Source organism: Anomaloglossus baeobatrachus, chromosome 5 (assembly GCF_048569485.1).
Source record: "Anomaloglossus baeobatrachus isolate aAnoBae1 chromosome 5, aAnoBae1.hap1, whole genome shotgun sequence".
Classification (NCBI taxonomy): domain Eukaryota; kingdom Metazoa; phylum Chordata; class Amphibia; order Anura; family Aromobatidae; genus Anomaloglossus; species Anomaloglossus baeobatrachus.
The window spans coordinates 243,296,741-243,440,919 of NC_134357.1; the positions used below are offsets into that span (position 1 = coordinate 243,296,741).

Genomic DNA, 144,179 nt, shown 5'->3' on the forward strand with positions numbered 1-144,179 from the left:
CATACACATTTAAAAATTGATTTGTACAGTAGAAAGCTGTAGGGTAAAATTAATTTCTGACCATATATCAACAACATCTTGCACAAATGTCTCCAGTCTGTCTTTATATGTGTCTGTCTCTTTGTCTCTGTCTGTGTTTATCTGTCTCTGTGTCAGTCTGTGTCTGTCACTGTCTGTTTCTGTTTGTCTTTGTCCCTGTCTGTCTCTGTGTCTCTTTCCCTGTGTATCAGACTCTTTCTCTGTATCTCTGTCTGTCTCTATCTGTTTCTGTCTTTGTCTGTCTGTGTTTCTCTGTTTCTGTGTCTGTGTGTATGTGTCTGTGTGTCTGTCTCTGTGTCTATCCCTTTATCTCTGTCTCTGTCTCTCAGTCTTTGTCTATATGTCAGTGTATGTGTCTGTCTCTGTGGCTGTGTTTGTCTGTTTCTGTGTCACAGTCTCTGTCTCTTTGTCTGTCTCTTTGTCTGTCTGTCTCTTTGTGTATGTGTCCATCCGTCTGTCTCTTTGTGTCTGTGTCCGTCCGTCTCTTTGTGTCTGTGTCCGTCCGTCTGTCTCTTTGTGTCTGTGTCCGTCTGTCTCTTTGTGTCTGTGTCCGTCCGTCTGTCTCTTTGTGTCTGTGTCCGTCCGTCTGTCTCTTTGTGTCTGTGTCCGTCCGTCTGTCTCTTTGTGTCTGTGTCCGTCCGTCTGTCTCTTTGTATCTCTCCGTTTGTCTCTTTGTGTCTGTGTCCGTCCGTCTGTCTTTGTGTCGTCCGTCCGTCCGTCTGTCTCTTTGTGTCCGTCTGCCTGTCTTTGTGTCCGTCCGTCTGTCTGTCTCTTTGTGTCCGTCCGTCCGTCTCTTTGTGTCAGTGGCCGTCCGTCCATCTCTTTGTGTCCGTGGCCGTCCGTCCGTCTGTCTCTTTGTGTCCGTCTGCCTGTCTTTGTGTCCGTCCGTCTGTCTGTCTCTTTGTGTCCGTCCGTCCGTCCGTCTCTTTGTGTCAGTGGCCGTCCGTCCATCTCTTTGTGTCCGTGGCCGTCCGTCCGTCTCTTTGTGTCCGTGGCCGTCCGTCCGTCTCTTTGTGTCCGTGGCCGTCCGTCCGTCTCTTTGTGTCCGTGTCCGTCCGTCCGTCTCTTTGTGTCCGTGTTTGTCCGTCCGTCTCTTTGTGTCCGTCCGTCTGTCCGTCTGTCTCTTTGTGTCTATGTCTATCCATCCGTCTCTGTCCGTCCGTCCGTCCGTCTGTCTGTGTCCGTCCGTCTCTGTGTCTCTCTCCGTGTCTGTCTATGTTTCTCTGTCTTTGTCTCAGTGTCTGTCTGCCCTGTGTCCCAGTCTCTATCTGTGGCTCTGTGTCTGTGTTTGTCTTTGTTTCTGCGTCTGTTTCTCTGGGTCTGTCTCTGTCCTTTTGTCTATGTATCTGTGTCTCTGTTTTTGTCGGTCTCTCTCTGTGTCTGTCTGTATATCTGTGTCTTTCCAAGTGGATGGAGGGACTGCAGTTTGTGTATCCAGAAGAGCTCAAGCTGTTTCCACATCTTACTCGATCAGCCCCTCGCCTGGGCTGAGGTGAGACACTATGTTTACACTCATGAAAATGCTGTGGTACAGGTAATAATTTCTTTTTTCTGTCAAATAGCAAATAGTGTATTTATGATTAGAAAGTCTTTTAAATTGAGAGACAATTCCCACGACATTATTTTAAAATGCCTTTGTGGATTAATCATACACAATATAGTTGCTATCACATGTCGTCTGTGTCTGACATGGAGCAGGGCAGGTGGTGGAGCGGTGCAAGTAACTGGTATGGAGCAGGGCAGGTGATGGAGCGGTTCAAGTGTGGCGCCCTGGACAAGCCAAGACGTCACAGGTACTGCAACAACACACCCTACACCCCGGTTAGGAACACTGAAGTGAAACACAAACCTTTGTTGCCTCCCTCCAGGGGCTGATGTCCACACCAGGTGGGGCGGAGCCAGGCAGTTGGCTCCTCCCACCGAGTTCACAGTCCTGGAGGCGGGAAAGAAGGTCGGAGATAGTGACGAGGAGTAGAGAGAGAGTCAGAGGAAGGAGTAGTGGAGGAACTGACTGTCCGGGTACGTGGCCCGGGCACCTGACAGCAAGGTTGGCAGACGGTGGTGACCGTCTGCAGGAGAGGCCGATTGACGCACAACAGTGGAGGACCGGGGACGGGCGGTGGCCCGCCGGTACCGAACCGGGGAGCGAAGAGAAGCCAGCACCATCCAGCAGGGCCTACGGACCCCGACCAGGCTATGAGTCGCCGTAAAACCGGTCAAATCCGTCAGCGACGGGAACCTCCGGGGTTTCCCAGCAGCAAAGACCCGACTGAAGGCAACCGTCCAAACCGTGAGGGAGATAAAGCTACCGCCAGAGCTAGAGCTCCCAGGGCCAGAGCCTGAGGGCAAAGGAAGGGCTCCCTCAGCCCGCTCCCCAGCGGTATGTTGACTATCAGTGGGAAGCCATTGGGGCCGAGAACAGAACACCGGTGCAGGGAGAGACAGTTACCGCCAACCTACTGGGAGTGACCGCCGCAGCCGTCTGTGGGACTCGTCCATCCAGCCGTTTGTTTTATCAGAGACTCAGTGTGCGTTACTGGCTGAGTAAGTACCACCGTGCCGTCTGGCACTGCGCTGCCCCCCGACCCTGCAGCCGGCCAGGCCCCGCAACCCAACTTCCGACCTCCACCACCGGGCCCCGGGTCCACCAAAACCCCCTACCCACGGAGGGGAGAAAACATCTCAGCTGCTCCCTGTCAACGCTCCCGGGATCCCCGTACAGAGCAGCGGTGGTGTCCCAACCTCACCACAAACCGTGGGTGGTGTCACGGACAATATCCCTAAACCAAACCACCCCTTTCACTCACAAGCGAGGAGCGCCGCTCGAGTCACCGGGATCCGGCCCACCGCTCGAGCCACCGACCGAGCGAGCAGCAGCCGGACCCGAGCAGTGGGTGAGCGCAGCGTCCCCTCCCCGCCCGCGACACAAGTAACTGGTATGGAGCAGGGCAGGTGATGGAACGGTGCGGGTGGCTGGCATGGAGCAGAGCAGGTGATGGAGCGGTGCAAGTAACTGGTATGAAGTAGGGCAGGTGATGGAACGGTGCGGGTGGCTGGCATGGAGCAGAGCAGGTGATGGAGCAGTGTAGGAGGCTGGGATGAAGTAAGAAAGGTTATTGAGCGGTGCAGGTGGCTGGAAAGGAGCATGCAGGTGACTGGCATTGAAGAGAGCAGATGATGGAGCTGTAAAAGTGACTGGCATGGAGCAGAGCAGGTGATTGAGCAGTGCAGGTAGCTGGCATGGAACAGGGCAGGTAGTGGAGAGGTGCAGGTGGCTGGCATAAAGCAGGGCAGGTGATGGAGCTGTCTAGGTGGCTGGCATGAAGCAGGGCAGGGATGGAGCAGTGCAAATTACTGGCATGGAGCAGAGCAGGTGATGGAGCAATGCAGGTGGATGGAGCGGTGCAAGTGGCAGGTATGAAGCAAGGCATGTGATGGAGTACTGCAGGTGGCTCGCATGGTGCAGGGCAGGTAATGGACATGTGCAGGTTTCTGACATTGAGTAGGGCAGGTGACTGGCATGGAGCTGACACAATGACACTCAGGGTGGGGGCGCATCAGACTGCAACCATTCACAGGCGCCGGTGGGTGGAGAAAGCAGTGAATATTCAATGAGGGTTAATTATCGGCCTTGGAAGTGAATGATCAGCCTGAAAGCATTGTACTGCTCAATAAGTATTGCACACACGCTCCTATCCCTTCTACCAAGATTTTTAACCGCCAGATAGACTTATATGGGGACCGGAATCGGATTTTAAAAACCAGATAACAAGGATCCAACAGTCCCGGTTTTCTGCGAGTTTGCTCATCACTAACCAAGAAGGATTTGATCTGATTTTTTTTCTCCCCCAGAGAGGCAGGAGAAAAAAAGTGTCAAATATCTGGAGAAAGCAACAAAAAGAAAACTGAATTATGTAGTAAACACATTACAAAGTTTATTTGCTTGCTTGAATTTTCTTGACCACTTAAATTTAATATTGTTGTATAGAGTACATGCAATCAAACATATGCATGTTCAAGATTAAAAAACAAACTGTTTTTGGTATTGCCATGTCAGCAGAAGTCTAATCTAGCAAATATAATATAAAGTCTTCATAACCCATACATAATATGCCGAAAAGCAAAAAAAAATAAAAAAAAAATATATTATATTTTTTCATTCACCAACCCTCCCCCAAAAATGCAATAAAAAGTAATCAAGACATTGTACCATAGCTCCAATGAAGAAAAAAAATAAAGTGTTATGGAAATGGTGACAAGACAATTATTTTTCTTCAACCAAAAAGGTCTGAATTTTTAACCACTAAAATATATTAAAAAAAAAAACAAACAAGTTTGCAAGTTTGTCATTTCTGTAATCGTACTGACCTGAAGAATTATGATGCCAGGTCATTTTTACTGAACAGTGAATGTTATAAATACAAAACCCTAAAAACAATGGTAGAACTTTTCAGTTTTTGTCACTATTTCACTTGGAAATTTTTTTATTAATCATTTTTCAGTACATTGTATGGAAAAATGTATTGTCGCATTCTATGATACAAGTCATCCCGCAAAATAAATGAGTCCTCATGCGGCTAAGTCGACAGGCAAATGTTAAAGTAGTGACTCTTGGAATAAAGGGAGAAAATAAATGATAATTGGCTGCGGTGAGAAGTGATGAAGGATCTACTGCTAACGTCTTAGTGCCGGACACCACAATTCATCTTCAGAGGTCTTGTGGAGTACTTGTCAATACAGATCAGAGCGGCTAGTGCAGCAAGGAGGTCACCTCCACAAAATTAGCCGAGTTGTTTTACGTTTTGGCTGATCGGTGTAAATAACTTTGTCAGACAGTATGCCAATAATGTTGGGTGCCTATAGAAATCGAAGCCTTTTTTGAAGCGCATCAGTTCATATAATAGTTGTAAGTTCAGATATATATTTAGAAACGTGGCTTGTCACGCAAAATTTCCACGTAAAGCATATTATAGCAATAACTAGCTGGACAACAAGGCATAAAATTTTGAAGTGTTTAATAGCAAAATTAAAACACCTCTTCTTAAAAGAATAGGTAAATAGCGGTTCTGAATAAAGTCTCAGCATGTCAAATCTCATCACCTGAAAGCAAACGTCGACATTCATTTTCCAGCACTCCTCGATAGACCAAGAATCTGTGGTTCAGCCCAGGGCTGCAATGGAGACGGTAAAAAGTTCCCAAAGCCCCACCAGGGGAACTGCATCCATAGTAGACACAAGATACCCGTGAGTGGAGAAGAGCCATTGAGCACATGACACAAGGCTCGTGGGTGACATACACCTCACACCCTGTGCATAAATACGGGCTTTCTGCATTTTCATCCTTTTCCGTTGAATGTTTTCTCTTCTCCCTTTCATTTCCTTTAGTTTCCACAGCTTTTTTAGTTTCTTCAAGTGGTTTAGCTTTATAATCTTCTTCCAAGCTAGAAAGTCCAACATATGCTCCTCCACCTTGTTGATGAGCGACTAAGTCTATTGCCATCATGCATGCATGAAGCAGAGGACCTCCATGGACTCCAGTCTGATCAGTTCCTATTGCCAAAACTTTCCCACTTTCTCGGTCAATCACAACTGCTCCAACACCCTTTTTGCCTTTAGCCTGATTCTGCTGTGCTGCATCTAGGGCCTTCTCCATGTTTTTCTCAATTCGTATCTTTTCTTTCTCGGAAACACCTTCACCACTAATGCCTACCTCCATATTTGTGTTCTTGGGCTTTGCGTGGTAGGTACAAGGCCAAATTTTTCCCCAAACGTGCTGCTCTTTCTGGGTCTTTGCTGCCCTTGATGGAACTGAAATAAGGAATGGTTCCCCTAAGCCATTTAGATCAATACCTTGAAGAATGTCAGTAACCTTTAAACGGATTTCTCGCTTGAAATGAGCAGCGTTTTCACAACCATCACCTTTCTGCTTAGTGAAACCCCCATTATTTTTTAGCAGGTTTACTTGCTCCTCAGGAGTGACAGGACGAAGCAAAATCTGTAGGTGAGACTGGTAGACACGTACCCTTTTCAAATGCCGCAGGGTGTCAGAAAAAGGGTATTTCAAGCATAGATCCAAAGACAGTCGTGAGATTTGTTTTTTGTCACTGATTGGAGCAGCAAAGAATAAAGACAAGGGTGGAATAATGTGTCCTGACTTGTACTTGTTCAGCTCTTGTTCCTCCTCCAAGGGCAATACAGGTTTGAGGGACCAAGGAGAGAACTTGTTGTCATCCGCAGAAGGAACCATTGTAAAAGCTAAGAAGTGGAAGGAAAAATAAAGATGTAAAAACAAAACTCATGACTCAGTCCTACTCAGAATAACATATGGAATGTTTGACTATTTTTACATTAAAGTGAAGTATCAAATTGTTGCACATTATTAAAAATAAATCATATAAATACTTAAAAGGGATACTGACAGCTGATACAGGTAAAACCAGAAGTTTCCCTCCACTCTCTATAAAAGACACATATCCATGTTTTCCTCACTACCTGACACGAATTCAGAATAAACCTTTCCTGTTTTAGGTCAATGAGGAACCAAAATTATTTATATTTGTTAAATGCCAGAATAACGAGAGCAAGAATGTTTTAAGCAGTGATGGGTGGACTCGCCGATAAATGGGACTGGCAGGTCCCTGTTATCCTAGTTTTGAAATCTGGTTCCGTATGTCCAGAATCCAGTGATTAAAAATGGTAGCAGATGGGATAGGGGGATAGGAGCAAGCGCGCTGTACTTACCGAGGCTCCAGCAAGGCTGTACACTGCTTCCAGGCCGCCCATTCATTCCGGGGGTGCGTACTAGGCTCATGCATATGCACCGCTTTCCCCACCTACCGTTCTGGCGTCTGTGATTGGTTGCAGTCAGACGCACCCCCAGCTTCTGTGACCGCGTCTGTTTGCAACCAATCACAGGCACTGTCTGTGGGTCTACATCGTACAGTAAAAAATAAATAAAATAATTGGCATAGGGTCATAGGGTCCTCCCATATTATGATACCCAGTACAAATAAGGCATACGGCTACAGGCCCTAGCCTTACTTTTATTTTGATATACAGGTAATATAAAAGTGTAACCACATGACTTTTTTTACTATTGAAATTAATAATGATAAAAAAAAACAAAAAAAAAAAAAACAAACTAAAACGGATGTGTGCGATCCCCCCCCCCCAATTTTGATACCCAGGCAAGTAAAAGCTCGATAGCTGGGGGCTGGTATTCTCAGGCTGGGGAGACCCATGCTTATTGAGCCACCCCCCCCAGCCTAAAAATAGCAGCCTGCAGCCGCCTAGCACTGTCACATCCATTAGATGCGACAATCTCAGGACTTTACCCAGCTCTTCCCGATTGCCCTGGTGCGGTGGCAATCAGGGTAATAAGGGGTTAATAGCCCACAGCTGCCACTAATCCCTAGATTAGTAATGGGGAGGGTCTATGAGACCCCCCCATTACTAATCTGTAAGTGAAAGTAAAACACAAACAGAAAAAAATCCTTTATTTGAAATACAATACAAAAAAAACCACCCTCTTTCACCACTTTATTAATCCCACAAAAAACCCTGTAGGTCCAACGCAATCCATACGAGATCCTAAGACGAATCCACCTCCGCTACATCTGAACTGACAGCGAGCGATCATGGAACATGCTGTAAGCTCCAGGCAGAAAATGAATGAGCCGCAGCGATCAGTGATGACATCAGTCAGGTTAGTTGTGGTCAGAGCTGGAGTCCTCCACCTGTGACCGCAGGTAACCTGACCCTGGAGGACGTTAGTAAAGTCAGTGACCTCACCTCAGGTAAGACCTGCATTTTCCTGGCAGAAATCCTTGGGGGTTTTTTTGCCAAGAGATGCAGATTTGGTGCTGAAATTTTTACACAATATTACTGCACTCATTCTACACCTCCAGGCAAAAAAAATTGCATTACTATAGCATCATACAGCATGCTGTTTTGATGTGAGGTTTTTTGCCAGGAGGTGTAGATTGGGTACATAAATATGGTGTAAAAAATTTCATTATGAAATTTGTATCTCTTGGCCCAAAAATGCAAAAAAACCCCAAAAAAAACAAAAAACCCCGATTTCTCTGCCAGAAGGTGCAAATTGGATACTGAAATCTGGTGCAGACATTTCAGCAACAAATTTGCACCGCCTGGGAGAAAACTACACCGAAATGGCGACAAACACCCCCCCCCTTTTTTTCTGCATTTTTGGGCCAAGAAAGTTAGATTTGGTGATGAAATTTTTACACCATATTCATGCACCCAATCTGCACCTCGTGGAAAAAAAAAAAAAAATATCACAACCGCACGTGGTAAGATGCGTTTTTTTGCCAGGAGGTGTAGAATGGGTGCAGGAATATGGTATGAAAATTTCAGCACCAAAAGAAACGTAAAAAAGACAGATTAATTTTTGCAAATGCACACAGGAACAAAGACCTTAATTTTTTTCGGAGACATGTTTTGTGGTCTGACAAAACTAAAACTGAACAGTTTGGACATAATGACCATCGTTACATTTGGAGGAAAAAGGGAGAAGCTTTGAAGCCCAAGAACACCATCCCAACTGTGAAACAGAGGTTGCAATATCATGTTGTGGAGTTGTTTTGCTGCAGGAGGGACTGGTGCACTTCACAAAATAGATGGCATCATCAGGAAAAATTATGTGGCAATACTGAAGCAACATCTCAAGACATCAGCCAGGAGCTTAAAGCTTGGGTGGAAATGGGTCTTCAAAATGGACAATGACCCGAAGCATACTGCCAAACTGGTTACAAAGTGGCTTAAAGGGGTGGTTCACCCATTTTTTTTTTATTTTTTCTGAGTGTAACGTACCATTTTAGGTGTTTTCTTCATTGGCCTCTATTTGCAGTTCTGACACTGAGCGGCACTATCCTGCACGCTCAGTGCCGGTCACATGACCCCCTGGTGCTACGGCTGCTAGTATCCTCTGACATCCCGTCAAGTTCCGGGCTCTCAAACTGGACGTTACGTCAGAGGATGCTGGCGCCACTCACAGTGATTGACTGGGCTGTGAGCGGTGACTACCGCATGTCACAGCCCAGCATCGAGGGGAGTCCACATGATGGTACGGGACGCCAGAGTGGAGCAGTGAAGAGGGCTGAGCATCCGGCAGATTGGTGAGGCACGGGGGCCAGTGTGGAGTACAGGGGGGGGGGTTCTTCAGCTGAAACCCCCCCTGTCACTTAAGTATGTGATCACACTATCCACCCGCCCGCTCTGCTCAGATGTCAGGAGAGCAGGCGGTGTGATCATATACTCCCACCAGCACTACAGGACACAGCAAGAGACTGACAGGCTGGTGACATGCAGCACCGCATGTGTCAGAGCGGAGCATGTCACCAGTTTGCTCTGCTCTGTCACCTGTCGTGCTGCATGGGACCAAGTTACTGCACACTGACTTTTGCTGCATGGGACCAACTTTCTCCACTCTGCCACCTGCACAAGAAGTCACAGAGTGGAGCAAGGTGGTGACATGCAGCACAGCATGCAACAGAGCACCTCTCTTCCCTCCCTCCCTCTCTGTCAGTACAGAAATCTCTATCGTGGAGGGATAAGAGGGAGTAATAAAGATGGAGTCCCTAATGTGTCTGAGTATTTTTTTCTAATAAAGTATTTTTTCTCTGTGTGGTGTCTTTTTTTTAACCCTTTATTGGAGATTCTTAATGGCAGAGTTAAACTTGGCCTGACATTAAAAATCTCGGGCTTTATACCAGCTGGTAAAACAAAGCTGGTATTAACCCCTTATTACCCAGCAGGCCACCGTCACCAGGGCCACTGGAGGGTTGGATACAGCACCAGAAGATGGCGTTTCGATGAACGTGCCATTTTTTGGAGCAGCTGTGGACTGCAATTTGCAGCGGGCACCCTGCGCTGCGGATTCCAATCCCCAGCTGCCTAGTTGTACCTGGCTGGACACAAAATATGGCCCACCTCTTTTTTTTTTTTTAATTATTTCATGAAATAATTTAAAAAAAGGGCTTCCCTATATTTTTTTGTTCCCAGCTGGGTACAAATGGGCAACTGGGGGCAGCCCGTACCTGCCTGCTGTACCTGGCTGGCATACAAAATATATGGCGAAGCCCATGTTATTTTTTTTTTTTTCCTTTAGTTTTTAGGCAAAAAAAAAAAAAAACTTTAAAAAAGAAAAAAAAAAAAGAAAAAAAAAAAGGTCTTCCCTGGATTTTCTATTGCCAGTGAAGTTAACACCAAGCAGTGGGGGTTAGCAGCCAGTAGCTGCTTGGGTTACCCTTAGCAATAGAAAATGCAGTGGGAGCCCGTACATTTTTTTTATGTGTTTTTTTTTTTTTTTTAAATTCATTAAAAAAAAACATAAAACAAAAAAAAAAACAACAATCGACATGGGCTTCTCCCATCGAGCGCCAGAGCATTTTGCTGCTCACTCATCCCTACTCCTGACCACACAGCCAGCAGAACAAGTATCAGATAACTCCAGTGTCGGCCGATTACTTGTTCTGTGTCCCCCTGTGTCTCTGCATCCATCGCAGCGTGTTCGGGCTGTGAGGTCAGCTGAGTTCAGTCCGGCACTGGAGTTACCTGATCTTAACTCAGCTGAACTCCAGTCCACACACGCTGTGATGGATGCAGCGGGGCACAGAACAAGTAATCGGCCGATACTGGAGTCAGCTGATCTGAACTCAGCTGAACTCCTGACCACACAGCCCGCACACGGTCACACGTGATCGGCAGCAGGCAGTGACTGCTATTAACCTGTATCCATTGCAGCGTGTGCGGCCTGTGAGATCAGGAGTCAGCTGACTCCAGTGTCGGCCGATAAATTCTGTGTCCCGCTGCAGAAGGATCCAGTAAAATAATAATTGCGGTTGCATGTGCTGCACATTTAATCCACAGGATCCGGTCATATGTGGTTTGCGTTTTTTTGCCTACAGGCAAAAAAACGCTGATGTGCAAGTAGCCTGCAAAATGCATGCCACACGGATGATACGGACGACACACAGAGACTAGCCAAGAGGGGAAAAAGCAATCTCATAACCCCATCATTTTTTCCTCCAATTATTTATTTTTTTCACATGTTGCGCCGGCTAAGGCTGCTTTCATACATCAGTTTTTTGCCATCAGGCACAATCCGGCGAAAAAGGAATAAAGCCGGATCCGTTTTTTTCTGCATTGAATTGTATTAGCGCCGGATTGTGACCGATGCCCTTGTGTTGCATCCGTTGTGCACGGATCAAGCAAAATGTGTGTGTGTCCAGTTGCCGGAAAGGATGCAGCATGCAACGGTTTTTTTTGGCAGCGGCAAAGAAACGGACAACGCCGGGTCCGGCGTCATGTACAGTGAAAGCCTATGGGCTCTGGATCCGTCGTAAAGCGGCATACAACTGATTTTGTTTTTTTCTACTGAGCATGCTCAGTAGCACAACGGATCCGTCCAAAAACTGAAAGGACTGATGGAAAAAACTAATGCAACTGATCCGATTTTTCGCCTGATCCATTGCATCAGTTTTTACACCGGATTGTGCCTGATGCCAAAAAACTGATGTGTGAAAGCAGCATAATCATAATTTCTGTATACACACACACACACACACACACCTATATGAATACAAGCAGAAGATGAAGGGAATTTTGTTACTTACCGTAAATTCCTTTTCTTCTAGCTCTTATTGGGAGACCCAGACGATTGGGGTATAGCTACTGCCCTCTGGAGGCCACACAAAGCACTACATTAAAAGTGCAAGGCCCCTCCCCCTCTGGCTATACCCCCCCCGTGGTATCACGGGTTCTCCAGTTTTAGTGCCAAAGCAAGAAGGAGGAAGCCAATAACTGGTTTAAACAAATTAACTCCGAATAACATCGGAGAACTGAAAAACCGTTCAACATGAACAACATGTGTACCCGCAAACAACAAAAAAACATCCCGAAGGACAACAGGGCGGGTGCTGGGTCTCCCAATAAGAGCTAGAAGAAAAGGAATTTACGGTAAGTAACAAAATTCCCTTCTTCTTCAGCGCTCTATTGGGAGACCCAGACGATTGGGACGTCCAAAAGCTGTCCCTGGGTGGGTAAAGAAATACCTCATGTTAGAGCTGCAAAACAGCCCTCCCCTACGAGGGTGTCACTGCCGCCTGCAGGACTCTTCTACCTAAGCTGGCATCCGCCGAAGCATAGGTATGCACCTGATAATGCTTGGTGAAAGTGTGCAGACTGGACCAGGTAGCTGCCTGGCACACCTGTTGAGCCGAAGCCTGGTGACGTAATGCCCAGGACGCACCCACGGCTCTGGTTGAGTGGGCTTTTAGCCCTGAAGGAACCGGAAGCCCCGCAGAACGGTAGGCCTCTAGAATTGGTTCTTTGATCCATCGAGCCAGGGTGGCTTTAGAAGCCTGCAACCCCTTGCGCGGACCAGCGACAAGGACAAAAAGTGCATCGGCACGGCGCATGGGCGCCGTGCGGGAAAAGTAGATTCTGAGTGCTCTCACCAGATCTAGCAAACGTAAGTCCTTTTCATACCGGTGAACCGGATGAGGACAAAACGAAGGCAAGGATATATCCTGATTAAGATGAAAAGAGGATACGACTTTAGGGAGAAACTCCGGAATAGGGCGCAGCACTACCTTGTCCTGGTGGAACACCAGGAAGGGAGCCTTGGATGACAGAGCTGCCAGCTCAGACACTCGCCGAAGCGATGTGATCGCAACAAGAAACGCCACTTTCTGTGACAGCCGAGAAAAGGAAACTTCCTTCAGAGGCTCGAAGGGCGGCTTCTGGAGAGCAACTAGTACCCTGTTCAGATCCCATGGATCTAACGGCCGCTTGTACGGGGGCACAATATGACAGACCCCCTGCAGGAACGTGCGCACCTTAGAAAGACGTGCTAGACGCTTCTGAAAAAACACGGATAGTGCCGAAACTTGCCCTTTAAGGGAGCTGAGCGACAAGCCCTTTTCTAACCCCGATTGCAGGAAGGAAAGAAACTTGGGCAATGCAAATGGCCAGGGAGACACTCCCTGAGCAGAGCACCAGGATAAGAAAATCTTCCACGTTCTGTGGTAGATCTTAGCCGAATTCGACTTTCTAGCTTGTCTCATTGTGGCAACGACTCCTTGAGATAATCCTGCAGATGCTAGGATCCAGGACTCAATGGCCACACAGTCAGGTTCAGGGCCGCAGAATTCTGATGGAAAAACGGCCCTTGGGACAGTAAGTCTGGTCGGTCTGGCAGTGACCACGGTCGACCGATCGTGAGATGCCACAGATCCGGATACCACGACCTCCTCGGCCAGTCTGGAGCGACGAGTATGATGCGGCTGCACTCGGATCTGATCTTGCGTAGCACTCTGGGCAAGAGCGCCAGAGGCGGAAACACGTATGGGAGCTGAAACTGCGACCAATCTTGAACCAAGGCGTCTGCCGCCAGAGCTCTTTGATCGCGCGACCTCGCCATGAATGCCGGGACCTTGTTGTTGTGCCGGGATGCCATTAGGTCGACGTCCGGCACTCCCCAGCGGCGACAGATTTCCTGAAACACGTCCGGGTGAAGGGACCATTCCCCTGCGTCCATGCCCTGGCGACTGAGGAAGTCTGCTTCCCAGTTTTCTACGCCTGGGATGTGAACCGCGGATATGGTGGATGCTCTGTCCTCCACCCACATTAGAATGCGCCGGACTTCTTGGAAGGCTTGCCGACTGCGCGTCCCTCCTTGGTGGTTGATGTATGCCACCGCTGTGGAGTTGTCCGATTGGATTCGGATCTGCTTTCCTTCCAGCCACTGTTGGAAGGCCAGTAGAGCAAGATACACTGCTCTGATCTCCAGAACATTGATCTGAAGGGTGGACTCCTGCGGAGTCCACGTCCCCTGAGCCCTGTGGTGGAGAAATACTGCTCCCCACCCTGACAGACTCGCATCTGTCGTGACTACTGCCCAGGATGGGGGCAGGAAGGATCTTCCCTGAGACAATGAGGTGGGGAGGAGCCACCATTGTAGGGAGTCCTTGGCCGTCTGGGAAAGCGAGACTTTCCTGTCCAGGGACGTTGACTTCCCGTCCCATTGGCGGAGAATGTCCCATTGAAGTGGGCGCAGATGAAACTGCGCAAAGGGAACTGCTTCCATGGCTGCCACCATCTTCCCTAGGAAATGCATGAGGCGCCGCAAGGGATGCAACTGGCCCTGCAGAAGAGATTGCACCCCTGTCTGTAGTGACCGCTGCTTGTTCAGCGGAAGCTTCACTATCGCTGCTAGAGTATGAAACTCCATGCCAAAATACGTTAGTGATTGAGTCGGTGATAGGATCAACTTTGGAAAGTTGATGATCCATCCGAAAGACTGTAGGGTCTCCAGCGTAGCATTCAGGCTGTGCTGACATGCCTCTTGAGAGGGAGCTTTGACCAATAAATCGTCTAGGTAAGGGATCACCGAGTGTCCCTGAGAGTGCAAGACTGCTACCACCGCCGCCATGACCTTGGTGAAGACCCGTGGGGCTGTTGCCAGACCAAATGGCAGAGCTACGAACTGAAAATGGTCGTCTCCTATCACAAAACGTAGAAAACGTTGATGTTCTGTAGCAATTGGCACGTGGAGATAAGCATCTTTGATGTCTATTGAGGCAAGGAAGTCTCCTCTGGACATTGAGGCAATGACAGAACGCAGGGTTTCCATCCGGAACTTCCTGGCGTGCACATGTTTGTTGAGCCGTTTTAGGTCCAGAACAGGACGGAACGAGCCGTCCTTTTTTGGAACCACAAAGAGATTGGAGTAAAACCCTTGCCCTTGTTCCTGAGGAGGGACTGGGATCACCACTCCTTCCGCTCTTAGGGAGCCCACCGCCTGCAGCAGAGCATCTGCTCGGTCTGGATGTGGGGAGGTTCTGAAGAACCGAGCTGGAGGACGAGAATTGAACTCGATTCTGTACCCGCGAGACAAAATGTCCGTCACCCACCGGTCTTTGACCTGTGACATCCAAATGCCGGAAAAGCGGGAGAGCCTGCCCCCGACCGGCGATGCGGAGGGAGGGGGCTGGAAGTCATGAGGTAGCCGCTTTGGAAGCGGTACCTCCATTTGCTTTCTTGGGGCGCGTGTGAGCCCGCCACGAATCTGAGTTTCTTTGCGTCCTCTGAGTACCTTTGGACGAGGTAAATGGTGTCTTGCCCGAACCTCGAAAGGACTGAAACCTCTGCTGCCACTTTTTCTGCTGAGGTTTGGTTGTTCTGGGTTGTGGTAAAGAGGAGTCTTTACCCTTAGACTGCTTAATGATATCAGCCAATGGCTCGCCAAACAGTCTATCTCTAGATAAAGGCAAACTGGTTAAACATTTTTTGGAACCAGCATCTGCTTTCCAGTCCTTTAACCACAAGGCTCTGCGCAAAACTACCGAATTGGCGGACGCCATTGAGGTGCGACTGGTAGATTCTAGGACCGCATTGATAGCGTAAGACGCAAACGCCGACATCTGCGTGGTAAGGTGCGCCACTTGCGGCACTGTTGGATGTATGATAGCATCCACTTTTGCTAAGCCAGCTGAAATAGCCTGGAGTGCCCATACGGCTGCGAATGCCGGAGCAAACGACGCGCCGATAGCTTCATAGACAGATTTTAACCAAAGGTCCATCTGTCTGTCATTGGCATCTTTAAGTGAAGCGCCATCCTCCACTGCAACTATGGACCTAGCTGCGAGTTTGGAAATCGGGGGGTCTACCTTTGGACACTGTGTCCAGCGCTTGACCACCTCAGGGGGGAAAGGGAAACGCGTATCTTTAGATCGTTTAGAGAAACGCCTTTCTGGGTGAGCGTCGTGCTTCTGGATTGATTCTCTGAAGTCAGCGTGATCCAACAAAGCACTCAATTTACGCTTGGGATAAAGGAAACGAAACTTCTCCTGCTCCGCAGCCGCCTCTTCTGCTGAAGGGGCTGGGGGAGAAATATCCAACAGCCTATTGATGGCTGAGATAAGGTCGTTTACCATGGCATCCCCATCAGGGGTATCCAGGTTGAGAGGGGTTCCAGGAATGGATTCCTGATCACTCTCATCAGACACATCACAGGGAGACTGATTGCGCTGAGACCCTGAGCAGTGTGATGACGTCGAGGGTCTTTCCCAGCGAGCTCGCTTAGGGTGGCTGGGGCTATCATCTGAGTCATAATCCTCGGCCTGTGAAGCCGGGGACTCCCCTGTGGGCTGGATTAATTCCAAGTGAGGGGGACCTGAGGACAGAGGCCTCGCCGTGCCCAAAGACTGAGCCCCATGCATAGATTGCAAGGTTTCAAGGATTTTTGCCATAGAGACAGACATATTATCAGCAAAAACTGCAAAGTCTGTCCCTGTCACCGGGGCAGGACTTACAGGCGTCTCAGCCTGGGTCACTCTCCCTCCTGACTCCGGCTGGCGAAGCAGCACCGGGTCGGAGCATTGCACACAATGGGGGTCATCGGAGCCTGCTGGTAGATTAGCCCGACATGCAGCACACGCAGTATACACAGCCCTAGCCTTGGCAGGCTTGCGTTTTGAGGATGGCATGTTGTTGCTTCCACAGAGTGATCTGGGAGATGCAGCCAGAAGCGACCTTACAGTGCAAGAAATACAATATCTCTATATCCTACACAGTACACCAATACACCGTGAGGCACTAGAGGGACCAGCACAGAAAAATCGCTTACCGCCCGCTTAAAAAGCGGGTGTGTGGTCGCCAGATAGCCCCTAGTCCAGGTCTCCCAGAGCCTTGCGTCCTTCCTCCAGCCAGACTGCATGTAATGGCTGCCGGCGTCCTGAGAGAGAAGGGGGGCGGGCCCTGGGCGTTCCTGGCTAAGAGCGGGAAGCCTGCTTCCCTCTGTGCCTAGTGTGAGGGCTGGAGCATGTAAATCAGGCTCCAGCCCTCGTCGCTGCTAGCGAACAGCGTCTCTCCCCTAGCCTGAATGACAGGGTGGGGGCGGGAACGAATCGGAGCTGCCGGCGTCCTAGGCCCAAAAAGCCGGGGACTCAATTTATAACCGCCGCCGCCGTAAAAGCGCGGACGGCGGATCCCCGGCGCACCACAAGTCACAGCAGCGCCGCCCGGTCCAGAGGGGGTCGGCGCTGCGTTCCCATACACAAACAATCCCCCAGTAATCTGTAGGGACACTAGCTCCAACGTTGCGGTCCCCGGCGCACTACAACACCCAGCCAGCCCGGAGTGTGTCTGTGCCTGCCGGGGACACAGAGTACCTGTATGATGCAGGGCCTGTCCCTGATCGTACTCCTGCTCCGTCTCCATCAGGTTCTAATGGGTCTGTGGATGGAGCCCGGCGTCAGAGCTGAGAGGCCGGCAGGATCCCACTTCCACAGAGCCCTACCAGGGGATGTGGAAGGAAAACAGCATGTCAGGCTCCAGCCCTGTACCAGCAATAGGTACCTCAACCTTACAACACCATCCAGGGGTGAGAAGGGAGCATGCTGGGGACACTATATGTGTCCTCTTTTCTTCCATCCGAAATAGTCAGCAGCTACTGCTGACTAAAATCTGTGGAGCTATGCATGGAATGTCTGACCTCCTTCGCACACAAAGCTAAAACTGGAGAACCCGTGATACCACGGGGGGGGTATAGCCAGAGGGGGAGGGGCCTTGCACTTTTAATGTAGTGCTTTGTGTGGCCTCCAGAGGGCAGTAGCTATACCCCAATCGTCTGGGTCTCCCAATAGAGCGCTGAAGAAAGACGCTTTCTTCCCCTGGTTGTGCAGAGCTGCGAGCTTCTGCTGTCCCTATTGTGACTGGGAATAGGCAGGGAGGAGTCTTTGGGTGGAGAGCTGAGTGGGTGTGTTTGATACAGCCCTAGAGCCGCAAAGAATTATGGGAGTTGCAGTAACAATCCAGGAAGTCAGGAGAGAGATTAACCCCATCAGAGCTGCAGCCAGCAATGAGGATGTGCTGCTAGAGCAAGATAAAAGGTAATATTGCTGAAATAACATAATAGATGTGTGGAGAGGAACATATTAGCTTTATGAGGAGAAAAAAAAATCAATTTTGGTAACTGGACAGCTTCTTTAAAAATAACAAAGTCAATGTTTTGGAGTGGCCATCACAAAACCCTAATTTCAGTCAAAGCTGAAAAGGCCGGTGCGAGCAAGGCAACATGCAAACACTGTTCAGTTACACCAGTTCTGTCAGGAGGAATGGGCCCAAATTCCTACCAACTATTGTGAGAATCTTGTGGAAGGATATCCAAAATGTTTCCCCCAAGTCATACAGTGTAAGGGCAATGCCACCAAATACTAATGAAATGGATGGAAACTTTTGACTTTGCAGAAAGTAATAAAAATTCCTTAAAAGATTCTCTCTCTCATTATTGTGGCATTAGGCAAATATAAATATCTCATATCTGACCAATGCATATTCATCTCTGGTACACAGAACCCAACTCCTTCCTGAGCAGTATGATGGCGGGACATTCACATCCTATTTGTACTTGTGCATAATTATTTGTACACATGAACAAGGCACTTTCAGGTATCTGTAAATTGCACCCAAGAATGAACCAGACTTGTGCAAGTCCACAATTCTCTTCCTGAGATCTTATCATCAGAGGAGACCGGTTGTCATTGCCGCGCTTTTCCACCACTCAGAAGACGAAAATTAAATCATCCAAGTCTTTATTGAAAGAGCGAATACAAGTCAACGCGTTTCTGGGGGCATAACCCCCTTCTGCAGGACAAAATAGCACGACAAGGATAGACCACAGATAGTGAGAAAAACCTGCAGATGTGTCATTATATATAGAGTGTATGTAAACTTCTGGTTTCAACTGTACGTGACTGATGTTTGTGATAATTTTATGGTAGTGACATGGTAACATCACTATGTATATCATGTAGCTGAAGTGCAGCACAGATTCATTTCAACTAAAAGCCGAGATTCTTTGATCAGGAATAGAACAGACATTTATAGGACATTTCATAACTTTCCCAAAGTCTTATGAAAAAATATTCATCACATACTGCACTGAACCACTGTACCCCAATTTATTGTATATTTTAGGAGTTGGTCCATGTTATACTGACTCAGACGCCACCAAAATGGACACCAACTCCGACTATATGACTTCGACGCGACAGCCCTGGGTGGAGCAAAACTTAAAGAAGAGGAAGCAAGGCAGGAGGAGGAATCATTCCAGAGGACCCAGCCCACAAAGTTCCGCCTCAATGGTCAAGCCACTGCACCAATAACATAATTTCTGAAGGTTTGATAAAGGATATTTCAGCAATCAAGCATCCAATCTCTAAACTAAACGTTTCATTTGAATCAGCATCCTAGCGACAGTATGGTGGTTAATGCACTTTATGTGTGAAAAAACAGCTGGTTAGTTCCCTTTAAAAGATGCCCGGCCTTCCGCTGAGCCTTTCCATTGAATGGTTTTATAAATTATGGAACATCTTCAGAGCAGTTCAGAGAAGAAAATCACAGAACAACGTATTGCTCACTTCTTTTAAAGGGCACTTGTCACCAGATTTGGTGACTAAAAGCTGTGGCTACCACCAGCAAGCTCTTATATAAAGTATTCCGGAATGCTGTATGTAAGAGCCCACGCCGCTGTGTAGAACGTAAAAACACTTTTACATACTCACCTAGGGGGCGATGCAGACAGATGGGTGTCGCTGCTGCTCTCTGGTCTGGCGCCTTCTCTCTGCGGGGATTGCCATCCTCTTTCTGAGGCCCGTATGCATGACGCTTACTATGTTATCCACACTGGCCGTCACTGAGGTCCTGTTCAGGCGCACTTTGATCTGCCATGCTCAGGGCAGATCAAAGTACTGTAGTGCACAGGCGGTCTTTAACCTTTCCTTGCGCCTGCGCAATACAGTACTTTGATCTGTCCTCAGCAGGGCAGATTAAAGGGCGCCTGCGCAGGACTGCAATTTCAGCCTGTGTGGGAAGAAGAAGGATGGAGATTGCAGCAGAGAAGAGGCCCTGGACCGGAGAGCAGCGACACCCATCGGACCGGACCACGCCTCCGGAATGCTGCATAGAAGACCTCACTGGTGGTGACCGCAATTTATAGTCGCCAAATCTGGTGCAAGTTCCCTTTAAGGGTTTGCTTACATGAGCGTACACATCAAATGAGTCTATGGTCGATATACAAGGCTATAGGTGGGTGTGAAACATTAGACTGCATTGATGACATCAGAGTGCAAGGCAAAATACTCAGAGACAGATAATGGAGAGGATGGAGGGATTAACCCCTTAACGACCCATGATGTACTGGGTACGTCATGGTGACATGGTACTTAACGACCCATGACGTACCCAGTACGTCATGGCGAACTCGCGGCCCCGTAGCCCCAGTGGCTGCGATCTGTGTGCAAAAACCTTAGATTCGGGAAGGAGGGGACCTCTGCCTGACTTCAGGAGGGGTGGTGTCTCTCCCCCGCACCTACTGAGGCTGTGATTGGCTGAGCGGCGTTCGTCAGCCAATCACAGCCACTGTGATGTTTTAGCCATTGAAAATGGCTGAAACATTGAAATCCAGCCATGATCAGTGCAGTTGTAGCACTGATCATTGGCTGGAGCTGAGTGAACTTTGTTTCACCCTCCCCCCAGCTCTGATTGGAGAGATCGGCCTTGAGACCGATCTCTCCCATCACCTTGAATCTGGGGCCGGTGACCTGTAGGTGACCACTCCCCAAAGCTTCACTCCATCCGTGAAAGCTGAGGAGAGTGATCCCTGCATGTGCCATTCGGTAAGTGCCCCCGATCCACCGCTGCACCAGATCAGCCCCCGTTATTGTACCCTTTCAGCCGCTGCAGCAGCAGTAGTCACTGCCCCCGATCCACCAGCGCTACTGCCTCCAATATGCCACCTCCCTCCTCCATCTGCTGCCCCCCTACATCCGCCATCGCTCTTCCCCATCAGCCGCTGCCCCCCTTCGTCCGCCACCACTCTCCCCATCAGCCGCTGCCTACCTCCCTGGTCTGCTGCCCCCTCCCCCACCTCTCACCCTCCTGCATCTGCTGCCCCCTCCCCCACCTCTCATCCTCCTGCATCTGCTGCCCCCTCCCCCACCTCTCACCCTCCTGCATCTGCTGCCCCCTCCCCCACCTCTCACCCTCCTGCATCTGCTGCCCCACCTCTCACCCTCCTGCCCCACCTCTCACCCTCCTGCCCCACCTCTCACCCTCCTGCCCCACCTCTCACCCTCCTGCCCCACCTCTCACCCTCCTGCCCCACCTCTCACCCTCCTGCCCCACCTCTCACCCTCCTGCATCTGCTGCCCCACCTCTCACCCTCCTGCATCTGCTGCCCCACCTCTCACCCTCCTGCATCTGCTGCCCCACCTCTCACCCTCCTGCCCCACCTCTCACCCTCCTGCCCCACCTCTCACCCTCCTGCCCCACCTCTCACCCTCCTGCCCCACCTCTCACCCTCCTGCATCTGCTGCCCCACCTCTCACCCTCCTGCATCTGCTGCCCCACCTCTCACCCTCCTGCATCTGCTGCCCCACCTCTCACCCTCCTGCATCTGCTGCCCCACCTCTCACCCTCCTGCATCTGCTGCCCCACCTCTCACCCTCCTGCATCTGCTGCCCCACCTCTCACCCTCCTGCATCTGCTGCCCCACCTCTCACCCTCCTGCATCTGCTGCCCCACCTCTCACCCTCCTGCATCTGCTGCCCCACCACTCACCCTCCTGCATCTGCTGCCCCACCTCTCACCCTCCTGCATCTGCTGCCCCACCTCTCACCCTCCTGCATCTGCTGCCCCACCACTCACCCTCCTGCATCTGCTGCCCCACCTCTCACCCTCCTGCATCTGCTGCCCCACCTCTCACCCTCCTGCATCTGCTGCCCCACCTCTCACCCTCCTGCATCTGCTGCCCCACCTCTCACCCTCCTGCATCTGCTGCCCCACCTCTCACCCTCCTGCATCTGCTGCCCCACCTCTCACCCTCCTGCATCTGCTGCCCCACCTCTCACCCTCCTGCATCTGCTGCCCCACCTCTCACCCTCCTGCATCTGCTGCCCCACCTCTCACCCTCCTGCATCTGCTGCCCCACCTCTCACCCTCCTGCATCTGCTGCCCCACCTCTCACCCTCCTGCATCTGCTGCCCCACCTCTCACCCTCCTGCATCTGCTGCCCCACCTCTCACCCTCCTGCATCTGCTGCCCCACCTCTCACCCTCCTGCATCTGCTGCCCCACCTCTCACCCATCTCTGCATCTGCTGCCCACCTCACCCTCCAGCGTCTGCTGCCACACTCACCCTCCTGCATCTGCTGCCCACCTCTCACCTCCTGCATCTGCATGCCCACACCTCTCCCTAATGCACACCCCCTCCTACTCCCCACTCCAAATGCTGCCCCAACCTCTCACCACCTCTCACCCTCCTGCATCTGCTGCCCCACCTCTCACCCTCCTGCATCTGCTGCCCCACCTCTCACCCTCCTGCATCTGCTGCCCCACCTCTCACCCTCCTGCATCTGCTGCCCCACCTCTCACCCTCCTGCATCTGCTGCCCCACCTCTCACCCTCCTGCATCTGCTGCCCCACCTCTCACCCTCCTGCATCTGCTGCCCCACCTCTCACCCTCCTGCATCTGCTGCCCCACCTCTCACCCTCCTGCATCTGCTGCCCCACCTCTCACCCTCCTGCATCTGCTGCCCCACCTCTCACCCTCCTGCATCTGCTGCCCCACCTCTCACCCTCCTGCATCTGCTGCCCCACCTCTCACCCTCCTGCATCTGCTGCCCCACCTCTCACCCTCCTGCATCTGCTGCCCCACCTCTCACCCTCCTGCATCTGCTGCCCCACCTCTCACCCTCCTGCATCTGCTGCCCCACCTCTCACCCTCCTGCATCTGCTGCCCCACCTCTCACCCTCCTGCATCTGCTGCCCCACCTCTCACCCTCCTGCATCTGCTGCCCCACCTCTCACCCTCCTGCATCTGCTGCCCCACCTCTCACCCTCCTGCATCTGCTGCCCCACCTCTCACCCTCCTGCATCTGCTGCCCCACCTCTCACCCTCCTGCATCTGCTGCCCCACCTCTCACCCTCCTGCATCTGCTGCCCCACCTCTCACCATCCCTCCTGCATCTGCTGCCCCACCTCTCACCATCCCTCCTGCATCTGCTGCCCCACCTCTCACCCTCCTGCATCTGCTGCCCCACCTCTCACCCTCCTGCATCTGCTGCCCCACCTCTCACCCTCCTGCATCTGCTGCCCCACCTCTCACCCTCCTGCATCTGCTGCCCCACCTCTCACCCTCCTGCATCTGCTGCCCCACCTCTCACCCTCCTGCATCTGCTGCCCCACCTCTCACCCTCCTGCATCTGCTGCCCCACCTCTCACCCTCCTGCATCTGCTGCCCCACCTCTCACCCTCCTGCATCTGCTGCCCCACCTCTCACCCTCCTGCATCTGCTGCCCCACCTCTCACCCTCCTGCATCTGCTGCCCCACCTCTCACCCTCCTGCATCTGCTGCCCCACCTCTCACCCTCCTGCATCTGCTGCCCCACCTCTCACCCTCCTGCATCTGCTGCCCCACCTCTCACCCTCCTGCATCTGCTGCCCCACCTCTCACCCTCCTGCATCTGCTGCCCCACCTCTCACCCTCCTGCATCTGCTGCCCCACCTGTCACCCTCCTGCATCTGCTGCCCCACCTCTCACCCCTCCTGCATCTGCTGCCCCACCTCTCACCCTCCTGCATCTGCTGCCCCACCTCTCACCCTCCTGCATCTGCTGCCCCACCTCTCACCCTCCTGCATCTGCTGCCCCACCTCTCACCCTCCTGCATCTGCTGCCCCACCTCTCACCCTCCTGCATCTGCTGCCCCACCTCTCACCCTCCTGCATCTGCTGCCCCACCTCTCACCCTCCTGCATCTGCTGCCCCACCTCTCACCCTCCTGCATCTGCTGCCCCACCTCTCACCCTCCTGCATCTGCTGCCCCACCTCTCACCCTCCTGCATCTGCTGCCCCACCTCTCACCCTCCTGCATCTGCTGCCCCACCTCTCACCCTCCTGCATCTGCTGCCCCACCTCTCACCCTCCTGCATCTGCTGCCCCACCTCTCACCCTCCTGCATCTGCTGCCCCACCTCTCACCCTCCTGCATCTGCTGCCCCACCTCTCACCCTCCTGCATCTGCTGCCCCACCTCTCACCCTCCTGCATCTGCTGCCCCACCTCTCACCCTCCTGCATCTGCTGCCCCACCTCTCACCCTCCTGCATCTGCTGCCCCACCTCTCACCCTCCTGCATCTGCTGCCCCACCTCTCACCCTCCTGCATCTGCTGCCCCACCTCTCACCCTCCTGCATCTGCTGCCCCACCTCTCACCCTCCTGCATCTGCTGCCCCACCTCTCACCCTCCTGCATCTGCTGCCCCACCTCTCACCCTCCTGCATCTGCTGCCCCACCTCTCACCCTCCTGCATCTGCTGCCCCACCTCTCACCCTCCTGCATCTGCTGCCCCACCTCTCACCCTCCTGCATCTGCTGCCCCACCTCTCACCCTCCTGCATCTGCTGCCCCACCTCTCACCCTCCTGCATCTGCTGCCCCACCTCTCACCCTCCTGCATCTGCTGCCCCACCTCTCACCCTCCTGCATCTGCTGCCCCACCTCTCACCCTCCTGCATCTGCTGCCCCCCACCCTCTGCCCACCTCCTCCTGCATCTGCTGCCCCACCTCTCACCCTCCTGCATCTGCTGCCCCACCTCTCACCCTCCTGCATCTGCTGCCCCACCTCTCACCCTCCTGCATCTGCTGCCCCACCTCTCACCCTCCTGCATCTGCTGCCCCCACCTCTCACCCTCCTGCATCTGCTGCCCCACCTCTCACCCTCCTGCATCTGCTGCCCCACCTCTCACCCTCCTGCATCTGCTGCCCCACCTCTCACCCTCCTGCATCTGCTGCCCCACCTCTCACCCTCCTGCATCTGCTGCCCCACCTCTCACCCTCCTGCATCTGCTGCCCCACCTCTCACCCTCCTGCATCTGCTGCCCCACCTCTCACCCTCCTGCATCTGCTGCCCCACCTCTCACCCTCCTGCATCTGCTGCCCCACCTCTCACCCTCCTGCATCTGCTGCCCCACCTCTCACCCTCCTGCATCTGCTGCCCCACCTCTCACCCTCCTGCATCTGCTGCCCCACCTCTCACCCTCCTGCATCTGCTGCCCCACCTCTCACCCCTCCTGCATCTGCTGCCCCACCTCTCACCCTCCTGCATCTGCTGCCCCACCTCTCACCCTCCTGCATCTGCTGCCCCACCTCTCACCCTCCTGCATCTGCTGCCCCACCTCTCACCCTCCTGCATCTGCTGCCCCACCTCTCACCCTCCTGCATCTGCTGCCCCACCTCTCACCCTCCTGCATCTGCTTCCCCCTCCCCCACCTCTCACCCTCCTGCATCTGCTGCCCCCTCCCCCACCTCTCACCCTCCTGCATCTGCTGCCCCCCTCCCCCACCTCTCACCCTCCTGCATCTGCTGCCCCCTCCCCCACCTCTCACCCTCCCTGCATCTGCTGCCCCCTCCCCCCACCTCTCACCCTCCTGCATCTGCTGCCCCCTCCCCCACCTCTCACCCTCCTGCATCTGCTGCCCGCTCCCCACCTCTCACACCTCCTGCATCTGTTGCCCCCCTCCCCCACCTCTCACCCTCCTGCATCTGCTGCCCCTCCCCCACCTCTCACCCTCCTGCATCTGTTGCCCCCTCCCCCCACCTCTCACCCTCCTGCATCTGTTGCCCCCTCTCCCACCTATCTGATGCATCTGCTTCCCCCTCTCCCACGGATATGATGCCCCCTCCCCCACCTCCATCTGCTGCCTCCTCCATCTGCTGTGATCCTGCTGTCTAGATCCATCCTGTAAGGTAGCTATTGCCAATCTCACCTTCCTCCCCTCACCCCTTCCCCCCACATCCTCCGCCGCACCCTCTCCCATCCTCCATCCATCTTTTTTTCATCCCACCTAGTCCCCCCTTTTTGCAGCACATCCGTGCGTGTGCCCTGATTTTGTTTTCTGTAAGCTTAGAAAGAAATAGAAATAAACTTACTTTAGGGCCAGTAAAATTATACTGTAGTAATCGTCAACTACAGTATTTTTTACTGAATATTGTAAGGGTCAGCCCAGTGCCACACGTGAGAGCGATGCACGAGTCTTACATCGCATCATCCGGCACGGTCGCTCTCTTCTAGATAGGAGGAGTGTGCGGCTGTGTCGGATGATGCGATGCGAGATTCGTACATCGCTCTCACGTGTGGCACTTGCCTTAGTGTCAGTTGCAGGCACTCATATTTTTTTTTTTTCTGACGTCCGTATTTTTTATTTTGCCAAACTAATATTTTTTGTATGAAGGGGGGGGGGTCTAGTTTCCAAAATGGGGTCACATGTGGGGGGTCTCCAAACGCAACATGGTGTCCGCTAATAATTCCAACCAATTTTGCTGTGAAATGGCGCTCCTTCTCTTCTGAGCCCCGCCGTTCGCCCAAACAATTACTTTCCACCACATATGAGGTATCTGTGTACTCAGGAGAAATTGTACAATAAGTTTTATGGTGCATTTTTTCCTGATACCCTTGTGGAAAAAAAAGCTACCTGGTTCAAATAACAATTTCGTGGTAAAAAAAAATTATTTTCACGGCTGAACATTATAAACTTTTGTGAAGCCTCCAGGGGGTTCAAAGTGCTCACTAAACATCTAGATAAATTCCATGAGGGGTCTAGTTTCCAAAATGGGGTCACTTTAGGGGGAGCTCTATTGTTTAGGCACATCAGGGGGTCTCCAAACGCAACATCGCATCCGCTAATGATTCCAGACAATTTTGCTTTCAAAAAAATGAAATGGCACTCTCCTCCTTCCGAGCTCTGCCGTGCGCCCAAACAATTGATTTCCACCACATATGAGGTATCGGTGCACTCAGGAGAAATTGCACAATTATTTTTTTGGTGCATTTTTCCTGATACCCTTGTGAAATGCTAAATTTTATGGCTAAAGTAACATTTTTGTGTAAAAAAGTAAAATTTTCATTTTTTCCTTCTACATTGCTTTGGTTGCTGTGAAGGTCCCTAAAGGGTTAATAAACTTCATGGATGTGGTATTGAGCAGTGTGAGGGGTGCAGATTTTAAAATGGGGTCATTTTTGGGTATTTTCTGTCGCCTAGGTTTCTCAAATCACTTCAAATGTGATGTGGTACCTAAAAATTTTTTTTTTTGTAAATTTTGTTGGAAATATTTCTGATAAACTTTGACCCCTTCTAACTTCCTAACGAAAAAAAAAATTGTTTCAAAAATTGCGCTTGTGTAAAGTAAACATGTGGAAAATGTTATTTAGTAACTATTTTGTGTGACATATCTCTCAGATTTATGGGCATAAAATTTCAAATTTTGAAAATTGCAAAATTTTCGCCAAATTTCCGAAATTTTCACAAATAAACGCAAAACATATCGGCCTAAATTTACCAGTGACATGAAGTACAATCTGTCACAAAAAAACAATGTCAGAATCCGTTGAAGCGTTCCAGAGTTATAACCTCATAAAGGGACACTCGTCAGAATTGCAAAAAATGGCTGGGAAAACAGGCTGAAGGGGTTAAAGTCGTGACCTCTATCTGTGCTCCGAGTCTCACATGTGAGTCGCCCTAGATACACAGAGCGGTGACTGAACCCACACTGGCGCCGTCCTGTGACTGAAAGCAGAACGCTGGAGGAATAAAGTTAATTTCCACCCAGCAGCTGGATTCAGTGTGCAGGCGCTGGCAGGTTCAGAATGCTAGTAACCTGGGGATTAACCCCATAACTGCAGGTTAATTGAATTTTTAACATGTCACAGGTTCCCTTAAAGCCTCTGCTTTGTGATCTTCAGTCCAGTGGGTGGTCCTATCAGTGATTGACAGCTAGAAAGCTGTCAGTCACTGATCGCGCCCACTGGACCGAATCCCAGAAGCAGCAGAGGATTGACTGCATAAATCCCAAGCTATGCTGAATCTTTTCTCACAAAGCTTTCCTTCTGCTCAGCTCTCCCAGCTCTTTAAAAGGATCCACCACCAGGATTTTTGTGACATGAAGTAAAGGCAGTACCATATTGGCACTAGGATGCTGAGTCTGGGAATACTTGTTATAGAACCATCGGATGCTTGGTTGTAGAAATCCCTTTACTCAAAGTTGCAGAAATGCACTGCGCTTTAATTGGTGTCTTGCAGCAGGGGTGAGCCTTTGTGGTCCTCGCTGTAAAGTCCTCCTCCAGCTTTCTCTATAACGTCCCACTTTTATTTGAATTTTGCACCACCATTGCTATTGTTGGCATTGACACACTGATTCAGCCTTCATTAAACTGGCACTTGACTCCACACATGCGCGAACCGCGATCTCCAGCGCCATTTTATTGAAAACAACGCAGTGAAGATTGAGGGGCATCGGCGCATGCACAGATTTCTTTATTGTTTTTTACACTGGCGCACACGCCGATGCCTCTCAGTCTTCACCACAGCGTTTTCAATAGAATGGCGCCGGATATCTCAGTTTGAGCATGCGCAGACTCCGGCACCATTTTAATGAAGACAGAATAACTGTTTTAATGCCATGTGTCGCCAACAATGGCAGTGCATGATTCAAATAAACAAAAGGGAGACATCAGAGGAAGCTGGAGGAGGACTTTACAGCGGGTACCCGACCCACAAATGCCAGTCCCATTGCACCTGTCAATCAAAGTGCAGTGCATTTCTTCAACTTTGATTAAAGATAATTCTGCAAGCAAGCATCCCATCTTTCTACAACATGTATGCATGCATTCAGCATCCTAGAGTCAGTATGGCACTGTCATTAGTTCATATTGTAAAATCCTGGTGGTTGGTTGTCTTTAAAAGAAAGCTAACCAGCAGGATTTTCCCATATACAATAAAGGCAGTGCCATACTGGCGCTAGGATGGTGAATCCAATCATACCATCAGTTTCCAGATCGGATGTTTGAGTGCACTGGTTGACTGACGTGTGCAGCGGGGAGGGCCTTTATGGGTCAGGTCCTCTGTGTATATTCCTCCTCCTGCGTCCTCCTGGCTTGCCCCTTTTCTTTATTTAAATATATGTATATTATAATTTTACGCCACTATTGCTGGTGTTGGCGGTGCATGTGCCTTGCTAGTGTGATGTTTTCTTCAATAAAATGGTGCCAGAGTTACCGCATGCGTGTACCGCGATCCCCAGCACCATTTTATTGAAGACACCATGGAGAAAACTATGAAAGGCATGGCAGATTCAATTTCCTTTTTCATTTGCGCATGCGCTGATGCTGCTCACAGTCGTCTGCACAGTGTCTTCAGTAAAATGGTGACGGAGAGAGCAGGACACACATGCACTGACTCCAGCGCCATTTTAATGAAGACATCATCACACTAGCAATGGTGGCGCAAAATTTAAAGAAAATGGGCAAGCCAGGAGAATGAATATACAGAGGACCCGACCCACAAAGGCCCGCATCAGCTGACAATTGAGGCGATGGAGAGATTAATCCCTCCCTCTCCTCCGCAGCAGTGATCCGATCGCGGGATTGGATGACAGTAGAACGACACTCGGCTCATGGTGGCAGCAGAGGGTCATTAGGATATCACATCGGATGCCAGACGCTCATGTGGCCCCAGCCTTAGTCACCATCCTAGCGCCAGCATGGCACTGCCTTTATATGGGAAAATCCTGCTGGTTGGTTCTGTTCACCATGGCGGAATGCATTTTCATGGGGACACAATCCCTTTAACCGTTTGGTGTCTTTGGAAACGGTTTGTAAGGCATTACACAGATCCACGTGTGCACATACACGCAGAAGGCTCTCACCCGTGTTTCAGCACCCTTGTATTCTTGGTTGGCACGGGGCTGGTACTCTGGACCTACACGTCCCAGTGTATGGAACCATCCTGAAGCAATGCAGAGTATTCTGGCGCATACTGCTGTGCACACAGCCCGCATCCTCACAGAGGCGCAATATGCCATTGTGTCTACTGGAGGCTGCTCCTGCGGACCAGTCAGCTCCATGCCGCAGCTCCTCTGCAGACAGTGCAGCTTGCTGGCTGTAGTTTTGCAGCAGTTGCGCAGCCATAAGTGAAGGACCACAGGAGCCATCCGTCACCGCATCGCACCGCACTGCACCGCAACGCAAAAAGACATACTGCGCATGCGCTCCTACTCACTGGAAAAAGCCCACCGAGAGCCCTCACACTCAGACACCGCTGGCTGCACACACCGTACATACACCTACACGGAAAGCTGCCGGTGCCGTTCGCCTTACCTGCCTCGTCCTTCCACGTGACCCGCAGTAACTTACGTGTGACGTCACGCTTGTGTCATGTGATTTTCTCCAGGGGGCCATATTTAGTAAGGGCAGAGGCAGAGAACAGGGCGCATCTCTCGGAACACTTGGTTTACGGCACATAGTGGTCAGGAGCTATAGCGGCCTGTTGTCATGGAGATATAAGTAGTAACTGTCATGGAGCACCGCTGCTATACACTGGAAACCTCCTTGTATAGGGACTGTGACGGCGGCCGGCAGTGCTCACATTGGCGAAACATGTCACATACAAGTCACCACAAGCCATACTGACAAATTATAACACTGCATTGGCCTAAAGGACTTGTCCAGAGAATGATTCTTATTGCCCCATGGACTTGTCTCTGCTATGCCATGGTATGTGTTGTATACGGGATATAAACTCCTTGCAGATGTTGTCCTTGGTGCTGTGCACTGCCAATGCGATCCTGAGATCATCACAGGCTAAATTCCTATGGAACATAGATATTGTAACGGACATGTGCCTCCAGCCTCTGATATTAACTAGTTAAAGGGAACCTGGTTTTACCTGATGAGCTGTCACCAGCACCAGTGAGCCCTTATATACAGTACTAGAAGGTGGCCCGATTCTACGCATCGGGTATTCTAGAATTTACGGATTGTGTAGTTAATGTATGATTTTTGTTTTATATATATATATAGATGTTGTTGTGTGTAGTTACCAAGTGTTTGTGTAGGGGCTGTACATGTTCTGGGTGTTGTCTGGGTGTGATGGGGGGTGAGAGCGGAGTTGTTTGTGTGTTGCGTTGTTTGTAGAGCGCTGTGTGTCTGTATCATTGTGTATGTGTGTTGCGCGGTTTGTGTGGGTGTGTGTGTGTGTTTTGGGGGGGAGGTATGTTTTGTACAATGTGTGTGTTGTGCGGTATGTGCGTATATTTGTGTGTGCCGCAGTGTTTGTGTGTTGGGTGTCTGTGTAGGGCAGTGTTTGTGGTTCCCAGTGTGTCTGTGGTGTGTTGTGCAGTGCGTGTGTGGCAGTGTTTGTGTGTGTGTGTTTTGGGGGGAGATGTGCACCCACCATCGTGCTCCATCCCCCATGCTGCGCACCCACCATCATGCTCCATCCCCCATGCTGCGCACCCCCCATCGTGCTCTATCCTCCATGCTGCGCACTCCCCATCGTGCTCCATCCCCATGCTGCGCACTCCCCATCGTGCTCCATCCCCCATGCTGCGCACCCCCCATCGTGCTCCATCCCCAATGCTGCGCACTCCCCATCGTGCTCCATCCCCCATGCTGCGCACTCCCCATCGTGCTCCATCCCCCATGCTGCGAACCCCCCATTGTGCTCCATCCCCCATGCTGCGCACCCCCCATCGTGCTCCATCCCCCATGCTGCGCACCCCCCATCGTGCTCCATCTCCCATGCTGCGCACTCCCCATCGTGCTCCATCCCCCATGCTGCACACCCCCCATCGTGCTCCATCCCCCATGCTGCGCACCCACCATCGTGCTCCATCCCCCATGCTGCGCACCCACCATCATGCTCCATCCCCCATGCTGCGCACCCCCCATCGTGCTCTATCCTCCATGCTGCGCACTCCCCATCGTGCTCCATCCCCATGCTGCGCACTCCCCATCGTGCTCCATCCCCCATGCTGCGCACCCCCCATCGTGCTCCATCCCCAATGCTGCGCACTCCCCATCGTGCTCCATCCCCCATGCTGCGCACTCCCCATCGTGCTCCATCCCCCATGCTGCGAACCCCCCATCGTGCTCCATCCCCCATGCTGCGCACCCCCCATCGTGCTCCATCCCCCATGCTGCGCACCCCCCATCGTGCTCCATCTCCCATGCTGCGCACTCCCCATCGTACTCCATCCCCCATGCTGCGCACCCCCCATCGTGCTCCATCCCCCATGCTGCGCACCCACCATCGTGCTCTATCCCCCATGCTGTACACTCCCCATCGTGCTCCATCCCCATGCTGCGCACTCCCCATCGTGCTCCATCCCCCATGCTGCGCACCCCCCATCGTGCTCCATCCCCCATGCTGCGCACTCCCCATCGTGCTCCATCCCCCATGCTGCGCACTCCCCATCGTGCTCCATCCCCCATGCTGCGCACCCCCATCGTGCTCCATCCCCCATGCTGCGCACTCCCCATCGTGCTCCATCCCCTATGCTGCGCACTCCCCATCGTGCTCCATCCCCCATGCTGCGCACTCCCCATCGTGCTCCATCCCCCATGCTGCGCACTCCCCATCGTGCTCCATCCCCTATGCTGCGCACTCCCAAACGTGCTCCATCTCCCATGCTGCGCACTCCCCATCGTGCTCCATCCCCCATGCTGCGCACCCCCCATCGTGCTACATCCCCCATGCTGCGCACTCCCCATCGTGCTCCATCCCCTATGCTGCGCACTCCCAAACGTGCTCCATCTTCCATGCTGCGCACTCCCCATCTTGCTCCATCCCCCATGCTGCGCACCCCCCATCGTGCTCCATCCCCCATGCTACGCACCCCCCATCGTGCACAGTCACACATCAGACATTAAACACGCACACATCTGATCGCATACACTCACACACACACCTCACTTCTCCCTGTGCCCACCGGTGGGCGGTCCCAGCAGCTGTGCTGCACGCCGTGCTCCTCTGCCGACACTCACGGATCCGATCGCATACACTCACACACACACTCACACACATCCGATCGCATACACTCACACACATCCGATCGCATACACGCGCTGACACAATCACAACATCCGGAGATACCACATGCTTCCAGCCATGTGATCCTCCGGCAGGTCCTGGAAGATCACTACACAGTATCGCCGCCGAGAAGCAAGCGATATCACGGGATGTTGTGAGTATGCGGATGCGATCTGGTGTGTGTGTGTGTGTTCGTTCCGCCGCAGGACCCACCTCGTGTGGGGGCGGAGCCTGGGCGATCGGCCAATCCGTGCGGGGGGGGGGGGCGGAGCCTGGGCGAGGAGAGCGGCCAATCCGTGCGGGGGGAGGAGCCGAGGCGAGCACCCAATCCGTGCGTGGGGGGGCGGGGCCATGGTGAATCCGTGAAGCCGAGCAGCCAATCCGTGCGGGGGGGGCGGGACCATGGCGAGCCCAGCGGCCAATCCGCTGTTTGTCACCGTAACGACATGGCCAATCCGTGCGAGGGGGGGCGGACCCAAGGCGAGGCGAGCGGCCAATCCGTGCGGGGGGAGGAGCCAAGGCGAGGCGAGCGGCCAATCCGTGCAGGGGGGCGGGGACATGGTGAGGCCAGCAGCCAATCCGCTGTTTGTCACCGTAAGGACATGTCCCGGGACACAATTTTGGAGCAAGACAGACAGACAGACAGACAGAATAAGGCAATTATATATATAGATTCTGGATTGCTGTATATAAGAGCAGGGGTGGGATTCTGCCGGTTCTGTCCGGTTCGGGCGAACCAGTTGTTAAAATAACAGCCGGTTCGCTGAACCGGCAAGAATCATCGTCGCCACCCGGTTCCCTGTATTCATTTATATCAATGTCTTTAAGACGCCGATACAAATGAATCCCCATACATCCGTGCACGCTGCACTTTCGGGTTCAGTGGCACTAGGTTGCTCTCTGACTCGGCATCTGGCGACGTGATGACGCTGCTGAGGTCACGGCAGTGTGGTTAGATTAACTCACCCTGCTGCCGCCTGTCAGCGTCAGTATGCAGAGTGCCGTGGAGGAGGACGGAGGAGAGGCCGCCGGCACTTGGAGCAGGTAAGCGCTCTTGTACCACCCTGTGCTCGGTGGCAACCGAGCCGCTCGGATCCGGGCTCGCTGGTGGGTGGCTCTAGCGTCTCCAGACCCGTGGGTCCCGTGGTCCCCTTCGATCTGAAAGGGGGGCTGGCGCTTTTAGGGGGACGTAGGTGTACGTCCGGAGCCGTGGTTAAGTTCGTGACGTCACCCACGGGATGTGGTGAAGGTAGGCACCACCGCTGCAGTTACAGGGGCACCCGGGGGAGATGGTTATGCAGCAAGTTGTTAACCCCTCCGTGGGCAGGGATGGTGGCCCCGGGACCCGTTGGGGTAGTGGTTGGGCGGTGCAGGGAGGTGCGCGGCCGGAGGGCACTGTTGTACTCACAGTTAGTAACGTACACGAGTCTCTGGTAAACCAAGTTGATGGTGGTCAGTGACCACAGCCGGCTGCGTCTGGTCCCCCACCCGGTTGGTGGTCTCTGCCTTTCTCCTGCACCGTGTTGTGTATTTGTGGGCTACCTGCGCTTCAGCGTCGGAAGTCCGCTCCCCGGCTTTGTGGATGTCGGGAGAGCCCTTTTGCCCGCAGACGCTGGCCCGTTGGATCTCTCTGCCTGTGCGGTAGCTTTCTATCCCCCTCGTTGGGCTGTTGTCTTCAGTCGGGACTTTGGGTGGGAAAGGACCTATAGTCCAGACCGCAATCAGTTAATTAACTCAGTCCAGTCACTTCTGGACCTCGTTTCAGGGTCTGAGTACCCCCCTTTGTGCTCTGATTTCCGAGTCGGTTCCCAGGGTCGGTACCCTGTCCCGGTCCACCACAGTTCCACCGAGCCGTCTTGCTGGCTCCTGCAGGCTGAGGCCACCGTCCTGTAAACTCAACTTCACTCCCTCGCTGACTGTTTTCCTGCCTCAGGCTCTCTGGACTCCTCGGTGGGCGGGGCCAACCACCTGGCCCTGCCCCCCTAGTGTGTCCATCAAGCCCTGAGGGGAGTGACTAGGGTTTTAATGGTTGGCTGATGACACCTTTTTAGGGACAGGTGTTGTGCGGGGCTCTATCTGTGACTACCTGGCTAGTCCAGGGCGTCACACTCTGTGAGATGAAGATGTGACTCTGCAGGGGAGAGGAGGCCGAATGGACTCTGCAGGGGAGAGTAGGCCGCATGGGCTCTGCAGGGGAGAATAGGCCGCATGGGCTCTGCAGGGGAGAGGAGGCCGCATGGACTCTGCAGGGGAGAGGAGGCCGCATGGACTCTGCAGGGGAGAGGAGGCCGCATGGGAGTGGAGGCTGCATGGGGTGGGAGGCCGCATGGGGTGGGATCTGTATGGGAAAGGTTGTCCGTTCCAATTTGATCAGGGGTTGCTTTAGCAATGATTTTCAAACATTGTAGAAAAACTTTCATACAATATGCCAAGTAAATAAGTGACTGACACTGACTGAAACAACTGGTACTTGATAGCAAAGTGAAGGTATAGGAAGAGTAAGAAGGGGAAAGTTTTATTATTAATTACTTGTATTTTGTGGTTGAGGAAAGTGCACAAAAATAGGTGTGGCTAATAAAATGGGTGTGGTTACAGAATGGGGCATGGTTTTCAATGAGCGGGGTTTACAGAGAACCTGTTGTTAAAAATTTGAATCCCCCTCTGTATAAGAGCTCAGGCCGCTGTGTAATAATAATACTCACCCAGGGGACAGTCCGGTCTGATGGGTTTCGATGCTCTCAGTCCGGCGCCTCCTCCATCTTGTGTGATCGCCGTCCTTCTCCCCAGCCCAGTGTGGATGACGCATCCTATGTCATCCACACAGGTCGGCATTGCGCTCCTGTGCATACACACTTTGATCTGCACTCAGCGGGCAGATCAAAGTATTGTAGTGCCCATGTGTGACGCCCTGGCCTATCAGGTCATCACAGGGTATTGTGCAATCTGCCCTTCTGTGCAATATCCTCCTCCTTCTTGGTTATGGGTCCCTAACTTTTGGTGTTGCCAAAACCAGCTAATCAAAATCCTAGGAACACTCTGCACCACACCCACCAGACACAACAGTGGCTGACCTGAAGGGAATAGGGTCGCCCACTTGGGAGGTTGGTAAGGGGAGGTCAGGAGTGTCAGGAGTAGGCCAGTGTAGTGTTGGAAGTGAAGGAGAGAGGAGGTCAGGAGCCGGGCTCCTTGGAAGTACTAGGTGGCAGACGGTGGTCTGGGCCTAGTAGGAGCTGGACCCCCGGTCGCAGGGGATCGTGACAAGGGGCACAGTATTGTCGAGGAGGAGAGTCGGCGGCCTTGTACGATCACCGGGCTGGGACTAGGGCACGACGGGGTACGTGGACCCTAGGTCAGTGAGTAGCTTTAGGTAACCTGGCAATTCACCCGACGAGAATGGAGCCTTCAAGATCCGCTCTCCACCCGCTCCAAAATCGCGGCACTAGCGCAACGAGAGGGATAGGACTTTCCACAAAAACAGTCCAGGAAATCCCAAGCGTGAACCCTGAGAGCAAGCTCCCACAGTTAGCCACACTGGGGAGCGCGACCCGACTAGTTTCAAGCTACCGGGGGCCAACTAAGAAGCAGACTAAGTGCCAGAGAAAAGGTCACAGATCATCAGGCAACACCACTGGGGACGGGACCCAAACGTGCTCCCCTCAGCAGCAGCGGTGTCCAGAACTTTGGTTTACCAAGTTGTCGGTGTCAGCTTCATGGACTGAGTGAGTACACAACTGACCCTTCCACCCCTCAACGGCACTTCTCAACCCCATCACCGAGTCCCAGGGCATCCCCCCTACCCGTGGAGGGTCGCAACACCTGGCTGCCCCTGTCATCACCCCGGGTACTCCCCAACGGCAGCGGTGGTATTCCAACCTTACCACACACCACCGGTGGTGTCACAAACTGTAGATACACCATCCCATGTAAATATCCCCTTCATTTGAATGGCCGCACGACCCCCGGGTCCGGATGCCCCTCGAGCCACCGCGGATCCGGATCCGAGCAGCTCGGCTGCTGACGTGGGGGCGGCACACATGCGCAGGTGATCTTAGGGTATGTGCACACCGAACCATTTTTTGTGGCATCAAAAACACTGCGTTTCTGGCCGCTAAAAATGCACAAAACCGCATAACGCATCAAAAATGCATGCGTTTTTACCACGATTTGGTGCGTTTTTGGCTGCGTTTTTGTTCACTGCGTGTTTATGCGTTTTTTTTATCAGTGAAAAATGCCATTAAAGGTTGGTGAAGAAAAAAAAAAAGATCTGATGTAATTTCCTTCTTCAGGCCCCTGTGTTGTGAATGTTAGTTATGTTTTGGCTGCTGGGAGGCTCCCTCTCGTGGCCAGGAATGGTTTGGACTTGGACCAGGTGTGTTGTGCAATGAGCGTTTCCTTTGCTAACTCTCTGCTTATTTAAATCCTGGTCTGATAGCAGGCTATGCCGGATGTCAGTTGTTCTTTGTATCACCAGCCTGCTTCATTCTGCTCCACACCACATCTATCCCAGATAAGTGCTTGCTCTTTATTTATTGTTTGGTTCTTTTGCTCTTATCTGGGTTTGTCTTTTGCTGTGGTTGTTTTCAGTTTATTTGCATGCAGGGATTTTCCCCCTCAGTTGCTTGGCTGGGAAACTTCCTGCAGTTCTGTTTGGAGTATAGCTCCTATTAGTCCATGTGTTTGTGGCTTGTTGAATTTGTTATGATTCTTGTTTTCTGTTCATTGGTATGACAAGAGCACCTGGTATAGGACGGAGTTCAGATCGTGCGATCTGAGGGCCTTTTTGTACTATCAGGAATTTGGAATTTTGTAGGGTTTTTCTCTGCCCACCATCAGCCCCTTTCCTGTCCTTTCCTATTTTAGTCAGTGGGGGCCTCACCTTTTGCTAATCCTGTCATCTATCTGTGTATTGTGTTTTTCCTAAATCACCGCAGTCTTTGAATGTGGGAGGCTTGCTATTCTTGTCTATTTTCTGAGGCAGAGAGTTATTCATCTTTCCTTCCTTTAGGATAGTTAGTTCTCCGGCTGGGTTCGCAGTGCACAGGATGTTAGTTCACCCCTCGGCTACTTCTTGTTGTGATGGTTAGTAAGGGGATGGCGGCCAGATTAGTTGCCAATGCTATTGTCACCTTTTACCAATGATTTGTGGTGGTCTTCCATGGTTCCGGATCATAACACTCCTGCAGTTTTTGCCATAGATAATGGTAAAAATCTGGAGGGACTAACCTGCGAAAAATCTGTGGTAAATCCGCGGCAAACCGAGGTAAAACTGCATGCAGATTTCGCAGCAGTTTTTTTTACCGCGGGTGCGGGATTCTTTAAGAAGGTCCCGATTTTCCTTAAGAAAAAGGTACTTTCTAGTGCGCATATAGCCTCAATCTGTTTTCCTTCATTCTCCACTAATGTATGCAGGAGAGCAGACAGCTGCAAAACTACAATGCTCAGCATGCTCTATCCAGGACTGTATGCTGGAGGGAGAGGCAGAGGGAGCAGAACTACAAGGCTCAGCATACTCCATCCACTAGTGTATGGAGGAGAGCAGACAGCAGCTGCAGAACTACAAGTCTCAGCATGCTCCATCCTGGACTGTATTCTGGAGGTAGAGGCAGAGGGAGCATAACTACAAGGCTCAGCATACTCCATCCACTAGTGTATGGAGGAGAGCAGACAGCAGCTGCAGAACTACAAGGCTCAGCATGCTCCATCCAGGACCTTATGCAGGTTTTTTTTACCATAAAACAAAAAAATGACGTGGACTTCGCCATATTTTTGTATGCTAGCCAGGTACAGCAGGCAGGTACGGCTGCCCCCAACCCCCCAGCTGGCTATTTGTACCCGACTCGGAACTAAAAATATAGGGAAGCCCTTTTTTTATAATTATTTAATGAATTTCATGAAATAATTAAAAAAAAAATGACGTGGGCTTTGCCCAATTTTTTTGTCCAGCCAGGTACAACTAGGCAGGTGGGGATTGGAATCCGCAGCGCCAGGTGCCCAAGCTTTCTGGGCACCCCCGCTGAGAATGCAGTCCGCAGCTGCCCCAGAAAATGGCGCTTTCATAGAAGTGCCATCTTCTGACGCTGTATCCAACTCTTCCAGCTGCCCTGGTGCCGGGTGACTCGCTGGGTAATAATGGGGTTAGGGCTAGCTGTGTATTATTAACTGTCCCTAAGCCTGAAATTCATGGTGTCACGCTAATATTAGTCATGGCCACCATGAATTTCTAGTAAAGATAAAAAAAAAAAACACAACACAGAGAAAAATATATTTATTTGAAATAAAACACAACACAATTAGTGACTCCATCTTTATTGAACTTAAGAACCCCATTCCCCCCTCCTCCGTAGTCCTGGGTCGAAGGTCCCGCGATATCCAATCCGGATCCAATATCATCTGATCGGTTTGCTGGAAGGCAAAGCAATCAGATGTATCAGGTTCAAGGACCTGAATCACATGACACATCAGCTGATTGTATAAAAGCCGTTTATACAATCAGCTGATGCATCAGTAGAAAAAAACCTATACTCCTCTGTGCAGACTCCCGCCCAATTGCTCCAGGACCCGCCGGTAATCAGCTGCTGCGGTCACCAGACAGCATCAGCTGATCGTTTAAACTGGCTGGGCGGTTAAAAGCTGGCTTCACCGCTGAACTTATACGATCAGCTGATGCTGTCAGGTGACCGCATCAGCTGATCACCGGCAGGTCTAGGAGCAATCAGACGTGTCCCAGGAGTTTGCAGACAGCCGGAGCAGGGGTGGCAGTCCCGGGAGAGGAGCTAGGAGCGGACATGGCGCCGGATGGAAGGTGGAAGCATCGGTGGTGGTAGCGGGAGGATTCACGCTTCTGAGTTTAACAACACAAGGAATGCTGGGTGAGTACAATCCTCTTCCTGTACACGTGACTTTACTACCCACCCTTGCGCTTATGGCTGCGTTTTTAGTCATAGATACACAGCTATATTTGCAATTTGCATTTTTCATTGTGTTTTTGAACATCTCATTGAACTCAATGGGTGAAAAACGCAGTGAAAAACGCAGGAATAATTGACATGCTGCGTTTTTGTAGGCACTACAAAAACGCAGCTAAACAAAAAACGCTGTGTTCAGAAAGCAAAAATGAAAACTCATAGACTTTGCTGGTGAAGCAAAGTCATGCAGTTTTCTGAACAAAAATGCACCCGAAAAACGCGGTAAAAAACGCCTAGTGCGCACATAGCCTTAGACCTGTCCTTGCGTCTGCTCATTACAATACTTTGATCTGCCCTCAGAGGTCAGATCAAAGTGCGACTGCACAGGACCGCAGTGTCGGCCTGTGTGGAATACGTAGACACATCATCCACACTGAAGGAGGATGGCAAGCGCAGCAGAAAGGAGGCAATGGACCCTCAACTAGTGACACTCATCGGACTGGACCGCCTTCTATGTGAGTATTAGGGCTCATGCGCACGTAACTGCTGAATATTCTGCAGCGATTTGACAGCACATGTGCGCTTCAAATCGCTGCAGAAACACTGCATAATGGATGCAGTTTTTTTGTAAAAAAAAAAAAGCCGATTTCATGCGCTCGGGATGCTGCCCCCACCATAGACAAAGTGGGAGCTGCATGCAAAGTGCACGGAATAATTGACATGCTCATTTTATGAACGCACGGGTTTGGGTCAAAATTTAGCACCCAAATCGCTGAGTTCATAAAAGCAACGTGCGCACATGTCATGCACAATCTTCATAGATTGTGCAGGGGACACAGGACGCATGCATTTCTGCTGCAGTGCAATACGCAGCGTAAATGCATGCAATTACGCAACGTGCGCGTGAGCCCTAATAAAGGTGTTTTTTACTTTATACAGAGCGGCCTGGACTCTTATATACAGTATTCTAGAATGCTGTATATAAGGGCTCAATGGTTGTGGCGCAGCTCATAAGGGAAAACCTGGTGACAGGTTCCCTTTAAATCTCGCTGTCAGTCTCTGACAGTGGGATTTAGCATGCGCCAGCAGGGACTGTGGCAATCTCCATACCCAGCGGCAGCCACGTGACGTGTTCACAGGGCACAGATGAATTGTCATGACAGTCGGGGGTCAGCTGATGACCCCTATCTCTGTCATCACGAACTTCCTATGAACACCGATGACGAATCGGCATTCATAGGAAATTAGTTTTTCTGCTATATAGAGAAATGCTAATGCACTGCTCTCTATAGGACAAGAGAGCAGAAGATCGCAACTTCAAGTTCCCTAAAGGGACTAGTAAAGACAATAAAAAGGGAGAAAACGTTTTTAAAAACATGAAAAAAAATATTCAAATAAAAGTTCAAATCCGCTCCCTTTTGCCCCATTAAAAATAAAACAATAAAAAAATATACACACATTTGGTGTTGCCGAGTTCAGAAATGATCGATCTATCAAAATCTAAAATAAATTAATCAGATCGGTAAACAACGTAATGAGAAAAAAAATCAAAACGCCAGAATTATGTTTTTTGGCCTCCACAACATTGCAATAAAATGCAAAAAGAGACGATCAAAACATCACATCTATCCAAAAATCATATTTGTAAAAATGTCAGCTTAGGGCACAAAAATAAGCCCTCCCACAGCCCCAGATCTTGAAAAATTCGAAAAATTCGGGAAAATTGCAACAATTGCGCCATTTAAAAAAAAAAAAAAGTTTGTTTTTTGTTGGCTTTTTTTACAAATTTCTGATTTTTTTGTTCACCAATTAAATAAAATATATACTTGTTTGTTATCTACGAACTCATACTGACCTGAGGATCCATGCTGCCAGGTCTGTTTTACCACATAGTGAATATGGTAAATAATAAAGAAAAAAAAACAAAACTGTGGGATTCCACTTTTTTTTTTTGCAGTTTCACTGCATTTGGAATTTTTAACTTGCTTTCCAGTACACTATATGGTAAAATGAATGGTTTCATTCCAAAGTACAACTCATCCTACAAAAAACACAAGACCTCATACAGCTAAATTGATGGAAAACTACAAAAGTTACGGGTCTTGGAAGAAAGAAAGGGAGGAAAAAATGGAAATGAAAACGGAAAATAGTCAGGTGCTGAAGGGTTAAAAATAAACACCTGAGATGCACTTTAAGTGTAGTATAGATTTTCAGGTTTATTTAAAAGGGTTCAACAAAAATATCCTGTTAAGCATTTTGGAATTCAACCATTTTTCTACAAAACCTCCTCTATTCATGGAGTCAAAAGTAATCGGACGCATTTACCATAAATAAACTGTTCATTATCAAGACTTTGTTGAGAATCCTTTGGAGGCAATGACTGCCTGGAGTCTGAAAGTCATGGACGTCACCAAGCGCTGGATTTCCTCCTTTGCTTTGCCGGCCTTTTCTGCAGTGGACTTCAGTTGTTATTTGTTTGTGGGTCTTTCTGCCATGTTTTGTGTTAAGCATGTGAAATGCAGCTCAATGGGGTTGAGATATGGTGCTTGACTCTGCCATTGCAGAATAATTCACTTCTTTGCCCTCAACTGCTAGGTTGCTTTCACGGTATGTTTTGGGTCTTCCATCTGTACTGTGAAGTGCTGTCCAATTTACCTTCCTGCATTTGATATGATCTGAGCAGAAAGTACTGCCCTGTACACTTCAGAATTCATCCTACTGCTTGTGTCGTCAGTCACATCATCAATAACCACTAGTGACCCAGTGCCATTGGAAGCCATGCATGCCCGGCCATCACACTGCCTCCACCATGTTTTGCAGATGATGTGGTGGGCAGAGGCGGATTATAATGAGGGCACTCTGGGATACCACCCAGGGCCTGAGGCTCCAGGGGGCCCATGCTCCGAACAGTAAATTGCCCCCATTATTATCCGCATGAAACATTTTTAAGCTGCTGGGTTCGCCTGTCCTGCAGCACATGGACGGACCAGGGCCGCCAATGCCGCCATCAGGGAATTACAAATGTGACTCCTGTAAAGGGCCCCGTGAGCAGAAGCTAGGAGGAGGCGGGGCCGCTGACAACGCGGGCCACTCCGCTTTCATTCCTCTGCTCACCGGGCCCCAGAGGTCGGGGCCGACATCAGGGCAATGAGGGGGCCCAGGTTGCGCATAGAGCGCTGCCCTCTCTCTTCCTACACGGATCTAAATGATCGGTGCAGAGTAGACAGAAAATGTACTGGATCAGAACAAAGGCTGAGAAGGTGAAGGACCTTGCCTGATCACATGACCGGAGAACTAGCAGGTCCGGTCACTATTCAGCTGCTGCAGCTTCCGTGCAGCTCCCAGTGTCTCCTCTCCTGCTCTGCACTTGATCAGGTACTGCAAGATGTGGTAATGTATAGTGTGTGTAAGGAGATGTGCCTGTTGTAGAGCTGTGTGTGTGTGTAGTCTGTCTGTCTCTTTCCCTGGCTGGCTGTCTCTGTCTGTCTTTCCCTGGCTGGCTGTCTCTTTCCCTGGCTGGCAGTCTCTGTTTGTCTGCCTTTCCCTGGCTGGCTGTCTCTATCTGTCTTTCCCTGGCTGGCTGTCTCTTTCCCTAGCCTTTAGGTTTGAAACGTGTAAGCCATTGTTTTATACTTCGTGGACGTCCATCCAACCTAGTGTTGGTTTTAGCCTTATGGAATAAAATTGGTTTTTAACCTTATTTCTTGGACGTGATGCTGGAAACAACTTTTTTCTATTGCCGAAGGTTCGAGGGTTAGAGGTGGAGCTGTAGTGGAGGCGGAGTCTGAATGAGGTCCGAAATTTTTGGCAGTATGAGGTTCTGAAATTCCTGGTGGCAGCCCTGAACAGGACGTATTAGCAACATACAGGGTGCGACGCGGCTGAGGGAGTCCTGCCCACCTGTCTGCTGAGGAGGAGCGTCCTCTGTGATTGTGACGGCGTTGTTGCAGGTTACACTAGAGTCCAGCAGCCTGAAGAATGGAGACGGATCGGTGACCTATTCTGTGGACGTGCCCTCCGACCTGTTCACTAGCAGCAGACAACGGAGGCACAATTTGTGAAGGGGGGGGCAATGTAATTTTCTATAAAGTGGGCACGAGGGTGTCTTCTATCAAAGTGTTCTGGGGCATCTGATCTATGTAGTTTTAATCCTCCATTCCCAATCCATACACTGTGTATATATACTGTAGATTGGGAATGGAGGATTGAAACTCCATCGGTGAAACGCCACAGCACACTGCACCCCACTGGCCCTCCCTCCATCTTGGATATTTCCAATGTCTGCCTCCACATACTGTGTGTGCCCCTCCATCAGGATATTCTGCATGTATCACGATGTATGTAGTGGATATAATGGAGGGGCACACACAGTGTGTAGGCCGAGGACATCTGCCCCATGTAGTTTCAGTTCACACCAATCCCATACCCTATATATATTTTCACTACTACAATAAGGCCGTGTGCACACATTGAGTATTTGGTGAATTTTTTACAAATACGGAGGTAAAAAAAGTCACTAAATGCTGAACGTGCAGACAATGCATTACAAATAATGAGGTAAAAAACTCACCAAATACTCAATGTGTGCACATAGCCCAAGGAATCGTGCACAAGTTCAGTATTAGAGTTTTTGTTACCTTAGTATTTGTTAAGCCATGTTCACTGCGGTTTTGCAGTTTTTTTCATAGTTTTTTTCATTGGTTTAATGTAAATATATGCTAATAACAAGCTGCAGCTTTTGCTCATATTTTGCTGCAGAAAAAAACCCCTGTGAACATAGGCTAAGGCCATGTGCCATGTTCAGTACTGGTGAGGTTTTTACCTCAGTATCTATAAGACCTCGTGCACACGCTGAGAATTTGAGTATTTTATTTCAGTATTTGTTAAACTATGTTCACACATGGAGTTTTTTCATTATTTTTTTGGGCAATAGTCTTGTTTACAGATTAAAGTTGGACTGTTTAATAATAGGCTTTAGTGTTTTTGTTTTTTTAGCTGAAGGGTATATTTATTAGGTTAGTGGATATTTTTTATGTTATAGTTTCGTCAACTATTTTTCAGAAATTATCTGTTTCAGGTGTTTGACACATGACCCGTCACATGACATGTCACATGACCCGTGTTTAGGGATGGAGGGGCCCACAGGTCCTGAACAGCCCGGGGCCCTGGTTACTCTTAATCCGCCCCTGGTGGTGGGCTTTAGATAATGAGCAGTTCCAACCTTTCGCCATACTGTCTTCTTCCCATTATTCTGGTACAGGTTTATCTTAGTTTCCTCTGTCCAAAGAATGCTTTTCCAGAACTGGATTGGCTTCATTTTTTGTTTTTTGGCAAAATTTAATCTGGCGTTTAAGGCTGATTAATTACAAGTGAAAAGGTTTTGGTACCGTATTAGCCAGTTGAAAAATTATTAATGAGAACATTTAATAATTAGGCTGATTAATGGTTCGCACCTTGTGGTGAACCCTCTGTATTTGCTCTCATGAAGTTTCTTCTTTATGGTAAAAGAAAAAAGGTTTTGGTACCATGTTAGCCAGTTGAAAAATGATTAATTGCTCTCAGTGAGAGAAACAAAAATATATATTTTTGTAGTTGTGATACCTTTTAATGGCTAACTAAAATAAAATAAATGATGTTACAAAGCAAACTTTCAAGACTCCTTTCGAGACCATGCCTGATGAAGAGACCTAAGGAGTCTCGAAAGCTTGCTTTGTAACACCATTGTATTTTATTTTAGTTAGCCATTAAAAGGTATCACAACTACAAAAATATATATTTTTGTTTCTTTCACTGAGAGCAATCAATCATTCTTTATGGTAGACTTATATACTGAAACACCTACTTTCTGGTGAGTGTTTTTCACTTGGGTGGATGTTGTGAGGGGAGTTTTCTTCACCTTGGAAAGGATTCTACGATCATCCACCATTGGTGCCTTCTGTGGCCGTTAAGGCCTTTTTGTGTTCTTAATGTTAGCAGTGCATTCTTTTTTTTGGCACAATTAATCAAACTGACCACTCCTAAAATTTCTGCCAGCTCTCAGATTGATTTCTTCTTTTTTTTCAGCTTAATGATGGTTTGTTTATCTTCTGCTGGTAGCGCCTTTGACCGTATGTTATGGGTTCACAGCAACAACTTCCAAATGCAAATATAAAGATTTTGAAGTAATTATCCAATTACTTTTGGTTCTTAGAAAAAGATGCAGCTACATATAGTGACAAGCTAAGGGTAACAATGTTTTGAACTTTTGATTTTTAGACTCCATATCTTACCATCCACTACAGATTTCAGTGTAAAACTACCTTAATTTTATAGACAATCATCTTGGCTATCTCATACATAAATTTGACTTGCAACTATTTAGCATATCATTAGTTATTCAGATTCTTGTTACGTCACTGTATTGTTACTGTTTTGCGCCTAAGAATCTTAATTTTAATTTTTATTATTTAGTGAGTATTTTTTAAAAACATGTTTGACTTTCAACACTGCCTGAATCCTTCTGGGCATACTATTGATCAGATTCAAACATGTATCAACCAAAATCTGATGCCAGGTCTCTTCTACACAGTCCCAATGTTGGTGCATACTGGTCGACTCACTTGGGTATGTAGACAGAATTTTCTTCAACTCTACCCACAAGTGTTCAATTGGATTGAGGTCTAGGGACTGTGTGGGCCAATTCAGCACCAGTACTTAACTGTCATTGAACCATTTAATCGCCAATCTCGAGGTATGCTTCAGGTCGATATCCTGCTGGAACACTTAGTCGCCCTTTTTATACCCATGGTACTCTATATATAGCTCAGCATTGAGACTACCTTCGATCTGGTCAAGTATCCAATGCCTTTGGCTGTGATACATTCCCATATCATTAGGTTTCCTCCACAGAATTTGACAGTTTTTTCAATTTCTCAATCCGTTAACCCAATTTTCTTTTGTTTCTTCTAGACTCAGTTGCACCCATCAGAACCTAGTCTATTGACTCCAGCGATGCTTTAGGAGTGCCGAGCGCCTATGGAGGAAATCCCGCACACCAGAAAACTTCATCCACTACAAGTTCATGTTAAGGACCTACAACTCTTCCCTTCACCTCGCCAAACAGACCTACTTCACCACCCTTATTTCCTCACTATCCAACAATCCAAAAAAAAGCTCTTTGACACCTTTCACTCCCTCCTCAGTCCCAAAGCACAGACCCCTATCACAGACCTTCATGCTGATGACCTGGCCTCGTATTTCACAGAGAAAATAGAAAACATCCGCCAAGAGATCAGCTCCCAGCCACCAAGCTTTGTGAATCCCATCCCTCCCCATATCCCATCCAGCTCACTTTCCACATTTGACCCAGTCACAGAGGAGGAAGTCTCCAGGCTCCTCTCTTCTTCTCGTCCTACCACTTGCTCTACTGATCCCTTCCCCTCACACCTACTCCAGACACTCTCTCCGGTTGTCACCACTCACCTAACTAAAATCTTTAATCTCTCTCTCTCTTCTGGTATCTTCCCTTCCTCCCTCAAACACTCTATCATTACTCCATTATTAAAAAAAACCTTCCCTTGATCCGTCCTGCACAAGCAACTACAGACCAGTCTCCAATCTCTCCATCTCTAAACTCTTGGAGCGCCTGGTCTACTCTCGTCTCACCCACTACCTTTCCGCTCACTCTCTTCTAGATCCTTTACAGTCTGGCTTCCGCCCTTTACACTCAACAGAAACTGCCCTTGTCAAAGTGACCAACGATCTATTGACAGCAAAACATAACGGTGACCACTCTCTGCTTATTCTTCTTGACCTTTCTGCCGCCTTCGACACTGTTGACCACCATCTCCTTCTCTCTATGCTCCATTCTATCGGCCTAAAGGACACTGTTCTTTCTTGGTTCTCTTCCTATCTTTCTGGCCGCTCATTCAGTGTATCATTTGCTGGCTCCACATCTTCTCCTCTTCCTCTCACTGTTGGGGTCCCTCACGGTTCAGTCCTTGGCCCTCTTCTTTTCTCCCTCTACACTGCCCCAATTGGAATGACCATCAGCAGATTTGGCTTTCAGTACCATCTTTATGCTGATGACACACAGTTATACACCTCATCCCCTGAGCTCACCCCCGCTGTACTACAGAACACAAGTGACTGCCTGACTGCAGTTTGCAACATCATGTCTGCTCTCTATCTGAAACTTAACCTTTCCAAAACTGAACTGCTGCTTTTCCCTCCATCTCCCAACTTTCCTAAACCTGACATCTTCCTCTCTGTGTGTGGCACAACGATAAGTCCTAGGCCGCAGGCCCGCTGTCTGGGTGTTATACTTGACACTGATCTCTCCTTCACCTCCCACATACAATCTCTTGCCCGCTCCTGCCGCTTGTACCTCAAGAACATCTCTAGAATCCGCCCCTTTCTCACAATGGAAACGACAAAAACCCTCACTGTGGCCCTGATCCACTCTCGCCTTGACTACTGTAACTCTCTATTAATTGGTCTCCCCCTAACTAGACTCTCCCCTCTACAGTCCATCCTTAATGCAGCAGCCAGGGTCACCTATCTGGCTAACCGCTACTCGGATGCCTCTGCTCTTTGCCAGTCATTGCACTGGCTGCCCATATATCACAGGATCCAATTCAAACTGCTTGTTCTCACCCACAGTGCAGCACCCCCCTACATCTCCACCCTCCTCTCTGTCTATCATCCCACCTGTTCTCTACGCTCTGCAAATGACTTTCGACTAACATCCACACTAATTCGAACCTCCCACTCCCGAATCCAAGACTTCTTCCGAGCTGCACCAAACCTCTGGAACGCTCTACCCCAAGAAGTTAGGACAAATCACAATTTACTCAGCTTCAGACGCTCCTTAAAAATGCATCTTTTTAGGGCGGCCTATCGCACTCCCTAGCCAAACTAATTTCACCTAATCCCTCTGCAACTTCTCGGCACCCATATGCATCTCAAGGCTCTGGCCAACTGGTCCAGGAAGCCATCATCTATCCCCCATGAGATGGCTGGATTGTCATTGTAAATAAGCACTTATACCTTACCCTCCCCCCACCTCATTGTAGATTGTAAGCTCTCACGAGCAGGGTTGCCATTTTTCCCTTTAAATATTGTATTTTCTATAATTGTTACTTGTTTGTATATGTTTATGTATATGATATGTATATAAGCCTCCTGAATTGTAAAGCGCTGCGGAATATGTTGGCGCTATAGAAATAAAGATTATTATTATATTATTATTATTGACTTTCATCTCATCGCTCCAAATCACCTGTTTCCAATCTTCAACTGTCCATTTTTTGTACTTTACAAACTTGAGTCACTTTTTATGATGATACTGAAGTCGAGGCTTCTTCACCTTCTTTCGGGCCACCATTCCAGACCTGTGTAATGTTCGTCACACGGTGCTTGCATGGATGTCTGTGATCTCATTATTTTGAGACCACAGGGAAGACTATTCTACTTATGGAGACCTGACAAACCAGTCTGGCTGTCAGTAAGGGGACTTATAGCTGCAATGCCCCTCTGGGAATTATTCAAATTGTCCCTCCAGAGAGGAAGGAGACAAACTCTAGCGCCACCTATTGGAAGTAGCAATCCTAAAAGTCATGAGTGGCTTTTTAAACAAGCCTTTTCATAAGACTTAAGATTTATTGCCAGATAAGAATCCCAATTTGCAGACACGGTGTTTCGGGGTGATTGCCCCTCGTCAGTGCAAAGTGTGGGTATCTGATCTGGCTTATGAGAAGCTATGTGGGGACCACGGGGAAGACTAATCTCCTTATGGAGACCTGACAAACCAGTCTCGCTGTCAGTAAGGGGACTTATAGCTGCAATGCCCCTCTGGGAATTATTCAAATTGTCCCTTCTGGAGTCCAGACTGGTTTGTCAGGTCTCCATAAGGAGAATAGTCTTCCCCGTGGTCCCCACATAGCTTCTCATAAGCCAGATCAGATACCCACACTTTGCACTGACGAGGGGCAATCATCCCAAAACACCGTGTCTGCAAATTGGGATTCTGATCTTTAATTGCAGCACGAATGGATTTTTTGCCGCAAAGCCGAATCCTTTACAAATGCGTTGTCATAACCCTTTATTGGAGATTCTTAATGACCGGGCCTGACATTAAGAATCTCAGGCTTTATAGCAGCAGGTAAAACAAAGCTGGTATTAACCTCTTATTACCCCGTGTGCCACCCGGCAACAGGGTCGCTGGAAGAGTTGGATACAGCGCCAGAAGATGGCGCTTCTATGAAAGCGCCATTTTCTGGGGCGGCTGAGGACTGCAATTCGTAGCGGGGGGTCCAGAAAGCTTAGCTGTACCTAACTGGACACAAAAATTGTGTGAACCCACGTAGTTTTTTTTAAATTATTTAATGAAATTCATGAAATAATCAAAAAAAAGGGCTTCCTATATTTTTGCTTTCCAGCCAGGTACAAATAGGCAGTTGGGGGTTGGGGGCATATAGTGTACTAGAAAACAGGAACAAAATTCCAAGTGCGGTGAAATTGCAAAAGAAGTAAAATTGCATGATTGTTTTTGGGGTATTTTATTCACCGTGTTCATTATATGGTAAAACTGATGTCTCGATGTAATGCCTCATGTCAGTACGAGTTTGTAGATACCAAACATGTATACTTTTCTTTTTATCTAAGGGGTTAAAAAAAAATGTAGAAGTTTGTCCAAAAAAAGAATGGCGCTTTTTGCGCCATTTTCTGAGACGCGTGTCGTTCTCATTTTTCGGGATCTAGGGCTCAGTGATGGCTTATTTTTTGCGTCTTGAGCAAAAATTGAGTTTTTAACGGTACCATTTGTGTGTGCATGCTACATTTTGATCGCCTGTTATTACATTTTTAAAAAAATGTACATGCCGTGTACCGATTAGCTTAATTGATTTTCTATTTTGATAGATCGGGCACTTCTGAACGCGGCGATACCAAATATGTGTATATATTTTACGTTTTTTTAAACTGTTTTATTTTTAATGGGGCGAATGGGGGGTGATTTGAACTTTTGTTTTTTTTATTTATTTTTTCATATATTTAAAACTTTTTTTTTTTTTTAACATTTTGTTTTTATTTATTTTACTAGCCCCCTACGGGACTTTATCACTGCACAGTCTACCGTAATTGCTTGTTCATTTCTGCTGATCAGAGCTGCACAGCAGAAATGTAGCGTGCCTGTGAGAGCCGGAGTTCTGTCGACTCTAACAGGAAATACGTCATGATAGCGACAAGAGTCTTCACAAGGCCCGTCGCTACCATGGCAACCATTGGCTCCCCTTGATCGTGTCACGTGGTGGCCATTTAAATTGTGCTGTCACATTTTGATCCACACACGCCTGTTAGCCCTACATCTGCTGTTCAAATCAGTACACATGTGCATGGATCACCACCAGGTCACTGCAGCAGCCGACGGTGATTATACTGACATGACCAAAGACATACTGTTACGTCCTTGGTCATAAAAAGGTTAACACTATTTTTAAAAGCATTCTTATGTTGCAGAATTTTTTCTACAACTGACTAACATGCACACATGCTCGGGCACACACATACACAGTATGCAGAAAAATTTGTATTGTTGGTGATTCATTTTATTATTGAACTACAGTGCTGTTGGTTAACCCAAAAAGTTAATCAACCTGAATGTTTAAGAAGTGAAGCTTTTTATTAAAAAAAACTATGTGTGCAGAATTAAGTGAGAATAAGAACCGAAGAAATCAAAATGTAGAAAAATACATTTCTGACATTTCACAAGAATATAAGTGACTACTATTTGAACCATTCTTTTCAATAATAGCCATAAGCCTTCCATCCATGGCATTTGTCAGTTTCTTAATTTGATAAAGAACAACTTTTTGGGTAGCACCAAGCACAGCCTCCTAGACACTGTTTATAGAGGTGTACAGTTCTTTCCATCACTGTAACTCTCCCGTATAAGAAGAGCCCACAAGTTCTCAATAGAACTTAAGTCAGGTGCAAAAGAGGACATTATCATTATTATTAATAACTAGAAGGTGGCCCGATTCTACGCATCGGGTATTCTAGAATTTACATATTGTGTAGTTCATGTATGATTTTTGTTATATATATATATATATAGATGTTGTTGTGTGTAGTTACCAAGTGTTTGTGTAGGGCGCTGTACATGTTCTGGGTGTTGTCTGGGTGTGGCGGGGGGTGAGAGCGGTGTTGTATGTGTGTTGCGTTGTTTGTGGAGCGCTGTGTGTCTGTCGCATTGTGTGTGTGTGTGTTGCGCGGTTTGTGTGGGTGTGGTGTGTTTTGGGGGTAGCTATGTTTTGTGCAATGTGTGTGTTGTGCGGTATGTGCGTATATTTATGTATGCCGCGGTGTTTGTGTGTTGGGTGTTGTGTGTGTGCAGCGTTGTCTGTGTGTGTGGGTGTCTGTGTATGGTGGTGTTTGTGGTTCCCAGTGTGTGTGGTGTGTTGTGTGTGTGTGTGTTGGGGGGAGGTGTGCACCTCCCATCATGCTCCATCCCCCATGCTGCGCACCCCCCATCGTGCCCCATCCCCCATGCTGCGCACCCCCCATCGTGCCCCATCCCCCATGCTGCGCACTCCCCATCATGCTCCATCCCCCATGCTGCGCACTCCCCATCGTGCTACATCCCCCATGCTGCGCACTCCCCATCGTGCTACATCCCCCATGCTGCACACCCCCCATCGTGCTACATCCCCCATCGTGCTACATCCCCCATCGTGCTACATCCCCTATGCTGCGCACTCCCCATCGTGCTCCATCCGCCATGCTGCGCACCCGCCATCGTGCTCCATCCGCCATGCTGCGCACTCCCCATCGTGCTACATCCCCATGCTGCGCACTCCCCATCGTGCTACATCCCCCATGCTGCGCACCCCCCATCGTGCTCCATCCACCATGCTGCGCACTCCCCATCGTGCTACATCCCCCATGCTGCGCACTCCCCATCGTGCTACATCCCCCATGCTGCGCACTCCCCATCGTGCTACATCCCCCATGCTGCGCACTCCCCATCGTGCTACATCCCCCATGCTGCGCACCCCCCATCGTGCTACATCCCCCATGCTATAATAGTTCTCCTATTATACTCAGAGAGGAGTATAATAGGAGGACTGTAATAGGAGGAGTAGTCCTGGGGGGAGAGGAGTATAATGCCGGCTCCCTGCACATGTGTACCGGGAGCCGGTGTACGCTGGTAACTATGATACACATCAGGTAACTAAGGGACCTTAGTTACCCGATGTGTATAATGGTTACCAGCGTTCACGGGCTCCGTCACGATCCCAGCATCGCAAGGTTATGTCTAGCGCTGCTGGGATCGTGACGGAGCCGGTGTACACTGGTAACTATGATACACATCGGGTAACCAAGGGACCTTAGTTACCCGATGTGTATAATGGTTACCAGCGTTCACGGGCTCCGTCAAGATCCCAGCATCGCAAGGTTATGTCTAGCGCTGCTGGGATCGTGACGGAGCCGGTGTACACTGGTAACTATGATACACATCGGGTAACCAAGGGACCTTAGTTACCCGATGTGTATAATGGTTACCAGCGTTCACCGGCTCCGTCACGATCCCAGCAGCGCAAGTTTATGTCTGGCGAGGCGTGCGGAGGGCCGGGGCGAGCAGCCAATCCATGCGGAGGGCGGGGCCAGGCCGAGGCGAGCGACCAATCCGTGGGGGGGCGGAGCCGAGGCGAGGCGAGCAGCCAATCCGTGCGGGGGGGCGGGGCCATGGCGAGCCCAGCGGCCAATCAGCTTTGTGTCACCGTAAGGACACAATTTTGGAGCAAGACAGACAGACAGACAGACAGACAGAATAAGGCAATTATATATATAGATAATAATTAAGCCTTTACTGATCGCCAAACAGTGGAGACTTGAATGCATACGATGGAGTATTGTCCTGCATAAAATCATGTTTTTTGTGAAAACTGTAGACTTTTTCCTGTACCACTGCTTGAAGATAGTGTCTTCTAACAACTTGCAGAAGGTTTGGGAGCTGATTTTAAGTCCATCTCAAAGCTAAAAAGTTCCAACAAGGTTATCTTTAATAATACCAGCCACCTTGCTGGTGTAAAATTTGAAGTGGAGGTATGTGCCCATTACTGATCCAGCTGCGGGCTCATCCATCTGGTCCGTCAAGAGTCACTCTCTTCATGTCAGTAGTTAAAACCTTTGAAAAACCATTTTTAGATATTTACTAGCTATAGTACCCGGCTTTGCCCGGAATAGTAACTCTCTCTCTTCCAGTCTCTGTCTGTCTCCCTCTCTGTCTCTCTTTTTCTGTCTATTTCCCTTTCTGTATCTCTTTGTGTCTTTCCCTGTCTGTCTCTTTGTCTGTGTATATCTATGTCTGTCTCTCTGTGTCTGTCCGTATCTGTCTCTTTCCCTGTCTATCTCTGTCTCCCTGTGTATGTCTGTGTCTCTGTCTGCCTCTGTCCTTGGCTGAATTGTGACATGCCAACATTCTTCTGAAGTTCTGGTTTCATTGTGGCTCCCAGCTCCATTGACTTTAATAGAGGCAGTTTTTTTGCTGAATAACTGTAAAATGAGGGGGGGGTGTTAAAATTTCCCCTTAAAACAAAGTCTATGATGTTCCCTGAGTCAAATGGGGTGTCTGTGCAAAATTTCGTGATTGTAAATGTGTCGGTGCGGATTCCTTTAGCGGACACACACACACACACACACACACACACACACACACACGCACACACACGCACACGCACGCACACACACGCACACGCACGCACACGCGCACACACACACACACAGCTTTTTATATTAGATTGGCCAATGTTGATGTTTCAATTTCTGTGTCTTGGTTAGTTGTGGTCTGGTTTCAGCCTACCCTACTTTGTCCATGTCTCTGATCACTGAGCAACTTGTACTTCTGGGCACACCAAGGTGGTGTCAGTCCTGGTATACAAAAGCACTGGAGAATAATGGCTTCTTTGTTGTTTAAGGTTTTATTCCTTTCAAAGTTTTGGCAGGTAATGTGCATCTTTTTTCTCAACACGTTTTACAACACTGTTGACTATTTGCAACAAAACTTTTGATAGTTCTGTGATTGCTCTCCAATATCTTTGCACTTTACAGTGAGCTGCATCCCTCTGGAATTTCTGACTTTTCAGAGTCTGCTAATTTTTTTCCCCATTTTGCCAGAGGAAAACAAGGTGCCTACTAATTCTGCACACCATGATAAATGGTGTTGGTATACTTAGCCGACACTCCCCCCTCATTAGACAAATACACATTTACTGGATATGCTTCATGTAGTAAGCATTGAAGATTATACAGATTGGAGTTGTAAAATAGGCATAAGAATAATAAAATTAATAATTGTACAGACCGTGATGTATGTTATATATATATATATATATATATATATATATATATATATAGTTTAAACCAGAAGTTTACATACACTATCTAAGAAGACATATATGCATCTTTTTCTCACTATCTGACAATAAACTCCCTATTAGGTTAATTAGGATTACCAAAATTATTTATATTTGCCAAATTCCAGACTAATGACAGTGAGATAATGATTTAAGGCATTTCTATTACTTTCCGCAAAGTAAAAAATATACATTCACTAAGAGTACTATCCCTTTAAACAATATGGGACAGCCCACATGATGATGTCATGTTTTTTGAAGCTTCTCATAGGTTTATTGGCAACATCTGAGTTAATTAGAGACACACCTGTGGATGTATTTTAATGTACACCTGAAACACACTGCTTCTTTGTGTAGCATCATGGGAAAGTCAAAAGAAATTAGCTAAGAATCAGGAACAGAATTGTGGACTTGCACAAATCTGGTTCATCTTTGGGTGCTATTTCCAGATACTTGTAGGTACCTTGATCATCTGTACAAACAATTATATGCAGGTACAAACAAGATGGGAATGTCCAGCCATCATACCATTCGGGATGGAGACGGGTTCTGTTTATCAGAGATGAAAGTGCTTTGGTCAGACATGTGCATATCAACCTAAGAACAGAAGCAAAAGACCTTGTGAAGATGCTGGTGGAAGCTAGTAAGATTATGTGATTATCCACTGTAAAACAAGTACTGTATCAACATGGGCCATTACTCCAAAAGAAACATAAAAAAGCCAGGTTAATGTTTGCAAATGTACACAGGAACAAAGACCATAATTTTTGGAAACATGTCCTGTGGTTCAACAAACTTAAAATTGAACTGTTTGGCCATAATGACCATCATTACATTTGGAGGAAAAAGGGAAAACCTTTGAAGCCTAAGAGCACCACCCCAACTGTGAAACACGGAGGTGGCAGCATCATGTTGTGGGGTTGTTTGCTGCACGAGGGACTAGTGCACTTCACAAAATAGATGGCTTCATGAGGAAAGAAGATTATGTGGCAATACTGAAGTAACATGTCAAGACATCAGCCAGGAACTTAAAGCTTGGGAGGAAATGGGTTTCGAAATGGACAGTGACCCGAAGCATACTACCAAACTGGTTACAAAGTGGCTTAAGGATAACAAAGTCAATGTTTTGGAGTGGTCATCACAAAACCCTGATCTGAATCATATTGAAATTTCATGGGCAAAGCTGAAAAGGCTGGTGTGAGCAAGGCGACATACAAATATGGCTCAGTTACACCACTTCTGTCAGGAGGAATGGGTCGAAATTTCTACCAACTATTGTGAGACGATTGAGGAAGGATATCCAAAACACTTGACCCAAGTCATACAGTTTAAGGGCAATGGTACCAAATATTAATTAAATGTATGTAAACTTTTGACTTTACAGAAAGTATTAAGAATGCCTTAAAACACTCTCACTCTCTCATTATTCTGGCATTTGGCAAATGTAAATAATGTTGGTTCCTAATTGACCTAAAATGGAATAGGTTTATTCTGATTTCATGTCAGATAGTGAGAAAAACCTGCAGATGTGTCTTTATAGAGAGTGGAGGGAAAAACCTGCAGATGTGACTTTTTAGAAAGTGTATGTAAACTCCTGGTTTATAACTAATGTATATTTATTACACACAGATTTTCTTGTAAAATAGATTTAAAACTTTCTTACATATTAATTAGACAGATTACATACCCTGCACATTTTAGCATCCATAGTATAGCTGCTTGTCCTGGTCTGAATGCACATCTACCATCCCGAACTAACATCAATTTTAGACCATTATGTTATTGTATGTTCGGGTCATAAACAAATAGTCTGACTGAGACTTGGAGTTTTATTATGGATGTTAAAGGGAACCTGTCATCAGAAATTTAGCTATAAACCTAAAAGTTTCCCCCTCTGCAGCTCCTGGGCTGCATTCTAGGAAGCTTCCTATAGTTTTTGTGGCCCCTTTTATTCCAAAATAAATACTTTATAAACTTGTACCTTTTCGTATGCAAATTTCTTAAATCTTCCATGGGGGCGGGCTGCCTGATGTACGTTGCTGTCCTCCTGCCGATTTACGCCGCCCCCGAACGCTGAATTTCAAACCTCAGGACGCCGCCCCTGGGCGCCCGTGGTCCCGCGCATGCGCTGTGCTACTGTAGCGGTGCCGTGCACTGCGTGCACGTGTGACCGCTGGTGACGCTTTGCGCGGGCACCGACTGCTCCGTCCGCTCCTCCCATCTATTTCCTGCTGCTGAGCAGGATGGGAAGGAGGTGACGTCCGGTCATCTGGCCAGCGATCGCTTGCGCAGAACGCTGGAGGAATAGGCGAAAGTGCGGTCACGAGGTTATGGGCGGCACTTGCTGATGACACTCACAGCGCCGCCCATAACCTCGTGCCCGCGCAAAGCGTCACTAGCGGTCACACGTGAACGCAGTGCACGGCACCGCTACAGTAGCACAGCGCATGCGCGGAACCACGGGCGCCCAGGGGCGGCGTCCTGAGGTTTGAAATTCAGCGTTTGGGGGCGGCGTAAATCGGCAGGAGGACAGCAACGTACATCAGGCAGCCCGTCCCCATGGAAGATTTAAGAAATTTGCATACGAAAAGGTACAAGTTTATAAAGTATTTATTTTGGAATAAAAGGGGCCACAAAAACTATAGGAAGCTTTCTAGAATGCAGCCCAGGAGCTGCAGAGGGGGAAACTTTTAGGTTTATAGCTAAATTTCTGATGACAGGTTCACTTTAACTTGTCCACACTATGTACATATGAGTAAGGCCTAAAACCCGGGGCTTATAAAGTGCTGTAATATTGCGATGTAGATGAGGCAAAAAGATGGGACAGACAGTAAAAAAACAAAACAAAATATGATAATTTACATAAGGTGTTGACTTGCAGAAAGTTATTGTTTGAAAAGTCTTTATCCAGAATAGGCAAACAATTTTGGTCTACTGATGTAAGCCTTCCTCATTTAACCCCGCAAAACAATTCTGTAAAAATATCAATATACAGTCAATGTTTGTGAATCATTTGATGTCGAATAAGATGTGGCTTCTGAGTAAAACATTTCCCACACTCCGAACATGAAAATGGCTTCTCTCCAGTGTGGATTCTTTGGTGTTTAATAAAATCAGATTTCTGTGAAAAACATTTACTACATTCAGAACAGGAAAATGGCCTCTCTCCTGTATGGATTCTCTTGTGTTTAACAAGAGACAATTTATGCAAAAAGCTTTTGGGACACTCAGAACATCGAAATTGTGGGTCATCTGTGTGAATTCTCTGATGGTCCAAAAGACTTGATTTCCATGTGAAACATTTCCCACACTCAACACACTGAAATGGCTTCTCTCCTGTGTGAATTCGCCAATGTTGAATAAGATTGGCTTTCGAAGTAAAGAATTTCCCACACTCTGAACATGAAAATGGCTTTTCCCCCATTAGAATTCTCTGTTGTACAATGAGGTTTGCTCTCTTTCTACATTCAGAACAAGGATATATTTTGCCCTCTGCATGATGCGCACTTTGTGGATCAATATGTGACAGATCAAGAGAATATTCCTTATTCGTAGACGGATTACACAACAAGCAAGTGCTGCTGACAACTGGGGATACATCTAGTATAGTGGCTGTCTGTCCTAGAGAAACCAGAGGATTAATAGCTTCTGTATCGCAAGCAGAAGATACACTGAGATGTCCATTTGGAATATTTCTGCCACTCTCTTGACCTAGTGAATCTAAAAAAAATAAAAATAAAAAAAATGATTGGTGGTACATACAGAAAAAGAATACTCCTAAGGTAGTATAGTTTCTTGTCACATGTGAATTAAAGTGATTGAAAACAGGAGAAAGGCTGGAGAGACAAAAAAGTGCAAAATATCTGATCTGAGAGGAAACAATAATTGTTGTAGAAATAATGGTTACCTGGTATGGTTATGTGACAGAACCACTGTATTCGCGTAAATCAGCTGTTGCAGCCCCTCACGATAGAAAGGGGTTAAACTTGCGCTACCGGTACAATAGGATAACAGATGGATTCCTTGGCTGTGATTTGTCAACGCATTTCGGAGTACTCTGACTCCATCAGGACAATCAATTATGACATGCAGTGACAAGCAAATGGGGTAACAATGTTTTGAACTTTTCACTTTCAGGCTCTATATCTCCATCCACTACAGCTTTAAGTGTGAGACTCCCTTTATTTTATAGACAATCATCTTGGCTATCCCATACATAAATTTAATTTTGCCTTCCAACTATTTAGCATATGATTAGTTACGCAGATACTTGTCATGTCACTGCATTGTTACTATGTTGCTCCTAAAAGAATCAAATTTTGTTTTTTATTTTATTAATATTTTTTTAAATCCACCTTTGGTGCTTTCAACACTGCTCGAATCGGTCATGCTCTTGATCAGATGCAAGCATGTCTCAACCGAAATCTAATCCCAGTTCTCTTCTACACATTCCCAATGTTGATGCATAGTGGTCGACACATTTGGGTATGTATACAGCTTTTCCTTCAACTCTTCCCACAAGTGTTTGATTGGGTTGAAGTCTGGGGTCTTTGGGACCCAATCCAGCACCTCAACTTCATTGTCTGTGAACCATTTCTTCACCAATCTCGACGTATTCTTCAAGTCATTGTCCAGCTGGAACACGATGTTGTCCTTTTCATACCAATAGTACTTGAGTGTACGAAGTAACTCGTATTATAGAACAACACATATAGCGCAGTACTGAGACCACCATCAATTCTGGTGAAATATCCAACACGTTTAGCTGTGAAACAACTCAATATCATCAGGCTTCCTCCACCGAATTTGATAGCTCCTTTAATTTCTCAAAGTTCTGCCACATTTGTCACTCCAGAACTGAGAGATCTTGTGATGAGGCGACTTGTTGACTCCGACATTTTGCCTGGACGTAAATCTCTTAGCTTTTTGTCATGATTAGGAGCACACTGTTGCTTGAAACACGTCGATATTAGTTATGCCTTGACATTGCATGATGTTTTATATACATTTTTTCATTAAAGAAGTTTTTTTAATCTACTGTGGATGCTGGACTAATTGCTCTAATCTTTTCTGTTGTTCAAATGAGAGCCGGACCAGGTTACTCGAGCACTGCATTTCATCTTACAAATAGAGAACACAGCTCACCAGAGGATGTGAGTATAATAAAGGTCTTTTTTATGTTATACAGAGCGGCCTAGGCTCTTATATAGAGTATTCTAGAATGCTGTATAGAATAGCTTTCTGGTGGTGGCTTATAGGGGAAAAACCTGATGACAGGTTCCTTTTAACCAGTAAGTTGCCTGCCAATAGCATTATCTGATGTGGGAGTCAATTTGGGCGCCACCTTCCCTAAGCTCATCACTCAATCGTGGAGTGCCGAAGTGTTAGTAATGGAACTGGGGGCCTTTTGGAGTTGTGGGCATATTGGTCCTCCTATGAAGATCAGCCTGTGACTAACTATATATATTTTAACTATATACTGCAACACTGAAGTATTACAAGTGATAGTGCAAGTAGTCCAAGCAAATAAAGAACCACATTATAAACCTCTAGAGAAACAAAAAACTAAAAATAAAGAAAAAGAGTTAACGAAATAAAGATAAAACCTAAACATTTAAATCACTTACATTTTACTAATCTGAAAAAATATATAACAAATTAAAAAAAACAATAAAAAATAAATAAAACCTCATTTGGTATTGCTGCATCTGAAAAAGTACACTGTAAAATCGCAATGCCAAGAGACTGGTTCCTGATTTCCCACCAGACAGCTAAAAAGACTAAGCAAGTAGAATATATGAAAGTGTTCTGTATCCATTCCTTATTACGGACCTGGATAGAAGTCAGCATTGTCATCCTCTTCCTTACAAAGCTCATTAGTGCTTATATAGGTTTCTTCTTCTCCATCTAATACGTCAATCTTAATATCTTCACCCTGAAGTGATATTAAAATAAATGTGATTTCATCAGTTCTAATCAGAAAAAGAACAGTCTTAAATCCATCCACAATGGACTATGCAATGTGCATTCGGTTTTGTGTGTTGGTATGTGCAATATCCATATACCTGATGATCCGGCAGGATGCAGTCATGTTCCTTTGGACAGTCACCAGTATACAGAGAACTTTCTGGAGTAGTCGTGTTACTATATCCATCTGCCGTAAACATACAAACATAGTGATAACTTGATAACCTAGGTCTTCATAAGAAGATGAAAAGGTGGGTGAAAGCCCAGCTTACATAAACCCGTAAATGATTGGAGGCATTATGAGCTTTGATAACCTGAACAAAATTTCACATTTTGGAACAGAAATGTCTCTGTATTCTTAAAAAGTAACATTCGTTATCATTTTTATTTTATAAAACAATAGTACACATGAAAATAAGAAACTTTGTAATATATCTTATCAGAGAAATCTGCTTCTTTCTCCTCCTGTACGGATCTTTAACTCTCAATTCATGGGTAACATTTGGACAATCTGTACTCAGTGAAGACTGATTATCTCATTACTGAGACAGGAGATGGCAGGTTATTTTTATATGGTTCTATATAGAAGGGAGGAGTTCTCTCTTCTCCTCTCCTCTATGTAGATTCTCATCAGTAATAACTGCCATCTCCTGTCTCAGTAATGGAACAATCTTTCTTCAGGGAATATGGATTTTACCCGTAAATTGAGAATTTTGACAATAAATGAACAGTCAAGGAGAAGAAAGAGGCTGATTTTTCAAATATGATATTGTCATGAAGGTACAACGACGGAGAGTGGTCCCTCTTATTTCTGGTGTCAGGAGATCGCAGCGCTGGGCTACATACACACTTGCTCAGGTTAATACTACTTGTGCCAATTCTCCTTTATCCGATGTTGCTAGGGTTAACGGGAACCTATCATGTCGGTTTTTCATACTAAATATGTTTTAAATGATGCAATGTGCATCACTGACATGGTTTAACCCCTTCACCTCCCAGCCTGAAAATACTTTCCTGACTATGACTTTTTATTTTGCAATTTTGACCAGTGTCACTTTGACAGGTTATAACTCTGGATCGCGTCACCAGATCCTGAAGATTATGACACAGTTTTTTGTGACATATTGTACATCATGAAAGTTATAAATATAGGCCGTTTTTTTTTCACAAATATACGCAAAAACTAACGGAAGTTTGCCAAAAATTTGGCAATTTTCAAATTTTGAAATTTTATGCCCATAAATTAGAGTTATGTCACACAATATAGTTACTAAATACCATTCCCCCACATGGCTACTTTACAGCTGTGCAATTCTTTAAACTTTTTTTTGTTAGGAAGTTACAAAAGGGTCAAAATTTATGAGCAATTTCTCATTTTACAAACAAAATTTACAAAATCATTTTTTTAGGGTCCGCATCCCATTTGAAATTACTTTGAGAGGCCTAGGTGACAGAAAATTCTCAAAATTGACAATTCTAAAAACTGAACAACTCACACTGCTCAAAACCACATCCAAGAAATTTATTAACTCTTCAGGGGCTTCCAGGAACTAAAGCGATGTGGAAAGACACAATGAAATATTTACTTTTTCCCACAAAAATGTTACTTTAGCCATAAAATGTAACATTTTCACAAAGGTAATAAAAGAAAATGCTCTGTACAATTTGTTCTGGAATTTCTCCTGAGTACACTGATACCTTTTATGTGGTGGAAATCTACTGTGTGGGTGCACGACGAGCAGGGCCGCCACTATGAATTTCAGGGCCCCATACTGGCCCCCTTGAGACTCTACCCAGGCCCCACCCCACCTCCCAGCCTCCACCGCTCAAACCTTCCACACGCTCACCACCATGCTTGGAAAAACGTGCATTATATTATATATATACATACTGTATATATACACGTACATACATAGTCATGGCCAAAAGTATTAGTACCCTTGAAGTTGTTCCAGAAAATGAAGTATTTCCCTCAGAAAATTAATAATACACCCTCTACACTGCCCCTATCTATAATATCACGCCCACACTACTCCATGTATAATAACCCCCCCAAACACACTGCCTCTCTGTATAACATGCCTACACACAATGCCCGTGTCACGCACACTGCTCCACTGTATAATATTCCCTTCACACACACTGCTCCTCTATATAAAATATCCCCCAAACGTATCCCCCACACACTGCTCTGCTGTATAATATCACACACGCATACTGCTCCTCTGTATAATATCCCACACACTGCTCTTCTGTATAATATCACTCACACACACACACACACACTCTCACACTGCTTCTCTGTATAATATCCCCCTACACACACTAATCTTCTAAATACACACATGGGGTCAAAATTATTGGTACCCCTCGTTTAATGAAAGAAAAACTCACAATGGTCTCAGAATTAACTTGCATCTGACAAAAGAAATAATAAATAAAAAAAAATCTATGAAAATGTACAAATGAAAGTCAGGCATTGCTTGTCAACCATGCTTCCACAGAATTTTTAAAAACATAAAACTCATGAAATAGGCCTAGATAGAAATAATGGTACCTCTGAAAATAATAAGACAAAAGGGATATGTTAACTCAAGGTGTGTCCACTAATTAGCATCACAGGTGTCTACAATCCTGTAATCAGTCAGTGGACCTGTATATAAGGGCTACAGATACTCACTGTGCTGTTTGATGCCATGGTCTGTATCACACTCAACATGGACCAGAGGAAGCGAAGGAAAGAGTTGTCTCAGGAGATTAGAAATAAAATTATAGACATGCATGTTAAAGGTAAAGGTTATAAAACCATCTCCAAGCAGCTTGATGTTACTGTGACTACATTTGCACATATTATTCATAAATTTAAGATCTATGAAACTATAGCCAAAATCCCTGGACGTGGCCGCAGGAGGAAAATTGATGACAAATCAAAAAGACGGAAAATACGAATGGTAACAAAAGAGCCCAGAAAAACTTGTAAAGAGATGAAAGGTGAACTTCAAGCTCAAGGAACATCAGTGTCAGATTGCACCATTCGTCGTTGTTTGAGCCAAAGTGGATTTCATAGAAGACGCCCAATGAGGACACCATTGTTGAAAAAAAAAATAATAAAAAAACCAGACTGGAATTTGCCAAACTACATGTTGACAAGCCACAAAGCTTCTGGGAGAATGTCCTATGGACAGATGAGACAAAAATGGAACAGTTGGCAAGGCACATCAGCTCTAAGTTTACAGACGGAAAAATGAAGCATATCAAAAAAAGGAACACTGCCCCTACTGTGAAACATGCAGGAGGCTCTGTTATGTTCTGGGGCTGCTTTGCTGCATTTTCGACAGGGTGTCTTGAATCTGTGCAGGGTACAATGAAATCTCAAGACTATCAAGGGATTCTAAAGAGAAATGTGCTGCCCAGTGTCAGAAAGCTTGGTCTTAGTCGCAGGTCATGGGTCTTGCAACGGGATAATGACCCAAACCATATAGTTAAACACCCAAGAATGGCTAAAGGGTGCTTTACACGCTGCGACATCGCTAGCGATAGCTAGCGATGTCGTGCGCGATAGCACCCGCCCCCGTCGTTTGTGCGACATTTGTTGATCGCTGCCATAGCGAACATTATCGCTACGGCAGCGTTACACGCACATCCCTTTTCAGCGACGTCGCTGTGACTGCCGAATAATCCCTCCTTCAAGGGGGAGGTGCGTTCGGCGTCATAGCGACGTCACTGCGGCGTCACTAAGCAGAGGAGGGGTGGAGATAAGCGGCCGGAACATGCCGCCCACCTCCTTCCTTCCTCATTGCCAGTGGACGCAGGTAAGGAGATGTTCGTCTTTCCTGCGGCGTCACACATAGCGATGTGTGACGCCGCAGGAACGACGAACCACCAGCGGCAAGCACCACCAACGATACTATGAAAAGGAGCGACGTGTCAACGATCAACGATTTTTGACGCTGCCATTGGTCATGTATGGCCTTTTAATGAGAGCTTACGTGGCAAGCCCACATTATTTCCTGCATATGTGTGCTGATCTGATAAGCAGACATGTGCGCCTGTTAATTCCTTACCTCACGCTGTCAAACTCTGACAGTGAGATCTAAAGTGCTCAGGTGGGGATCATGCTGTTCCCCACCGCCATCGGCAGCCCCGTGACGTGATCACAGGGTACCAATGGGTTGGCTTGGAGGTGTGGGTGTCAAATGATGACGCCCTGTCATTGCCATGACGTGTTTCCTGTGAATGCCGACACTCACAGTAACAGCATTTCTCCTGATCAAAGCGATGCTGAAGCATCTCTCTAGTCAGGAGAAGCGATCTGAGTGTACAGACATAAAGTCCCCTAGGGGGACTAGTAAAATCATTAAAAAACGAAAAAAACAAAAAACAAAAAAAACACACACCTAAAAAGTTCAGCTCACCCCTCATTTGCCCCATTGAAAATAAAACAATAATATTACTAAAGAAAATTAACATATTTGGTTCAGAAATGCCTCATCTATCAAAACAAACTCAATGACTTTGAACTGTAAAAGGCGTAGCGAGAAAAATACCTAAAATGACAGAATTACGTTTTTTTAGTCGCTGCAACATTGCATTACAGTGCAGTAACAAGAGATCAAAGCATTGCATCTATCCAAAAATGGTATAATTAAAAATGTCAGATCAAGAAGCAAAAAATAAGCCGTCACTGAGCCCCTGATCCCGAAAAAGAAGACTGATATGGGTCTTGGAAAATGGCGACACAAGCGCCATTCTTTTTTTTTGACAAAATTCAGAATTTTTTTTCAGCACTTAGATAAAAGTAAAACTATACATGTTTGGTATCTACAAACTCGTACTGACTTGAGGCATCATGATGGCATGACAGTTTTACTATATAGTGAACATGGCGAATTAAAAAAACAAACAAACATTGTGAAACGTCACTGTTTTTTCACAATTTCTCCACATTTAGAATTGTCTCACATTTTCCAGTTACTGTCATTCAAAAGTATAACTCATTTCGCAAAAAAATAAGACTCCTATGGCAATACTGATGGAAAAATAAAAAAGTTATAGCTCTTAGAAGAAGGGGAGGAAAAATGAAAAACGGAAAAATCACTCCAGGGGTTAAGGGGTTAAAATATAGTTTTCATTTATTATATGTAAAAAATGTTTTTTTAATTTTTGTACTTTGAATTATTAAAACTAATATTAAGGCATCATGTACTCAGTAGTTAGACTTAAAGGGAACCTGTCACCAGTTTTGGGGTCTATATGCTGCTGCCACCACCAGTGGGCTCTTATATACATCACTCTAACATGCTGTATATAAGAGACCAGGCCGTTGTGTAGGACGTAAAAATCACTTTATAATACTCACCTAAACCGGTCGCTGCGGTGGAGTTCAGTCAGAGAGGCGTCTCTGTTCTCTGATGCCGGCGCCTCCTCTTTCGGCCATCTTCGTCCTCTTTCTGAAGCTGCGGTGCATGACACATCCTACGTCATACACATTCGTTGGTCCCGCGCAGGTGCACTACAATACTTTGATCTGCCCTAGTCAAGACAGATCATAGTGCGCCTGCGCAGGATCTCAGTGCCAGCGAGTGTGGATGACAGACTCGTCATGCACGCCGGCTTCAGAAGAAGGAAAACAAAGATGGCCGAAAGAGGAAGTGCTGATACCGGAGAACGGCGCCACCAATTTGACCAGTCTGCACTGAAGCAACCTCCTAGGTGAGTATTATAAATTGTTTTTTATGTTCTACACAGTGGCCTGGGCCGCAGCTTATAGGCCCCAAATCTGGTGACAGGTTCCTATTAATATATATTGGATCACTGTTGCCTGCTTGCTAATAATAACATTTATTTGCTATGTAACTGTGAGCCACTAAAGTTCCAGTATGTAGGTAACAGGGTGTTATGTAGCTCAGGTAAGCTTTAGCCAAGGTCCCCAATATCATATAATTGGCCAGAGGTAGGGGATCTTATTATTGATTGTCAGTTGCTGCAGTGGCCTTCTTTATTACACCGCGCTGCATGCATATCATGATTATACACTGTAGCCAGCTCATTGTATAATGCATACTGCAGACAGACACTAATAATAGATTTATTAAATCTCCACTTTACACCGCCAGGGAAGTTTTAATCAACAAGAACAATGTTTTTCCTATTTTTTTGCTGTCTAAACCTGGGGCGGGTCTTATGGTAAGATGTGTCTTCTTTGCAATGTTATAATATAATAAATATTGTACATTGTCACTGTATGACCTGACACCCAGGCAAATTACGTGCAAGACATGAAGGATGGCTGATGCTTGAACATATGGCTTCTTGTGCTTTTATTTTGCGTTAACGTTTTTTTCTTTTATGTACTGTGTGCTGTCCAACCAAAGGGCCACAGAAAAGCACTGACATTAAAGGGGTTGTCCACTACTTTAACATTGATGGCTTATCCTTTAGATCATCAATCTTAAAGTAGTGGACAACCTCTTTAATGAGGACATAGGTTTCTGCAGCTTCTGCATTTAGGAACAGAGTGCTGAAAAGACATTGCATTTTTACTTGCAGCAGGTTAGATGATACATTTAGTGCTGTTAGTGGAAGGTTGTTATTTTTAATTCTTTATCAACGAAACAATTACATAACCTGATTATAGTTAGTTGAGAAAATCCTAGAGATAGGTCTGGACACTCAATGGACTCTGTCGATCTTATACGTCACCTCTAAAGGTGGTGTCACACATAGCGACGATGACAATGACGTCGTTGCTACGTCACCATTTTCTGTGACGTAGCAGCGACGTCCCGTCGCTGTGTGTGACATCCAGCAACGACCTGGCCCCTACTGTGAGGTCGCCGGTCGTTGCTGAATGTCCTGCTTCATTTTTTGGACATTGCTCTCCCGCTGTGAAGCACACATTGCTGTGTGTGACAGCGAGAGAGCGACGAACTGAAGCGAGCAGGGAGCAGGAGCCGGCGTCTGGCAGCCTGTGGTAAGCTGTAACCACGGTAAACATCGGGTAACCAAGAAGCCCTTTCCTTGGTTACCCGATATTTACCTTCGTTACCAGCGTCCGCCGCTCTCACGCTGTCAGTGCCGGCTCCCTGCACACGTAGCTGGAGTACACATCGGGTAATTAACCCGATGTGTACTCTGGCTGGGAGTGCAGGGAACAGGGAGCCGGCACTGGCAGCGGGGAGAGCGGCGGACGCTAGTAACTAAGATAAATATCGGGTAACCAAGAGAAGTGCTTTCCTTGGTTACCCGATGTTTACCTTAGTTGCGCTTCCACACGTCGCTGCTAGCTGGGAGCTGGTCACTGGTCGCTGGTGAGATCTGCCTGTTTGACAGCTCACCAGCGACCATGTAACGACGCAGCAGCGATCCTGATAAGGTCAGATTGCTGGTCGTGATCGCTGCTGCGTCGCTATGTGTGACACCACCTTAAGGGTCTATCAGTTACTGTATTTAAAATGACCAGAACTCTGGAAGTGCTGCACCAAAGAGGATTAAGTTGGGTAGGGATTATATGTTGGGGAACTCGTTAAGGTGTGTGGGGGTGGGAAGGGATGCTGAGTTAATTTTTAGGTTGGGAAGTCTGTGAAAAGGGTGAGGAAAGGAAACACTTGAGAAGCCTTCCCTCCTAAAAGACTGTTGATGTGATTTATATATTGTGACAACATTTTCAATGAAGAATATGTTTATAAAAAAAATAAATTACCAGAACATTTTCAAGTAAAAACTCACGAGGCCAGCTTTCAGGGATACCTTTCACTCTTCCATTGTCATGTCACCCTCTATTCTCCTGATCATCTAGGAGCAATGCAAGGTCCTGTAATTGTGTATGGGATTTCTCTGAGCCTTTCTCTAAGGGTACACTCACACGCACATATGACTTGGACAAGTGCAATAAGAGAAAATCTCACATTGCACTCGGACCAATGTTATTCAATGAGGGATAGCAGATGATCAACTTTTTTGTCAGTGAAAGCCATGTCACTTGCACCCATACATGTCTATGGGTGCGAGTGAAACATTGGACTGCACTCAGATGACATCCAAGTGCAGTGTAATAATCGCATCAGCTGACAATGCAGAAGACGGAGAGATTAATCCATCCCAAATTTTATTGATATACTTATGTGGGGATTACATGCATTTTTGATTCGTTTCTGCAGTGGAAACACACTAAAAACAAAATGTGTGTCTTTTACCTGTGAAGTTTGCTCATCAAATAACTCTATGGGAAAAATCTGCACATAAAATGTAGTGTACCTGCAGGGTAATCCACATGTTGCAGATTTGACACATGCTCAGCAGGTCAGTAAACACAGAGTAGAAAAGAAGCACAGAGGGCAGGAGCTTTTTATAAATCACATTCACTTTGCTGGAACTGTAAAATGCTGTATATTTGACGTAGCGAAAACACACAGCATCAAAGGCTCACCAGAAACGGTTTGTGATCACACAGCCGTATGAGAACAAGAGTTGATCTGCAGTACCTAGCAGTGACCTCAGTGAATGGAGCTGTGCTTTACAACTGTATTCAGGCTTTATATCGGATGACATCGGAGCTAAGGAAGCTGATCAGTGCGGGTGCTGGGCGTAGGACACATCATATTGATTAGCTATACTGAGGATAGGTTACCAATATTCTATGCTCTGCAAACCTCTTTAAAACGAACCTTACTTAGTGATGTAAGAGTCTGGTGATCTTCCATCATGACATCCTTGTACAGATCCTTGTGTCCTTCTATGTACTCCCACTCCTCCATGGAGAAATAGACAGCGGCATCCTGACATCTTATAGGCACCTGTCACAAGTAATAATACACTGAGTCATTACTCAGAGAGATCCCATGGTGATCTATGGTGCATCCTCATAAGCGCTCACCTCTCCCATCAGTAGCTCTAACATCTTATTGGCAAGTTCTAGGATCTTCACTTTCTTATTTCTCTCAAATATTAATGAGTGGGGTGGAGACGCATTAATGGGGCTCGGAGGTCGGCTCTGGCCTAAAGACATGCAGGGATGGTTGTCGGGTGTCACACACTTGACACTAGCCTTTTTCACTAACGTGTAGTCCTGTGTGTGGGGAGAGATAGCATGATTAATAGAACTATACACATTCTCAGAATCCTTGACATTGTCCAGTCATGTCCCATTTTATACCAGGCACAGGGAATATATTAGGGTTTCAAGATGTCATAGACAGGGGTCCGTACACAAGAGTCCCTTCCATGAGTCAGAGAGGAAAACTAGTTCTTTGCTGGGACAGACGGCAATTTTTGCAGCCAACAAAAGCACAAAAAACTGATTTTTGTGTACTCATCATAAAATCGTTTTCTCTTAGCCATCATTGGGGGACACAGGACCATGGGGTGTTATGCTGCTTATCCATAGGAGGACACTAAGTAGATGCAAAAAGACATTAGCTCCTCCTCTGCAGTATACACCCCCTGGCAGAGCCAGGCTACCTCAGTTTTAGTGCACAAGCAGTACGAGAAAATGTAACAAGAACGTATCCCAACGGAGGAACGTGAGTAAGATACTCATAACAAAAAGGTACTGAGAGAGAAGCCAAGGCCCAAGAGGGCAACAGGGAGGGAGCTGTGTCCCCCAATGATGGCTAAGAGAAAACGATTTTATGGTGAATACACAAAAATCCGTTTTTCCTCTGACGCCTCATTGGGGGATGTGAAGCCCCACAGGTGCAGTGTCGGTGCATTACCTTCAGGGACTCCACTCGGCTGGATCTTGTCACCGGTAGGGAATCTTCTATTTGTCGTGACGCCACTCTCAGAATTGCGGTCAGTGGGGACCGCCACTGCAGGTTAAGGGATGCCTGGGGCTGATGGTGGGTGCAGTCGGGTGTAGTAGCCTCCTGAGAGTGAGGCAAGCCCCAGGGCCCTGTGTTGGTGTGTAGAACCACAAGGCGCAGAATAACTCCACACACGCAGAATGTCTTTCAGGGGTTTTACTCACTTCAGATGGCAGGGTGAGTAACCCGGGCGTAGCTGGGATGAACCAGGCTGGAACCAGGTATTCCTTCAGGCTGACTTCTGATGGTGACTACCAACTCGCCTTCCTTAGCCCTTGGTGGTTTGGGGTAACCCCGACTTTTAGTCCCTATGGGGGTCACCCAGGGAAGTTGCTGAAGCCTCTCTCCCCTTCGTTTGCCGTTTGCTTGTTGCCTGGGCCAGATCACTCCAGCTGCTTGCCTCCTGTGAACTATGGGCCCTAACTGTGGCTACGTGGCTGCGGCTTTTAGGTGTTGTGGTGTGGGCTTTGAGGGCCCCACACCGGCAGGTTTAGCAGGGAAAGGTGGATCTATCCCCGCTCCGGGATCTGCCGCCCGTTTGGGCCTGGTTCTCCCTAGCAGTCTCCTTACTTCCCACTCTGTGCTCTCTCTCTAGCTGGAGATGGGTTTCGGGTAGCACTCCTAGGTGACCGTTCTCCCCCGTCGGTAGCCACTGCGCGGACGCTGTCAGACTGCAACAGCCCCCGGGGTCTGCTCCTCTCTGAGCTCCCTGGACTCTGCACTGAACCGGCTCACTCCTGGGACCTTCACTGCTGCTCCTGTCTGAGCTTCACTTCATGCTCCTCACTCCTCCACCCTCTGCTGCAGACTGTTTACTCCTCCTTCTCTTTTCCCTTTTGTGCCTGCCTACGCCACCTAGCAACCAGACTCTCTTACCACACCCCTTGAGAGGAGATGGAGGCTTTTGGCCCCCTCCACTATTCCAGTGGAGGTGAAGGCTTTTCCCCCTCCTGGGATCCCCAGGGGTCCTCTCAAAGGTACATGTGTGAGACCTGGTCACTATGCGCCTGTGTAGTCACACCTCGGTCAGCCTTCTGGATTACCTGTATTGTACTGTCCCCAGCATGGGTGCAGTACTCAGTGGTGCCTGACCAGGTCAGGGGCGCCACAGGGGACACAGGACCATGGGATGCCCTAAAGCAGTCCCTGGGTGGGCAAAAAAAAAAATAACACAACCCAAGGACGAGGAACCAGTCCCAGAGAGCCAGGAGCGCCTACTGAGAGAGGTGCTCTACTGCTGTTTGAAGAATTTTCCTACCCAGGTTTGCTTCTGCCGAAGCCTGGGTATGGACTCTGTAATGCTTTGAAAAAGTATGTAGGCTAGACCAGGTCGCAGCCTTACACACCTGTTCCGCTGAAGCCTGATGCCTAATGGCCCAAGAAGCGCCAACTGCTCACGTGGAATGAGCCCGCAGCTCGCTAGGAATGGGCTTGAATTGCAATCGGTAGACCTCCTGGATCGCAGAGCGAATCCCACAAGCCAGAGTTGCCTTTGAAGCTGCCTGTCCCTTCCTAAGCCCCTCAGGAATGACTAACAAGGAGTCAGTTTTCCTAAAGTGGGCTGTTCTGGATACGTAATATACGAGGGCCCTCACGAGGTCTAGCAAATGCAGTGACCTTTCCACCCTATGAACTGGGTGTGGAGAAAAGGAAGGCAGAACAATATCCTCGTTCAAATGAAATGGGGAAGAAACCTTTGGAAAAAAATCCGGAAGGGGGCACAGAACTACCTTGTCCTGGTGAAAGATCTGAAAAGGCTCGTGGCAGGAGAGTGCTACCAGTTCAGAAACCCGTCTGATGGACGTAATCGCCACCAGGAACGTTAACTTCCAGGACAGAAGAGCAAGAGAGGATTCCTTAAGAGGTTCAAAAGGGAACCTCTGGAGACCGTCCAGAACGAGATTGAGGTCCCATGGGTCCAGCGGCCGTTTGTACAGGGGAACTAGACGGGAAACGCCCTGAAGGATGGTCTTGACTTGCGGTTTGCAAGCTAGGCGGCATTGATAGAATATGGAGAGCGCTGAGATCTGCTCCTTAAGGAGGTTGAGAGCCAACCCCGCTTGCAAGCCTGACTGTAGAAAGTGGAGGATTTTGTGGATCGCCAGAGGTATAGGCAGGACGTTACTTTCCCTACACCATGAAAGGAAGATTTTCCATGTATGGTGGTAAATACGGCAGGAAACAGGCTTTCGGGCGCTGATCATGGTGGAGATAACCGCGGGAGAGAGTCCCGCCTTTGCTAATACCCAGGTCTCAATGGCCAAGCCGTCAACTTCAGGGCTCTGGCGTTTTGATGGGAAATTGGTCCTTGGGTCAGCAAGTCTGGGATTTCTGGAAGGCGCCACGGTACGTCTGTGAGCATTTGTACTAATTTGGCGTACCAGGCGCGCCTGGGCCAGTCCGGTGCTATCAGTATCACCGGGACTCCCTCTGCCTTGATCTTCCTGATTACTTGCGGCAGCAGGGGCAGAGGCGGAAATATGTAAGGCAGGTGGAAGTGGCACAAGGAGCAGACTAGGGCGTCTTCGCTGATTGACTGCGGGTCGCGTGACCTGGCTATGAACGCGGGTACCTTTGTGTTCAACTTTCAGGCCATTAGATCCACGTCTGGTGTATCCCAGCAAGTGCAGATGTGTAGGAACACTTCTGGGTGCAAAGCCCACTCTCCAGCGGCCAGGCCTTGGCGACTTAGAAAGGCCGCCGCCCAGTTCTCTACTCCCGGTATATGTACCGTTGATATCACCGACTGTCGATTCGGCCCAGCTGAGGATCCTGTGGACCTCGTGATATGCTGCCTTGCTGCGGGTGCCCCCCTGCCGATTGATATAGGCTACAGCTGTTGCATTGTCCGATTGGACTCGAATCTGACGACCCGCTAGCAGAGGGCGGAACGACCTGAGCGCGACGAAGATCGCACGGATTTCCAGGATGCTTATTGGTAGGGAGACTCCTGGAGCATCCAACGTCCTTGAGCAGTGTGGTGCCGGTACACTGCTCCCCAGCCTAGGAGGCTGGCTTCCGTGGTCAGGACTAGCCAGTTTACTGGGAGAAAGGATCTTCCCTTGGAAAAAGAGGAGGGCCGAAGCCACCAGCGGAGTGCATACCTGACTGAAGGAGTCAGGTGAAGAGGTTTGTCAAGGGAGAAGGGGCTCTTGTCAAAGGCACATAGAAGTGCTAGCTGCAGTGGACGGAGGTACAGCTGAACAAATGGCACTGCCTCCATAGCCACAACCATCCTGCCTTGCACTCTCATACTGAATCGAATGGAGCGAGACGGAGGACATAGAAGGCAGCGTAAAGTTTGTCGTACAGTGGTCGCTTTGTCCTGAGGGAGAGATGTCAAACCCCGATGGGTGTCCAGGGACATGCCCAGGAAGGTGATGAATTGTGACGGGACTGGGGATGATTTGTTTAGATTCAGTAGCCACCCTAAACGGGATAGGGTGTCCACTGTGATCTGCACACTGGTTGAGCAGTCGCGGTAGAAGGGGGCCTTGATGAGGAGGTTGTACAAGTAAGACAGAACGACTACTCCCCTGGCGTGAAGGACACTCATGGCAGCCGCCATGACCTTGGTGAAGACCCTTGGTGCGGTGGCAAGGCCGAAGGGTAGGGCTACGAATTGAAAATGGGAGTCCTGAACCAAGAAGCGGAGGAACTTTTGGTGAGCTGGGGCGATGGGTATGTGAAGGTAAGTGTCCTTGATATCTATGGAGGCGAGGAATTCTCCTTCGACCATGGACGCAATAATGGACCTTGAGGACTCCATTCTGAATCTCCGTACGTGCATGTTTGTTCAGGAGTTTGAGGTCCAGGATGGGCCGAACTGACCCATCCTTTTTGGGGACCACAAAGAGGTTGGAGTAAAACCCCCTGAACCTCTTGTCGTCCGGAATGGGTACCCCTGCCTTTTGAAGCGAATAGATTGCTGTGAAGAAGGCCTTGCAGTGTTTTGGAGCCTTTGGGGGGTTTGAGAGAAAGAACTGACCCGGGGGTCGGGTCCTGAATTCTATGTGGTAACCGGAAGACACAAGGACTTGCACCCATTTGTCGTCTGAGGCGGCAGCCCAGATGTGTCGAAAGACATGCAGTCGACCCCAGACGATGGGTGTGTCTTCCGGGACCCCGAAAGAGTCAGGAGGAGGAGAATTGTTGAGGGCGAGACTCCCTAGTCTTGGACTGTTTCTGTCTAGGCTGCCATGGCGAAGTGGGCTTCGGGGAAGACTGAGAAGGTTGGTCCCTGCATAGCCCGTGGCTGGTGGAGGGGGCAGGGTGGGATGTCGACCAACCAAATGAGTTCCGAAAGGAGCAGAACGAGGACTGTGGACGTCTGGTAAATGTCTTCCTGGGTTTGAGCTGGGGGAGAGATTTACTCTTTCCTCCCGTGGAGTCAGAAATGAGCTTGTCCAGATGTTCGCCAAACAATTGATCTGGAAAATAAGGAAGGCCTGTGAGAGACTTCTTGGAGGCCGAATCCGCTCGCCATTGTCGGAGCCAGAGGGCTCTGCGGATGGCTATGGTATTTGAGGCGGCAAATGCTGTGCAGGTAGCAGCGTCGAGGGAGGCCTGCATGAAGTACTCTGCCGCCGCAGCAATTTGAGCTGTAACATCCGTGAGGGTATGAGGAAACTGGGATTCCTGAAGTGAAATGTTAAGGGATTCTACCCAGACCGTGATCTCCTTTGCGACCCAAACAGAGGCAAAGGAAGGAACCCGCGGCCTCAAAGGCAGAGCGAACGAGCTGCTCCACCTGTCTGTCTGTCGGGTCTTTGATGAAGGAGCCATCGGGTAATGACAGGAGAGTCTTTGTGGCAAGGCTGGAACTTGGGTGGGGCGGGGGTAGGTCGACCGAGGGTGGATCGGCCCAGCCCTTAGGGATAGCTAAGCCGAAGGGGTACCGGGACTCCATAAGTTTACAGTTACCAAAGCGCCTGTCAGGCTTCTCCCTTTGCTTTGTGAGGATATCTTGAAACTCTGGGTGGTCAGAAAAGACTTTTTGAGGCTTCTTTGCCCTCTTATATGAGACCGCATGGTCGGTAGTAGTGGATGGGACATCCTCCACATGCAAAGTTTGGTTGATTGCTGTAATAAGTAAGTCTATCGCAGCTTGATCGTCTGGGGAGGTTGAATCCAAGGAATCATCCTGGTACAAACAGCATTCCCCCTCCTCCGGCTCCTCAGAAGTCACGGAACGTGTAGGAGAACCTGATCTGTGTACTCCCGAGGGAGAGCAATGGGGGCCATGAGAGGGTACAGGAGACACCTGTCAGTGTACCCTTTTTCTGATTCCTGCAACCGGTGAAGCATGGGCCTGTATTTCCTCAGAACCCTCTATAGAGGTGTCGTCAGGCTGCGTTCCGTCTAGGGGGCCCAGAAGGGTGTGGAGGACAACATTGCATAGCCAGCACCAGGTTCTGGGAAAGTTTTTCCATGGATTGGGACAGAAACTATGCCCATTCCGGTGGGCTGGGAGCCCTAGGCTCTGGGCTGGTGGTGGTTGCAGCGGTGGTGGCGGGGGGCTCTTGGGGGGCTCAGGGGTACAGGACTCACAGAAAGAAGAGGTCTGTTTTCGTGGTAAATCAGCGTGGCAGGTGGTGCAGGCTGAATAATAGACTGTATGAGACTTAGAATTCTTATTACCCTTTGAGTTAAGCATGTTGCCTGTGCAGGGAGTATGCAAAAGACAGGGAGCAATGATCTGCAGAGCTACTAAGTGAAGCAGAGTATGAAAGAAAAGAAAAAAAGGGCGTATCTCACCCAAGTCAGACGATGAACCTGTGTCCTTGTGGTGCTGTAGCCGAGTGCTGCAGCAAGGAGGAAGCCCACTCTGGATGAGGAACACACAGAGAAGAGCTGAGCGCGCTTTACTGAGGGACCGTGGCTTATCAAGGCACAGAAGGGGGCTGGGATTAGCGCTGAAAAGAGCGCCGAAAAAACATCAGGAATTGGACCTCCCCGTCCCCCCAGCCGGCGCACATCTATCAGTGACCCTGGGTTGGGAATAATGAATGTGAGTTTACCGCAGCTGCGGATGAACCCTGAGCCCTGGGAGCCCCATCCCCCCCCGCCACCGGAGGTCCCTGTAATGAGGGAACAGTCAGGGAGGCTCTCACCTTGGCACTGCCTCAGTCTAGGCTGTAGATGGCAGTCTGACGCCTGCTGTGCCAGGTCACACTGGTGCAGAGTGGGTATCGACTCAGAGCCTGCAAGAGGGACTGAGGAAGGTTTCATCTGATCTGGGCTCTGGAAAAATCAGTGCCTGTGAGAACCATCATCCAGTGGTGCTCTGAGATGCAGCCCAGGATCCAGCGTCGCAGGAGGGGGTACGGGGAGGCGACACGCTGCATTCCCGCCTGTTGATGGTGTTGGGAGATCGGTCCCCGTAGGGAAACCGTCGCCCTCTAAAAATGAAAAAAAAACTTGAAGAGATGTGCCTCCTACAGACACTAAGCTAAAACTGAGGTAGCCTGGCTCTGCCAGGGGGTGTATACTGCAGAGGAGGAGCTAATGTCTTTTTGCATCTACTTAGTGTCCTCCTATGGATAAGCAGCATAACACCCCATGGTCCTGTGTCCCCCAATGAGGCGTCAGAGAAAAGATGTGCTGAACAAGAGGGATCACCGGAGTCTCAATGTGAGAAATTGTATATGAATGTTAATTTAATATTTATGCAAAAAAACAACAATGCACAATAAAACTACACACATTAAAAGCACTTAGGGGTCCTCAAAGCAGTACCATTCTGCTCACTGCATGGTTATTATATAGAGGAATATGCGCCATATTCTAAAAAGACCCCACCATCCCTGGGCCACAATAGACAGGGGTGTAACTACCGCAGTCGCAGGGGTCGCCATTGCGACTGGGCCCGCAGGGTTAGGGAACCGCCCAGCAGGACAGCATCCAGCTCCTCTCTGTAAGAGAGGAGCTGTGCTGATCAGTGTCAGACTACGCTGTCGGTATGCACTCTTGAGTCAGGGGGGCCCGATGTTCGCAGCGGCGAAAAGAACTGGGCCCCCTCACCCGCCATTGCACACAGCAATGATGAAAAATAGAGAGGATTTTTCTTCATTCTTCCCCTGTGCCTGCGCTCGCAGAGCGTGGTGACATCATCACTGCGTTCTGCTGAGATGAAACAACAGCGCGAGCGCAGGACGGGAGGATGCTGACCGGAGCAGAGCGGGAACGTGGGAGGGAAGGTGAGGACTCCAGTGGCTACCATAGAGCCTGTGTAATTGATGTAGGAGGGCACAGAGGGGAGGGGGGCCCTCGCAGCTAAAGGAGGCCATGCACGTAACAATCAAATGATTGGGGTCCGACCAACTCACCAGGAAACTGCTAAGTGCGGATCAGCCCGGAACCAGTAAGAGACCCTCCTATGTTCCCGTGCAGATCTGCTCTGCAGGACACTGCCCCTCCCCCTGCTAAGAGCCAGGGGAGAAAATGTAAGCCGCAGCTATAGAGGAGCAGCTGATTTCTGCAGGAGTGGAGTAAGAGCTGATGGAACAGCAGAAAAATGGAGGCCGCTCTACATCCACAGCAGGAGAGGAAGAGCAAGAAACTCATCAGCAAGTTATGAAGAAACAGAGCGGTGAGTATATACTTGGATCTGCCTGCTTGCTTGTACATGCATACCTATGCTGCATGTACTGTATATAATTGTGGATGTTTGTGTATGTATGTATTATTATATATATATATATCATACATATACACTTTTTTTTATTGTTATTAATTATTATAGCACCATCAATTCCGTGGTGCTTTACATGTGTAAGGGCTGTAGATAATAGGGATGAGTACAATAATCATAAATACAAGACACAGACCGGTACAGGAGGATAGAGGTCCCTGCCCGCGAGGGCTCACAGTCTACAAAGGATAGGTGAGGATACAGTTAGGTGAGGGTAGAGCTGATTGTGCGGCGCTGTATCAGACTGAGGGTTACGGCAGGTTGTAGGCTTGTTGGAAGAGGTGGGTCTTCAGGTTCCTTTTCAAGCTTGTCAAGTTAGGCGAGAGTCTGATGTGTTGAGGCAGAGCATTCCAGAGTTTGGCAGAGGCACGGGAGAAATCTTGGATGCGATGGTGGGAAGAGGAGATGAGAGGGGAGTAGAGAAGGAGATCTTGTGAGGATCGAAGGTTACGTGCAGGTAAGTACCGGGAGACTAGGTCACATATATAGGGAGGAGACAGGTTGTGGATGGTTTTGTATGTCATGGTTAGTTTTTTGAACTTGAGTCGTTGGGCAATGGGAAGCCAGTGAAGGGATTGGCAGAGAGGAGAGGTCGGGGAGTAGCGGGGGGACAGGTGGATTAGCCGGGCAGCATAGTTTAGAATAGATTGTAGGGGTGCGAGACTGTTAGAAGGGAGGCCACAGAGCAGGAGGTTGCAATAATCCATGCGGGAGATAATAAGGGCATGTACTAGGGTTTTTGCAGCTTCTTGGGAAAGGAATGTACGGATCCGGGAAATATTTTTGAGTTGGAGGCGGCAGGAGGTAAAGAGAGCTTGGATGTGTGGCTTGAAAGAGAGATCAGAGTCTAGGATTACTCCCAGGCAGCAAACATGTGGCACTGGGGAAAGTGAGCAGCCATTGACATTGATGGATATGTCAGGTGGGGGGGGTTGAGTGAGGAGGAGGTAAGACAATGAATTCTGTTTTGTCCATGTTCAGTTTCAGGAATCGAGCAGAGAAAAAGGATGAAATAGCAGACAGACATTGTGGGTTCTGGTTAGTAGGGAGGTGATGTCAGGTCCAGAGAGGTAGATCTGCGTATCATCAGCATAGAGATGATACTGAAAGCCGTGGAACTCTATAAGCTGTCCCAGGGTGAAGGTGTACAGTCAGGGCCAGAAATATTTGGACTGTGACACAAGTTTTGTTATTTTAGCTGTTTACAAAAACATGTTCAGAAATACAATTATATATATAATATGGGCTGAAAGTGCACACTCCCAGCTGCAATATGAGAGTTTTCACATCCAAATCGGAAAAAGGGTTTAGGAATCATAGCTCTGTAATGCATAGCCTCCTCTTTTTCAAGGGACCAAAAGTAATTGGACAAGGGACTCTAAGGGCTGCAATTAACTCTGAAGGCGTCTCCCTCATTAACCTGTAATCAATGAAGTAGTTAAAAGGTCTGGGGTTGATTACAGGTGTGTGGTTTTGCATTTGGAAGCTGTTGCTGTGACCAGACAACATGCGGTCTAAGGAACTCTCAATTGAGGTGAAGCAGAACATCCTGAGGCTGAAAAAAAAGAAAAAATCCATCAGAGAGATAGCAGACATGCTTGGAGTAGCAAAATCAACAGTCGGGTACATTCTGAGAAAAAGGGAATTGACTGGTGAGCTTGGGAACTCAAAAAGGCCTGGGCGTCCATGGATGACAACAGTGGTGGATGATCGCTGCATACTTTCTTTGGTGAAGAAGAACCCGTTCACAACATCAACTGAAGTCCAGAACACTCTCAGTGAAGTAGGTGTATCTGTCTCTAAGTCAACAGTAAAGAGAAGACTCCATGAAAGTAAATACAAAGGGTTTGCATCTAGATGCAAACCATTCATCAATTCCAAAAATAGACAGGCCAGAGTTAAATTTGCTGAAAAACACCTCATGAAGCCAGCTCAGTTCTGGAAAAGTATTCTATGGACAGATGAGACAAAGATCAACCTGTACCAGAATGATGGGAAGAAAAAAGTTTGAAGAAGAAAGGGAACGGCACATGATCCAAGGCACACCACATCCTCTGTAAAACATGGTGGAGGCAACGTGATGGCATGGGCATGCATGGCTTTCAATGGCACTGGGTTACTTGTGTTTATTGATGACATAACAGCAGACAAGAGTAGCCGGATGAATTCTGAAGTGTACCGGGATATACTTTCAGCCCAGATTCAGCCAAATGCCGCAAAGTTGATCGGACGGCGCTTCATAGTACAGATGGACAATGACCTCAAGCATACAGCCAAAGCTACCCAGGAGTTCATGAGTGCAAAAAAGTGGAACATTCTGCAATGGCCAAGTCAATCACCAGATATTAACCCAATTGAGCATGCATTTCACTTGCTCAAATCCAGACTTAAGACGGAAAGACCCACAAACAAGCAAGACCTGAAGGCTGCGGCTGTAAAGGCCTGGCAAAGCATTAAGAAGAAGGAAACCCAGCGTTTGGTGATGTCCATGGGTTCCAGACTTAAGGCAGTGATTGCCTCCAAAGGATTCGCAACAAAATATTGAAAATAAAAATATTTTGTTTGGGTTTGGTTTATTTGTCCAATTACTTTTGACCTCCTAAAATGTGGAGTGTTTGTAAAGAAATGTGTACAATTCCTACAATTTCTATCAGATATTTTCGTTCAAACCTTCAAATTAAACGTTACAATCTGCACTTGAATTCTGTTGCAGAGGTTTCATTTCAAATCCAATGTGGTGGCATGCAGAGCCCAACTCGCGAAAATTGTGTCACTGTCCAAATATTTCTGGACCTAACTGTAAATGGAGAACAACAGGGGTCCAAGAACAGAACCTTGGGGGACCCCGACAAATAGGGGGCGAGATGAGGAAGTGGTGTGAGAGTGGAAGACGTTGAAAGTTCGGTTGGTTAAGTATGAGGAGATGCAAGATAGTGCCAAGTCTGTGATGCCCAGAGACGAGAGAATTTGTAATAGAAAGGAGTGGTCTACTGTGTCAAAGGCAGAGAACAGGTCCAGGAGGAGGAGGACAGTAGTGTCGCTTGGCTTTTGCGGTTAGTAGGTCGTTAGTGACTTTGGTCAGGGCAGTTTCAGTGGAATGATGGGGTCGGAAGTCAGATTGTAATCGGTCAAAGAGAGAGCAGGATGAGAGGTGTGAGGACAGTTTAAGATGGACATGCTGTTCCAGTAGTTTTGAGGCATAGGGGAGAAGGGATATTGGGCGATAGTTTGACACAGAGGAAGGGGCAAGGGAGGGCTTTTTGAGGATGGGTGTGATTGAGGCATGTTTAACCCCTTCAGCCCCGGGGCACTTTCCGTTTTTGCGTTTTTGTTTTTTGCTCCCCTTCTTCCGAGAGCCGTAATTTTTTTATTTTTCCGTCAATCTTGCCATATGAGGGCTGGTTTTTTGCGGGACAATTTGTACTTTTAAATGAAATCATAAGTTTTACCATACGGTGTACTGGAAAACAGCAAAAAAATTCCAAGTGTGGAAAAACTGCAAAAAAAGGGTGATGGCACAATAGTTTTTGGGATGTTGTATTCACGGTGTTCACTATATGGTAAAACTGATGTGTGGGTATGATGTCTGAGGTCGGTGCGAGTTTGAAGATGCCAAACATGTATAGGTTTACTTGTATCTAAGGGGTTAAAAAAATTCACAAGCTTGTCCAATAAAAGTGGCGCACGTTTTGCGCCATTTTCCGAAAACCGTAGAGTTCTCATTTTTTGGGATCTATGGCTCAGTGACGGCTTATTTTTTGCATCTCGAGTTGTCGTTTCTAATAGTACCATTTTTGCGCAGATGCTACGTTTTGATCGCCTATTATTGCATTTTGCGTAAAACTTGCGGCGACCAAAAAACGTAATTTTGGCGTTTGGAATTTTTTTGCCACTACGCCATTTACCAATCAGATTAATTGATTTTATATTTTGATAGATCGGGCATTTCTGACCGCGGCGATACCAAATATGTGTATATTTATTTATTTTTTAACCCTTTAATTTTCAATGGGGTGAAAGGGGTGTGATTTGAACTTTTAGGTTTTTTTTATTTTTTAAAACTTTTTTTAATTTTACTAGTCCCCCGAGGGGGGATCAGCTGTCCGATCGCTCTTATCTATCTGCTGATCACAGCTATACAGCTGTAAACAGCAGATTCAGTCACTTTCTGTTTCTCTCTGCTCTCGGCCGAGGGAAAACGAAAATGAAACTTTATAGCTGCAGGCGTCATCACATGACCCTGTGCTACGATGGCAACCACTGAAAGTCACGTGATCACGCACGTGACTTCAGGTGGGGGCAGCGGTAAGTAAAAATCATGGCCGCGCGCATATAGATCTCGCTGCCAGACTTTGGCAGCAAGATTTAAGGGGTTAAATGTTGCAAGTGGAAGCGATTCCACTCGCAACATGCAGGCACACATGTCAGCTGTTGAAAATAGCTGATACGTGTGCCGACCGCCGCCTGCCCGCGGCAGGGGGCGGGGCTTAACGGGACACGCTCCATGACGGATATATCCGTCCATGGTCGTGAAGGGGTTTAAGCATGAAGGGAATACACCAGTTGTTAGTGATAGGTTGAAGAGATGGTTTAGGGTTGGGAGGAAGACTGTGGTGAGATTGGGGATGAGGTGGGATGGGAGTGGATCAAGCAGGTTGTGAGATGTGATCTTGAGAGTAGAGTGGAAAGATGATCTTTTGTCATGGTGCAGAAGCTGGATTTAGAGGAAGAAGGCTGAGTAGTTGTGAGGAGGGGCTGTGGTAATTGTGGGCCAAAGCTTGCTCTGATGTTGTCAATCTTCTGCTTGAAGAAAGAGGCAAAGTCTTCAGCTGAGATGAGAGGACAAGGAGGTGGTGCCGGGGGACAGAGGAGAGAGTTGAAAGTATTAAATAGTTGTTTAGGCTATGTGCGCACTAGAGCTTTTTACCTGCGGATTTACCCGCGGATTTGCCCCGGAAAGTTCTTGAGAAATGTCTGCAATCTTTGTGCAGACATTTCCCATGAAATTCAATGAGAAAAAAAAATAGCTGTGCGCACTGTGCGGATTTTTCTCAAGAAAATTTCTTGAGAAAATTTTCTCGAGAAACTTTCTTGAGAAAATGTGCATGTCCATTAATTTCCGCAGGTACCTGCGGTATTCCGGGGGTATTCCGCAGGTAGCAATGATGTGCGGTATACCACCGGAATAGCCGCGATTTACCTGCGGGAATGCTCATCGCTGCCTGCGGTTTTGCAGGAAGTGATGTCATTATGCCAGGAAGAGGAAGCGGAGCAGAGTAAACACACACGTCACACTCCCTGGACGCCGCACAGAAGCACTTCCGTGCGACCTCCAGGTGCCCGTGCAGTCTGTGTCCTGCTCCGGCCTCGCGGCTGCCTGCACTGCAGGATGTCAGTGTCTGCCCGCAGTGTCAGCAGCCTGTCACGCGGCAGCGCAGGCAGACACTGACATCCTGCAGTGCTGAGAGCCGCGGGGATGACGATCGCTGCTGTCAGGAGGTGAGATCATTACCTACTGTGACGATCTCCTGCCTCCTGACGTCACCGCGGTCACTGCTGTCTATGCCCGTCTCGCGAGCGGCCCGAGACTGTCACTAGCGGTGACGTCACGGGCTCTCACGATACTTCTGACAACGCGGCGGGCATAGAAGTCAGTGACAGCGCTGACATCAGCAGTACAGGAGATGATCACAGAAGGTAATGATCTCATCTATGCTCCTGATGGCAGCGCTCGTCATCCCCTGCAGTGACCTGAGCTGACCTATTGATGTTAGCTCAGGTCACTGCACAGCTCTCCCAGCCAATGGGGAACATTCTGTTCTTCATTGACTGGGACAGCGACTATGGTATGGATCGCCGTGGGACCCCCCCCCCCTTATTGGATTACGCCGGACGTGGATTGATTGTTCTTTTCAATAAATTGGTTAAAGAGGCTATGTGGGGAGTGTTTTTTCAAATAAAACTTTTTTTGTTGTTTATTTTTTTATTATTACTGACTGGGTTGGTGATGTCGGGTATCTGATAGACGCCTGACCTCACCAACCCCAGGGCTTGATGCCAGGTGACATTACACATCTGGCATCAACCCCATATATTACCCCGTTTGCCAACGCACCAGGGCGCGGGATGAGCTGGGGCAAAGCGCCAGGATTGGCACGTCTAATGGATGCGCCACTTCTGGGGCGGCTGCGGCCTGCTATTTTTAGGCTGGGGAGTGTCCAATAACAGTGGACCTCCCTAGTCTGAGAATATCAGACCCCAGCTGTCCGCTTTACCTTGGCTGGTGATCCAATATGGGGGGGACCGCACGTTTTTTGTTTTAAATTATTTATATAATTTAAAATAACAGCGTGGGGTGCCCACTCTTTTGGATTATCAGCCAAGGTGAAGCTGCCAGCGGTGGTCTGCAGGCTGCAGCCGTCTGCTTTACCCTAGCTGGCTACAAAAAATGGGGGGACCTCACGTCGTTTTTTTTTAATTATTTATTTATTTTATGGCTAAATACAAGGCTAAGCACCCTTTAGTGCCACATGAAAGTCACTAAAGGGTGCCAGCTTAGAAAATGCAGGGAGGTGGAACATTATATAGGTTTTTCTCATCTATCTATCTATCTATGTATCTATCCCTCTATCTATCTATCCCTCTATCTATCTATCTATCTATCCATCTATCCCTCTATCTATCTATCCATCTATCCCTCTATCTATCCATCTATCCCTCTATCTATCTATCTATCTATTCATCTATCTATCCCTCTATCTATCTATCTATCTATTCATCTATCTATCCCTCTATCTATCTATCTATCTATCTATTCATCTATCCATCTTTCCCTCAATCCATTATCTGTCTATCGATTATCTTTATTATTTATTGCAGGGACAAACCTGCGATAAATCCGCGGTAAATCCGCGGCAAATCCGCGGCAAAACCGCATGCGGATTTGGTGCGGATTTTTTCCGCAGGTCCGGAAATCTTTCACTGGCAGAAGTTTCTCAAGAACTTTTCTTGAGAAACTTCACATTTCTAGTGCGCACATAGCCTTAGGGTTGTGAGATAGAGAGGATATGAGCGATGAGAAGTAGGTTTGTTTTGCAGCAGTGAGTGCAGACTTGAAAGTGGTGAGAGATTGTTTGTATGTAACAAAGTGCTCAGTGGAATGAGACCTCTTCCATCTGCGCTCAGCAATTCTGGAAGCCCGTCTCAGTTCTTTAGTCTGACTCTGTTATGTTATAATTATATATATATATATATATAAAAAAATCAAATGGTGTTAGCCGCATATAGAGGTAACATTTGGTTAGGGGCCCCATAAATAACAGATTACCGTGAAGTGGTTATGGGGCAGTAATGAATTGATCAATACATAAGCCAAATATCTCTTTTTTTCAAATAATCCTCAGCAGTTATGCAATGTCACATTTTAATTTTTTTCTCCATTTTTCATATGGCTAGTTGTATTTTTCATTCCTTATGTATCATAAAGCAGTTATGCTTGTTAATATTTCTCTGAATTTGGTGTGCAGCTTTTACACACACACACACACACATATATATATATTATATATAAATAAAAAGCTGAGTGTATGTGTGTATGTCTGTCTGTATGTCTGTATGTATGTCTGTATGTATGTCCGCTAAAGGAATCCGCACCGTCGCATTTACAATCACGAAATTTTGCACAGACGCCTCATGTGACCCAGGGAGCGTCGTAGACTATGTTTTGACAGAAAAATTTAACCCTGTGCTTTACAGTTAGTCTCTAAAATCCTGCCGCCATTAAACTGAATGGAGGTGGGAGCTACAGGTTATTAATAGCAACTGTCAGTGGTTGCTATAGGATCAAAATAAACTGTTAGTTGAAGCTTATGCGTGAGGTTATATGATGTCGGTGGGGAGACGGATAGAGAGAGAGAGAGACAGACAGAGACATAGACAGATGGGGAAAGAGACAGACAGGCAGCCCTGGAAAGAGACAGCCGGGCAAAGAGACAGCCGGACAAAGACAGCCGGGCAAAGAGACAGCCGGGCAAAGAGATAGCCGGGCAAAGAGACAGCCGGGCAAAGAGACAGCCAGACACACACACACAGAGACAGCCAGATACAGAGATGGAGACAGATAGACTGATACAAATACAGACAGAGATAGAAATAGACAGACAGAGACATAGAGACAGACAGACAGACAGACAGACAGCGACACAGAGACTGGGAGAGAGCCAGAGAGACAGTTACTATCCCAGGCAACGCCAGGTACTACAGCTAGTATATATATAAAAATGTGTGTGTGTGTGTGTGTGTGTGTGTGTGTGTGTTTGTGTGTGTGTGTGTGTTTGTTTATCCTCAGAACCAGCAATTCCTCTATGCTTCTGCTCTGGTCTATGTTTGAGAAAAACTAAGAAAAACCTGTACAACGACTTAGTCAAAAGGGTATATAAATTTTATTAAATAGTAAACAACGGATTAAAAATTGTAGCACAAAGATACATAGAACTTAATGATGAAGGTCAGCAGGTGGCGACCTCACCTCACATATAGGCATGTGTAGGATAATAATAGCGTTAAAAGGAAGTCCTGCGGCATGCTGTCCACGTCTGCCAAAACAATGTAAACTGCTCAGTATCAAATGTTACTGTAAAGGCTGAGCAGTACAGAGTGCTAGAAGGCAAAACATGTTGCCCAAACGACCCCGGAAGAAGAATTAAACGAAACCTATAGGTGGGGGTTTCCTTGGACTCCTGCTCACATTAGGTATTGTATTACATTTTGATAGTGGCGGGGTCGTTTGGGCGACATGTTTGTCCTGTCTTGCCTTTTAGCACTCTGCACTGCTCAGCCTTTACAGTAACATTTGATACTGAGCAGTTTACATTGTTTTGGCAGACGTGGACAGCATGCCGCAGGACTCCCTTTTAACGCTATTATTATCCTACACATGCCTATATGTGAGGTGAGGTTGCCACCTGCTGGCCTTCATCATTAAGTTTTATGTATCTTTGTGCTACAATTTTTAACCCGTTGTTTACTATTTAATAAAATTTTTATACCCTTTTGACTAAGTCGTTGTACAGGTTTTTCTTTGTTTTTCTCTTGTATTTTCTGTATATGGCATTCCCATACAGCCACTATGGCACAACCTAGCCTGTTGTTTGTTGGTTCTGTTAACCCATTATCTGGTCTATGTTTGCAGCAGTGAGGTCATGACTAAAACATGTGACTGCTGGAGCCAATCACTGAGCTCAGCCGTCACGCCAAGGTTGATGGCGTCAGTTGCGGAGCCCTGTGATTAGCTAAAGTGGTCATGTGTGACTGTAAACAGATGGAGCAGCAGAGAGACATCACTGGACCTGGTGAAAATGAGTAACTCTGATTGTATTCCTTCCAAGTCCAAGATGATCAGCACAACAAAACTTAAAATGGTAAAATGGAAGACTCCAAGAGGCGGGGGGGGCGGCGTCATGTTCTTGCACAGGGACCCTTTGCTCTCAGTGTCTGCGTCCACATCTGGAGGATTTGTGGTGGGGTTTTTTTTTTAATCCATGAGTACAAGTACATGGTGGCCAGAGTCCTATGGGGGTGCATTACACGGTATGGGGGCTGTATAATACAATATGAAAGATACCTTATACATACTTTGGAGATACATTATAATACTTGGAGGTATATGGGGTGTGTGACGCCCTGGCAAAACCAGGTAGTCACACACATAGGCCACCGCATAACACCTTTCCTCACAGGGTTACATACAGCCGACCTGAAACCCTGGTCACCCCCCTCAGATAAGGACAGGCACACCAGTGGGCGGGACCAGGCGGATGGAGAACTCCCACCTAGGGGTCTGGAGAGCCCGGGGCGGGAAAAACACAGTTAGTTGAAGTTTGGAGTTGAGTTGAAGTGGAGTGAGGAGGTGAAGCCGACAGGTGTCAGGGTCGGTGCCCTGACACATTGGCTAGGTGGCAGACGGTGGTCGTGTCTAGCAGGAGATGGGAAGACGGCAGCCGGAGACCGGGGCGGACCGAGGCAGGGTTGGAGCCCGCCGGTACCGACACCGGAGAACTGACCCGGAAACCATGCACAGAGGGGATACTCGGACCCTGAAGCCAGGACCGGAACCAACGGCTTAACTAATTAACTGATTGAGGGCAGGATCATAGGTCCTGTCCCAACCTAAGTCCCAAAAAGAGACAACCACCCACAGAGAGGGATAGGGCATCCGCCAGGGCCCGGTAGATCCCACGGGTCAGTGTCAGCGGGCACGGTTTCCAACAGTAGTACCGGGAGCGGACTCCCGCGTTCCACACCGGGAAGTCCACCACAACACAACACAGTGCAGAGGAGAGTGACACAGACCACCAGCCCGGGTGGGGGACCAGAGTACAACCGGCCGCGGTGGTCGGCCACCAGCACCTTGGTTAATCACTGGACTTGTCTGATTTCTTTAACCGTGAGTAAGCTGAGACTCCCTGGTCTGACCAGGTGCGCCGGCCCCGGCCATCGCCGTCCCCTGCACCAAGTCACTGGGTCCCGGGGCAACTATCCCTACCCACGGAAGGGTTAACCAGCTGCCATCCCATTGCCCGGGGTGTCCCACAGCAGCAGCGGTGGTGCTATACTTCACCACACACCATGGGTGGCCTCACAGACTGACTGCGGCAAACGCCGTACAAATACGTCCCCCTTTCATTCGGAGTGACAGTGTGACCCCCGGGTCCGGAGGATGCCTCGAGACACAAACCAGGTCCGGATCCAAGCAGCCCGGCTGCTACTGACGTGGGGGCGGCACAGGTGTATTAAATGGTACTGGGGCTGCATATTAAAATATGAAGGACTCTGGGGTGCATTATAAAACATTCAGAACTATGGAGCTGCATTATAATATATAGAGGACTATGGGTGTGCATTAAACGGTATGTGGATTGCATGATACAGTACAATATGGAGGACTATGGGGCTGCATTACAATATATGGAAGCCTATGGGTGTGCATTATAGTACATGGAGGCCTATAGAGTGCATTAAAGGGAACCAAACAACAGCATTTTCCTATATAAGCTGCAGCCAGTGCAGTACTGGCACTATGAGGCACAGGCTGTACATACCATCAGGGGGCAGCTCGGGTGTTTAGGCTGTGAAATTCAACTTTATAAAGTTTGAAAATTTATGCACTTTTTGATTGACGTGTGCACCTCGCTGCTAATGTCCGGGCTGGTTATGCACGTGTATCCCCGCCCCCCCCCCGCCGCCTGTTCCTCCTTCTCACTGGCCGTATGTAAATTTCTAGTCTTCAGTTACACGGCGTCGGAGTTAGCACCTGCGCATAGCGCTCATCTCCGGCGCCATGTTTCTGAAGCCCACAGTATTATGGTGCATGAGAGGGCGGTGCATGAGAGGGCGGCGCATGCGCCCTCGCTTCTCCAGATGTGTTGTGACCGCGGGAGCACGCGGGGTCACAACAGGACTGGAGAACAGCTGATCTTACCGATTAGCTGCAGCAGACGATATCGTAGGAGACGTCTGCTGCAGCTAATCAGGGTAAGATCAGCTGTGCTCCAGTCCTGTTGTGACCGCACACGCTCCGGCGGTCACAACCAGATCTTAAGAAGCGAGGGCGCATGCGCCGCCCTCTCATGCACCGCCCTCTCATGCACCATAATACTGTGTGATTCAGAAACATGGCGCCGGAGATGAGCGCTATGCGCAGGCGCTAACTCCGACGCCGTGTAACTGAAGATTAGAAATTTACATACGGCCAGTGAGAGAGAGGAACAGGCGGCAGGGGGGCGGGGATACACGTGCATAACCCACCCGGACATTAGCAGCGAGGTGCACACATCAATCAAAAAGTGCATGAATGTTCAAACTTTGTAAAGTTGAATTTCACAGCCTAAACACCCGAGCTGCCCCCTGATGGTATGTACACAATGTGCCTGATAGTGCCAGTACTGCACTGGCTGCACCTTATATAGGAAAATCCTGATGTTTGGTTCCCTTTAAATGGTATGGGGGCTGCATACTACAGTATGAAGGACTATGGGGTGCATTATAAAACATGCAGGACTATGGGGGCTGCATTATAATATATGGAGGACTATTGGATGAATTATAATACATGGAGGACTATGGGGGTGCATTCTAATATATGAACGGTTATGTGGGACCCATTATACTATTTGGAATGGCATGTGGGGGCCATTATAGTATTTGGAGAGCTATATACGAAGGAGAACTAAGCTACAAGCATGGGATGGGAAAGTTTTGAAGCTCTTTCCCTCAGCACCCAGCTTTCCCATGCTCTGATATCATGGGAAAGATGGGTGCTGAGAGAAAGATGTATAGCAGAGCATGGGGAAGGTGGGTGCCGAGGATAAGATATCAGAGCATAGGAAAGCTGAGTGCTGATAGAAAAAGGGATTTCAGATCATGGGAGACCTGGGTGCTGAGGGAAAGAATCCAGTGTCAGCCATACTATCCCATACCCCGAGTGTCAGCGTTATTATCCTGTACCCAGAGTATCGGTGTACAGTTGTCGGGGGCCCAGGTCCAAACTTTGCATCGGGGCCCATCGAACTCTAGTTCCGCCACTGACATCAGGGGCTGGCAAACAGGGATGGGGGGGGGGGGGATGAAGCCAGCAGCTATGCAAATGCTAAGAAGAAGGGTACCAACAAGATATATGGTACTCTTGTTAAGATAAAAAGATATATAATAATGCAGCGAGCAGAATGGTACTGCTTTGGGGACCCCCAAATAAATAAACATTCATATACAATTTTCCACATTTTTCTCCTTTGTTGTCTGCACTGATTGCTTTATGTGCTGGAGGAGATCCATTATAGTTGGTGCGATTCTATGTAAATTATATTCAGACTCCAATGTTTCTGGTATCAAATGACCATCCATGTGTGTGAATAATTTCTGTGTAATGCTACTTCTCACCTTCAGCAGTCACTGCATGGAAGCAGCTTTCTAGCCTTGGCTTCCCTACAACCATTAGCAGTTTCTTAGATAAGAGAGGAACTGTACCAATATCAAGGAGGTAACGTAACCCCTTTTAAACTTCATCAGCTCTTTTGTGTTGCTTTTAACTGTGTCGTGCATATGAGCATAACTGTACACTGTGTGCAGAATTATTAGGCAAATGAGTATTTTGATCACATGATACTTTTTATACATGTTGTCCTACTCCAAGCTGTATAGGCTTGAGAGCCAACTACCAATTAAGTAAATCAGGTGATGTGCATCTCTGTAATGAGGAGGGGTGCGGTGTAATGACATCAACACCCTATATAGGGGGTGCATACTTATTAGGCAACTTCCTTTCCTTTGGCAAAATGGGTCAGAAGAGAGATTTGACGGGCTCTGAAAAGTCCAAAATTGTGAGATGTCTTGCAGAGGGATGCAGCACTCTTGAAATTGACAAACTTTTGAAGCGTGATCACCGAACAATCAAGCGTTTCATGGCAAATAGCCAACAGGGTCGTAAGAAGCGTGTTGGGCAAAAAAGGCGCAAAATAACTGCCCATGAATTGAGGAAAATCAAGCGTGAAGCTGCCAAGATGCCATTTGCCACCAGTTTGGCCATATTTCAGAGCTGCAACGTTACTGGAGTATCAAAAGGCACAAGGTGTGCCATACTCATTGACATGGCCAAGGTAAGGAAGGCTGAAAAACCACCACCTTTGAACAAGAAACATAAGATAAAACCTCAAGACTGGGCCAAGAAATATCTTAAGACTGATTTTTCAAAGGTTTTATGGACTGATGAAATGAGAGTGACTCTTGATGGGCCAGATGGATGGGCCAGAGGCTGGATCAGTAAAGGGCAGAGAGCTCCACTCCGATGCCAGCAAGGTCGAGGTGGGTACTAGTATGGGCTGGTATTTTGCATGCCAAAAATGTTTATTTCTAAATTTTGTGCAGTTATATTAGTTTACCTGGTGAAAATAAACAAGTGAGATGGGAATATATTTGTTTTTTATTAAGTTGCCTAATAATTCTGCACAGTAATAGTTACCTGCACAAACAGATATCCTCTTAAGATCTCCAAATCTAAAAAAAACCCACTCCAACTTCCAAAAATATTAGGCTTTGATATTTATGAGTCTTTTGGGTTGATTGAGAACATAGTTGTTGATCAATAATAAAAAAAATCTGCTAAAATACAACTTGCCATGTGGGCTCAGGATATGGTAGTTTCTGGCTATTTTACATAGCTGACATCTGTGTCTAAAAACTGGCTGTTAACCATTTGGATGCTGCTGTCAATCACTAACAGCGACATTTAAAGAGAATCTATCACGCTTTTGAGTTATTAATATCGGCATACAGGTTGTGTACAGATGAAATTAGTCATAACTGTATGCCTCCAGGATGATGGCTTGCTACTCTGCGGCAGAGAATACTGTTTTCATTATTCAAGATTTCTCCTCCCCCTCTCTTCAATGTCCCTTTGACGCCAGGTGTGCGTCGGGAAATCCCGTGCCTGTGCATTCTGCCTCCCATCTCTACCATGCACTGTTCCACCCTTCTGTGGGCATGGTCTTTTGATGTGCAGGAGACAGACGGCAGGCAGAATGCTGCTGACATAGATGTATAAGGGATTGTTTTTGTGCATGACAAGTTGTAGTTTTGAAGAAGACCATTTATTTTCCATATCATTTTCTGAAACATGGGAAAAAAAATCCAAGTGTGATGGAAAACAAAATGCAATTCCAGTATTGTCTTTTGGGGGTTTGTTTTAATGGCATTCATGGAGCAGTAAAAATGGCCTGAAGACACGATTGTCCAGGTCCCTCCAATTACAATACCAAACATCTAATGATTTTTTTTTCTGTTTTTCTAATTGATGAAAATATTCATACTGTAGTAAAATGTTTGTTTTTTTTTGTAGTTTTACCGACACCCATAATATTTTTATTTTTCTGTTGATGGGGCTGAGTGAGGACTTGTTGTTTGCACAGTGAGCATAAATATCAATATTTATTGATAGCAATTACATGTGATGATGATAATTTTATTGCATGTCATTACATTCTTTAGGGAAGTAAAGTGACCAAAATATGCAATCCGGGCGATTTTTTTTTTCTCTGTATGGCGTTTGTCAAATGGATTATTTAATTCCATATTTAGATTGGTCTTTTACGAATATGTTTATTTCTTTCCTTTACTTTTAAGTGTGGAAAAATAAAGTGTTTTGAACTTTTATATATTTTTTTAAAACTTTTTTCTTTAGTTTTTACATTATTTCTTCTTCTTAGGTAACTTGCACCTGCATTGTTGCGTCTTCTTAGGTAACTTGCACCTGCATTGTTGCGTCTTCTTAGGTAACTTGCACCTGCATTGTTGCGTCTTCTTAGGTAACTTGCACCTGCATTGTTGCGTCTTCTTAGGCTTCTTTGGCGGGCTTTGCACACTGCGACATCGCAAGCCGATGCTGCGATGCCGAGCGCGATAGTCCCCGCCCCTGTCGCAGCTGCGATATCCTTGTGATAGCTGCCGCAGCGAATATTGTCGCTACGGAAGCTTCACATAGACTCACCTGTCCTGGGACGTCGCTCTGGCTGGCGACCCACCTCCTTATCAAGTACGGCGTCACTGCGACGTCACACGGCAGGCGGCCAATAGGAGCGGAGATGAGTGGGATGTAAACATCCCGCCCACCTTCTTCCTTCCGCATATCCTACGGGAGCCGCGGTGACACCGGTAGGAGATGTTCCTCGCTCCTGCGACTTCACACACAGCGATGTGTGCTGCTGCTGGAGCGAGGAACAACATCGGACCATCGCGTCAGCGTAATTATGGATTACGCCGACGCTACACCGATGATACGATTACGACGCTTTTGCGCTCGTTAATCGTATCATCTAGGCTTTACACACTACGATGTCGCCTGCGATGCCGGATGTGCGTCACTTTCAATTTGACCACACCGACATCGCACCTAGTGTGCAAAGTACCCCTTAGGTAACTTGCACCTGCATTGTTGCGTCTTCTTAGGTAACTTGCACCTGCATTGTTGCGTCTTTTTAGGTAACTTGCACCTGCATTGTTGCGTCTTTTTAGGTAACTTGCACCTGCATTGTTGCGTCTTCTTAGGCTTCTTAGGTAACTTGCACCTGCATTGTTGTGTCTTCTTAGGCGGGCTTTGCACAAGCTGATGCTACGATGTTGCACGCGATAGTCCCCGTCCCAGCAGCGATATCTTGTGATTCCTGGCGTAGCGAACATTATCGCTACGCCAGCTTCACATGCACTCACCTGTCCTGCGACGTCGCTCTGGCCGGCGTCCCACCTCCTTCCTAAGGGGGCGGGTCGTACAACGTCACAGCGACGTCACACAGCAGGCGGTCAAAGTGGAGGAGCGGAGATGAGCAGGATGTAAACATCCCGCCCACCTTCTTCCTTTCGTGTAGCCGCCGGCGGCAGGTAAGGTGATGTTCCTCGCTCCTGCGGCTTCATACACAGCGATGTGTGCTGCTGCAGGAACGAGGAACAACATCGTACCTGTCGCGGCAGCTTAATTTTGAAAAAGTCGGAGCCTACACCGATGATATGATAACGACGCTTTTGCGCTCGTTAATCGTATCATCTAGGATTTACACACTACGATGTCGAAAGTGACGCCGGATGTGCGTCACTTTCGATTTGACCCCACCGACATCGCATGTGCGATGTTGCAACGTGCAAAGCCGCCCTTGGGCTTCTTAGGTAACTTGCACCTGCATTGTTGCGTCTTCTTAGGCTTCTTAGGTAACTTGCACCTGCATTGTTGCTTCTTCTTAGGCTTCTTTGGTAACGTGCACCTGCATTGTTGCTTCTTCTTAGGCTTCTTAGGTAACTTGCACCTGCATTGTTGCGTCTTCTTAGGTAACTTGCACCTGCATTGTTGCGTCTTCTTAGGCTCCTTAGGTAACTTGGACCTGCATTGTTGCTTCTTCTTAGGCTTCTTAGGTAACTTGCACCTGCATTGTTGCGTCTTCTTAGGTAACTTGCACCTGCATTGTTGCGTCTTCTTAGGCTTCTTAGGTAACTTGCACCTGCATTGTTGCGTCTTCTTAGGTAACTTGCACCTGCATTGTTGCGTCTTCTTAGGCTTCTTAGGTAACTTGCACCTGCATTGTTGCGTCTTCTTAGGCTTCTTAGGTAACTTGCACCTGCATTGTTGCGTCTTCTTAGGCTTCTTAGGTAACTTGCACCTGCATTGTTGCGTCTTCTTAGGCTTCTTAGGTAACTTGCACCTGCATTGTTGCGTCTTCTTAGGCTTCTTAGGTAACTTGCACCTGCATTGTTGCGTCTTCTTAGGCTTCTTAGGTAACTTGCAACTGCATTGTTGCTTCTTCTTAAGATTCTTAGGTAACTTGCACCTGCATTGTTGCTTCTTCTTAGGTAACTTGCACCTGCATTGTTGCTTCTTCTTAGGCTTCTTAGGTAACTTGCACCTGCATTGTTGCTTCTTCTTAGGCTTCTTAGGTAACTTGCACCTGCATTGTTGCTGCTTCTTAGGTAACTTGCACCTGCATTGTTGCGTCTTCTTAGGCTTCTTAGGTAACTTGCACCTGCATTGTTACTGCTTCTTAGGTAACTTGCACCTGCATTGTTGCTTCTTCTTAGGCTTCTTAGGTAACTTGCACCTGCATTGTTGCTTCTTCTTAGGTAACTTGCACCTGCATTGTTGCGTCTTCTTAGGCTTCTTAGGTAACTTGCACCTGCATTGTTGCGTCTTCTTAGGCTTCTTAGGTAACTTGCACCTGCATTGTTGCTTCTTCTTAGGCTTCTTAGGTAACTTGCACCTGCATTGTTGCGTCTTCTTAGGCTTCTTAGGTAACTTGCACCTGCATTGTTGCGTCTTCTTAGGTAACTTGCACCTGCATTGTTGCGTCTTCTTAGGCTTCTTAGGTAACTTGCACCTGCATTGTTGCGTCTTCTTAGGCTTCTTAGGTAACTTGCACCTGCATTGTTGCGTCTTCTTAGGCTTCTTAGGTAACTTACACCTGCATTGTTGCGTCTTCTTAGGCTTCTTAGGTAACTTGCACCTGCATTGTTGCGTCTTCTTAGGCTTCTTAGGTAACTTGCACCTGCATTGTTGCTTCTTCTTAAGATTCTTAGGTAACTTGCACCTGCATTGTTGCTTCTTCTTAGGTAACTTGCACCTGCATTGTTGCTTCTTCTTAGGCTTCTTAGGTAACTTGCACCTGCATTGTTGCTGCTTCTTAGGTAACTTGCACCTGCATTGTTGCGTCTTCTTAGGCTTCTTAGGTAACTTGCACCTGCATTGTTACTGCTTCTTAGGTAACTTGCACCTGCATTGTTGCTTCTTCTTAGGCTTCTTAGGTAACTTGCACCTGCATTGTTGCTTCTTCTTAGGTAACTTGCACCTGCATTGTTGCGTCTTCTTAGGCTTCTTAGGTAACTTGCACCTGCATTGTTGCGTCTTCTTAGGCTTCTTAGGTAACTTGCACCTGCATTGTTGCTTCTTCTTAGGCTTCTTAGGTAACTTGCACCTGCATTGTTGCGTCTTCTTAGGTAACTTGCACCTGCATTGTTGCGTCTTCTTAGGCTTCTTAGGTAACTTGCACCTGCATTGTTGCGTCTTCTTAGGTAACTTGCACCTGCATTGTTGCGTCTTCTTAGGCTTCTTAGGTAACTTGCACCTGCATTGTTGCGTCTTCTTAGGCTTCTTAGGTAACTTGCACCTGCATTGTTGCGTCTTCTTAGGCTTCTTAGGTAACTTGCACCTGCATTGTTGCGTCTTCTTAGGCTTCTTAGGTAACTTGCACCTGCATTGTTGCGTCTTCTTAGGCTTCTTAGGTAACTTGCAACTGCATTGATGCTTCTTCTTAAGATTCTTAGGTAACTTGCACCTGCATTGTTGCTTCTTCTTAGGTAACTTGCACCTGCATTGTTGCTTCTTCTTAGGCTTCTTAGGTAACTTGCACCTGCATTGTTGCTTCTTCTTAGGCTTCTTAGGTAACTTGCACCTGCATTGTTGCTGCTTCTTAGGTAACTTGCACCTGCATTGTTGCGTCTTCTTAGGCTTCTTAGGTAACTTGCACCTGCATTGTTACTGCTTCTTAGGTAACTTGCACCTGCATTGTTGCTTCTTCTTAGGCTTCTTAGGTAACTTGCACCTGCATTGTTGCTTCTTCTTAGGTAACTTGCACCTGCATTGTTGCGTCTTCTTAGGCTTCTTAGGTAACTTGCACCTGCATTGTTGCGTCTTCTTAGGCTTCTTAGGTAACTTGCACCTGCATTGTTGCGTCTTCTTAGGCTTCTTAGGTAACTTGCAACTGCATTGTTGCTTCTTCTTAAGATTCTTAGGTAACTTGCACCTGCATTGTTGCTTCTTCTTAGGCTTCTTAGGTAACTTGCACCTGCATTGTTGCTTCTTCTTAGGCTTCTTAGGTAACTTGCACCTGCATTGTTGCTGCTTCTTAGGTAACTTGCACCTGCATTGTTGCGTCTTCTTAGGCTTCTTAGGTAACTTACACCTGCATTGTTACTGCTTCTTAGGCTTCTTAGGTAACTTGCACCTGCATTGTTGCTTCTTCTTAGGCTTCTTAGGTAACTTGCACCTGCATTGTTGCTTCTTCTTAGGTAACTTGCACCTGCATTGTTGCGTCTTCTTAGGCTTCTTAGGTAACTTGCACCTGCATTGTTGCGTCTTCTTAGGTAACTTGCACCTGCATTGTTGCGTCTTCTTAGGCTTCTTAGGTAACTTGCACCTGCATTGTTGCTTCTTCTTAGGCTTCTTTGGTAACTTGCACCTGCATTGTTGCTTCTTAGGTAACTTGCACCTGCATTGTTGCGTCTTCTTAGGCTTCTTAGGTAACTTGCAACTGCATTGTTGCTTCTTCTTAAGATTCTTAGGTAACTTGCACCTGCATTGTTGCTTCTTCTTAGGCTTCTTAGGTAACTTGCACCTGCATTTTTGCGTCTTCTTAGGCTTCTTAGGTAATTTGCACCTGCATTGTTGCGTCTTCCTAGGTAACTTGCACCTGTATTGTTGCGTCTTCTTAGGCTTCTTAGGTAACTTGCACCTGCATTGTTGCGTCTTCTTAGGCTTCTTAGGTAACTTGTACCTGCATTGTTACTGCTTCTTAGGCTTCTTAGGTAACTTGAACCTGCATTGTTGCTTCTTCTTAGGCTTCTTAGGTAACTTGCACCTGCATTGTTGCTTCTTCTTAGGTAACTTGCACCTGCATTGTTGCGTCTTCTTAGGCTTCTTAGGTAACTTGCACCTGCATTGTTGCGTCTTCTTAGGTAACTTGCACCTGCATTGTTGCGTCTTCTTAGGCTTCTTAGGTAACTTGCACCTGCATTGTTGCTTCTTCTTAGGCTTCTTTGGTAACTTGCACCTGCATTGTTGCTTCTTCTTAGGCTTCTTAGGTAACTTGCACCTGCATTGTTGCGTCTTCTTAGGCTTCTTAGGTAACTTGCAACTGCATTGTTGCTTCTTCTTAAGATTCTTAGGTAACTTGCACCTGCATTGTTGCTTCTTCTTAGGCTTCTTAGGTAACTTGCACCTGCATTGTTGCGTCTTCTTAGGCTTCTTAGGTAATTTGCACCTGCATTGTTGCGTCTTCCTAGGTAACTTGCACCTGCATTGTTGCGTCTTTTTAGGCTTCTTAGGTAACTTGCACCTGCATTGTTGCTTCTTCTTAGGCTTCTTAGGTAACTTGCACCGGCATTGTTGCTTCTTCTTAGGCTTCTTAGGTAACTTGCACCTGCATTGTTGCGTCTTCTTAGGCTTCTTAGGTAACTTGCACCTGCATTGTTGCGTCTTCTTAGGTAACTTGCACCTGCATTGTTGCGTCTTCTTAGGCTTCTTAGGTAATTTGCACCTGCATTGTTGCGTCTTCTTAGGTAACTTGCACCTGCATTGTTGCGTCTTCTTAGGTAACTTGCACCTGCATTGTTGCGTCTTCTTAGGCTTCTTAGGTAACTTGCACCTGCATTGTTGCTTCTTCTTAGGCTTCTTAGGTAACTTGCACCGGCATTGTTGCTTCTTCTTAGGCTTCTTAGGTAACTTGCAACTGCATTGTTGCTTCTTCTTAAGATTTTTAGGTAACTTGCACCTGCATTGTTGCTTCTTCTTAGGTAACTTGCACCTGCATTGTTGCTTCTTCTTAGGCTTCTTAGGTAACTTGCACCTGCATTGTTGCTTCTTCTTAGGCTTCTTAGGTAACTTGCACCTGCATTGTTGCTGCTTCTTAGGCTTCTTAGGTAACTTGCACCTGCATTGTTGCTGCTTCTTAGGTAACTTGCACCTGCATTGTTGCGTCTTCTTAGGCTTCTTAGGTAACTTGCACCTGCATTGTTGCTGCTTCTTAGGTAACTTGCACCTGCATCGTTGCTTCTTCTTAGGCTTCTTAGGTAACTTGCACCTGCATTGTTGCTTCTTCTTAGGCTTCTTTGGTAACGTGCACCTGCATTGTTGCTTCTTCTTAGGCTTCTTAGGTAACTTGCACCTGCATTGTTGCGTCTTCTTAGGTAACTTGCACCTGCATTGTTGCGTCTTCTTAGGCTTCTTAGGTAACTTGCACCTGCATTGTTGCGTCTTCTTAGGTAACTTGCACCTGCATTGTTGCGTATTCTTAGGTAACTTGCACCTGCATTGTTGCGTCTTCTTAGGCTTCTTAGGTAACTTGCACCTGCATTGTTGCGTCTTCTTAGGTAACTTGCACCTGCATTGTTGCGTCTTCTTAGGCTTCTTAGGTAACTTGCACCTGCATTGTTGCGTCTTCTTAGGCTTCTTAGGTAACTTGCACCTGCATTGTTGCGTCTTCTTAGGTAACTTGCACCTGCATTGTTGCGTCTTCTTAGGCTTCTTAGGTAACTTGCACCTGCATTGTTGCTTCTTCTTAGGCTTCTTAAGTAACTTGCACCTGCATTGTTGCGTCTTCTTAGGCTTCTTAGGTAACTTGCACCTGCATTGTTGCTTCTTCTTAGGTAACTTGCACCTGCATTGTTGCTTCTTCTTAGGCTTCTTAGGTAACTTGCACCTGCATTGTTGCTTCTTCTTAGGCTTCTTAGGTAACTTGCACCTGCATTGTTGCTGCTTCTTAGGTAACTTGCACCTGCATTGTTGCGTCTTCTTAGGCTTCTTAGGTAACTTGCACCTGCATTGTTGCTGCTTCTTAGGCTTCTTAGGTAACTTGCACCTGCATTGTTGATTCTTCTTAGGCTTCTTAGGTAACTTGCACCTGCATTGTTGCTGCTTCTTAGGCTTCTTAGGTAACTTGCACCTGCATTGTTGCTTTCTCTTAGGCTTCTTAGGTAACTTGCACCTGCATTGTTGCTTCTTCTTAGGTAACTTGCACCTGAATTGTTGCTTCTTCTTAGGCTTCTTTGGTAACTTGCACCTGAATTGTTGCTTCTTCTTAGGCTTCTTTGGTAACTTGTCCCTGCATTGTTGCTTCTTCTTAGGCTTCTTAGGTAACTTGCACCTACATTGTTGCTTCTTCTTAGGCTTTTTAGGTAACTTGCACCTGCATTGTTGCTTCTTCTTAGGCTTCTTTGGTAACTTGCACCTGCATTGTTGCTTCTTCTTCGGCCTCTTAGGGAACTTGCACCTGCTATTGTCTTACCCCTTATACTATACACTGCAGTACCACAGTACAGCCTACAGCTGGGCTTCACAGGAATACCAAGATGACAGCCACGGAGGTTTTCAGACTATCATAGTAACCCATCTGCTCGTTGAAATCACCTTATGGGGGAGGAGGGGAGCTGGGGCACACAGGCACTGGCACATGTTTCATTTAAAGGCTGTGGTCAGAAATTGACAGTGTCATCTAAATGATTAACAACTGCAATGGTTAAGAGCTGGTATCCGCCATGAGTGGAGGGAGCTCAGCTCCTGGGCCCACTCCATAAAGGTGGGACCCCTTCCCAGGAAGAGAATACAATAGCTTTTTCAGGACTTATCACCATATCAAGTGTCCAGATTTTGCTGGTATTCTATTTCTCTTGCTCCCTTGAGTATTCTATTTTTTTTTTCTCAATCTGCCATACGATTCCATATATATGCATTTTTTATTCAGTTTACATTTTTACGGGCTTTACCAAGGGGGTGTGGCTCAAAGGTTAAAAATGCAGAGCAGCCGAAACACACGCCCCCAGAGAATCTAGTGAGCCATGCCCCTTCTGTAAAGACCATAAAGATGTACCACTAAATAAAAAGGCTGATTTCTCCGACAGCAGCATTTAACATGTGCTGGCAGGGGGCGTACTCTTTTGACCACTCTTAAGCACACACCCGGAACGCGATTGTGGGATGCTAATTTGTTGGCATGATATCTAAGGGTCTGCTGTAGGCCCATGAGTCTGTCATCACAGTACTCCTGTAAAAATCAGCCCGTGGCTGGTGTTCATAAGAGACTGTGATTTCGTCTATGTACAGCAATGCTGTGTCATTGCTGTATACAGAACAAGTGATCAGACCATTCCAGGTCCAATTCCCCTAACCTAAGAGAACTATTAAATATACTAACAAGTAGAATTTATTTTTTCTTAAATAAACATAGTTAGTATCACTTTTACCAAAATATAAAATAAATTAATTTGATTGGGAAACCGCGCAAGAAGGAAAAAAATAAAAATGAAAACGTCACAATTGCAGTTTTTCGGACGCTCCAACAAACAAATTTAACAACAGATAATCAAAACATCTTATACCAACTCCAAGCTGATATCAATAAAAACATTAGCTTGTGGCACAATAATAAGCCCTCACACCGTGTCATATCCCAAAAATTAAAAATGTTATGACTCTCGGACAGTCATGACGCAAGCACAATTTTTTTTCCTCAAAATGTTGTAATTTTTTTTCACCAGTTACATAAAACAAAAATTATACATGTTTGGTATCTCCATAATCGTACTGACCTAGAGAATCATACTGACAGGTAAGTTATATGGAAAAATTAATGCTGTAAATAAGAAGTCCAAAAACCAATTGAAGAATTTCACTTTTTTTGCTATTTCGCCACAGTTGAATTTCTTTACCATTACATTCCCATTTTTTACCATTAAATCATATAATAAAATGAATGGTGTCATTCAAAAGTACAACTCGTCCAGCAAAAAACAAGTCCTCACACAACTATATCAACGGAAAAATAATAATAATAAAAAAAGTTATGGCTCTTGGAATAAGGGGAGGAGAAAACGAAAACGCAAAAATGAAAAAATTCTTAAGTGATTAAAGAAGCCCTCCCATCAAGTTTGTTTTTTTGGGTTTTTTTTTTAAACAAAACTGTGTATATATGCTCACTAACCGCAGTTTTCTCTGAGATCCAGCGCTTTTCTGCTCCCTTCCTCTGTGTCATCACTGCACTTCAGACTTACAGTGGGGAAAAAATTACTTAGTCAGCCACCAATTGTGCAAGTTCTCCCATTTAAAAAGATGAGAGATGCCTGTAATTGACATCATAGGTAGACCCCAACTATGCGAGACAAAATGAGAAAACAAATCCAGAAAATCACCTTGTCTGATTTGGCAAGATTTTTTTTGCAAATTATGGTGGAAAATAAGTATTTAGTCATCTAAAACCATGCAAGATTTCTGGTTCTCACAGACCTGTAACTTCTTCTTTAAGAGGCTCTTCTGTCCTCCACTCATTACCCATAGTAATGGCACCTGTTTGAACTTGTTATCAGTATAAAAGACACCTGGCCACAACCTCAAACAGTCACACTCAAAACTCCACTATGGTTAACACCAAAGAGCTGTCGAAGGACACCAGAAACAAAATTTTAGCCCTGCACCAGGCTAAGAAGGCTGAATATGCAATAGGCAAGCGGCTTGGTGTGATGAAATCAACTGTGGGAGCAATAATAAGAAAATGGAAGACATACAAGACCACTGATAATCTCCCTTGATCTGGCGGTCCACGCAGGATCTCACCCCGTGGGGTCAAAATGATCACAAGAATGGTGAGCAAAAATCCCAGAACCACACAGGGGGACCTAGTGAATGACCTGCATAAAGCTGGGACCACCCTAACAAAGGCTACCATCAGTAATACACTACGCCGCCAGGGAATCAGATTTTGCAGTGCCAAACGTGTTCCCCTGCTTAAGTCAGTACATGTCCAGGCCAGTCTGAAGTTTGCTAGAGAGCATTTGGATTATCCAGAAGAGTATTGGGAGAATGTCATATGGTCTGATGAAACCAAAGTAGAACTGTTTAGTAGAAACACAACTCGTCGTGTTTCGAGGAGACAGAATGCTGAATTGCATCCAAAGAACACCATACCTGCCGTGAAGTATTGGGGTGGCAACTTCATGCTTTTGGGCTGTTTCTCTGCAAAGAGCCCAGGACGACTGATCCGTGTACATGAATAAATGAATGAATGGGGCCATGTATCGTGAGATTTTGAGGCAAACCTCCTTCCATCAGCAAGGGCTTTGAAGATGAAACGTGGCTGGGTCTTTCAGGATGATAATGATCCCAAGCACACATCCAGGGCAAGGAAGTGGCTTTGTAAGAAGTATCGGAAGGTCCTGGAGTGGCCTAGCCAGTCTCCACATCTCAACCCCATAGAAAACCTTTGGAGGGAGTTGAAAGTCTGTGTTGCCCAGTGACAGGCCCAAAACATCACTGCTCTAGAGGAGATCTGCATGGAGGAATGGGCGAACATACCACCAACAGTGTGTGCCAACCTTATGAAGACTTGCAGAAAATGTTTGACCTTTGTCATTGCCAATAATAGGCTATACAACAAGATATCAAGTTGAACTTTTGTTATTGATCAAATACTTATTTTCTACCATAATTTGCAAAACAAATCTTCCCAAATCAGACAAGGTGATTTTCTGGATTTTGTTTTCTCATTTTGTCTCTCATAGTTGTGGTCTACCTATGATGTCAATTACAGTCTTCTCATCTTTTTAAGTGGGAGAACTTGTACAATTGAGGCTGACTAAATACTTTTTTTCCCCCACTGTATATATATATTTGCGTAAGGTGTTACTTAATGACATATGGGGGAGGGATTGACGGGCATGGGGAACGGTATATGGATATTTTTCTTTAGTTGTTAATTCTTTTCTATACAACTTTAAAAAAAAAAAAAAAAAAAAAGGAAAAGAAAAGAGACTATCCAGCTTACACTTGTGTGAGCCAGAAGTCTCCTATTTAAGCCCATGGAGCCTCATTCTGTCTCAATATTTTGACAGGTCTGTGAGACGTACTGCATGTGAGCTGGAAAATATCACTTTGTGGGGATACGGTATGTGTAGAATCTGTCCTACTATCATACTTTATGTTGAATGTCTAAAGGGGTCCAACATGATTTTTTATGTATTATTTTACATCTGAGGTAGGATATTAAAAGGATTAGGAAAAAAGGTAAAACCAGTCTGTCTTGTTATTGTGGCTGCTGCTGGCCGTTTGTGTAAGTAGGGAGACTTAAGGCCCCATTACACGCAGCGATATCGCTTGCAAGCGTACCCGCCCCCGTCGTTTGTGCGTCACGGGCAAACCGCTGCCCGTGGCGCACAAAATCGCTCGGACCCGTCACACTACTTACCTGCATAGCAACGTCGCTGTGACCGGCGAACCGCCTCCTTTCTAAGGGGGCGGTTCGTGCGGCGTCACTAAGCGGCTGCCCAATAGAAGCGGAGGGGCGGAGATGAGCGGCGGTAACATTCCGCCCACCTTCTTCCTTCCGCGTTGCCGGCAGTCGCAGGTAAGCTGTTGTTTGTCGTTCCAGGGGTGTCACACGTAGCGATGTGTGTTGCCTTGGGAACGACGAACAACCTGCGTCCTCTACAATAAACGATTTTTTGAAAAGGAACGACGTGTCAACGATGGACGATAAGGTGAGTATTTTCCATCGTTAACGGTCGTTCATTGGTGTCACACGCAACGACATCGCTAACGCTGCCGGATGTGCGTCACGGAATCCGTGACCCCGGCAATATATCGTTAGATACGTCGTTGCGTGTAATGGGGCCTTTAGATCCTATACAGGGATCCTTTCACTGCTTCAGTCTTACTGAAGATTAACCCTTTAGCTGCAGCTATGTCCTCCTAGGTCCTCTCCTCTTTAAACACTTAAAAGGTTCATTCTCATATGTCTCTACCACAAGAGTGACATCATGTAAAAAGTCACAGAATTCCTCCGCACACCAATCCAATAATTTTCATGTTTCAATACTAAGTATATTACAAACCATTGGGCCTGTTTCATAAAGACCGGCATTGTTCTTGCCAGTCTTGATGAAGGGGTGTGCTGGCATCAGTCGCTGATGATTCATGATGAGGAGCCCACCTTTTCATGCACCCAGAGTGTCTGACGCACCTCCATGCACCACACCAGAAATCTCACTCACGTTCTTGTTGCGTCCATTTTGTCATAGCTGGGAGAAACGTTTTAAAGCTTTTATGCCAGAATTCTAGAATAAAAGCGTTGATGATTTGGGTCCATAACTCGTAAAGTCCCTCACCTCTCTGGTCAGCAGGTAGAGGATCTCCAGGGTGAGATTTATTACAATTCTCTCAGTCAGACAATTCTTGTCTTCATCCATCCTCGCAGAGCCACCTGATTTGTACAGAACTCTTTATAGTCTAGTTTTGTTGCCAGATGACTGGAAGGATTCCTCTGGAAAAAAAAGAAGATAAAATCATTGCGAAGAGAGGTAAATATTGTAATAAGTAACATTATAAAAGGGAGTAGCTGGGGACCTCTATATGGACAGGAGTGTGCAATTGACCTGACACAAATGTAGGCTATTTATGCATTATATGAAGTAGAAGACACGGTCTGCACCTCTTACGTTTTAACAGCCAGAAGGGAACCTGTCACCTGTTTTTTCCCCCTATAAACTGTAGCCACCACCAATAAGCTTATATATAGCATTCTAGAATACTGAATGGCCGATTTCTATAATGTAAAAAGCAGCTTTTATTATTCACCTGCGGGGAAGTCCGGTCCAATGGGCGTCACTGGTCTCAGTCCGGCGCCTCCTTGCTTCCTTCCATCGCCGACCTCCTTCAAAGCTCCATGTGGATGTCGCATAATACATCATCCACACAGAGTTCACTATTGCGCTCCTGTGCAGTGCACTTTGATCTACCCTGCTGAGGGCAGCACAAAGTACTGCAATCTTCAGCTGGACGTAAAGGTCAAAGACTGCCTGCACATGCGCACTACAATACTTTGATCTCCAGAGAACAGTGCACGTGCACAGAAGCGCAATGGAGACCTCTGTGTTTATGACATAGGACGCGTCATCCACACAGAGCTGAAAAGGAGGACGACGATGGAAGGAAGAGAGGAGGCGCCGGATCAAAACCAGTGATACCCATCAGTATTCGAGAATGTTCTATATAACAGCTTACTGGTGGTGGCCGCAGGTTATAAGGGACAAATCTGGTGATAGGTTCTCTTTAAACCTTCATTTCATAAAAAAAAAACAAAAAAAAAAAACAGATAAGGGGAACACGAGTCTTCACATTCTGTTTTCTAGTAACCAGGTGTAATAGAGTGGGTTGTGGCCTGCAACCCCCAGAAGACATCATTGCTTATATTTGTGCATTTAGAATGTATGGTATTTGGTAATGGTAAGATGTCTAGACTCCCTGACAGAAGTTCTGTCGCTTATCCATGTCATGTAAATAAAAGCTTATAACCTGACTTTAAATTCATCCATTGGTTTTATAAATTACTCTTTTGAAAGCAGAAACCCTCCCAAATTTGGTTTAGGTTATGAAAATAAAGTTGTTGCAAAGCTGAAATATTGATCATTTAATGAACACAAACAGAAAGGTCAGATTTTGGCAAGACAAACGTTTTGTCGCCTTTTCATATAATGCACCCAATCCTAGTTTACATCCTCACCTGTGCTCTCTAAATGATCGATTAATTAGTGGGTGTGTATAAAAAGAAACCCAGCACCCCAGACCTTCAGTTGAACTGCAACCTGACCTCTGACAACATGCCAAAAATCCACCCTGCTACCACAGCCTTGATTATCAAGAGGCTGAAGACCAGAGCCACTGCAAAGGTGGCTGGCACCTTTAATGTGTCTCAGCATCAAGTACAAAGAATTACAAAATGATTTGAAGAGACTGGAGATGTTTTTGACAAGCCCAGGTCCGGCAGACCCTGCAAGACAACTGCTCAGGAGGAATGTTTGTTGATTAGAAAATCCAAGGCCAGACCCTCTTCCACTGCATCAGCGCTCCAACAGGCCTGGTCACCTAAAGTCCCTCTGTCAACTAGAACAGTTTGTAAGATCTGTGTTGAAATGGCCTCCATGGTTGAATCAGTGCCCAGAAGCCATTACTATTTGCCAAGTCCTACAGCCTGCTAAACAAATGGATGCTAGGAAAGTGGCAGAAGGTGGATTTCTCTGATGAATCTTCAGTTGAATTACACCACAGCTGCCGCAAATACTGCAGGAGACCTACTGGAGCCCGTATGGATCCAAAATACACCCAGAAAACAGTTAAGTTTGGTGGTGGTAAGATCATGGTCTGGGGTTACATTCAGTACAGAGGTGTGCAAAACATTTGCAAGGTAGAAAGCAATATCAATAGCCTAAAATATCAAGAAGTATTAGCTACCTCTTACATTCCTAATCATAAAAGGGGTCATATTCTGCAGTAGGATGGTGCTCCATCTCATACAACCATCTCTACAACAAAGTTCCTCCTGGCAAAGAAGATCAAGGTGCTCAAGGACTGGCCAGCCCAGTCACCAGACATGAACATCATTGAGCATGTTTAGGGTAGGATGAAAGAGGAAGCTTGGAAGACAAAAACAAAGAATCTAGATGAACTCTGGGAGGCATGTAAGACGCATTCACTGCTATTCCTGATGACTTCATCAATAAATCTTATGAATCTTTGTTGAACCGCATGGATGCAGTCCTTCAAGCTCATGGAAGTCACACAATATATCAAATATGACTAATAGCACCACAACTTCATTCACCAATGTTATGCAACATATCTTTGTATCAGAAGTTAATTTGTTTGAATTTCATATTACTTTCAGTGAGCAACAAAACTTTTGTCTTGCCAAAATCTGACCTTTCTGTGTTCATTATTTGATGAATATTTCAGCTTTGCAGCTTTATTTTCATAACCTAAACCAAATTTGGCAGGGTTTCAGCTTTCAAAAGAGTAATTTATAAAACCAATGGATGAATTTAAAGTCAGGTTATAAGCTTTTATTTACATAACATGGATAAGCGACAGAACTTCTGTCAGGGAGTATAAATGCCCTGTTTGTGTGGTTATGTCGCACTACTGCCAACTCCCAAAGGTTAGCTACGTAGAACCTGGTCCACAGTGAAGTGGATGCAATGGCAGCAGTTCCTGGTTTTAGTCATATAGGGTAAGAGTCAGTGAAGAGTAATGAAGTAGATGTAGCAGAGTGGAGAGTGTGGTCTGGAGAGGAAGGAACAGACAGAAGACTGTGCAGGAGGAGAAAACAAGGTGACCAGAAATACAGCTTGCAGCAGGGAGGCTCCAGTGAGGTGCAACGAGGGATCAAGAAGCGCCCCCTCCTCAAGTGGGCTATTGTGGACAGTCGGAAGAGTCGATGTTGACTGACAGGGCCACTGACACTGTGGGAATACGACTCTAGGAGTTATCTTGAGAAATTGGCGTAGCCATCCAGGAAACAGCACAGCACCCAACAGCAAAGCGCAAACCCTCATCTTCCTTGGTAGCCGGTGGGACTGCTGCCGTAATGGGATAGCCGAGATATAATGATAAAGAAATGCCAGATGAACAGTTGTGTTAACCCAGTTGTAAGAGAAGTGCAATGGTATTTTGAAGTTATTGCATGTAAACTTTGTTCAGTTTTTAAACAGTGTCAAAGCATTTCATGTAACGCTGCACACAGAACTGCAGAATATGAACAGGATCCTAAGAAGCCGGCTTGCAGTCCAGAAGCACTACTGCTCCCAGGTAACACCCCACACCCATTCCACTTTTCACTCCATACCCAGTGTCTGTAGTGTACTAGGCTAGGTTGAGGACTGCAGCCTACCCTATCGCCCACGACTACCGCCCCTGGCTACATTACACAGGCACAAGCCACCATAGTTTTTACTCCACCTCTGTTAAATAATCTGCCCTTCCCACATTACAATAACAAGATACAGGACACCATAGTGTAACCAGTTACAGGATGCCAGAATCCGAACCTTCTATATTATAATAACCAGGTATACAAGGCCAGAATCCGAACCTCCCATTATATAATAACTGGTACAGGACGCCAGAGCCCACCACCATACCTCCCAACCGTCCCGGATTCTGCGAAACTGCCACGATTTTAGAGGTGTGTCCCGCGACTCACAGCTGATGTCCAGGCTCCTCCCCTCAGTGCAGTGATGATGTCCAGGCTCCTCCCCTCACTGCAGTGAATAAATTAAATTCTCATCTGCGGCGTCATCATCGGGCGGCTGGGATTCAAACCCGTGATCTGGGAGCTCATTGTCCATAGGCAGCAGCTCTACCACTGAGCCACTGCCTGTATTGAAAAGCATAGGAAGTTTTGGTAATCTTAACCTCTATAGTGCAGGAGACAAAGCAGAAGCAGATTATTTAGCTGCAAAGATGGATGGATGGAGGGATGATAGAGGGATAATAGATACATGATAGATAATAGCTAGATACATACATGATAGATAGATAGAGGGATAGATAGATAGATAAATAGAGGGATAGATAGAGGGATAGATAGATAGATAGATAGATAGATAGATACATGGATAGATAGATAGATACATGGATAGATAGATAGATACATGGATAGATAGATAGATAGATGGATAGATAGATAGATACATGGATAGATAGATAGATACATGGATAGATAGATAGATACATGGATAGATAGATAGATACATGGATAGATAGATAGATACATGGATAGATAGATAGATACATGGATAGATAGATAGATACATGGATAGATAGATACATGGATAGATAGATAGATACATGGATAGATAGATAGATACATGGATAGATAGATAGATACATGGATAGATAGATAGATACATGGATAGATAGATAGTGCATCTCTTTATAGGTGAAGGAGATTTCATGACGTCTGATCCACTTTGCTTGGACAATGAGTCCTTGTTCACATGTAGTGTAAATGCTGCATTTTTTTCTGTAGTTATTTGCACATTTATTCGGTTGTCCAAGCAAAGTGGATGTGATTCCATGAAATTATATCGCTGAACTCTGTGGTTTTGGGTTTATTTTTTTCTCTGGAGGTTTCTATGTGGAGCTTAAAAAAACGCAGGGAAAAGCAGACAGCGGCAGAAACAAACCGAAACAGAATTTATGCAACGTGTGAACACGGCTTTATAGGCACAAATAAGCAACATGTCATATAGTGACGCTAAAATAAATATAAGAAAATTCTGGCTGCTATGACTATGAATGAACAGCCCGGGGAATCTGCTGAATGACCCTTACTGCCAAATGGGTGTGGCTAGGGGCATGGCCAAAATTTGCCACAGCACGCTATGCGCGCCGCAGACTTTGTCCCTCTTTCCTTTCTTCAAAAGTTGGGAGGTATGCCCACCAGTTCTGTACTGTATTATAATAGCCAGATACAAGACACCAGAGTCCCCCCCTCCCGTATTATAATAGCCAGATACAAGACACCAGAGTCCTCCCCTCCCGTATTATAATAGCCAGATACAAGACACCAGAGTCCTCCCCTCCCATATTATAATAGCCAGATACAAGACACCAGAGTCCCCCCCTCCCGTATTATAATAGCCAGATACAAGACACCAGAGTCCTCCCCTCCCGTATTATAATAGCCAGATACAAGACACCAGAGTCCCCCCCTCCCGTATTATAATAGCCAGATACAAGACACCAGAGTCCTCCCCTCCCGTATTATAATAGCCAGATACAAGACACCAGAGTCCCCCCCTCCCGTATTATAATAGCCAGATACAAGACACCAGAGTCCTCCCCTCCCGTATTATAACAGCCAGATACAAGACACCAGAGTCCTCCCCTCCCGTATTATAATAGCCAGATACAAGACACCAGAGTCCTCCCCTCCCGTATTATAACAGCCAGATACAAGACACCAGAGTCCTCCCCTCCCGTATTATAACAGCCAGATACAAGACACCAGAGTCCTCCCCTCCCGTATTATAACAGCCAGATACAAGACACCAGAGTCCTCCCCTCCCGTATTATAACAGCCAGATACAAGACACCAGAGTCCTCCCCTCCCGTATTATAATAGCCAGATACAAGACACCAGAGTCCTCCCCTCCCGTATTATAACAGCCAGATACAAGACACCAGAGTCCTCCCCTCCCGTATTATAATAGCCAGATACAAGACACCAGAGTCCTCCCCTCCCGTATTATAATAGCCAGATACAAGACACCAGAGTCCTCCCCTCCCGTATTATAATAGCCAGATACAAGACACCAGAGTCCTCCCCTCCCGTATTATAATAGCCAGATACAAGACACCAGAGTCCTCCCCTCCCGTATTATAATAGCCAGATACAAGACACCAGAGTCCTCCCCTCCCGTATTATAATAGCCAGATACAAGACACCAGAGTCCTCCCCTCCCGTATTATAATAGCCAGATACAAGACACCAGAGTCCTCCCCTCCCGTATTATAATAGCCAGATACAAGACACCAGAGTCCCCCCCTCCCGTATTATAATAGCCAGATACAAGACACCAGAGTCCTCCCCTCCCGTATTATAATAGCCAGATACAAGACACCAGAGTCCTCCCCTCCCGTATTATAATAGCCAGATACAAGACACCAGAGTCCCCCCCTCCCGTATTATAATAGCCAGATACAAGACACCAGAGTCCTCCCCTCCCGTATTATAATAGCCAGATACAAGACACCAGAGTCCTCCCCTCCCGTATTATAATAGCCAGATACAAGACACCAGAGTCCTCCCCTCCCGTATTATAATAGCCAGATACAAGACACCAGAGTCCTCCCCTCCCGTATTATAATAGCCAGATACAAGACACCAGAGTCCTCCCCTCCCGTATTATAATAGCCAGATACAAGACACCAGAGTCCTCCCCTCCCGTATTATAATAGCCAGATACAAGACACCAGAGTCCTCCCCTCCCGTATTATAATAGCCAGATACAAGACACCAGAGTCCTCCCCTCCCGTATTATAATAGCCAGATACAAGACACCAGAGTCCTCCCCTCCCGTATTATAATAGCCAGATACAAGACACCAGAGTCCCCCCCTCCCGTATTATAATAGCCAGATACAAGACACCAGAGTCCTCCCCTCCCGTATTATAATAGCCAGATACAAGACACCAGAGTCCTCCCCTCCCGTATTATAATAGCCAGATACAAGACACCAGAGTCCTCCCCTCCCGTATTATAATAGCCAGATACAAGACACCAGAGTCCCCCCCTCCCGTATTATAATAGCCAGATACAAGACACCAGAGTCCTCCCCTCCCGTATTATAATAGCCAGATACAAGACACCAGAGTCCTCCCCTCCCGTATTATAATAGCCAGATACAAGACACCAGAGTCCTCCCCTCCCGTATTATAATAGCCAGATACAAGACACCAGAGTCCTCCCCTCCCGTATTATAATAGCCAGATACAAGACACCAGAGTCCTCCCCTCCCGTATTATAATAGCCAGATACAAGACACCAGAGTCCTCCCCTCCCGTATTATAATAGCCAGATACAAGACACCAGAGTCCTCCCCTCCCGTATTATAATAGCCAGATACAAGACACCAGAGTCCTCCCCTCCCGTATTATAATAGCCAGATACAAGACACCAGAGTCCTCCCCTCCCGTATTATAATAGCCAGATACAAGACACCAGAGTCCCCCCCTCCCGTATTATAATAGCCAGATACAAGACACCAGAGTCCTCCCCTCCCGTATTATAATAGCCAGATACAAGACACCAGAGTCCCCCCCTCCCGTATTATAATAGCCAGATACAAGACACCAGAGTCCTCCCCTCCCGTATTATAATAGCCAGATACAAGACACCAGAGTCCTCCCCTCCCGTATTATAATAGCCAGATACAAGACACCAGAGTCCTCCCCTCCCGTATTATAATAGCCAGATACAAGACACCAGAGTCCTCCCCTCCCGTATTATAACAGCCAGATACAGGACACCAGAGTCCTCCCCTCCCGTATTATAATAGCCAGATACAAGACACCAGAGTCCTCCCCTCCCGTATTATAATAGCCAGATACAAGACACCAGAGTCCTCCCCTCCCGTATTATAACAGCCAGATACAGGACACCAGAGTCCTCCCCTCCCATATTATAATAGCCAGATACAAGACACCAGAGTCCTCCCCTCCCGTATTATAACAGCCAGATACAGGACACCAGAGTCCTCCCCTCCCGTATTATAACAGCCAGATACAGGACACCAGAGTCCTCCCCTCCCGTATTATAATAGCCAGATACAAGACACCAGAGTCCTCCCCTCCCGTATTATAATAGCCAGATACAAGACACCAGAGTCCTCCCCTCCCGTATTATAATAGCCAGATACAAGACACCAGAGTCCTCCCCTCCCGTATTATAACAGCCAGATACAGGACACCAGAGTCCTCCCCTCCCGTATTATAACAGCCAGATACAGGACACCAGAGTCCTCCCCTCCCGTATTATAATAGCCAGATACAAGACACCAGAGTCCTCCCCTCCCGTATTATAACAGCCAGATACAAGACACCAGAGTCCCCCCCTCCCGTATTATAATAGCCAGATACAAGACACCAGAGTCCTCCCCTCCCGTATTATAACAGCCAGATACAGGACACCAGAGTCCTCCCCTCCCGTATTATAACAGCCAGATACAGGACACCAGAGTCCTCCCCTCCCGTATTATAACAGCCAGATACAAGACACCAGGGTCCACCCCTCCCATATTATAATAGCCAGATACAGGACACCAGGGTCCACCCCTCCCATATTATAATAGCCAGATACAGGACACCAGGGTCCACCCCTCCCATATTATAATAGCCAGATACAGGACACCAGGGTCCACCCCTCCCATATTATAACAGCCAGATACAGGACACCAGGGTCCACCTCCCCTTTTAATATAATAACTCACGTACATACAATAGTGTGATATAGTGCACTGAAGTTTTCACTGCCAGTCTGCTTAGTCTCCTCTCCTTTCATTCATCAGCACCATTTCCTGTCTGGCTGTTCCAAGCCTCCTTCTGGCTTGAATTTGTCTGTTAGCTGTAGCTAGTCACGATTTTAGACTCTTATGGGATTTGTAGTCCCATCTCTCATTGCTTTCCATTGTACTACAACTCCCAATGTGCATTACAGCTTCCAGGAGTTTTACCATTCCTACTTCCTGTGGTCAATAGGAACATTACATTATTGTATTGTGTACACTGCCATCTTGTGGTTGTAGCAGTTATTGCTCGTTATAACAATTGTGAATAAAGCTGCATGACCATTGGTAAAGTGTACTCGCTCTAAAATACCTGAGCGTTTCAGAGAAATGTATACCTGGCTCCAATTATGTAGCTAGGATATGATTCATGCTATTCTCTGTGCACAGCATTCTATGTGCAGTTGATCTGTCTACACATGCTGTTAAACAGATGCCAATCGGCTTCGTATAGCTGGTCGGCTGTCGTATAAAAGTCGCAATTGTAAGAGTCATTATATTGTAAATGCAGCCTTAGATCAGGTACCTTATAGGTGACATTGGAGTCATTCTAATCCTTATTTTCTTCTTCATATGGTCCAGACCTAAGGGCATACCTCCCAACTGTCCCAGATTCTGCGGGACTGTCCCAATTTGAGGGCTCTCTTCCGCAGTCCTGTGGCTCACAGCTGTTGTCCCGGCTTCTCCCCTCAGTGAAGTGAATAAATTAAACTCTTATCCGCTCTGGTTTACTGGAATGGCCAGGACTCGTTGTGCAAAGGCAGCAACTCTACCATTGAGCTACTGCCGCTATTGAAAGACATCAGAAGATTTGGTAATCATGACCTCTGTATTACAGGCAGAAAAACCAGAAGCAGATAATTCAGTTAGATACATAGATAGATACATGATAGAGAGATAGATACATGATAGAGAGATAGATAGATAGATAGATAGATAGATAGATAGATAAATAGATAGATACTGCATCTCTTTGTAGGAGAAGGAAAGAGATTCATTTGTTCCCATAAAACTGCTATAAAGAAATTAGAAAAAAAACACCAAATATATATATAAAGAAAGTTATTTATTTTCCAACACTTGAATTCAAACCAGCAACTTTCAAACATGTGTCCAGCAACCCCTAGTTGTCCTAGCTATTGAGCCACAAGAAATTATGTTTTCATAGGCAGGATTTTACATAGATGAACCTATAATGCAGCCTCTAATTACACAGCACACAGCTCCATTGTACAGAGCAGCGTCTCTATCTCCTATATTCTAGAGGGAGAGGAAAAGAGGTTTGTTTTTTTCTTCTAATAAAATTACTAAAAATAATAAAAAAAATTATAACAATATAATTTTGATTGCGCTTTTTTTTATAAAGTAATAAACATCACAAATCAGCAAATAACATGGACATATTTGGGGTCCCTGTAATCATAACAACCCGAACAACACAGCAATCAGATTATTTATGGGGATCGGTAAATGGCGGGAAAAAAAATGGTGCAATTTATTATTTTTGTTTATTAAAACCCATAAAAAATGTAATAAAATTGTATCACTGAGGCCGTGTTCACATGTAGCGTAAATGCTGCATTATTTTTGCAGGTGTCCGCACCATGAGCGCATGAACATTCTTCTCTGATTATTGCGTGTTTGCGGTATTTTTTATGCATTGTCCCTTATTTGATACATGTTTGTTGCTGATGTGAATCCTGAAGCTTATAAAGAAAGAAACACCAAATCCGCACAGTTCAGCGGCATCTTCAGACATAAAAGGGGTGGAGATTTCAGGACGTCTCATCCACTTGGCTTAAACAATTAGTCCATGTTCACTTGTAGTGTAAATGTGGCGCCCCTGAGGCTTCCGTCGCCACAGGTCATTGCACCCCATCTGCGGTGTGATGCCCCATTCTGGGAGAGGAAGAGAGTGAACTCCGGTCCCCTGGTAAATTCACACTACACCCATTGCTGGGGACACACAGGACCAGGGAAAGTGGCAGGCAACCCTCCCATGCTGCATGCTGAGAGGGGCTGTAAGACCCATCCCTGCTCCCATAGGTTACAGCTTAGCAACTGGGGAGGTGGGAGGAGCCACGGACAGCAGACAGAGATAGGGAAGGTCAAGTTTAGTCAGTTCGCTCGGGGAGTGAGAGAGTGAGGAGTGAGCATGTAGTAGGAGGAGGAGAACGAGAGAAAGGGGGGAGGAGGAGGCCTGCTGGAGGCAGGCAAGGAGAAAGAAAGAAGAAAAGGAAAGAAAGGGTCGCAGGGCCGCGGGTAGTCCTGTAGGTACCACGAGCTGTCCTTGTTGGGTACCGAAGCCGAGGGCCCAGAGGCGCTACGAGTAGCTGCAGGCTGCGGTGGCCTGGTCCACAGTGACATCGGTGGAGTGATTAGCTGCGACAGGGGACGGTCCCTAGAAACTGGAGGAGTGAAAAGACAATCTCCAGACAGTAAAAACCGAGGCCCAGGGGATTGCAAGCTCCCAGGGCCAGAACCCAGAGCAGACCTTCAGAAAAGGGGTAATCAGCCGACAGGTGACCCCCCAGCCTGGAGGCTGTAATGGAGGCCAAGCCAAAGTCCATCTAACTAAGGCAAGGCTAGTGAAGACAGCAGAGAAAGAGACACTAAGAGAGAGGGTACCGGATTTCACACTCTGAATCACCCAGAAGACGGAGGTCCCTGACAGCGGTCCCAGCAGTCCAAGGGTTCTGCCTGCCCTGACAAGAACTGTGAGTAAAAGAACCTGAACTGCACCTCTGAAGTTGCCTCAGTTATTTCATCTGCATAGACATTCACAAGCACCAACTGTGCCCCGGGCATTGCTCCACCTGTGGGGAGCAGTACTACCATTGCTGCCACAACATCATCCCGGAGGCCTCACACAGCAGCGGCGGCTTATTAGCCGCATACCACAGGTGGCGTCACGAACACACACTTTAACAACCAAGCCACATAAACTACTGACACCCACCAGGGCCACGGAGCCGGGCCCAGCCACCACTGACTACCACCGGACTAGTCCGGCCCGGCACCGGGTGTCCCATAGCCCTGGGGTGGGCGAGTCATACATGTTGCATTTTTTTTCTGCTGTTTTTATTTGCACATATATTCTGCTGTGTTTAATTATGCAAGCAAAGTGGATGTGATTCCATGAGAAGACGCCGCCGAACTCAGCTGTTTTAGTGCTTTTTTTTTCTCTGGAGGTTTCTATGTGGATGTTAATAAAATGCAGGAAAAAGCTGTACAATAAAAACACTTAAAAACGCAGATTCACATCTGAACCAAAAACACATTAAAAAATGGAGAAAAAGCATAAAAAATGCAGCAAAAATGGAAAAAACAGAGAAGGTTGTTATTGTGTAGCTTGGTGTAGATGTGACGCCCTGGCCTATCAGGTCGTCACAGGGTATTGTGCAATCTGCCCGTCTGCACAGTATCCACCCCCCTTGGTTACGGGTCCTGGTCCTTTAGTGTTGCTATCAGCTTGGCCAATCGAAATCCTACGAACACTTCCCACCTTAACCTACCAGACATACCATTGGGGGCAGGGAGCGTCACGTCACACTCAGGAAACCGTGCTCCACAACCTGTTTGGTAAATACTCCACTATTATGTGTATCTTTGTGCCGATTTTGACATTCTGAGATTTCATATGACGTTTTGCTATTTGGTTATCGTTACACAAGCAGTTTCCTTCTTTGAGTTAATACCCGCAATTTAAGTTTTGGGTAAATAACCCTGGGTTTACACTGGTTGCTCTGTAGGCAAAAAGTAATTGAGTGATACATTGTGGCTTGACCCCTGGCCATCTCTCTATAGCACGTGACACCTTAATCTCCTTGCTGAGATTTATTTATTTCTATACAGATAATTATTTATATACATTTAACCCTTGTACTAAACCCTTATTTTTGCACATTAACCTTAAATTGTGACATGCAGGCTATCCTTTTGTGACGTACCTTTATTCCAACCAATGGTGTGGGTTTTTAAAAATATATGCATAAAATATTTATATATCTTGTTTTTAATTGAATATTACTAAGGACAATGTTTTTTGTGACCCCTTGTTCGGTATTCTTTTTTGGTGTTGTTAAATTAAATTTCGAATGGTCCTATTGGTCCAATATACCCCCACACTTACGATTATGATCTTATGATAGTAATACATTTTTTAATATTTTGTTGGTGTGGTACGGGTGTTCACCATTGGGGGGGGCCTGAAGGGAATAGGGCCGCCCACATGGGGGGGTTGGTGAGGGAGAAGTGAGGAAAGTGACAGTTGAGAGTTGAGTCCTGGAGAGGGAAGGGAGAGCACGTGGAGTGGTGACTCACGGGAGGAGAGGCCACGGAGGAGAGCTCCTGTGTACTAGGTGGCAGACATTGGTCTGGGCCTGGTAGGAGCTGGAACCCCGGTCACAGGGGATAGTGTTAGGGGGCATGGACAGCCGAGGAGGGCAGCCGGCAGCCTTGAGCTATCACCGGGCAGGGGCCAGGGCACGACGGAGTACGTGGACCCTAGGTCGGAAAGTAGCTTCACGCGTTCCGGTAATTTACCCGACGGGGGTGAAGACTTCAAGTGTCATCCTCAACCCGCTCCAAAATCAGGGTACTAGCGCACCGATGGGATAGGACTTTCCCAATACAGTCCAAAGAAATCCTACGCGTGAACCCTGAGAGCAGGCTCATTCCATTAGCCACACAGGTGAGCGGGACCCAGAGAGTTTTATACCCACGGGTCCAACAGAGACCGAGGTGTCAAGCACAGGGCCACAGACCAACCGCAACACCAAGGGCACAGACCCAAGCGTGTTCCCTACAAGCTGCAGTGGTGCTCAGAATTCTTGTTTACAAGCTGTCATTGTGGTTATTACCTGGACTGAGTGAGTACACTGAAAACCCCTGTTCCTACTCCCTACGGCACCCCAGCACCACATCATCCCCGACCACGAACTCCCTACCCAAGGAGGGGTTAAACATCAGGCTGCCACACCATCGTCACCGGGTTCCCCAACCGCAGCGGTGGTTCCTCATGTTACCACACACCGTGGGTGGCGTCACGAACATTCTATCCCCCCCTGTACATAGTCCCCCTTGCATCGAGTGGCCACGCGACCCCCAGGTCCAGAGACCCCTTGAGCCGCCGCAGCTCCGGATCTGAGCAGCAGCTGCTGGCGCGGGGGCGGCACACAGACAGCGGCAGAACAAAAACAACAGGAATTATGAAACATGTGAACACGGCTTTATAGGCACAAATAAGCAACATGTCATATAGTGACGCTAAAATAAATATAAGAAAATTCTGGCTGCTATGAATAGTCCACGGCATCTGCTGAATGACCCTTACCGTGAAATGGGAGTGTCTAGGGGTGTGGCTAGGGGCATGGCTAAAATTTGCAGCGCTGCGCACGCCACAGACTTTATCCCTCTTTCCTTTCTTCAAACGTTGGGAGGTATGTAAGGGTGACTTTTCACTGCTCCAGCTCATGTCTGCAGACTTCAATCTTCTCTGGTCTTCTGGAGCACATCCCTTAGAAGAGATGTCCTTAGAAACCACCGTGTCATTATGTCCTCTGAAAAAAATCTTCCCCCATGCTGTGCCATAAAATAGTCCTACATTGTGCCCCAGAATAAATAATTGCCTCTTACTGTGTTACCTGTGCAAATAATGAAACCAGTCACTCTTATAGTATAAGGAATGACCTCCACACAATATAGAATATTGCCTTCATATTATACTCCCTTAAGAAAAAAAAGAAGATAGATGGAGCTAAATTAAAGGCATTCCTGAAGGAAAACCTGATAGAGGCTGCAAAAGACTTGAAACTGAGTCGCAAGTTTACCTTCCACCAAAACAACAACCCTAAACCTCTTGCCAGAGCTACAATGGATGGTAAATGTAGCGTGCGGCGGTTCTTTAGGGTACTCGTCACTGTGCCAGTGGTTCCTTGGGGTAGCTGTGACTGGTCTGACCCGGCTCCGTGACCCCGTCGGCTGCATGACAAACAAAAGAACGGCAAACAGACAAGTGTCTAATACAGACGGGGATGGAAGGAGGGTGACGGGCCTCTGGGATGTGTGTCACCAGTTCCAGTGGTGACCGGGGTCTTGGCCTCCTCCGCCGTCGACCCTTCCTGCGACTAGTCCTTTCCCCGGCACAGTACTGGATAGGGAATGGGGATGCTTCGCAGCGCCACCCACGGTCCGCGGCCAGGAATTAGCCGCTGCTGCACAGTCTCTCTCCGGGGCAGATGTTAGGTGCAGCCGGGATGGTATCGCTCCCCACAGGTGGAGCGGGGGAACCCCGGGAGGTTGGTGAGAACGGGGGGCGGCAGTCCACGGTAGCGCCGAAGTGCAGGGCGGCGGCAATTACAGAGTCACCGGGTGTGGGTTCCAGTCACTTTATTCACTGGTTCAGGTGGTATCGCACCCCGGTTGCTGGTCCTCACCATCAGAGACTCCGGTCGCTTCCCAGGCAGGTCAGAGGCTGGATCCGATTTGATAATCTGTGAACTTTCTCCTCCATGTACAACTCTGTCTCTCCCCCGGTCCCGGCCTGAACGGCCGGCAGCCTGAGCCTCTAGTGGGTCAGACTCCTATCCCTTTCCCCAGGCTCCCTCTCTGCTGTCGCGCCGCGGCCATGCTACCAGGGCTCTGTACCTCTCTTGTGCCCAGTCCCATGCTCTCCTGCATGGATGACTGCTCCCTTTTAAGGGTACTTTACACACTGCGATATTGGTACCGATATCGCTAGCGAGCGTACCCGCCTCTGTCGGTTGTGCGACACGGGCAAATCGCTGCCCGTGGCACACAACATCGCTAACACCCGTCACACGGACTTACCTGCTCTGCGACGACGCTCCGGCCAGCGATCCGCCTCCTTTCTAAGGGGGCGAGTCGTGCAGCGTCACAGTGATGTCACACGGCAGCCGTCCAATAGCAGCGGAGGGGCAGAGAGGAACGGCTGGAACATGCCGCCCACCTCCTTCCTTCCTCATTGCCGGTGGACGGAGGTAAGGAGATGTTCGTCGCTCTTGCGGTGTCACACATAGCGATGTGTGCTGCCGCAGGAACGACGAACAACATCGTACCTGCAGCAACAACGATATTAAGGAAAGGAGCGACGTGTCAACTAGCAACGATTTTTCACGTTTCTTGTGCTCGTTGATCGTTCCTCCTTGGTGTCACACGCTGCAATGTCGGTAACGGCGCCGGATGTGTGTCACTAACGACGTGACCCCAACGAGATATTGTTATCGATGTCACAGCGTGTAAAGCACCCTTAAGTCCACGATTACAGGTGCCGGATCCCGTCTCTCTAGGTATTACTGGCCCCCAGCTTGGTGGTGCTGTCTGCTCGGTGTTACATCCAGACAGCTCTGTTCTGCCTCCCTGAAGGTCTAAAAGACTCCCTTCAGGGAGCTGCATGCACCGTGCCTCTGTTCTGTCTCGTGTCCAATAGTGATGTGTCGGTCACGAATGATCCGACACAAAGATCCGGCTCCCTGCAGTGACTGACAGGAGCCGGATCACTAGTCTGAGCCAATAAAATCTCTAAACGTCTCTTTTCGCCGCTGAAAAAACTCTGCCTACTCAACAATCTAATTGGTCACTTGTAAGAGGGCGGGGTTTAGCCGAGGGTGGGCGTGGTTTCAGTTGTGTCACTATAATCTTAAATATGTGTTCACCTGGGGTGAACGATCTGAATTATTCGGCTCTTTTTGGTGAGCGTAGCCATGAGAACCGGATCACCAAAAAGAGCCGGACTGCCCATCGCTAGTGTCCAAGCTGTTCTGTCTCCTAAAGTGAAACTATCTATCTTCTACTCCAGCCCGCCACCACTTTCCCAAGTTACTATGGCAACCTAGGCCGCTAGCTGAGTCACTTCCTGACTGTGTTTGCAGAGACACTGTTAACCCTTTCCTAGTGACCGCTTCTCCCTGCTGTATAGTGGTGTGTGTAAACTTACCAAGCCAGCCTCTCCCTGCCTGGGAAGGATATAATGATATACCCTGTAGCGACCAGTCTCAGGGGCGCTACATATACATCAATGCATATTCATGTGTGTTACCTCAGCACATCAGACTCTCCCCTACCGTGGAAAGCTTCAAGAGGAACCTCAAGACCCACCTCTTCCAACAAGCCTACAACCTACAATAGCCCTCAGTCCAGTAGACCACTGCGCAACCAGCTCTGTCCTCACCTATTGTACCATCACCCATTCCCTGTAGACTGTGAACCCTCGCGGGCAGGGTCCTCTCTCCTCCTGTACCAGTCTGTTTTGTACTGTTAATGATTGTTGTACGTATACTCTCTTTCACTTGTAAAGCGCCATGGAATAAATGGCGCTATAATAATAAATAATAATAATAATGTGTATGAGTAGCCCAGTCACTGTCTAGACCTAAAGGGGGCTTTACACAGTAGCGATATCGGTACCGATATTGCTAGCGTGCGTACCCGCCCCCATCGTTTGTACGACACGGGCATATCGCTGCCCGTCACGCACAAAATCGCGCTCCCCCGTCACACGGCTTACCTGCACTACGACGTCACTCTGGCCGGCGATCCGCCTTTCTAAGGGGGCTGGTCGTTCGGCGTCACAGCGACGTCACACGGCAGGTGTCCAATAGATGTGGAGGGGCGGAGATGAGCGGGACGTAACATTCCGCCCACCTCCTTCCTTCCGCATTGGCGGTGGATGCAGGTAAGGAGATGTTCCTCGCTCCTGCAGTGTCACACACAGCGATGTGTGGTGCCGCAGGAACGAGGAACAACATCGCTAATGAGAGGTAAACGATTTTTTGTTTTAAGACGACCTCTCTGCGGCAAACGATTTAAGCCGCTTTTGCGATCGTTTTAGGTCGCACATAATCATGGTCGTTCAGGTTGTAAAATATTAGAATGGAAAAGGTGAATGAAATGAGAATTAAATGTAATTATAGCTCGATTAATGACTCTGCGCCCCCCACACACACACACACACTATAATGCACCCCCCGTTACCCTCACACACACACACACACACACACAAAATACAATGCACGCTCCATTACCCCTCCCCTCCCCACACACACAATGCAATACACCCCCCTATCACCCACTACACACACAAACACAAATACAATGCACCCCCCATTACCCCCTCGCCACACACAATACAATGCACCCCCCCATCACCCACTACACACACACTATACAATGCACCCCTCATTACTACACACACACACACACACACAATGCACCCCCCATCACCCCCTACACACACATATACACACACACACAATACAATGCACCCCCCCATCACCCCCTATACACACATGTCGCGGGCGGAGGAGGGGACGCTGCGCTCTCCCACTGCTCGGGTCCGGCTGCTGCTGCTGCTCGGTGGTGGCTCGAGCGGTGGGCCGGATCCCGGGGACTCGAGCGGCGTTCCTCGCCCGTGAGTGACAGGGGGTGGTTTGGGTTTAGGGATATTGTCCATGACGCCACCCACGGTTGTGGTGAGATTGGTGACACCACCGCTGCTCTGGGCGGGGATCCCGGGAGCGATGACGGGGAGCAGCTTGGATGTTGGTTCTCCCCTCTGTGGGTAGGGGGTTGATTGTCCCGGGGCCCGGTGAGGGAGGTAGGGATGGATGGCAGGCAGGTTACGGGGCCTGGTGAGGTGCAGGGTCGCGGGGGCAGTGCTGTGCCGCACGGCACGGTGGTACTCACTCAGCCAATCATGAACACAAAGTCTCCGGTAAAACAAACGGCTGGATGGACGGGTCCCACAGACGGCTGCGGTGTTTCTCCTCCCGGCAGGTTGATGGTGACTGCCTTTCCCTGCACCTGTGTAGTGTAGACGGTCCCAATGGGTTCCCACCGGTAACCCGCTCCCCAGCTTGGATATGTGCTGAAGGAGCCCCTTTTGCCCGCAGGCTCTGGCCCTGGGAACTGTAGCCTTGGCGGTGACTGTATTTCCCTCTAACGGTTGGACTGTTGCCTTCTATCGGGACTTGGCTGCTGGGAAACCCCGAAGGTTCCCTTCGCTTACGGATTTGACAATTTCAGCGGCGACTCCTAGCCTTGTCGGGGTCCGTAAGCCCTGCCGGTTGGTGCTGGCTTCTCTTTGCGTACCGGTCCGGTACCGCCGGGCCACCGCCCGTCCACGGTCCTTACGGCTAGCTCCAATAGGCCTCTCCTGCAGACGGTCACCACCGTCTGCCAACCTTGCTGTTCCGTCCGGGCCACACACCCGGACCAACTTCAGACTGCTCTTTTACCACCTCACTTCCAAACTAATCTGCTCTGCTTTTCCCGCCTCCAGGACTGTGAACTCCTCGGTGGGCGGGACTAACCGCCTGGCCCACCCCCTGGTGTGAACATCAACCCCTGGAGGGAGGCAACAAGGATTTTTGTTTGACTTAGGTGTGCCTGACCGGGGTGTGGGGTGTGTTGGTGTAGTACCTGTGACGACACACACACACACAATACAATGCACCCCCCATCACCCCCTATACACACACACACACACACACAATACAAGGCACCCCCCATTACCCCCTCCCCATGCACACAATACAATGTACCCCCCATCACCCCCTATACACACACACACACACACACAATACAATGCACCCCCCATTAACCCCTCCACACACACAATACAATGCACCCCCCATTACTCCACAAACACACACACACACTACAATACACCCCGCATTAACCCCTCCCCACACAAACAATACAATGCACCCCCCATTACTCCACACACACAATGCACCCCCCATCACCCCATACACACACACTGCACCCCCATCACCCCCTACATACACACACACACACACACACAATACAATGCACCCCCACTACACACACACCCACACCCACACAATACAATGCACCCCCCATCACCCCCTATACACAGACACACACACACACATCAACCCCTGGAGGGAGGCAACAAGGATTTTTGTTTGACTTAGGTGTGCCTGACCGGGGTGTGGGGTGTGTTGGTGTAGTACCTGTGACGACACACACACACACACTACAATACACCCCCCATCACCCACTACACATACACACATAAATACAATACACCCCCCATTACCCCCTCCCCACGCACACAATACAATGCACCCCCCATCACCCCCTACACACACACACACACACAATACATTGCACCCTCCATTACCCCTCCCCAGACATAATACATTGCACCCCCATCACCCCCTACACACACAAATTACACTACGCCATCACTACTCACTCCTGCCTCCTCCCTCGGAATACAGTACTCCCCCTCTGCCTGTCACAAAGCTGTGTTCCTTCACCAATGTTCCCCGTTATGTGTACTCAGCCCCTCCCCACTAATCCCCATTAATTAAAGCTTTAATCTTCTTCTCCTCCATGGAGCGCTTGCCGCTTCCTGATGCATCCAGTGTGGCGCCCGCAGCATTGTGATGACGTCAGCAAGGTGCTGATCTCATCACGTTGCTGCACGTCGGGGGCGGGGCCCAGTCCCGGCGCGCTGTTCAAATGTATTTACGTCTGAAAGATGCAAATACATTTGAATAGGAACGGAAAGAGGAAGCTGCGGTCACCGCCACCGCCGCGCTCCTCAGCAGTGTGTGCAGACCGGGCACACTATCACACAGCAGAGCCGACACAGCACAGCGCGCTGCCTCCTGCTCCTGCTGCAGCTAGTGTGCCCGGCATGCACATGTAGTGCCCTGGAGAACAAGGTATAGGTACATACAGGCCCCTGCACAACACGAATCCCACAAAGGGTTACAACTAGTGATGAGCGAGTATGCTTGTTACTACTCGGTACTCGCACGAGTATCACCGTACTCGGGCTACTCGGCGGGTACCGAGTAATTTTGCAATACTCGTGCTTTACTCGTGGTCTTCATCCCTGCATGTTGGCGCTCTTTTGAGAGCCAGCCCTCATGCAGGGATTGGCTGGCAGACCACTGCAATGCCACAGCCCTGTTAGTTGTGGAATTGCAGTGATTGGCCGGCCTGCACAGCGTGACCGAGCCTTTATACCGGCCGGCGCGCTGTGCTCTGTACACAGCCATCTCATATTCCCTGCTTTCCACGCCCACAGGTGCCTATGATTGGTTGCAGTGAGACACGCCCCCACGCTGAGTGACAGGTGTCACACTGCACCCAATCACAGCAGCCGGTGGGCGGCTCTATACTGTGCAGTAAAATAAATAAATAAATAATTAAAAAAAACGGCGTGCGGTCCCCCCAATTTTAATACCAGCCAGATAAAGCCATACAGCTGAAGGCTGGTATTCTCAGGATGGGGAGCTCCACGTTATGGGGAGCCCCCCACCCTAACAATATCAGTCAGCAGCTGCCCAGAATTGCCGCATACATTATATGCGACAGTTCTGGGGCTGTACCCGGCTCTTCCCGATTTACCCTAGTGCGTTGGCAAATCCGGGTAATAAGGAGTTAATGGCAGCCCATAGCTGCCACTAAATCCTAGATTAATCATGTCAGGCGTCTCCCCGAGATTCCTTCCATGATTAATCTGTAAATTACAGTTAAAAAACACACACACCCGAAAAATCCTTTATTAGAAATAAAAAACACTAACAAAGTCCCTCATTACCAATTTATTAACCCCGACAAACCCTCCATGTCCGGCGTACTCCACGGACTCCGGCGTCGCGTCCAGCTCTGCTGAATGGAAGTGACAGGAGCTGCAGAAGACACCGCCGCTCCGGTCACCTCCACGCAGCTAATGAAGGGAATAGCGCGATCAGCTGCTGTCAGTCAGGTAACTCCCGGCCACCGCTGGATCCAGCGGTGGCCGCGATTAACCTCAGTGACAGCAGCTGATCGCTATACTCACCTCAGTTGGTGCATGGAGCTGACCGGAGCGGCGGTGAGTAGCGCGATCAGCTGAGCTGTCACTGAGGTTACCCGCGGCCACCGCTGCATCCACCGCTGGATCCAGGTAACCTCAGTGACAGCTCAGCTGATCGCTATACTCATCTCATTAGCTGCGTGGAGGTGACCGGAGCGGCGGTGTATTCTGCAGCTCCTGTCACTTCCATGCAGCAGAGCTGGACGCGACGCTGGAGGACTGTGGAGTACGCCGGACATGGAGGGTTTGTCGGGGTTAATAAATTGGTAATGAGGGACTTTGTTAGTGTTTTTTATTTCTAATAAAGGATTTTTCGGGTGTGTGTGTTTTTTAACTGTAATTTACAGATTAATCATGGAAGGAATCTCGGGGAGACACCTGACATGATTAATCTAGGATTTAGTGGCAGCTATGGGCTGCCATTAACTCCTTATTACCCCGATTTGCCAAAGCACCAGGGTAAATCGGGAAGAGCCGGGTACAGCCCCAGAACTGTCGCATATAATGTATGCGGCAATTCTGGGCGGCTGCTGACTGATATTGTTAGGGTGGGGGGCTCCCCATAACGTGGAGCTCCCCATCCTGAGAATACCAGCCTTCAGCCGTATGGCTTTATCTGGCTGGTATTAAAATTGGGGGGACCACACGCCGTTTTTTTAAATTATTTAATTATTTATTTCACTGCACAGTATACACACGCCGGCTGCTGTGATTGGGTGCAGTGAGACAGCTGTCACTCAGCGTGGTGGGCGTGTCTCACTGCAACCAATCATAGGCGCCGAAAAGCAGGACAGCAGGGAATAGGAGATTGATTAATGAGCGGCCGGCTTTTTCAAAAGAGGAAAAGCCACCGGAGTTTGAACAGCCGTGCAGCGCCGCGGCAGTGATCGGGGAACGGTAAGTAAGAGAGAGGGGGGGGAACTGACCGACAGACTGTGAGAGGGGGACAGACAAGACAGAGAGAGACAGACCGACGGACTGAGGGAGATAGAATAAAAAAAAAAAAATGACCGACATCGCTAGTAAAAAGCACAAAACGTGCGTTTTGGACATCGGAGTGCCACACAAGGTTTTCATGTAAAATCTTTCATGTATTAATCTCAAAAAGTAACATACATTAGCTCTCTCTCACTATTGGGTATGTGCCCTTAACATTTCCGCCATGAAAATTCATTTTGGTGTCATTTTGGAAGGTTTTCTGGTGAGTCCGTAAAAATGGCGTAAAACTTGGACAAAATTGTTCACAGCTGTGACTTTTGAGTGATAAATGCTTCAAGGGGTCTTCCCCATGCTGATGCCATGTCATTTGAGCACTCTTCTGAGACTTTTGTGACATTTTTAGGGTTTCTACATGCTGCCGGGGGGTCATTTCACAAAAATACTCGGGTCTCCCATAGGATAACATTGGGCTCGGTGCTCGGGCCGAGTACACGAGTATCTTGGGAGGCTCGGCCCGAGCTTCGAGCACCCGAGCTTTTTAGTACTCGCTCATCACTAGTTACAACAGCCGACCTGAAACCCTAGCCACCCCCCTCAGGGTAGGACGAACACACCAGTGGGCGGGACCAGGCGGTTGGGAACGCCCACATAGGGGTCTGGAGAGCCCGGGGCGGGAAAAGACGACAGTTTAGTTTGAAAGCCTGAAGTGAGAGGACAGGCTGACTGACAGGCGTCAGGGTAACGGGCCCTGATGTCCCGGCTAGGTGGCAGATGGTAGCCTTAGTCGGCAGGAGACGGGAAGATAGTGCGGCAGAACCGAGGTGGACCGGGACAGGGTAGGAGCCCGCCGGTACTGATACCGGGGACCCGACTGGAAACCGTATGCACAAAGGGGGGTACTCGGACCCTGAAGCCAGGACCGGCACCTACGGCCTAGCTAATTAACTGATTGAGGGCAGGATTATAGGTCCTGTTCCACCTAAGTCCCGAAAAGTAGACAACCACTCACCGATAGGGATAGGTCCACCGCCAGGGCCTGTAGATCCCACGGGTCAGCGTCAGACGTGCACGACTCCCAACCATATGACCTGGAGCGGACTCCCGCGTTCCAGACCGGGAAGTCTACGTTTCTACAAAAGAGGGCAGAGGAGAAAGACTACAGCCCGGGTGTGGGATCAGGATACACCTGTCTGCGGAACCGGCCACCATCACCTTGGTTTACCACAGGACTCGTGTACTTTATTCCGAACGTGAGTAACACCCCGGCCTGGCCAATTGCGCCGGCCCCTGCAATCAGCCTCCTCAGCATAGAGACATTGGACCCCGGGACATCCATCCCTACCCACGGAGAGGTTAACACCAAGCTGCCAAACCATCGCCTCAGGAGCTCCCACAACAGCAGCGGGGGTGCTACATATCACCACACACCATGGGTGGCATCACAGACAACCTACTACACAAGCCTGTACAAATACGTCCCCTTTAGTTGACGTGTCCGGGCGACCCCCAGGTCCGGTAGAATCCCTCGAGCCACACCATGAATCCAGATCCGAGCAGCCCGCTGGCTGGCGTGGGGGCGGCACACACACACTGCTGAGGAGCGCGGTGGTGACAGCAGAGAGCGGCCCACTACAGGCACCGGCCCACTACTGCTTCTAGGGGGGGGCAGCCGCCCCCCCCCGCCCCTCGCTGGGTACGCCCATGTTACTGCATAGATATGGGAACTGAAGCAAGCTTATGGGAGCAGAACTGAGATATGGGAGCAGAACTTAGCTTACTACAGAGATATGAGAGCAAAACCAAGCTTACTATGGAGGTATGGGAGCAGAATCGCGCTTACTACATAGACACAAGAACAGAACCAAGCTTAGTATATCAATACAGGAACAAAATTGTACTTACTCAGTCATCTACATAGAAACAGCAACAGAACCAAGCCTCGTACATGCATACGGAAACAGAACAATCTTACTGCATAGACATAGTTTCAGAACTAAGCTTACTACTTAAATATAGTACCATAACTGAGCTTACTATATAGATATGGGAGCAAAACCATGCTTACTACATAGATACAGTACCATAACCCAGCTAACTACATATACAACAAATAAAAAGCTTCTGCTATATTTTCAATATTAAACACGTGCAGCAAACTGATGGCATATGAACTGTACACTGATGCCATCCATGTGCTGTTTTTCATGGCCCCATAGTCTTCTATTGCTCATTGTCATCTGTGCTGCAGGAAAAAAAAAACAGACATCTCCATGTGGAGCACATGGACACACGGTCTGTGTAAATACACAGACATGCAAGCAGCATCAGAGGTTTTAATGGGTATATGTGGAAAAAAAAAAACGGATACAACACGTACCAGAAACATGGACGTGAAGGAGGCCTTAAGGTGACATAGTTACGTCACAGTGCAGGAAGGGGTTAATTTCACTTGTCTTTTCATAAACACAAAAAAACAAATGAAACTCCCTAACACATATGTGAACGGGCCCGTGCCCACAATCAGTGTCAGCAGCGTTTTGGACGCAGAGTGTTTTCGCTGCATCCAAAATGTTGTGTTCTATAGTACAAGCACAGTGTATGGGATTTATAGAAATCTCCGACCCCCTGGGCTTCTTTTAGACTCTCCATAAATTCACCTCTGGCGCGAGTTTCTGAGCTGCAGCTTGTGAATTTATTCTAAGGGATGCTAGTGCTCTGAGCGGGAGAATACAGCAAAAATCCACTGTGTGAGTGACCCTGATGGTGTACACAGACAGCGCGTCTCCACTAGAGAAAGTACACTGCATCCAGACTGTAAGGAAGGCTGACAGTGGGCACTCACCCTTAAAGATAAGATGTAAGATACAAATGTTTTACCCATACAACACAACACTATAAGGGTATGTGTCCACGGTCCAGACATGCTGCGTCCTGGAGGCAGCGTGTCCTCTCTTGTGGGGCCGCGAGTGCTCTCTGAAGTGACGGCAGCTGCCTGTGCCCACAGTCGGGGTTCAGGCCGCTGCCGTCGTTTTCTCTTTTCTCCCTGCCGAGAACACTCGCATCTCCGCAGCAATAAATTGACATGTGTGTCACTCAGGGAATGGGGTACTCGGTCCGGGCAGTATATCAGTTGGGAATGTCACTTTGGTGGCCGTTGCCTGGTACCGTGCTTTGGGGGCTTTTTGAAAAGGGGTTATTTACAAGGGAATAAAGTTTGTCATGATGTGACGCCACCTGTGGGTTGCTGTAAGAGTGTGGAACCGCCGCTGCAGAGTTAAAAGTCCCTAGGCAGATGGTACTGGTGGCAGCTTTAGGTTGTGGTGTTAGAGTCCTGATCGCAAATGAGGTTTGCACCTGGGTGCACTCTTGGTGCAACTATGTACAGTTTAAAGTTTTTGGCTACTGCCAGTCCCGCAGCCATGGTCCATGTTTAAATTAACTATTCAGCATGTGATTTACGAGAATCAGGTGACTTCTCCAAGGATTGGTTAATTTATCAAAAGGTCATATCACATTATTAACTTTATGCAACTGTGCGCACTAGAAAAGTGATTTTTCTCAAGAAAATTTCTTGAGAAACTTCTTGGAGTTGAAGATTACCGCACCTGCGGTAAAAAACCGCACCAAAACCGCGGGAAAAACGCATGCGTTTTTGCCGCGATTTTGCCGCAGGTTGGTTCCTGTGTTTTTTTTTATGCTGAACTGCAATAAATAATATAGATAATAGATAGATAATCGATAGATAGACAGATAATGGATAGAGGGAAAGATGGATAGATGAATAGATAGATAGATAGATAGATATAGATAGATAGATGAGAAAGACCTATATAATGTCCCACCTCCCTGCATATTCTAAGCTGGCACCCTTTAGTGACTTTCATGTGGCACTAAAGGGTGCCTAGCCTTGTATTTAGCCAAAAAATAAATAAATAATTAAAAAAAAATGACGTGAGGTCCCCCCACCTTTTGTAGCCAGCTAGGGTAAAGCAGACGGCTGCAGCCTGCAGACCACAGCTGGCAGCTTCACCTTGGCTGGTAATCCAAAACAGAGGGCACCCCACGCTGTTATTTTGCATTAAATAAATAATTTAAAACAAAAAACGTGGGGTCCCTGCCAAATTGGATCACCAGCCAAGGTAAAGCGGACAGCTGGGGTCTGATATTCCCAGACTAGGGAGGTCCACTGTTATTGGACACTCCCCAGGCTAAAAATAGCAGGCTGCAGCCGCCCCAGAAGTGGCGCATCCATTAGACGTGCCAATCCTGGCGCTTCGCCCCAACTCATCCCGTTGCCCTGGTGCGGTGGCAAACAGGGTAATATATGGGGTTGATGCCAGATGTGTAATGTCACCTGGCATCAAGCCCTGGTGTTAGTGATGTCAGGCGTCTATCAGATACCTGACATCACAAACCCAGTCAGTAAGAAATAAAAAATAGACAACAAAAGTTTATTTGAAAAAACACTCCCCACATTCCCTCTTTCACCAATTTATTGACAAGAACAATCAAATCCGGGTCCGGCGTAATCCAATAAGGGGGGGGGGGGTCCCACGACGATCCATACCATAGTTACTGTCCCAGTGAATGAAGAGCAGAATGTTCCCTATTGGCTGGGAGAGTAATGCAGTGACCTGAGCTAACATCAAGAGGTCAGCCCAGGTCACTGACTGATGACGAGCGCTGCCATCAGGAAGTTAGATGAGATCATTACCTGCTGTGATGATCTCCTGCAGTCCTGCCAGTGTGACGCCCTGGACTAGCCAGGTAGTCACATACATAACAACATACACACTCCCACCCTAGACAGTTACATCAGTCAACCAAAAACCCTTGTTACCTCCCTCCAGGGACTGATGTCCACACCAGGTGGGGTGGAGCCAGGCGGTTGGCCCCACTCACCGAGGAGTTCACAGGCCTGGAGGAGGGAAAAGCAGTAGCTTGAGTTTGGAGGTGAAAGTGAGAGGACACAAAACTGCAAGTGTCTGGGTCGGAGACCAGGCACTGACAGCAAGGTTGGCAGACGGTGGTGGCCGTCTGCAGGAGTTAGTGGAACTCTGCAGAGCCGTAAGGACTGGGGTCGGGCGTTGGCCCGCCGTTACCGAACCGGGGAGCGGAGTGAAGCTAAGCACACAGGCAGGGCCATTGGACCCCGACCAGGCTTGGAGCCGCCGACAATAGTCAAATCCGAGTGTGACAGGAACCCCAGGGGTTTCCCAACAACCAAGACCCGACAGAAGGCAACAGTCCTCACCGTGAGGATATACAGCCACCGCCACAGGCTAGAGATCCAAGGGCCAGCGCCTGCGGGCAAAACGGGCTCCTACGGCACCTATACACCAGGGAGCGGACTACCGGTGAGCAACCACAGGAGTCAGAACATTCTAACAGGTGCAGGGAAAGACAGCCACCATCAGACGTCCGGGGAGAGCACAACAACACTGCAGCCGGCTGCGAAGCCCGTCCATCCGGCCGTTTTGGTTTACCAGAGACTCTGTCATTGATTGTCTGAGTGAGTACACCAGTGCCGTCCGGCACCGCGCCGCGCTGTCCCTGCAACCCTGCACCCCAGCCATCCAGCCTCCCCGTTACACCACCGGGCCCCGGGATCACCAACCCCCTACCCACGGAGGGGACAACATCCTAGCTGCTCCCTACCATCTCTCCCGGGATCCCCGTGACCAGCAGCGGTGGTGCCATCATCACCACGTTCCGTGGGTGGCGTCACGAACTCTCTCCCGAAACAAACCATCCATTTTCACTCACAGGTGATGAGCGCTGCTCGAGTCCCCGGGTCCGGCCCACCGCTCGAGCCACCGAGCAGCAGCAGCAGAAGCCCCGGACCCGAGCGTGGCGAGCGCGTCCCCTCCACCCACGACACCATCAGCGCTGTCACTGACTTCTATGCCCGCCGCGTTGTCAGCAGTATCGCGAGAGCCCGTGACGTCACCGCCAGTGACTCGGGCCGCGGGCATAGACGGCAGTGACAGCGGTGACGTCAGGAGGCAGAAGATCGTCACAGCAGGTAATGATCTCATCTAATCTCCTGATGGCAGCGCTCGTCATCCCCGCGGCTGCACGCACTGCTGTGTGTCAGTGTCTGCCTGCGCTGCAGCGTGACAAGCTGCTGATACTGCGGGCAGACACTGACACTGCTGTGCTGGCAGCGGCGGGGCCGGAGCGGGACACAGACTACACGGGCACCTGGAAGTCACACGGAAGTGCTTCTGTGCGGCGTCCAGGGAGTGTGACATCTGTGTTTACTCTGCTCTGCTTCCTCTTCTGTCATAATGACATCACTTCCTGCAAAACTGCTGGCAGCGATGAGCATTACTGCAGGTAAATCGTGGCTATACCGGGGGTATACGGCACATCATTTGCTACCTGCAGTATACCCCCGTAATTTCGCGATTACATTACAGTGAATATAGTGAAATACCGCAGGTACCTGCGGAAAAGAAGTGACATGCACATTTTCTCAAGAAATTTTCTCAAGAAAATCTTCACAAAGAATTTTCTTGAGAAAAAAACGCAGTGTGCGCACAGCTATTTTTTTTTTCCCATAGGTTTTGCTGGGAAATGTCTGCAGAAAGATTTCAAACATTTCTCAAGAAATTTCCGCAGCAAAACCATGGGTAAATCCGCGGATAAAAACGCCTAGTGCGCACATAGCCTAATAAGCTTTTTAGGTCCTATTCTCTATATCTGAGTGGGAGCTGACCAAAGTTGCTACGGGTTGACCTGCGTAACTCTGGTCTCTAAGCTAACTTGTGTTGTGTGCCTGTGTCTACTGCGGTTGTCTCGCTTCTAGTTGTGGGCGGACTAGGAAATCGTCTATGTACTCTGGGTCTTGTTGGACTGGCTAGTGGACTAGCAGGCAGTCCTTCTGGTTCTGGTTCCTCCACTGGCTGTGACAAGGTTAAGACTGGTATGATGATTGCTCCGTTATGGCGGGGCCAACTCTCCGGAAAATCTCCCAAGACAGTGTGAACCACTTTTTCTTTTTGCTCGGGTACTTGAGGGAGAATCTTCACATCATCCTTCGGTGTCAGCAATTCAGGACATCTTTTCAAGTGATTCCTTGAAACAGTGGACGTCGCTTTTCCTTGGTCTCGACTAATTAAACAGGTTTTTTGATTGTCAAAATTGGAAGGCAGTATTGCATAGGGTTCCTTTTCCCATTGGTCATCGAGTTTGTGGAGTTTCCTTTTCCTTTTGAGGACTGCCTCTCCAGGTGTAAGGGGCGGAGCTTGAGCTGTTTTGTTGAAGTGCTTTTCTTGTCTTTCCCAACTTTGATCCAAGTTCTGCTCCACATATTTTTGTATCCTCCTGTATTGGGCTTGGCATTGGTTGTCCCAATCTTCATCTGACGCAGGTGGTTCTGACACCTCCACATCCATTTCAAGATCTACCCGTAGTCTTCCCGGTCTTGCTCGCACTTCGTTGAACTCACTGGAATGTTGTTGTACATATCTACCAGATCCGGTAACTTTTCTGGCCATAAGCTCCTCTCTTCAAGTGGTAAGGTTTTCAATAAATTGATGACTAGATGGTTCATCTTCTCGCACATCCCGTTTGTTTGCGCATGATAGGGTGCAGTGCGTATCTCTTTACACCCATATAGGTTACAGAATTCCCAGAAGATTTCAGCTTCGAAGGCTGAGCCTCTGTCCGTCAATATCTGCTCCGGATATCCATGAGGCCTGCAGAAGTAGGCTTGGAATGCCCTTGCCACTACACTCGCTGTCAGGTCTTTTCTAGGTACCACCACCAGGAATCTAGAGTAGTGATCCACGATGGTTAGGGCGTAAGTGTAACCTGTTCTGCTAGGTGTTAGCTTGACATGGTCTAGGGCAACAATCCCCAAGGGTTGCTTAGTGACAATGGGCGGCAGTGGTGCTTTTTGGCTGTTACCATCCTTTCTTCTCAAAGCACACGGACCACAATTTCAGCACCATTCCTCTATGGTGGGTCTCATTTCAATCCAGTAAAACCGGTCACGTAGCAATGCTTCTAGCTTCTAACCAAAGTGCCCAGCTCTATTACGGTATGCTTCCAGAACTACGGAGACATGAGCTTTTGGTATCACCACTTGACATACCCTTTTATGGGTTTTGGGGTTAGTGAGGCTCCTGCACAATTTTCCTCGGTGGATATACAATCTACCCCTTTCTTTCCACAACTTCTGGGCCTCCAGTGGAGCTTCTGGACCCACGTAGGCGTCAGGCTGTACGATCAACTCCTTGATCAGTTTCACTACAGGGTCATTATCCTGTGCCTCCTTCCAACCGTGATGAGGTAGTGGATCCGATGTAGTTCCTTGCTGCATACTGCATAGCCAATGGTCCTCCAGGTTGCTGGGACGATGAAACGCTGGCAGCTCAATTTCCTCCAAGTCATCTTCATCCGTACCTTCCTCAGGGAGGTGGGGCATTCTGGATAGCGCATCCGCGTTGGCATTTTTGCGACCAGCCTGGTACTTAATGGTGAAATCATAGTTCGCCAGTCGTGCCACCCAGCGTTGTTCCAGTGCGCCCAATTTCGCTGTGTCCAGATGAGTTAGTGGGTTGTTGTCGGTGTACACAGTAAACTTGGCGGCTGCCAGATAGTGTTTAAACCTCTCAGTCACTGCCCAGACCAATACCAGGAACTCCAGCTTGAAGAAACTGTAGTTCTCAGAATTTGTTTCAGTGGGGTGGAGCTTTCTGCTCCCAATCCCACATTACTGGCGTCTGTGTACAACACGAAGGGAAGATGGTAATCGGGATACGCCAGAATCTCATCTCCTGTCAGGGCCAACTTCATCTGTCTGAAAGAAGCTTCTTCTTCCTCACCCCATTTGAATGGAAGACCAGAAGTCTTGCCCTTTTTAGTCTGTCCCACCAGTAATTCTTGCAAGGGTGCAGCCATCTTCGTGTAGCCTTTCACAAACCTTCTATAATAGCCTATCAGACCCAGTAACTGACGCACTTCTTTGATGGTAGTCGGCGTAGGCCAGTTCTTGATTGCTGTTATCTTGTCTGGGTTGGGGGCCACCCCTTCAGCACTAACCAAATGTCCTAGATACTGGAGTTTGGGCTTCAGCAGATGACACTTGGACGGTTTCATTTTTATTCCATACTTTGAGAACACCTCGAATACCTCTGCCAGGTGCTCCAGATGATCTTCATAGGTTTTAGAGTACACAATCACGTCATCCAGGTAGAGCAGGACGGTTTCGAAGCTGCGGTGGCCCAGGTAGCACTCCATAAGCCTCTGGAACATTCCTGGTGCATTGGACAGTCCGAATGGCATGCTGTTGAACTCGCACAAACTCTTGGGGGTAGCAAAGGCGGTCTTCTCCCGGTCTTCTTCAGCAACTGAGACCTGCTAGTAGACACTGGTAAGATCTAGGGTAGAGAAATAGTTTTCTGCCTTCAATGCAGCCAATAATTCCTCAATGTGGGGTAAGGGATAGGCATCCTTATTAGTGATGAGCGAGCATGCTTGTAACTACTCGGTACTCGCACGAGTATCGCTGTACTCGGGCTGCTCGGCGGGGACCGAGTAATCTCACGATACTCGTGCTGTACTCGTGGTCTTCATTTCTGCATGTTGGCGCTCTTTTGAGAGCCAGCCCTCATGCAGGGATTGGCTGGCAGACCACTGCAATGCCACAGCCCTGTTAGTTGTGGAATTGCAGTGATTGGCCGGCCTGCACAGCGTGACCGAGCCTTTATACCGGCCGGCGCGCTGTGCTCTGCTCACAGCTATCCAGACAGTCAGTGCAGGGAGAGTGTCGCTGATTCAGGGAAAGCTTTGCGGCCCTTTATAGCTTTTTCAGTTGCAGGGCTGCAAACAGTGTGACCAAAAGTCCTTCTCAGGACTATTCTAGTTGTATACAGGCAGGCAGGGTATAGCCAGGTCGGAGTACAGTAGCAGAGTCCTTCTCAGGACTATTGTTGCTATATACAGGCAGGGTATAGCCAGGTCTGAATACAGGCTAGTGACCAGAAGAGTCCTTGTCAGGACTATTGTACCAGTATACAGGCAGGCAGGCAGGGTAGTGGTGACCGTATACCAGCCTTCATCATATCTGGGGCTGGTGTACACAGTGTAAAACAGTCCAGATAGTGTCTGACTTGTCTGTAATTGTCGCTCCCCAAAAAAACCTGTTAGGTTCTTAGTGCGTCCGTGCTTGGTTTTTAAAACCGCACGTGTGTGCCTGTCGGTGGCAGCGTACAGGTGCACTTGTGTGCAATTTCCACAAACTTTGATATAACGCACAAGTAGGGCGGCACGGTGGCTCAGTGGTTAGCACTGCAGTCTTGCAGCGCTGGGGTCCTGGGTTCAAATCCCACCAAGGACACCATCTGCAAGGAGTTTGTATGTTCTCCCCGTGTTTGCGTGGGTTTCCTCCGGGTACTCCGGTTTCCTCCCACACGCCAAAGACATACAGATAGGGACTCTAGATTGTGAGCCCCAATGGGGACAGTGTTGCCAATGTATGTAAAGCGCTGTGGAATTAATAGCGCTATATAAATGAATAAAATTATTATTATTATTATTAAGTAGTGAATATACACGTCAGCAGTGCACAGCATTGCAAAATGCGCAAGGGCATTGGCAAGGAAAAAGGAAGTGGACGTGATGGTGGTGCAGGCAGAGGCCGAGGTCGTGGGCAAGCTCTAATTTCGCCACAACAAAGGGCCACATCTAGTCGCTCGCACGTCCTGTCCCAAATTCTTGGGGACCGCAGCAGTACACCGCTCTTGAACCAAGACCAGTGTCAACAGGTTGTTAGTTGGATAGCAGATAATGCTTCCAGTCAGATTGGCACCACCACAAACACTCTGTCTTCCACACGGTCAAGTGTCAGTAGCCGTGATACTGCACCGCACATTTCTGAACCTGATCCTCCTTCCTACCACCAGGCTGAGTACACGTCCACCTCGGACATTAATGATCCCACACTTGGACACTCGGAAGAGCTGTTCACGTTTCCATTCACACATTCTGGCCTCTCGCCAGCTCATATTGAAGTGGGTCATGAGGAGATCGTCTGTACAGATGGCCAAATATTTGAGCAGCCACGTTCTCACGAAGTTGGCAACGTGTCTCAACAAGTGGTGGACGATGATGAGACACAATTGTCAGGAAGTCAGGAGGAGGAGCAGGGTGCGGAAGAGGAAGACGACGTGGTGGATGATCCAGTAACTGACCCAACCTGGCAGGAGGATATGCAGAGCGAGGACAGCAGTGCACAGGGGGAGGGAGGCGTAGCATCACAACAGGCAGTAAGAAGCAGGGTGGTGGCCCCAGGCAGAAGTCAGGCAACCGTTCCCCGGAACAACACGACGACACAAGGTGCCTGTACAAATGTTAGGTCTTCCCGAGTCTGGCAGTTTTTTAAGTTGGATCCAGATGATTCAAAAAAGGCCATTTGCAACACCTGCCGTGCCAGCATCAGCAGGGGTACCAAAACTAGCAGCCTGACCACCACCAGCATGATCAGGCAGGTTTGGGTTTAGGGATATTGTCCGTGACGCCACCCACGGTTGTGGTGAGATTGGTGACACCACCGCTGCTCTGGGCGGGGATCCCGGGAGCGATGACGGGGAGCAGCTTGGATGTTGGTTCTCCCCTCTGTGGGTAGGGGGTTGATTGTCCCGGGGCCCGGTGAGGGAGGTAGGGATGGATGGCAGGCAGGTTACGGGGCCTGGTGAGGTGCTGGGTCGCGGGGGCAGTGCTGTGCCGCACGGCACGGTGGTACTCACTCAGCCAATCATGAACACAAAGTCTCCGGTAAAACAAACGGCTGGATGGACGGGTCCCACAGACGGCTGCGGTGTTTCTCCTCCCGGCAGGTTGATGGTGACTGCCTTTCCCTGCACCTGTGTAGTGTAGACGGTCCCAATGGGTTCCCACCGGTAACCCGCTCCCCAGCTTGGATATGTGCTGAAGGAGCCCCTTTTGCCCGCAGGCTCTGGCCCTGGGAACTGTAGCCTTGGCGGTGACTGTATTTCCCTCTAACGGTTGGACTGTTGCCTTCTATCGGGACTTGGCTGCTGGGAAACCCCGAAGGTTCCCTTCGCTTACGGATTTGACAATTTCAGCGGCGACTCCTAGCCTTGTCGGGGTCCGTAAGCCCTGCCGGTTGGTGCTGGCTTCTCTTTGCGTACCGGTCCGGTACCGCCGGGCCACCGCTCGTCCACGGTCCTTACGGCTAGCTCCAATAGGCCTCTCCTGCAGACGGTCACCACCATCTGCCAACCTTGCTGTTCCGTCCGGGCCACACACCCGGACCAACTTCAGACTGCTCTTTTACCACCTCACTTCCAAACTAATCTGCTCTGCTTTTCCCGCCTCCAGGACTGTGAACTCCTCGGTGGGCGGGACTAACCGCCTGGCCCACCCCCTGGTGTGAACATCAACCCCTGGAGGGAGGCAACAAGGATTTTTGTTTGACTTAGGTGTGCCTGACCGGGGTGTGGGGTGTGTTGGTGTAGTACCTGTGACGACACACACACACAGAATACAATGCACCCCCCATCACCCCCTATACACACACACACACACACACACACACAATACAATGCACCCCCCATTACCCCCTCCCCATGCACACAATACAATGTACCCCCCATCACCCCCCATCACCCCCTATACACACACACACACACACACACACACACACAATACAATGCACCCCCCATTAACCCCTCCACACACACAATACAATGGACCCCCCATTACTCCACAAACACACACACACACACACACTACAATACACCCCGCATTAACCCCTCCCCACACAAACAATACAATGCACCCCCCATTACTCCACACACACAATGCACCCCCCATCACCCCATACACACACACTGCACCCCCATCACCACCTACACACACACACACACACACAATACAATGCACCCCCACTACACACACACCCACACCCACACAATACAATGCACCCCCCATCACCCCCTATACACAGACACACACACACACATCAACCCCTGGAGGGAGGCAACAAGGATTTTTGTTTGACTTAGGTGTGCCTGACCGGGGTGTGGGGTGTGTTGGTGTAGTACCTGTGACGACACACACACACACACTACAATACACCCCCCATCACCCACTACACACACACACATAAATACAATACACCCCCCATTACCCCCTCCCCACGCACACAATACAATGCACCCCCCATCACCCCCTACACACACACACACACACAATACATTGCACCCTCCATTACCCCTCCCCAGACATAATACATTGCACCCCCATCACCCCCTACACACACAAATTACACTACGCCATCACTACTCACTCCTGCCTCCTCCCTCGGAATACAGTACTCCCCCTCTGCCTGTCACAAAGCTGTGTTCCTTCACCAATGTTCCCCGTTATGTGTACTCAGCCCCTCCCCACTAATCCCCATTAATTAAAGCTTTAATCTTCTTCTCCTCCATGGAGCGCTTGCCGCTTCCTGATGCATCCAGTGTGGCGCCCGCAGCATTGTGATGACGTCAGCAAGGTGCTGATCTCATCACGTTGCTGCACGTCGGGGGCGGGGCCCAGTCCCGGCGCGCTGTTCAAATGTATTTACGTCTGAAAGATGCAAATACATTTGAATAGGAACGGAAAGAGGAAGCTGCGGTCACCGCCACCGCCGCGCTCCTCAGCAGTGTGTGCAGACCGGGCACACTATCACACAGCAGAGCCGACACAGCACAGCGCGCTGCCTCCTGCTCCTGCTGCAGCTAGTGTGCCCGGCATGCACATGTAGTGCCCTGGAGAACAAGGTATAGGTACATACAGGCCCCTGCACAACACGAATCCCACAAAGGGTTACAACAGCCGACCTGAAACCCTAGCCACCCCCCTCAGGGTAGGACGAACACACCAGTGGGCGGGACCAGGCGGTTGGGAACGCCCACATAGGGGTCTGGAGAGCCCGGGGCGGGAAAAGACGACAGTTTAGTTTGAAAGCCTGAAGTGAGAGGACAGGTTGACTGACAGGCATCAGGGTAACGGGCCCTGATGTCCCGGCTAGGTGGCAGATGGTAGCCTTAGTCGGCAGGAGACGGGAAGATAGTGCGGCAGAACCGAGGTGGACCGGGACAGGGTAGGAGGCCGCCGGTACTGATACCGGGGACCCGACTGGAAACCGTATGCACAAAGGGGGGTACTCGGACCCTGAAGCCAGGACCGGCACCTACGGCCTAGCTAATTAACTGATTGAGGGCAGGATTATAGGTCCTGTTCCACCTAAGTCCCGAAAAGTTGACAACCACTCACCGATAGGGATAGGTCCACCGCCAGGGCCTGTAGATCCCACGGGTCAGCGTCAGACGTGCACGACTCCCAACCATATGACCTGGAGCGGACTCCCGCGTTCCAGACCGGGAAGTCTACGTTTCTACAAAAGAGGGCAGAGGAGAAAGACTACAGCCCGGGTGTGGGATCAGGATACACCTGTCTGCGGAACCGGCCACCATCACCTTGGTTTACCACAGGACTCGTGTACTTTATTCCGAACGTGAGTAACACCCCGGCCTGGCCAATTGCGCCGGCCCCTGCAATCAGCCTCCTCAGCATAGAGACATTGGACCCCGGGACATCCATCCCTACCCACGGAGAGGTTAACACCAAGCTGCCAAACCATCGCCCCAGGAGCTCCCACAACAGCAGCGGGGGTGCTACATATCACCACACACCATGGGTGGCATCACAGACAACCTACTACACAAGCCTGTACAAATACGTCCCCTTTAGTTGACGTGTCCGCGCGACCCCCAGGTCCGGTAGAATCCCTCGAGCCACACCATGAATCCAGATCCGAGCAGCCCGCTGGCTGGCGTGGGGGCGGCACACACACACTGCTGAGGAGCGCGGTGGTGACAGCAGAGAGCGGCCCACTACAGGCACCGGCCCACTACTGCTTCTAGGGGGGGGCAGCCGCCCCCCCCCCCCGCCCCTCGCTGGGTACGCCCATGTTACTGCATAGATATGGGAACTGAAGCAAGCTTATGGGAGCAGAACTGAGATATGGGAGCAGAACTTAGCTTACTACAGAGATATGAGAGCAAAACCAAGCTTACTATGGAGGTATGGGAGCAGAATCAAGCTTACTACATAGACACAAGAACAGAACCAAGCTTAGTATATCAATACAGGAACAAAATTGTACTTACTCAGTCATCTACATAGAAACAGCAACAGAACCAAGCCTCGTACATGCATACGGAAACAGAACAATCTTACTGCATACACATAGTTTCAGAACTAAGCTTACTACTTAAATATAGTACCATAACTGAGCTTACTATATAGATATGGGAGCAAAACCATGCTTACTACATAGATACAGTACCATAACCCAGCTAACTACATATACAACAAATAAAAAGCTTCTGCTATATTTTCAATATTAAACACGTGCAGCAAACTGATG

At 48.0% G+C, this 144,179-nt stretch overlaps 2 protein-coding genes across 7 annotated transcripts; both read right to left on the reverse strand.

Annotated features, from left to right (window-relative positions):
* Positions 1-3,957: 3,957 nt before the first annotated feature.
* On the reverse strand, positions 3,958-30,341 carry ADAT3 (adenosine deaminase tRNA specific 3). 4 transcript variants are annotated; one of them, XM_075347351.1, is made up of 2 exons: positions 30,269-30,341; positions 3,958-6,294 (listed from the first exon to the last, which is right to left on the reverse strand). In XM_075347351.1, exon 2 carries the CDS (start codon positions 6,284-6,286, stop codon positions 5,126-5,128), a length of 1,161 nt encoding a protein of 386 aa, XP_075203466.1. In that variant the 5' UTR covers positions 6,287-6,294; positions 30,269-30,341; the 3' UTR covers positions 3,958-5,125. The 4 variants fall into 4 exon arrangements, with proteins under 4 accessions (XP_075203466.1, XP_075203469.1, XP_075203467.1 ...); XM_075347354.1 differs by lacking the exon at positions 30,269-30,341 and adding an exon at positions 30,239-30,258; XM_075347352.1 differs by lacking the exon at positions 30,269-30,341 and adding an exon at positions 30,171-30,258.
* Positions 30,342-58,007: 27,666 nt separating this feature from the next.
* LOC142311143 (oocyte zinc finger protein XlCOF7.2-like) lies at positions 58,008-115,025 on the reverse strand. 3 transcript variants are annotated; one of them, XM_075349299.1, is made up of 7 exons: positions 114,867-115,025; positions 106,198-106,352; positions 70,124-70,315; positions 69,920-70,043; positions 61,347-61,435; positions 61,114-61,216; positions 58,008-59,001 (listed from the first exon to the last, which is right to left on the reverse strand). In XM_075349299.1, exons 2-7 carry the CDS (start codon positions 106,276-106,278, stop codon positions 58,277-58,279), a joined length of 1,314 nt encoding a protein of 437 aa, XP_075205414.1. In that variant the 5' UTR covers positions 106,279-106,352; positions 114,867-115,025; the 3' UTR covers positions 58,008-58,276. The 3 variants fall into 3 exon arrangements, with proteins under 3 accessions (XP_075205414.1, XP_075205413.1, XP_075205415.1); XM_075349298.1 differs by having other exon boundaries at positions 114,863-115,025; XM_075349300.1 differs by lacking the exon at positions 114,867-115,025 and adding an exon at positions 110,067-110,143.
* Between the last annotated feature and the right edge of the window lie 29,154 nt (positions 115,026-144,179).

Coding starts and splice junctions, on each gene's coding strand:
- ADAT3 (XM_075347351.1), bottom strand. CDS start 6,286: ATGGTTCCTTCTGCGGATGACAACAAGTTCTCTCCTTGGTCCCTCAAA.
- LOC142311143 (XM_075349299.1), bottom strand. CDS start 106,278: ATGGATGAAGACAAGAATTGTCTGACTGAGAGAATTGTAATAAATCTC. Junction 61,436..69,919: donor CCAGACTCTTACATCACTAA/GTAAGGTTCGTT, acceptor TGTTTACGGCAG/ATGGATATAGTAACACGACT. Junction 61,217..61,346: donor GCATCCTGCCGGATCATCAG/GTATATGGATAT, acceptor ATATCACTTCAG/GGTGAAGATATTAAGATTGA.